This window comes from Sesamum indicum, linkage group LG13, assembly GCF_026168435.1.
Source record: "Sesamum indicum cultivar Baizhima isolate 11 linkage group LG13, ASM2616843v1, whole genome shotgun sequence".
Taxonomy (NCBI): Eukaryota; Viridiplantae; Streptophyta; class Magnoliopsida; order Lamiales; family Pedaliaceae; genus Sesamum; species Sesamum indicum.
In genome coordinates, this window is record NC_142669.1 from 17,499,916 (window position 1) to 17,632,332 (window position 132,417).

Consider the following 132,417-nt stretch of genomic DNA (forward strand, 5'->3'; position numbering starts at 1 on the left):
ATTTCATCAAATCACATTGTGATAAAAACTAGAATTTCTTATTATGTTCATCAAATATTATTAACATTTTTAAGTTAATTTAAGAATAAAGTTAAATTTTAAAATTTAACTATAGTTTATATTTTTATAATTAATTATAAAATTATGAATCCAAACATTATTATAATAACTCCCCCCCCCCCCCCCCTAAAATCACCTGCTCAAAAATTAATTATTTCAATATATATTCAATTATTTCATAATAAATTATGTAACCATCCTGATAAATTGGGGGATAATATGATTGTTTTTTACTTGAAATTCATGCAGGGATCTTGTTTTCTTGCAGATCTAACAAGACCAGTCTCATGCAACGTCACTCAAAGTTGGTATATGCGCGTAATGCCCTGAAATTCAGATTATCTTGGAAACATAATTATACATATTTTATTGGGATAATTATCTTCTTTTCCTAAAATTTGGTATAATTACACAAACTTTGTGTGATTGAAAAATTATATCTAGTACCCTTTAGATTTACTTCTGTTAACAAATAAGTGTCTTGTTAGTCAAAATTCACCAAATTTATTGATATTAACAATATATATATATATATATATATATACATTTTACCCCTGATTGGCTTATTACTGATCTATTACAGGTTAAATAATTTTTGACTAAATTACCCTCACACGTCTTTACGCGTTAATACATGTTTTTCACCGTTATAAGGGTAGTACAGTTGGAAAAAAATTGTTTGACCTGTAATATGTCAATCGAGAATAAATATCAGTTTATATATATATATTTGTTAATATTAACAAATTTAGTAAATTTTGACTAACAAAGGGATTTATTTGTTAGACAAAAGCAAATCTCAGATGTGCTACATGTAATTTCCAATCACAAAAAATTTATATGTAATTATACTAAATTTTAGGAGAAAAAAAAGTGTAATTATCTCTATTTTTTATATGTCATTAAATGATTTAAATTACAAGTTTGAGATATAATAATGAAGAAATTATTATGTAGCAGTTGAAATTTCATGCATGGGTTTCATTAAACTTCACAATCATGTCCTACGCACTAATTCGTCAGCACACCTTTCACACTTATATTTATTTTTCTACTATATATATATAAATTAAGAGTTAAAATTCAGAAATAGTATACATGTATAATCAACTTTGAAATTTTTGGCCCATTTCTTGACATTAGTTACTACTCTTTGACTTGCCATGATTTTCAGTAGAAGAGGTTGCACTCTCCTTTTATTTTATTTTATTTTTTTCAAACTGATCAATCGTCAGTCGTATATATGGAAGGGAGCAAAGGCCAATTTTTCCTTTCAATTCAATTTGCACGAGAGATAGCTGTCCATTTGGATTGGTTAAACTAACGGCCAGATCAATTTTATAAAAAAATGAAATCTTTAGAAATCAATATCAAAGACGCAAAACATTAAGGACCAAAATCGAATTAGTGCCTATATATATAGGCCAAACTCTATGGGTGTCATGTCAAGTATGCCCTTGGTTTGCAATTAATTTCCTCCATTGAAACATTATTTTTCTTTTTGAAAAAATGGAGATATGTATCTCACTTCCATCTCCTTCCTTACATGAGATTGTTCATTTTTCCTTTCTTCTAACCTGTGGATGCAAAATTACAGATTCTACCTTTTATTTTTGAGATCCACTTCATCTTTGAAAAAAATAATTGTTGGGAAGGGGGGCGGTGTTGGGCGAGAGCGGTAATATCAACACTCTCATTTCTTGAGATTTGGTGTAAGTATACAGAAATTCCTCATGGTTTGAGAAATTACATCTAACACTCTTGAGGTTTGCTTCCGTCTAACAAATAAGTCCACCCACTAGTCAAAATTCATTGAATTTATTGATATCAACAAAAAAATTAAATTAAAATTAATATTTACCCGCAATTAACTTATTACAAATTTATTGCAGGTTAAACAATTTTTTTTCGATTAAACTATTCTTACAACGGTAAAGATATTACCTCCTCACATGCATTAAACGTACGAGGGTAATTTGATCATAAAAAAACTTATTTGACCTGTAATAAATCAGTATTAAGTCAATATAGATTTTTTTTACTAATATCAACAAATTTGATGAATTCTGACTAACAAAATAACTTATTTATTAGACCAAAGCAAATGGCAGGAGTGTGAAATATAATTTTTTGAATTATAAAGAATTTACGTATAATTATACTAAATCTCGTGAGAGAGTACAATTATCCCAAAAAAACATAGAAATGTGGATAATCATAAAATTTGAGCTGCATTCTACCCAATGGCATTACACTGAGAATCCAACATTATCCATGTCTATATATGCATATCCACTTCTTAAATGAAATGGTACAATGTGTGCAGTGTATCAAGTAGTGAATAGGTATTCATGAAAGCCCCACCCTAAAACACTACACCAAGTACAACCTGCCTTTCCACAATTCTTATCCTCTCTTTTGTTTGTGATTGCTCAATTTTGACCATTTAAATTTTAACAAATCTCTCAGCCCCTATGATGGGATTTTTGACAATCATATGATAAGATTGAGTCAATTGTACTTTTCAGGATTCAATTTAGGCTAAATTACTTTTAGCCCTCTTTTCAAAGTATGAAATTATATTTTCCCCAAAAAATTTGAGATTATATTTAACATTTAAAAAAAAATTATTTACACCTAACCTTTTTCGTTATGATTTAAACGAAAAATGCTGATCTTAGCAAAATAATTTACATTAATATTCAATTTTGCTCATCATTTAACATTCTTAAGTGTTTTTTCGTACTTATAAATTTAAACTATTAAACCACAGGGCTCGGAAATGTTCTCATGGTCTCTTCTCCGGGAGTTTCCCTTTGATTTGATCCTTGAGTTGTCTTATTTCCTGTTAGACTTTGGTAGAGCGATGGCCGCCGTCTCGTAGTCTTCGCTGCCCATTAAAGTGCCTAGGATCTCCATCATCATATAGATTCCCTCATACCCCTTACGGACGCCTTGGGATTGTTACCTGATCTTAATAAAAGACTAAAATTGTCAATCACATAATTATATTACACGTATATTAATTATTGGTTCAATTAGCACTAGATGAACAAAATTTGGGGGGTCTAGGTTAATAACTTTATGTAGTGGCCTAAAATGTTGTTGGTCCACTCCATCTGAATCAAGACCTGTTAGTTCACCACATTATTAGGTTAATAACCTGTACGGTATTTTAATTCACGACTTTTGACTATTAATTATGGATTTTTTATAACTCAATATTCGTGAAAAGCTAAGAAACTGCAACGTCATTGATCAGACTGTCCTGAATAATCCCTTTTTTCTCAGATTATTATCGATTTAATCATAAAAATAAATAATTATTTAAGAATTTTAGACTCGGAGTCTAATTAGCTTTAGTTTTCTGCTGGCCCGACATTCATTTTTCGATATATCTAGTTAGGACGTAGCTTTGGTCTCAGTGATAACGGGTAAAATTATATTTTTAATTTTATAGGATAGGGGAAATTAATACCTTTCGTTATCTGTTTTACGGGATTTTCAAAATGGTTAAAATTGAGAAAATTGAATGCATTTATTTCTATGCTTTATGAAATTCCAAAATTAAAAAACTCGACGCTTTTAGTTCTATATCTAAGTTTCTGTTAAAAAATATACGGTAAGAACACATGCAATGTGCATGTCCATCATTTTGTGAGTAGTCAAGCTAACGAACACGTGCATTGAATGTGTCCTTAGCCGTCTATTTTTTTACGAAAATATGATCATAAAATTAAATGTGTCGAATTTTCTCAAATTTGCGATTATTTTAAATTTTTTTTTAAAATTGAGGACTAAAAGTATAATTTTATTTGGATAACGAGTCGGACCTCGGATAATTGTTAATTTTGCATTTTTATATTTTGTTTTCATTTATTGAGACTCGAACAAACTCTTCAGCTATCATTGAAATTTAATCGATTCAAACTCCATTATATATACTTTATTTTCTTGAAATATTAAAAAATCTTCATTATTCTTTATTTCTAAATTATTATTATTATTTTCAAATCCTTTTGGGTGAACGCGCACTCTCGTGCCGGCAACCACCTTTGTGCATGCATGGGTGCACTTTTGGGATAATTTGCATTATTCGATTAGTTCCCAACCAATTACCAATCAGGCAATAACACACATTTAGAAAAAGGTACCCACGGTACCAAAACGTCCCTACCTTTTGTTAATCCAAAAGTAGCTTATAGCGATCAACTTGTTATTCCAACGAAAGGGTAAAATAGTAAATTTATAAATATAATTCTTTATCGGGGTCTAAGATCGAGGAGTTTGGAATCTTAGAATAGATAATCGTTAGACTTGCTGAAAGGTCTAAGCTAAATCAGCTCAAAATCGAGATAAGGTAATGCAAACCAAATATATTTAATGCTGGCGAATTATAATAAGGGATAATTAGATTCTCCTTCCCTGAGATTTGGTGTAATTATACGTAGATTTCATGTGGTTTGAAAAATTACATCTAGCACTCCTGAGGTTTGTTTCCGTCTGACAAATAAGTCCCTCCATTAGTCAAAATTAACCGAATTTGCTTATATTCACAAAGAAAATCAGAAAAAAAAATCTATACTTACACCTAATTGACTTATTACTGCTTATTGCAAGTCAAATAAATCTTTTTTCAAATTACCCTCATACATTTTCACGCGTTTGGGCTTTAGAAAAAAATGATTCACGATGTATCAATTACTAATGCATTTTGATAAATTATGTTGAGATATAATAATAAATACAGCTCACACACAATATCCACCATACTTATCATATAATTAACTGCTTTATTTAAATTGTATACTAATCATATAATATAACAAGAATAATTCACTATTCATCATATAATTTATTTGAGTAAAACTTATTTTAATTAATACATAAATTATAGGACAAATTACAATGACCTCCCCTAAAGTTTGTCATAATTATGAATACCCCCTCATTGTTTAAAAAATTACAAATATCCTCCTAATATTCGATGAAATTATGTAATTCTTGAATGGAGATATGAAATTGTCAACTTTGCCCTTACTGTATTTTTTTTATTTTTTAAAAAAATTAAAAACTTATAAAAAATCAAACGGTGTGGATGAAAGAATTTTAAAAATTATAAAAAAAATACCTACTTAGTCCATAAAAAATAAAATAAATAAAAAATAAAAAAAATTTATAATTTTTATTCCATAAGGATATTTTGATCAATTCACCATAAAAAATAGATGAAAACCTATCGGATTGAGGTAATTGTTTGACGGCAGTTAATTAAATTAGAGAAAATTTAACAATTTTACAAATAATAAAAAAATATTCGTAATTATGCCAAATTCTATAAAAATTGATTGTAATTTACCCTCAATTGTATAGAAGTCAGAGTTGATCAAGTTTGAATCATTGTATTTCTTGAATTTGAGAGATGCACGTCCCTTCACCATCCAAAACATGTGGAGGAAGGCGAGATCAGCTTCCCTTCTATTTCAATAGTTGTGTATCACTTCAATTTTATCCGTTGATTTGTATATATCCAGTCAGATATATTGTTAGCCGTCCGATCATTTTATCAATATTTTAGTGTTTTTCCCCCCTTAAAAATAGTGAGTGTAAAGTAATTTTGAAGAAATGGAAATGATATTTTAGAATGTATATAGACAGAAAAATAAAAGTGTAATAACTGCAGTCGTATTCGACACGTAAAATAATTTTAATAAAAGATTAAAATATAATAATTAAATTCTAATAATTATAATTGACGAGATATGTTCTTTAATTAAAAAACTGAGTAAGTAGAAATTATTCCTTTTTTTTCCCTAAGCCCAGATTACTTTTCTTTTAAAAATATTGTCCTAGTCAATAAGGCTTAGTTTAGTTGGCGGTTTGAACCCCGTCTTATGCTTGAGATGTTGTTTTTATTGCATAGTAGGTGTTGGTTCGATTTAATTTATTTGATATTATTAAATTAGGGTATGATTAATGTTAATAATTTTTGTTAGAAATTGATATTTTTGATTGGTTAGATTTAATTTATTTGATACTATAGCTATGATTAATTTTAATGATTTTTGTTAAATATTGATATTCAACAGGAATTATTATAATTGATTTATTTCAATTAATAATATATAGTTTAAGTTGTTCTAAATGGATTTAATTGAAAAAATAATTTAACAAGTAATCATTCTCACGACTCTCACTATTTCAATTCTGACTAATCATCGTCCAATTTTAATTTGGAAAAATGGTGTCAATTTCAATGACATGACCTTAAATTCTCTCTCTTGTTTTTTTGTTTTTTGGGTAAAGAAAGTCTGCCACACATGTTTTGGTACATTTTGAAAACATGTTTTTATTACAAAGAGAAAATTATAAGAGTGGAAACAGAGCTCCCGAGGAAACGGGAGTCCCTTTTTCCATTGTCGGAAAATCAGTTTATTGAGTCAAGGGTTAAATAAAATTAATGTTAATTATTAGCAGCCAATTTTCGAGAAGAAATATTGTAAGTTGACTGCAAACATGGAAATTTAGGTAATTAAATACGAAATCATAAATTTTGATGTACCTATGAATATATCACAGCTAGAATATAACCTGTGCTCTGCACGGATTTAATTTAATTATGATTAAAAATTATATTTTTATTCAAATTTCAAATATGTGAAAGTTAATTAATTCTTTTAAAATAAAATCAATGAATTTTCAATAATTAAAATTTATAAATTTCACTTCATGGATTATTATAACACCTACTCTTTCTTTATGCAAAAGCCTCGATCTATTTGAAAGATGAAAATATTCTTACAACATTTTTTTTTTAGGAAAATATGATATTTTTTTTATTATGATCCAATTGTATATAATATCATATATATATAATTTATAAAATCAAGAAAACACAAAATTGATCACAATAGTGAAAAAAAAACCTATTTATGGATGTCCGTCATCAATTAAGAATGTTAGAAGTACTTGGTGTATTAAATCTTGTTTAAATAGTAAATTTTATTATTAAGAAATAACTACTAATGTACTTCACGAACTGATGAAAAGAAAACATTGTTCATGCCTTGACTTGTAATACTCTCCTTTCTGTATAATGTGGACGTGGAATATGATATTAAATTAAATCTTGAATGAAAAATAAAAAGTAAATTCCTAAACATTTTTACTTTTTATTAATTTGTATAAAATTCAATATTTAGTCTACTTAGAGAATAGTGAAATATATATTCTTAAAACAATTTTGGATAAAATTATATATTCTTACAATAAACAATTTTCCTTCTGGAAAGATAAGGTTTATATATATATAAATATATTGAGGAGAAATAATTAACTGGGACGCTGCCGAAGTTAATCCGCCCAACTCGCCTAAACAGCAACCCAAATTCCACCAATAGGCAGACTTCCAGATAACATTTGACAAATTTGGTGCTTTCTTAGACTTCTATTCCACTTACAACATTATTTACACCAAATTAACATTAAACTCACTAATCTTCCGAGAAAAATCAAATTCCTCAATGTCTGCTACCTACGTGTATATATATACACAATTCATCGGATTTAAATTAATTATACAACAATTGTAATATATTTATCGTCTAATCGATATATAGTTCAAGAAAAGTGATCGATCGAGTGTACCAGCACAATTGTTCTATGATTGGTTTGATTCGACAAAATCTAATTTAGGTAAAAAATTTCTACACAATTCTCTCTTTTTTGTGTATTAATTTTGCTATATATTACAGAAATTAATATGAATAAAACGTGTTTCAAACTGCGAATTCAGACATCCTAAATACATACCTAATATAAACCCAAAGTCAAAAATATTCCAAGTCTTGATGGGATTTCGTTTACCACCTCACTATCCTCATAATATATATATATACATATATATGTCTTTGGTATTTCAAAGGCTTAAACAAAGAGTTCTTGCCCGACTTGGAGCTGCAGTTTGTGTTACTAACAAGAATTACTGCAGGAGTCTTATAAAACATTCTTAGTTATTACTTCTTTTGTGTCTTTATTTATACGTATCCTGCAAGGACTCAACTGCTCCATCGATCGATAAAAGCAGCTAATTAACCACCTTGTGATACATATATATATATGTTGGATTAATTGCTCGGGGTTCCTTCGTCGACGTCCCCTCAGGTACTCTTGTTTAGTGTTTTCCGATGTTGATTCTCTGTAGTTTCTCGTCTCGGTTGTTTCAGTTTATCCACATATTCGATATGCTAAAATACATAGTCGCCGAATGGAACGTGTAAAGGGTCGTATGTTATAATCATGCACGGTGGATTTTGTCGTAAAATTTTTATGTAATTCTTAGATGCAAGTGAAACATGGAAAAAGGTTGTCTTTTATTACGAGAGTTCCATGCCCGGTATGGAGAGATTGGGGTTTTAAATTAATTTGCTGCATATATATGTTGTGTGTGCAATTACAGGGTGATTAGTGGTGGCAAATATGGAGATGGGTGGAGGGCTGTCAATACTAGGATGTCTTGTGATCATATTCTTGCTAGTCGATTGCAGCACCAAGATCCATGCACACAGGTATATATTTTACCTCTGAAATTTCTCTTACACATTTCTTGCTTCATGTTCCATTGATCAAGACTCCTCAAATACTGCTTCTTCTCTTTTCTATTCCTAGTATCGTTCATCACTTAGATCTACTCAAAGTTTAGATTTACACATAACATAAGAAACCAATGCCCACTACCTCGTGCTACACAAATCATTTGTTCCCAAACGAAAATTTATAAAGTAAATTACTGCGGGCTCTTATGAGATTTAATTTATCATAATAAAATATTCGTTTATTATTTGAAAATTTATAAATATCCTTCTAAAATTAATAAGTCGTCTAACAAATGTAATTTCTGATTGGCGTATACGTGGAGTTGGAAATTAAGGTGGTGGTCTCCAGAACAATATAGGTTATCTTGTACTGGAGCAGTTGCAGTCGTGTTGAGGAATAGGAAAGTAGGCGTCCAACCACACATAACCCTTTTTCTTTTTCTTGGGACAAAAGACACATTCTTTTTCATAACTAATCCTACTTGTGGAGAAGTTCATTACAACAGAAACCTGCCGCCTTTGAATTTTTTGCCCACGTAATCTTAGTTTGTGGAGAAGTTTATTACAACAGAAACCTGCCACTTTTGAATTTTTAATTCATTATTAGGATAAATTACGATGAGTTCTCTGAAGTACGACATAATTATAAATACCATTTCGCTCTTTAGAAAAGTACCAATACCCCTTATTTGTTAATGATTGTCTAATAATTAGCCCAATTCATTAATCTGAAAAAAAAAAAAAACATATATACTACGTACATATTTCTCTTATAGATGCAGGCAGAAAAGATCGCCATGAAATGAGAAAAATTCTAGCCCTCGTCAAATTTGACTATTATTGGACCAATCAAATGTGTGATTTTTTTTATTTTTTGATCTATGTTTCTAATTGAACAATTTACTTAAAATATACATCAATCATAAAATAAATATAATTTATTTAAACTGAGTTGAATCAAAATAAAATTTTCAATAATATGATTAAAAATTATTAAATATTTGTTGCATAAAGAGGTTGAAAATATTCATTTTTACCCATTAAATTTGGAGTAGCCTTTTTTCTCCCCCTACTTTCTTTATTCTCTATTGATTAATAAAGAAGTATACACTTTTGCAGGAGAAATCCAGAGAGTAATCAAGGGTCATCACCTCCAGTCAAGCTCCAAGTTTTGGACAACCATGTAAGACCAAAATTCATGAAGTACAACTTTTCTATTACATAAAAGTAATGACATTCACTTGACTTCCTTTTGTGTTATATTTTTCTTCACCTCTTCATGCACTAGAGAGAAATATCTCCTTTCACTTTGGTTAATTATCATAATTAAAATTAATCATGATTGTGCAATAACTGTTAGTCGTTGTTTCTGCCGGTGAGATCAAAATATTTACTACAATTAAAAATTGTGGCATATATTTTGACCATAAGTAAAACCATTACGAATGTTGATTAATCATGATCAAAACTTAAATTTTTTGCATCGATTTCATATAATCATGATAGACGGTGTTGATGTATAATGGTTTTTAAGCTGCTGTGATTTATAATCTATGAAATTAATCAATTTTTGCAGGTGGAGATAGACAATGGCATCGTTAAACTTACGTTGTTAAAGCCGAGCGGCATGATCACAGGCATCGGCTACAAAGGAATCAATAACGTACTTGAGTATCGCTCTAAAGAAACACAACGAGGGTGAGTAAACTAGCAAATCGATTCGATTTTTTCTAAGTATGTCTAATTTAAATAAAATTAAGAAAAACGGACCTCAATCAATGTTCAAATCCATTTCTTCGAGGAACAAAAAAGAAAAATTATCATTTTAGTCCTATAAATATGGCGGAGTGGCAATTTTAGTATACAAATCTATTTTGTTTTGTAATTTTAATTTTCATGCATTGAGGGCGAAAATAATCCGAATTTGCTAAAATGACAGAAAAAAATGCATGTGTACATGTATGCGACCAATCTTAAATAGGTGCACTTTTTCGACTATTTTAGCAAATTCCAGCCATTTTTATCCTCAACATGCAAAAATTTTAAAATAAGAGCACAAAATTGCCTAAAAACAGTCGTATATGATTTAAATTTTCACTGTTCTATATTAATAAGACTAAAATTGTCATTAACGAAAAATTATGTTCAAATTGAATTTTCTATTATATATTCTATTGAATCTTTTATTACATTTAATAAATACTAAAATTACTTAACTCCATTTATTACATTTTTTCTAGAAAGACCCATAGATCAATGTTAAATGCAATAGGATTTATAATAAAAAATCCAATCCGAGCTACATCAGTCCTTTTTCACTAACTGAGTTTGCACTGCAGCTATTGGGACATTGTGTGGAGCAGGCCAGAGATAGGCAAAAGTTTCTTCGACACGTAAGAATCTCATATTTATCAGGGAAAATTCTAATCCAAATTGAATTTGGCTTAATCTGAACTGTATGATATCTGTCTTCCTCCTGCTGTGCAGGCTCCAATGTACAAGCTTTAAGGTTGTAGCAAAGACTAAGGATCAGGTTGAAGTTTCTTTCACAAAGACATGGAATGTCTCCCTTGGCAACAATGTCGTCCCCCTCAACATCGATAAAAGGTGCATTTTAGGACGTAAACGTTCTTTTATAGTTGTAGTAGAAAGAATGTAACAGTACTAATTGAACATGTTGTAATGATTTTCCAGGTTCATAGTCCTGCGTGGAGTTTCAGGTTTTTACTCATATGCAATTTTCGAGCACTTGAAAGGATGGCCTGATCTAAACGTCGATGAAGCTAGAATCGCTTTCAAGCTTCACCAGGACATGTAAGATCAATTCATGTTCTGTAAACCATGATGATTCTTAAAAGCTGTAAGAAGTTGTTTGAATGACGAATGTTGCATGATTAGGTTCCATTACATGGCTATATCGGATGACAAGCAAAGGATCATGCCATCGGACCGCGACAGGACAGCAGGCCATGTTCTTGATTACAGAGAAGCTGTTTTGTTAACAAATCCTGGAAATCCAAACCTTAAAGGAGAGGTAACACGGATGGATAAACTACGTTTGGTTTATCCAAGAATTTGATGTTTTTCTTCTAACGTGTTGTTCGAAAATGTAATAACTAGGTCGATGACAAATACCAGTACTCGTGCGAAAACAAGGATAATCGTGTCCACGGGTGGATTAGCTCTAATCCACGTGTCGGATTTTGGGTGATAACTCCCAGTGATGAGTTCCGGGCCGGTGGACCTGTGAAACCGGACCTCACATCACATGCTGGCCCGACTTCCTTAGCTGTGAGTCTTCCAAGGATGTCCTAAAAAGATTGTTACATACATGTTTTAGTAAAAAAAACGAACTGTTGATCATTAATCTGTCAAAAAGACTAACTCAGATTGCAACCTGACAGATATTCTTTAGTGGGCATTATGCTGGTCCGAGTTTTGGAATTCGATTGCGCAATGGAGAGGCCTGGAAGAAGGTCTTTGGTCCTGTTTTCATCTACCTTAACTCGGGTTCGACAAATAATGCACTCTGGGAAGATGCTAAAAAACAGGTCAGTTTCTTGGCATTTTAGTTCTTTCTTCACCTAAAATGAAACCTTTTTCACCTGGGTTTTACACTGCCAGATGTCTGAAGAAACCAAGAAATGGCCGTATGATTTCCCGATGTCAGTGGATTTTCCTCATGCCAGTCAACGAGGTACCATCAGTGGTCGATTACTAGTTCGTGACAGGTACATCAGTAGAGAACTTATGCCGGCAAAATCAGCTTACGTCGGATTGGCTCCGCCTGGAAATGCTGGATCCTGGCAAGAAGAAACTAAGGTTAACGTTGCTTTCTTGTAATATCAAAATCTGGATCATTTCAGACAGAATGATCGAAATTTTTACATAATTTTGGTTCCATCTTAATGTTGTCTCAGGGTTATCAATTTTGGACACGAACTGACGATAAGGGCTACTTCACGATACAAGGTGTCCGAGCAGACACTTACAACTTATACGCATCGATTCCAGGGATCATCGGAGACTACAAACACGACATAGATGTTATAATCAGACCTGGTATTTTTCTAATTTCTAGAATGCATTTAAGTTCACTTTGTTCTGTAGTCATTTTTGTTTACCCTGCAAAATGATTTATGTGTATTGTACCAGGAAGCAAAGTTGGAATAGGTGATCTCGTGTACGATCCTCCAAGACACGGTCCAACGCTCTGGGAAATCGGGATCCCTGATCGTTCTGCAGCCGAATTCTACATACCTGATCCGGCCCCAGGCCTTGTAAACAAGTTGTTCATCAACCATAAAGACAAGTAAGCTCTATACTTTAAGACACTAACAAGGTTTTCCTTGTTCTAACAGAATAACTAATAATAATGTCCGAATCCAGGTTTAGGCAATACGGGCTATGGGATAGATACACAGATTTGTATCCGACCGAAGATTTAGTTTATACAGTTGGCATCAGTGATTATCGTAAAGACTGGTTCTTTGCTCATGTTAACAGGTACTAAACTTTCACCTGTTTCTTATTTTTACTATAATGTTTTTTTAAGTATAAACGGACAATTTTTTGCTAACTTTGAACCAACAATGTATTTTCCAGAAACATAGACAACAACTATACACCAACCACATGGCGGATTTTGTTCGATGTAAGAAATGTCAGCAGGAGAGGAACTTATACACTCAGGCTGGCTTTGGCTTCTGCTAACTTCGCTGAAATACAAGTATGTGCTTTCTGTTTCAACTTATCTCCTTTAATCCAAATATTTCTGACATTATCAGCAATTTGGGGCTCTTGTAACCTTATAAAGAAACATTTTTCCGTCATAATTCTTGCACAAATGTTGAGTGCACGGAGCAAATGGAGTCTAGATCTTAGTCTATTTTAATAGTAATTAGTTGTCTACTTTATAGGTATGGATCAACAACCCTTACGGTCATCGCCCTCTTTTCACAACACAACGGATAGGGAGGGACAACGCGATTGCAAGACATGGCATTCACGGGCAATACCGATTATATAGTATTAATTTATCAGGATTTCAACTAGTAAACGGGAGAAACACGATATATCTCAAGCAAGCAAGAGGGTCGAGCCCTTTCGCAGGAGTGATGTATGACTACATTCGGTTGGAAGGGCCTCCTCAGGCCTACTATAATTAGGACAGGCAAATGAAGAAGTGCACATACAACATAGTACATTCTTTTTGTATGGTTGTCGAAGCCTCCCAAATTAGGAGAAAGGGCTGTTCTTTTTTCTTTCATTTGTAATCTTTTGTAGTTTTTCATGCATTTTTGGATTGTTTGATGATCTCGTCTCAAAATCAGCAGAGAAAAGAGAGATTTTCTTTGTCACAATTTATTCAAGTTATATATATATATATATGGCTTTCATCTACTCTTTTTTTTTTTCCGACAGTTGAAACAAATTAAAGCTTTTATATATATTTTGGGGTCAATTAATACTACAAAAACGTAAAATTATATTTCTCCTAAAAATACTGTTGGAATTATACTTGCATACCTTTCGATAACTCTTACTTTACAACTGTACCTCTTCTATTGAGATTCAAATGAAAAATACTGATCTCGATAAAAAAAAGATATATATCTACATATACTTTTAATTCTATGCCGCATTCAACATTATGTAGAAATTGTTGATAATATGGCTAATTTATTTAGCATTTTCAAATTATTGCCATTGGATAAAAAATTGCCAATGAATGAAATTATCCCCTTCCAAATATAAAAATATTATTAGGGTATAATTTGTTAATAAATTATAAAGAATATTGAACAAGAGGTAAATTGAAAGTTTATATAGAATTTTTGATGACGTCAATATTTTTATCCAAATCATAGCAGAAGGAATAACGCTTGTAAATTGAGAATTCTTGGAAGTGGGTGCTGTTGGAAGGGCTGCAAAATGATATTAATTTCAAATGCTTTTTTGGAAAAAAAATTATAATTTCAAATACTCTTTTTAAGAATAAAAATATAATTTGCATTTTTGAAAGGGTTTAAGTGCAATTAATCGTATTTTTTAATCATAGTACAAGAGTTTAAAAGAATGTACTTCAAAAAGAATAAGATGAGGATTACTTTTTTCACTTTTTCTTTTTCCTTGTGAAAAATACATACATGCTTAAAAGAATGTAATTCAAACTATAATAATTTAATGAAAAAAATCACTTCTTTTCTTGAGACTTTTAGAAAATATTTGAATTTTGATTTATTGTTAAGTTTCAAAAATAGTATTTTCACCATACTTTTATAATTTTTTTAAAAAGGTTAAATATTAACAATTATGTTGTAATAAAATCAAAACTATTGTTATTATATATATATATATATATATATTGTGATAAGTTTAAGATTATGATTCAATATTTTGTGGCGAATATTATATTTTGTTGTGGTGTTTATGGAGTATAGCTAAAGCCATACATAATTTAAGGAAATAACTAATCATTCTTTCACTAGAAGAATCATGATATTTAATTGCAGTTAGTTATCGTGATTAATAACAAATAGTCGTAGCAAATAGTTATTGATCATGATCATGCAACGGTTGTTGGTTGTGATGTTCGCGGATGTGGCTAAAATATTTGTCATGACAAATGTTTTGACCTTGACTCTTAGCCATGGCAATTAATTTTTCATGGTGGAAAAAAAGTAATTAGAGACAATAAATATAGTGACAAGTGACAACAAATAATTATATTATTACTGGATTGTCACTATACATGTCCCAATAATTGTTTTTAGTAACAACTATATGCACAACCCTTTATCACTAGTTCTTGCTAATGACAATTTTCAAACATTAATTACAATTATTAAAAGGGTGAATTGTCGCGAGCTCATTTGAGGTTTGACATAATTATGAATATCTTTTATTGTTTGAAAAAATTATAAATACCCCCATCCCCATGTTTGATGAAGTTATATAATCCTTAAACAGAGGCCTAGAATTATCAAGTTTATCCTTATTGTATTTTTAAAAAAAATAAAAAATTACCAAAAAAATCGAATGAGATGGATGAAAATTTTTAAAAGATTAAAAAAAAGAATATATGTTTAATCCATCAAAAAATTTAAATTGTTCTTAAAAAAATAATCAAATTGTAATTTAGAGTCAGTAAGGACATTTGAGTCAGTTTATCATAAAAAATGAATAAAAAACAAAGATTAATGAATCAGGCTAATCGTTCGGCGACCACTAAAATCAGGCGGATATTGTTAATTTTTCAAACAATGAGAAATATTCGTAATTATCTTAAACGGGGGCTTCTTTTTCTTAAATTAATAATAATGAATGAGACAGATGGTGAATGCAAAACAAAAGTAGCTTAAATCATTCTGGACGCTGACATACATACATAGAATTTAAAGAAAGTTGTAATGTCAGATTCGGAGTTGTCTAGAAAAGTCAGTTGGCATCAGATGCAAATTAACAACCTTATCAACTTTTTATTTATTATTCAATTTACTCAACACCTTTCTGCATAATGTTTGTGCATTTTTTCTTAAGTAAACAAAATATCTTTAAAAATGTGTACTCAATGTATAATATGTGTTCAAAGTATTCTTACAATAAAATTTATTGATATCTGTAAAAGAAAATTGAATAAAAATTATTTTCACCCCCAATTGACTTATTATTAATTTATTAAAAATTAATTAATTTTTTTCTAATTAAATTAATCTGTACAGACTAATACATATAAGAAGGTACATATTTACCTTTATAAAGTTAGTCTGGTCATGAAATATTTGAGTTTTGATAATTGTTTTTAAAGCGGTTGTTCACATGATAATATAAATAAGGATAAATTATAATTAGTTGAGATTTGACATAATTACGAATATTCTTTTATTTATTAAAAAATTATAAAGTACTCCCCAAATAAAAAATAATTGTATAGGTCCTAAACTGTAAGGTGAATATTACTATTTTATAATTATTGATTTTTTTAAAGAAAAAATAATATTTGAAACAATATAGAATAAATGAGAGTGGGTAAAATAAATAATCCATCGAAAATATTAGTCCATACAAATACTTTTAGAAAATTCTAAAAAATCTATAAAATTATAATTAATAATTCAAAAAAACATATTAGTCACTTCTCTATCAAATGAGTAAATTGTTAGACAAATCTTAAAATAGGAGAGTTTTTATAATTTTTTAAAAAACAAAAAAATATTTATAATATTTCAAAATTTTGATTACTATAAATAAAATACAAAAGTAAAAGATAGATATCTAGAGAGTTCCACCACTAACATACACAGAACTCCAACTATATATAAGTACGACTGCATGATCGCAGCTTCTGTAAGAAAAACCCCTTTTCATAGCTGAATCAATGGCGACTTCACTAGAAACACAGCACCCCATCAAGGCTCTTGGATGGGCTGCTAAAGACTCATCTGGCGTTTTGGCTCCTCTCAAGTTCTCAAGAAGGTACTATTATTACATCTCTCACTGAACCCTCAACCTTTGTGCCTGTTAGTGTTCGCAAATGGGTAAAATAGGATCAATCTTTATTTGTAATAAGGCAGTTAATTTGATGGATGTAAATGGAACAGGGCAACTGGTGAGCATGATGTGCAATTCAGAGTTCTTTATTGTGGTATCTGCCATTCTGATCTTCACTTGGCCAAGAATGAGTGGGGTGGCACCATTTATCCCTTGATTCCTGGGTGAGATTTTCAACTTCTCTGGCTTCATTTTTGTTCGGACAGATTTGGTCAAACTTAAGTTGCAAGATGAGTTGATGTACTTGTCGGGATTGGTCTCTCTTTTATACTGTATATTAATTACTAATTCACTTGCTATGTGATATACCTGGATCCGGTCAAATCGTGTGTGTTTTTTGAAGGATATAGGCAGCTGCAAAGTCTGTGATTGTCTTTAGAATCCTAATATGTAATCGTATGTGTTTTCCTGTGCTTTTTTGGATTCATCTTAAGAAGAGTTATATTTTCCTCCCTTTGCCTGCCGGAGATTGAATGTATCGATGCTGATCAGTTAGTTTGACTAGTTTTTTTAGTGCGATGATGAACAATAATAGAGTGCGATGACGAACAAGTTAATTATTGATATGTAAAGAACCAAAATGTACTTTCTGATGACAACCTTGGGGGAGATTATGACTCGTGGTTCTTTCTATTAGTGATTTTTTCCTAGGACGGAAGGTCCTGATTCATGTACTAAGTGATTTTTTTTGGTGCAGACATGAGATTGTGGGAGAAGTAACTGAGATAGGTAGCAAAGTAAAGAAAGTAAAGATTGGGGACAAAGTAGGCGTTGGATGCTTGGTCGGATCGTGTCGCCAGTGTGAGGAATGTGCTAACAATCAAGAAAGTTATTGTCCGAAGCAGATAATCTCAATCAACAGTCGTTACTATGATGGTACAGTGACATATGGAGGTTTCTCAAACCTCATGGTTGCTGACGAGTACTTCATCCTTCGTTGGCCCGACAACTTGCCCCTTAATTGTGCTCCACTTCTATGTGCCGGCATTACAACTTACAGCCCGTTGAAGCGTTTTGGACTTGACAAACCTGGTGTGAATGTTGGGGTTGTCGGTCTTGGGGGCATTGGGCATCTCACTGTGAAATTTGCCAAGACCTTTGGGAGTCGGGTGACGGTCATCAGTACATCTGCAAATAAGAAGAAGGAAGCAATCGAAACTTTTGGTGCTGATGAGTTTTTGGTTAGCCATGACCAAGAGCAGATGCAGGTAATTTCCTCGGGACTTGGTTTGATTAATTTGTTCTGTAGGCTGTCTTCACTTTGTTCGATATGAAATGATTATTTGGAAGGATAAAGAAATTTGTATGAGTAGACGTTATATCAGAGGGTGACAATGTAATAGACCATACAACATGAATACAGCCTTAACGTATGATGCTATTTTAAGATTAAATTTGTGGTGTGCCGCGAATAGGCTGCTGCCGGCACATTGGATGGAATCATCGATACCGCCTCTGCAAATCACTCCCTTCTACCATTGATAAATCTGCTGAAGCCCCACGGCAAGCTTATCTTGATTGGTGCTCCTCAAAAACTCGAGGTGCCTGTTTTTCCCCTGCTTCAAGGTAATTAGCACCGCCATCCATTCACTTCTACATGGCTGCCATTTTAGTGTAAATTTTGAGACATCATCGATCCTCTGAGTAACAGGTGGGAAGTGTATAGTCGGGACGGCCTGCGGAGGACTCAAAGAGACGCAAGATATGCTTGAATTTGCAGCAGAGCACAAGATACTACCCGACGTTGAGGTGATACCGATTGACTATGTCAACAAGGCCATGGAGCGTCTTGAGAAAGGCGATGTAGAGTACCGGTTCGTTATTGATGTCGGGAATTCGTTGAAGGCTGAGTGATCATATTGTCGTTGTGGAGTTGTTATATTGTCTCTGTTGGTCGCTCTTCTACCATTTTATCTATAGACTACTGCGTGGTCGATTATCCCCGTGAGAATTTAATAATAATTTATCATTTCTTAACTAATAGTTTAACAGTGAATAGTATAATATAAAAATTCAAGAGAATTTGTCCCTGTAGAATATCCCTTCATGAGAATAAAACAATTCATATTGTCAGAAAAACAAATAAGAAGATATGAACAAGAATCAAAAAAATATGTCTTTCACCAACCCCATAACCAAATGTTAAGAAATGTGTTTTTTCCATTTGGAATTTTATATTTAAAACTACTTGAACATATGGTATGATTTTTTATCAAAGACACGATATCTTTATACAACATAACAAATTCTTAGACATGGTACGAACATCATGCAACACTGGGGAAAGATTTTTAAAACTTCAAAATCACTAAGTAGTAAGTGTATGGACAAAATAGATCATCAAGAAGTATCGACAAAAGAGGTTACTACACATGAAACCTAATCGCTGCAGATAGAGAATGCCATGGTATGGATTTTTTAAGAAGAGAATTCAGAGAACAGAGTAGCGACACAGAGAAGAAGAAGAAAATAGTTCTTGTATTCACTCTGATCAACTGGGTTAACAAGATGTGTGATTCGGGTCGAAATCTGCACGACCTCCTTAGTCGGATGAGCTGGTTCTCTAAGCTATTCGAGGTCGCTACCTCTCCCAAACTAATGTAAGGACCCTGAAAAAAGAGAAGCATATCGTTAGGCTTGCTAGGATGGCCCCCAGTAAAACCCTCTGATGCTTAAGTTAGTGTTTGTCATCAAGGTCACGTAAACAGGTCGCTTTCAATCTAGCGAGCCTGAGCGATCTAAAGTGAAGTAGTAGAAACGGCCTACCATAAATGCACTAAGCATGGAGTATTTATAGCATAAAATAAGGGATTATGTTGGTCTAATAGATGTCTGCCACGTGTCCCGGGTTGTCAGGGTCGGATTGCTGAACCCGACCTGGGTCGGGCCAGGCGCAGGTATTCCAGGCGCATTGAAGTATTTCAGGGGCAAAATAATCTTTTTTAGACAAAATTAGGATTATACCCATCATTACTCCCCCACTTCTTCTTAGTGTGCTGAGCATTCTAAGAGAAGTTCGTTCGATCTCGACCTTTAGACTATCCTTGCCCCTTAGCATCTGGCTATTGATTTTGGCACGAATCTCCATGATCTTACCCCTATAAATAGGAAAGAGTTTGACCTCAGCTTCGCCACTCATTTGCGATCTACTCCTCTCTAGGTGCGATCTGCCTTCTCTCACTGCGATCTGCCCTGTCTAGGTTCATAGAGGTACTTTGAATTATGTCTTCAAGTTCTGAGTCCAATAGTTCTAGTAGTTCGTCTGACAGCTCATCTAATATTCATCTGGTAGATCATCTGTGACCTCCCGTTTGCCCTTAGCTCTATAAAAATCAGGTCGGCCCATTTTCTAGGATAAATGTAGATGACTTAGAGGTCGCAACCCCCATTATGACCCTCGAGCGATATGAAACACTATTAGCCAACGACTCTTGCTTAGCATTAAAAGTACATTGCACATGATTGTCACGACAATTAGAAAGAAATATAATATTCCCCAAAATTTTGAGATTATTCTTCCTTCCTCTTTTGATCGAATGAACCAACCTCCTCTAGGTTGCTGTCCTATCTCTATAGTTTATTTAGATGCGGGTTTACGCTTTCCTCTTCCGCGACCCATTGCCCGAATACTTTCTAGGTTAGAAATATACCCGATGCAATTAAATTCGAATTCCATGATGTGCAATTCAACATTCTTTATTGTGGTATCTGCCATTTATAAAATTATTAGACGGGCATTAATGTGATCGTTGTGACTATTGGAAACATTCAATTGAATATTTTTTTTATTTTTGCCCCTTAAACATTTATATATATATTTGAATTGTTACGCAGACTCGCACCAGAAAACCAACCAAACCTATAAGTTTATTTTGAATTTTAGAATATTATTTTGGAAAAATGAATAGTAAATCAAAACAAATAATTTATGTAAAGAAAATCACTTAGAGTTTTATATTGATTCTCTTTTATGGGACCGTTCGACTATTCGAGGTGATAATATAAATAAAATACTAAAGTTATTCAATATCCATACTATTATTAAAAAAATTAGTGTTACCAATTTTTAAATACAAAATGTACCCTTTAATTTATTTACTTTCTTAAAAAATGGTTAGTATAATATTTTCAATATTTTTTAATAATCTAATAATTATATTTTTTTTACACTTTGCCATAAAAAATTTTTTTGTGTCAACTTATCATTTTAACGTTACGAAATTTTACATTTTGTCATTTATAACTGTTTTGCAACTAAATTTTTTATCAAAAAATCACTGCATGCACTGCACATATAATATTTAAGGATTATGTGATGTGATATTTTTCATATATGAACAATATGTGATGTTTTTTCGACAGAAAAATCAACAAAAAGACGGTCATATTTGGCAAAGTACAAATTTTGCATAGTTGAGATTATAAATTGACACAAAAAAAAATTCGATTGCAAACTGTGAAACGGGCATAATTTAAATGACAAATATAATTTATTCTTATTTTTTTCCTCATAAACTTTCATATTTTCAGTAAATCCACAATTACAATTTATTTCTTCTCTCTCACACTATACATTTTTTTTTCACCGGCTTTTTCTTTCTCATCCCCTCACACCATGATTTTTTTTTCATCTCATATCACAATTCTTTTTTATATGCTCGGTGGGACAGAGTGGCACGACGACATAATAAAAATATAAGTAAAATACAGAAATGTAAACTAAATATATTGAGAGTTGAACGCCACCTCGTACAGAGCTCCAACTATAAGTATGATGCTGTGCTCTGCAAACTGAGCATTTCACTGCTGAATCTTGTCCAGAAAATGGCGACTTCACTAGAAACAGAGCACCCCGTGAAGGCTTTTGCATGGGCTGCTAATGACCCAACTGGGGTTTTTGCTCCTCTCAAGTTCTCAAGAAGGTATTATTATTACATCTCTCAACCCTCAATCTATTGCTTGAATGCTTCTCTTTTTTATGGTGATTATATCCTCAAAAAATTGTTCTTTTTCTTACCAAGATGCTTGCTTTGGTACAGGTTCTTTTATAGTTGTTTTCTACGATTTAGTGCAATAAAATCCCTAATAGGCCAAGAAAAAAGAACTCCTTGAAGGGAACATAGGAAGGTCTTCTTTTTTGTTTTTCTTTTTTAAGAATTTGGGTGTTGAATTGCCATTGAGATTTTGTAGCTGTTAGAGTTTTCAAATGGGTAAAATAGGATGAATCCGTTATTTGTAATAAGGCAGTTAATTTGATGGATGTGAATGGAACAGGGAAACTGGTGAGCATGATGTGCAATTTAGAGTTCTTTACTGTGGTATCTGCCATTCTGATCTTCACTTGGCCAAGAACGATTGGGGCTTCACCATTTATCCCTTGATTCCTGGGTAAGATTCAACCTCTCTGGCTTCAGTTTTTTCTACAAATGGCACAGTTTTGTTGGGACAGACTTTTATCAAAGGTTAAATTACAGCAAACTCCCATAAAATTCATAAAATTCCGCATAGTTACGAGTATTTATTTATTATTTTAAAATTACAAATACCCACCACAAAATAGAAAATAATTATGTAGTTCCTAGACGATAAGGTGGATATTACTACTTTACCTTGTGGAAACTTTTTGCAAAAAAAAATTAAAAATATAAAAAAATTTGATGGTGTGTAAAATAAATAACCAATAGGGAATATTAGTCTATACAAATGTTTTAGAAAATATATAAAATTATAATTCATAATTCAAAAGTGCAATTTGGTCAGTTTATCATAAAAATTTAATGCAAGCCTAATGAGGTTAATGAAATTGGCTCGTTGTTAGATGGATATTAAAATATGAAGGTATTTATAATTTTTCAAACCTCTGGAGGATTGCTGTAATTTACGTTTTATCAAACTCGACTGATAAGTTAATGTACTTGTCGTGATTGGTCAGCCATTTTTTTTTTTACTGTATATCAGTTACATATTAAGTGTAATTTCACTTATTGTGTAATTACGGTCAGATTCCGAATATATAACAATTGATGTGTGTGTTTTATTGTGCTTTTACGGATTCATCTTAAAAATAGTTATATTTTCATGCCATTGAATAGTTAATTTGACTGTCTTATGAACAGAGTGTTCGCAGAAATATAAAATAATCACTTATCAGCTTAGCTATTTACAGTGTTTGAGTTCTCGCATTTACATCACTAAGATTAAGATGTTTTGAGCCATTAGTACCATATCACTAACTTTCGCTGCTTATCACTATTCTTTCCGAACACTTGTAATTTTCGCTGTAATTAAACTACAACGTTCTTTACAAATTACCATGGACACCATAATCCACCGTAAACTCTTTCAGTGTTCTTTGCCTGTACTTCCTGCTATTTTCAGGTAGATGCAAAAGCGAAAACTTTTCTGGTGATCTTTTCCTAGGAGGGAAAGCTTCGATTCGTATGCTAAATGAATTGTTTGATGCAGGCATGAGATTGTGGGAGAAGTAACTGAGATAGGGAGCAAGGTGAAGAAAGTCAAAATCGGGGACAAAGTAGGCGTTGGATGCTTGGTCGGATCGTGTCGCCAGTGTGATGAGTGTGCTAAGAATCAAGAAAGTTACTGCCCCAAACAGATAATCTCAATCAACAGCCGTTATTATGATGGGACGGTCACATATGGAGGTTTCTCAAACATCATGGTTGCGGATGAGTATTTTATCATCCGTTGGCCCGAGAACTTGCCCCTTGATAGCGGTGCTCCTCTCCTATGTGCCGGGATCACAACTTACAGCCCGTTGAGGCAGTTTGGACTCGACAAGCCTGGTGCGAGCGTAGGGGTTGTCGGTCTAGGTGGGATCGGCCATCTCACGGTGAAATTTGCCAAGTCCTTTGGGAGTAGGGTGACAGTCATTAGTACGTCTGCTAACAAGAAGAAGGAAGCAATTGAAACTTTTGGCGCAGATGAGTTTTTGGTTAGCCATGACCAAGAACAGATGCAGGTATTTCCTCTCATCTACGAATGATTAATTTGTTCTATAGGCCGTTTTCACTTTGCTTGATGCGAGACAGCTTAAGGTATACGAATGATTAATCATATTTTCATGCAATTGCTACCAACTGAGGGCTAAGACAGTCTTGTCAACATAATATATGTGATGTTCAACAATTTGGACCATTTATCCCCTCCCATGTGTAGGCTGCTGTCGGGACGTTGGATGGTATCATCGATACCGTCTCTGCGAATCACTCCCTTCTACCATTGATAAATTTGCTGAAGCCCCATGGCAAGCTTATCTTGGTTGGTATTCCAACAGAACTCGAGGTGCCTGTTTTCCCCCTGCTTCTAGGTAAGCATTGCTATCCATTCACTTCTATGTGGCTGCCGTTTTAGTATAAATTTTGGGACGACATTGATTTTTTCGAACAACAGGTGGGAAGTCAATTGTAGGGACCGCTAGTGGAGGAGTGAAAGAGACACAAGATATGCTCGAATTTGCAGCCGAGCACAAGATACTGCCAGATGTGGAGGTGATCCCGATCGACTATGTCAACACGGCCATGGAGCGTCTTGAGAAAGGCGACGTGAAGTACCGGTTCGTTATTGATATCGGGAATTCGTTGAAGGCCGAGTGATCCTATTGTTGTCATGGAGTTGCTACACTGGTCGTCCTTCTAAAATCGTTTTGTGTTGAAGCAAAAAAGATGAAGATTGTTGGTTGTTTCTTCTTTGGAATATGTTGTTCTGAATAACAATATTAACATTATATTTGTTGTCCCTATAAATAAGACATTAGTAATGATAATTTACATAGAACTTTTGTTATTCATAAATTTTTAAAATTATTTTATGAAAAAAAAGAAATATTAGTGATTTAATATATATATATATATAGGTCCTCACCAGACAAATAGAACTATTCTGATACGATTAAAAGGGTTTAGTTATGATATAATTAAAGATAACTAACAACTAGTATAATATCATGAATCAATTAAAAAAGAATAAAAATAAAAGATATTGATAGAAAGTATCAAAAAAAAAATTATCGTTGCATAATATATTACAAAAAATACGCAATATATTGATAAATTAACAAATAAATATTAAAGAATAATATTTAAAAGTAAATTTAAAACAAAAAATAGCGCATGTTAGTTGCCGACTAAATTTTAATTGTATAATTATATTCTTTACAGATATAATTTTGTTCATTAACATGTTTGTAGTGTATATTTATAGATTGAATATTCATAGAATTTTTCTGATTCTTTTATTTCATTATTTATTTACATTTTTAAAATTTTGACTTATAATAAAATGAATAGCACCAATATTACAATAAATAATTAAGTTTAAAAATCTAAATACAATAGTTGCTATTGAAATATAATTTACATAACTATTAGGCCTCAAGATGTAAAATATAGTTATATATTAAGTGATACGCATGCCTACCGTGGCCCAATCCAAGAGAGCAGTAAGGCCTGGACACTCCAATCATAATTCAAAACATATTAGCCCAAGGAATTAAGAAATCTAGGAGAAGGTTGGAAGCCCAAAGCACCCCTCGACTCAGTCCAGAATTACAGGCCAATAAGACGTTCATATCAAAAGACCCATACACGTGATGACTCATTCCCCCACATGACATCTAATCAACCCAGGAGTCAGCTGCCTCCTCGAACCACAACAGCTTTAAAGGGACAACGCAAACAAGGAAGGGCCCTCTAGCAGCTAAAACTCACTGTAGGCGATAATTATGAACTTCCAGTTACGGATAAAAACAATTCATCCCTTATCCAACTATCTCAGCCAGCCTCCTTGAAAATTTAGGAAGTGGGATAGATTCCCAGCAGATGAGGGCACTCCTCTATATATACAGATTTGATACCCTCAAACAGGGGACGGCTCCCTAACTCTCTAAGCATTGTTTCAAGTACTCTTCGAGCATTCTATCAGAACTTACACATTTTTCTTAAAATTTATTCAACATACCTCTATTTATTATTATATTATTTATTTTCTCGCTTTATTTTACCTCGAATCCAATTCTAATATGAGCTTTAGAATACTAATGTATTTTTGCAGGACCCCTTTCTCAAGATCAAAATACATTTCGGCTCAAATCTTGAACAATAGTCCAAATTTATTAAATCCATACTATTTTTGCACGCATCACTAAAGATTTATTCAATTTGTTATTTCTTTTAAATATTAACTAACAATTGATATATCATCCAAAAGCATTTAAAAATAGAAAGATATTCATAAAGTATTTACGAGGGGTAGTACAAAAGTTCAATATTGCACCAAATGCTACAGAAAATGTGGCTCTTTTTCCAATCGTCTTTTCTACGACAAATGTTCTGACATCGGATAACATTTTCCTCAATCAGCTATTTAATATTTTTTTATGTAATAAAATTTTATATAACTTCTTTCCAGATTTTAATTAAAATAATATAAAATTGTCCTCGCGAGAAGCATGCGGTCAAGCAAGGCTGTCTTTATTGAAATATCAGACCACATAAATTACCAAAAAATAAAAAATAAAAGTATCAGACATAAATGCAAAACAAAAGGTGGCTGAAATTTTATGTATATCTTTGGTATTTCTTTTTAATTTTTCAATAGTTGGAATATCCAAATGTGTGGATAAAAATTAGAGGAGCTTTAAATTTTTGAAAGGCGAATTAATTTTAATATTTTTTTAATTTAATACTTTATTTAAAATACCCAGTAATTGTGTTATATTTATTGTATATTAGTGTTTAATCTAAGAAATAATTAATTTTGTAATAAATTTAATATTTTTTATAGTCAAGCGACCGTCTTTTCCGTAAAATGTAATAAAAATACATAAGAGTTAAATTGAAAGTGTCTGTAAAAAAAATTAATTTTTATAGAAAAATAATTAACGAAATCGTAATTTACTCCCATGTATGAGAATCTTGAGTAATAATTCAAGGGGTGAATTTGAATTAATATTATTATAAAAAAGCGCATATATTAAAAAACTAATAAGAAATTTATTTATTAAAAAAAATAAAAACATGTAAAGCAATTTCTATGCTATTCTTAACTTTTCACCTAAAAGATTCTTTTTCTTAAGGTATTTAAAATTAATATAGTTTTTTTTTCTTTGAAAATAAAACATAATAATTTATTTACGCCATTGATCTATAATTTATTTACACAAACTATTCATGCATTTCGAAAAATCATATATAGTTACAAAAAACGTTAATATTGTTTATAATAATCATTTATTTTTATTTTTTAAAGAAAAATTGCACACATCTCCTAAAATATTAGTATTATTATACAAATTATTTTTAATTTTTATAATTATATAAAAAAAATATTTTATAAAATAGTTGGTAAATAATGGGTGTATAAAGGAACCAAGCACTTCTTTTAAAACGTTGGAATCCCAACTCATATATTAGCGGTTAGTGTGCAGGAAACCACTCCAGGGGTGAAACTTATCTAGTAATTATGGCGACTTCACTTGAAACAGAGCACCCCGTGAAGGCTCATGCATGGGCTGCTAAAGACCCGTCTGGAATTTTTGCTCCGCTCAAGTTCTCAAGAAGGTATTACATCTCTCAACACTTGAATGTTCTTCACTTTTTCTGGTGATTTATCCTGAAAATTTTGTTCTTTTTCTTACCAAGATGTTTGTTTTTTGATGTGGGTTATTTGTAGTTGTGGTTGTTATTTACGACGTAGTTAATTTGGTGGATGGAAATGGCGCAGGGCTACTGGTGAGCGTGATGTGCAATTCAGAGTTCTTTATTGTGGTATCTGCCATTCTGATCTTCACTTGGCCAAGAATCAATGGGGTTTCACCATTTATCCTTTGATTCCTGGGTAAGATTTTCAATCTCTGTGGCTTCGTTTTTGTTTGAATGGAACAATAAGTGTAATTCACTTTCCACGGCGGGACATTTGGATTTGATTGAATTCGACCTACGCTAGATTGTTTTTGTGTGTTTGTTGAGGGATAACGCATAATGCAAAGTGTGAAATATTAAAGGATCAAACTAATGTCGTATGCATTACTTGAACTCATCCTGCAGAGACTACAAGTGTAATAGGAGCATCTGTCGACAAAAGGATTACCCTGAGATTCATGGCTATTGAGAACGAATTGAATCAGATGGTTCTATTTCTCAATCTTTGTGGTTCCTCCATGTAGTTGTAGATGTGCTTTCTTGTGGTTTTATGGATGCATCTTATGAGGAATCAAGTTGTTCTTCATCTGCCTGCTGAAAATCGAATGTTTAGTCCTGATATTCAGTAGTTAGCTGACTATTTATAGAAATGTCATGACAAACAATTATTAATATGTATTTGTATTTACTCATTTTAACTGAATGTTGAATCTGTTTGTTGACGACAAAGGGAATAGATTATTATGCATATAGTTTATCTTGTAATAGGTTGATTTTCATACATTTACATTAAGAAACACTTTATGTCGTCATCTAAATTTTCAATCTGTTAGTAGGAATTAAATGGTCCGTTGTGCATGTAGCGATCTTTCTTCCATCTTTTGATGGCTTATTTTGAATTCTTGATTGATATTTTTGAAAGCAAATGTACAATATGGACAATAATGCTTTCCGAGGGCCTCAGAACTCCTTGCTCTTTCATCTTAATGGAGCTCAAACCAGCCAATTTCTGCTTTTAGATGCATTGAGATTAATAAACACACATAATCACCATAAACTCTTAGACAATTCTTGCTCTGTACATTCTGCTATTCTTAGCTAAATGCAAAAGCAAGGAAACTTTTCTTAGTGATGTTTTTCTAGCGGAGAAGGTCCTGATTCATATACTAAGTGAATTGTTTGATGCAGACATGAGATTGTGGGAGTAGTAACTGAGGTAGGGAGCAAGGTGGAGAAATTCAGAATAGGGGACAAAGTGGGAGTTGGATGCTTGGTCGGATCTTGTCGCCAGTGTGACGAGTGTACTAACAATCAAGAGAGTTACTGCCCCAAACAAATACTCACAATCAGTTCTCGTTACTATGATGGTTCCCCAACATATGGAGGTTTCTCAAACATCATGGTTGCTGACGAGCATTTTGTCATTCGTTGGCCCGACAACTTGCCCCTTGACACAGGTGCTCCTCTCTTATGTGCCGGAATCACAACTTACAGCCCGTTGAGGAACTTTGGACTCGACACGCCAGGTGTGAACGTTGGGGTCGTTGGTCTTGGTGGGATTGGGCATCTCACGGTGAAATTCGCTAAGGCCTTTGGGAGTAGGGTGACCGTCATTAGTACGTCTGCTAGTAAGAAGGAAGAAGCAATTGGTAAATTTGGCGCCGATGAGTTTGTGGTTAGCCATGACGAAGAGCAGATGCAGGTATTTCCTCTAGACTTTAAAGTATTATTAATATAATTTTTGGCCAAATTTATTCACATAAAAATGTAAATATAGGTTATATATGTGCATTTTTAAAAAATACCTTGCATATACATGCATTGAGAGATGTATTCAGAAATAAATTAGAAGTTCAATGATTGTAAAAATATTTTTTCACCTCTCACTAAGGTGTGCACTGTGCAGACTTTTGTTGTATGATATATTTACTAAATCAAAATTTTGATAACATTTTAAACTTTGGACTACTTGTATTTAATAAAAAATTAAAAGTAATATATATATATATATATATATATATAATAAGGGTTAATTACACTTAGACCCACTTTGGAAATACAAAACTACACTTTGACCTCCAAGAGTTTCAAAATTACACTTACATCCCTTCGAACATGCACTGCCTACATGTAACTCCCTTCTGCTATGATTTGGATGAAAAATATTGACATTACCAAAAACATTACATAAATTTTCAATTTTATGCCTCATTTAACATTCTCATGTATTAATTTTGCATTTATAAGGGAAAAAATGCAATAATGTTAACATCATTCCATATGTATATATATTATATATATCCCTTATAAATACAAAAATATACATGGAAATGTTAAATGAGGGTTTATATAATTTTTTTTTTTTGACATCAGCATTTTCTATTCAAACCCTAACAGAATGGAGTTAGGTGTAAATGATTAATTATCAGAGGGGGTGTTAGTGTAATTTTAAAAAAAATAAAAAAATTATAATTTCATATTTCTAGAGGGGGCCTAATTATAATTAGCTATAATAATAATAATAATACACACCTTCATAATAGTTCATTGGGGTTGAGCCTTATTAAACTCGAGCTCGGCTCACAAATTGAGAGGGTTTGATATGAATTCCTCAAACTCAACTCCACTCATATTTATTTATACTCAGCTACATAGTAGCAAACCACTTTATATTTTATATTCGAATCTTGAGTGTGTGCATGAGGGAAAGATAATAATAATAATAATAGCAGGCCGAACAGTCCAAAGCTCGACTAAATTGGCAGTCTTGATATCACTACACTTTTTCATTCATTTTGAATTTTGTACCTTCATCAAGCTAAACAACATTAGATTAATTAAGATATGTTTGTAAATTCAGATATATCATTAGAGCGAATACAGTCCCTACGGATGATAACATTTTAAGATTAAATTTGTCCTGTCCCATGTATAGGCTGCTGCTGGAACATTGGATGGTATCATCGATACCGCCTCTGGCAATCACTCCCTTCTACCATTAGTAAATCTGTTGAAGCCCCACGGCAAGCTTATCTTGGTTGGTGCTCCTGAAAAGCTCGAGGTGCCTGTTTTTCCCCTGCTTATAGGTAAGCATCACGATCCCTTTACTTCTGTTTAGCTCCCATTTTAGTGTAAATTTAAGGATAACATCGATCTTTTAATAACAGGTGGTAAGTCGATTGTCGGGACTGCCAATGGAGGAGTAAAAGAGGTACAAGATATGGTCGAATTTGCAGCAGAGCACAACATACTGCCAGACGTGGAGGTAATCCCGTTTGACTATGTGAACACGGCCATGGAGCGACTTGAGAAGAATGATGTGAAGTACCGATTCGTTATTGATGTCGGTAATTCTTTGAAGGCTGACTAAGATTATCATTGTGAATTTGTTATGTTGTCCTTCCTTTGCTGCCGGTTTACTTACTGGCTGAATATGTTTGTCCTGGCGAATTGCTATCATGATCGTTCCTCTACTGTTGTTTTTGCTTATTGAATCTAGTAAAAGATGAGGATGGTTATTAGCTTCTTCTGGGGAATATGCAATTTTCAGAACAGGAATGAACTACTTTTCTGTGTTTCGTTGTTTGGCATTCTAGTGCTTGGCCATATATACCATGAATAACTCCAAATGCAGATCCATTGATTTTTAAAACCCTGCACGAATCCCTCCTTTCGTTAGAAACTAAAGGAAGGGGGGTGCACTGGCTGCTGGTGCTGGTTGGCATGATTTTTTTTTTTTTTTTTTTTTTTGTAGTTTTTGACCTTCTTTTTGTTTTTAATTTGCAAAAATACCACTATATTGTATTTAAAATTACCATGATCAAATATACTTATTTTAAATAATTTTTTTGTACTTTCATCCCTCTAAAAAATGAATAATTTTATTTTGAAGTATATTTATTTAAATATCATTAATAAAAATAATATATTTTTTATAGAATTATAATTTAAATTAAAAATTCAATTAAAATAATAATACAATAATAATATACTAAGTTTAGTTTTTAAAATATAAATGTTTATATCCATGTACATATTAATGAACAACAATAATAATACTTTATTAATTAATTTAAATTAATACTTAATTTAAATATATTTTAATAAATTATATACTACAAATAATATTTATATTTAAATTAGTATATGTATTTACAACGAAAATTTTTATACTTTCTTTTATTATTTTAAAGTTAAAAAAATCAATTTCTCTTCTTATTTTAAAATTTTACTTTTTTTAAATAAAAAATTTATTTTATTAAAAACATAAAAAAAAAATTTAGAGCGACGGCGACCACCACCTCGCGGTAGCCCAGGATGGGGGGACAATGGCGAGGAGTGCTAGGGGGTTGGGGTGCGCGACGAGTGGAGGGGGGCCTGGGATGGGCGGTTAGAGACGGGGAGGGGGATGGGGATGGGGTTAAATTTTTTTTTTTTTTATAAATAATAATTTATATTTTGTATTTTATAATTATAAATATAACATATATAAAAAATTAATTAAATCTTGATCCTTAATAATTTAAGTTCTAAAAGTTGAGAATGATTGATTAAATCCTACAATTATACAATAAAAAAAGATTCAATGGTCATAAAAATAAAAAATAATATATAAATGATAAAGGCATAACAATCTTTTGATAAAAAAATAAAATAAAATAACGCTGTTAGCTTCAAATATTGACGGTGAGGAGAAAGTGTGCTACATTCAAGAAAACAGATGATTTTTTTGGCTTATTTTTAAAACATAGGGGGGGCAATATGCAATTTAGCCTTCTAAACTATTCAATTTAGCAAATAAAAAAGACAGAGCAAATGCATCTTGCCCCCTCTATGTTTTGAATGTGACAAAATGCCCTCTGGTGAAAAAAAATTCTCAATTTAACCCCCTTTATTTTTAAACAATGAGCAAAACACCGTCTTAGGCCATGGAATGTGCAACATGGGCCATGGGTGCGAATTAAATTAATTATCTATAAAATATCTTTTATGACCCTAAATATGAATCGTTAGATCTTGTTTATATCGACAGTTGAGATTTAATAAATAAATTAATGGCCTATATTTTTTTTCTTATTTAAATTAATGATTAATATTGATATACAAAATCAATGGTACATATCTATTTGAATCAAATCAATGAATTAGATTTATACAAATTATAAAAATAAAATTTCATAATAAATACAAAATATAAATTATCTATATACAAATTTAAAAAAATAAAAAAATTATTTAACGCCGTTACTTGCAAAAATTTATGCATCTTTTAAATTATTATATTCTAAAAAATACCAAAAAATAATTAAAATATAAAATTTGAATAAGCAGAAAAAGATTTATGTGAAAGTGTTTTTTTTTTTTTCTTATGAAATTACTTAATGAGCCGACAAAAGCGCATTCTTGAAAGAGGAATGTCGTCTTTGGGCGATGGTTTCTGATAGATGACTGACAATGATCAGTATCAGTAGAGGAGACTTGAAGACAAGAGCATTATAATTGAATAATTAACTTATGCTTCTTTCTACAACTCACATATAAAAGGATGGATGAAAATACAACTATTATCTGATATTTGAAAAAATTATGTAATTTTAGGATTGAAGTATGAAATTGTCAACTTTGCTCTTACTATATTTTTTTATTTTTTTTTAAAAAAAACTTCAAAACTTATAAAAATTGAATAGGATGGATGAAAAAATTTAAAAAATATATATATATATATCCGCTTCGTCCAAAAAATAATAAAAAAAATTAAAAAATAAATAAAATTATAATTTTTAATCTATAAGGATATTTTGGTCAGTTCATCATAAAAATGGATGAAATCCAAACGAATTAAGCTAATTGTTAGATATTATTAAAATCAGGGAGTATTAATAATTTTACCAAACAACAAAAAAATATTTGTAATTACGCGAAATCTCATAAAAAGTCATCATATGTTGCATTATGGAAACTATTTTTGATATATATTTGAGTTATACCTAATAATTTCCCAGTCGACATAGTGCTTCTAATTCCGACAATTTATTTCCTAGTCGACATAGTGCTTTCTAATTCCGACAATTTAGGTAGTTAGATTTTATATAATTCATTCTTTATTTCAAATTAATTCAAATAAATTTTCATAAAGAAACCTTAACAAAAAAAAATAGGTGAAAAAATATATATCATAGGTGATAATAAATTAATTTGCTAAAACGATACATATATTATTAATATAATGGATACGGGTATCACACACACATCATATATATGTAATATATAAATAAATTTTAAAAATATAAAGCATTATTTAAAATATCAATGGAACTTACCTTGAAAAATTTACTTGCAATTGGCATAATGTGCACTCCTAGTACCATTTCGTGGATACAAAGATAAAACAAGTGTAAATTACAGCTATTTTTCTTAGAATTTGCTATAATTATAAAGGATAACTACACTCTTTTTCCTTAAAATTTGGTGTAATTACACATAGACAACTTGTTATTTGAGAAATTTGGTGTATCTAGTACATCTGAGATTTGTTTTCATCTAATAAATAAGTTTCTCTATTTAATGAATTTGTTGATATTAACAAAAAAAATCGGAAAAAAAAAAACTATATGTACCCCAAATTAAGTGATTACTGACTTATAATAGGTCAAACAAGTTTTGTTTATGATCAAATTATTATTATATGTCTTCACGCTATAATGCATTTGAATAGGTATATCTTCACTGTTATGTGGGTAGTTTAGTCCAGAAAAATTTGACTTGTAATGAGTCAGTAATAAATCAATCGAAGGTAAATATCAATTTTCATTCAATTTTTAATTTTTGGTTAATATCAACAATTCAGTAAATTTTAAATAATTGAATGACTTATTTGACAGATGAAAGCAAATTTCAAGAGTGCTAAATATAATTTTTCGAATCACAAGAGGTCTACGTGTAATTACACCAATTTTTTTTTTTAAAAAAAAAACTTTAAGTTACCCTAAAAACAAAATTGTTAAATAAAACATTAAATGTTGTTCCCACCTAACCCCCAACTTCTTTATCCAGTGCATTACCCACCTACCAAGATCCACTCATTATTGCCATAAAAAATCATACTTTATGTTTCTTTAATTTTCATCAAAATATCGTGGAACGTGAGAATCATAATACTCAATATTAAATTTTTTTTTTTTTTTAAACACCCGAAGGTGGGGAAAGCTTTTCGGAGTCCCCGTCCCTTCTTCATTGAAATTTACCTAACAGTCATCACTACATCATTACTGCAATAAAATTATAAACGGAGGAGTACTACTCATTTACATTGTAACAATTTCTTCTAGTGACATTATGTTTTGAGTTTCTGCTGCCATCTTCTTTTGATTTGCCTTGTCCGAATTCTTGGGCCATAAGAGTTGCTCCTTTGTTTCATCACTCGGTTTTTCTCCTCTGGATTCTTGAGTAGGTAATCCTGTTGCTCGTCCATAGGGAATTGATTTCTGGACAGTCTGGTCGGAGTGGCCAGCTCCTGTAACAGCTGCTCTGCGGATTCTGTATCAACTGGGTTGCAATTAATCAAGCAGATTAGATCGCGAATCTTCAAATGCCTTGGCGTTGCTGTAAATATTAAATTAAATTAAATGTCTATAAAGACAAATTAGGAAATTGTTTATAGAAAAATCAATCGTAGTTTTATAATTTTGTGGGACGATGCTCCCTATGTTGGAACCTTGACTCATTTATCAAGTTCTTTTGTTGTTTTCCTGACTAATAACGTGCTTTTTGTTTTTGTTTTTTAATCAAAAAGAAATTGATTATAGTTACATAATTATTAACAAATGTAATAATAATTTATATTCTTGATGGAATTTAAACAGAAATTTATGTAATGAAATATTTTTACCAATTAAATTAAATATTATTAATTAATATTTTTATATTCATATTTTTATTTTTGAGTGTCTACATTATAAAAGAAATCGTATTCTATTCATTTATTATCATTTATAAAAACTAATTGTTGCACGGAAGTGATCCTCAAGAGCATACAAAAAATATCGCGGGGTGAAATAAAGAGAACTGTGTAAGGAGAGGTTAAAGAAAGATATCCGTGAAAAGAAAGAAACGTAGAGTAATATGTAGAAAAAGTTATAATTATAAATTTATTGAAAATATTAAAATTACTATTATGATCGATTTTTTTAAAAAATAAATAAATTAATTAAAAAATAAAATTAAATATTTAAAAATTAATACGATAATTTTTTTTATAACAATATAGATGTTGAACTTTAAGAAAAATTGTTGTTTTTAGAACTAATATGTTTGAGAAAATTCCAACACTTAGTATAGCTCTAATATTATTAGAGAAATATTTTTTAAAATTTTGGATTTCAAAAGTAAATTTATTGCATATTTTACTATGCCGAATATTTCAAATAACATCTAATATGATTCAATTCAATTATGCAGAAAAATTTTATTATTTTTTAACGTATGAACTATAGGACAATACATTATGGATATAAATAATTCATAATTATATAATAATTAATTACGAGCAATTTATACTACCCATTATATTATTTTTTATGGTGTTTGCAACCGTTTAAAATAAGTATTTTTTAGCTTATTATTGAAAATTTATTAAAAAGAGATTTTTTGATTTACGATTTCTATTTTCAAACTGTTTATTTAGCTTCGTACAAACTTTTACAACTTATTAATAAAATTATAAATTATTTTTTCAAACACTCAAACTTCAACCTTTCTTTTAACTTTTTATATTTTGGTATATTTTTTTTATGTCAACGTACCATCTCAACTTTACAAAATTTTATCTTTTTCATTTATAATTATTTTTCAATCAAATTTTTTTATAAAAAAAACATCATATACAGTATACATGTGATATTTAAAGGTTAGGTGATGCAATATTTCTCACATATGCATAGCATGTGATGTTTTTTCAACAAAAAATCAACGAGAATCGGTCATATGTGACAATGTGCAAAATTTCGTAAAATTGAGATAGTAAATTAATAAAAAAAATAACAAAATATGATTTATCTAACTTTTGTTTTTAGACACCATTTTAACTAGCTAAATTTATAATTTTCTCAACAACTTTTTCACACTACAAAAGCACAAATTATTGCAGACACCCACTAAATGAAGTAAATTATAATTATTTACAATTTTTATAAAATTTATATTAAAATTAAGTTCATCAACTTCACCATGTTCAAACTCATAGGACATAATTCTCCATCTACAAAGTGTAACATTTACTCCTACAACTGTCCTTCAACGGTTCAAAATGTGTAATTAATTTGCACAATAATTGCACTGTATTTAATTCATAATATTATGACAATATAGGAGCTACCAATTTGGACTCTTGTAAGAAATTTCTCATAAGCCATGACGCTCTCCTGTATTGATACCTCATGAGCAACGTCACACATTGCGGCCTGCGTGATCTCTTCGCTATAAATACCACCCTTCACCCTCTGTGCTGGGATCCAAGAACCCTTCTCATTTCTGCTTTAGTTGATTCGGTCGTCTGAGGTTTTCTTGAAAAACAGCTTCTGAAAATGGCGAAATCACCCGAAACAGAGCACCCAGTTAAGGCTTTTGGATGGGCTGCCAGAGATACATCTGGCTCCTTTTCTCCTTTCAAGTTCTCAAGAAGGTTTTAGATCCGAAACCGCTTGCGTTTGAGTCAAAAGTTCTGATTTTTGTTTCACTTTACCCATTTTTAGTACTGGGAGTGGTGAAAGTTTCCAACTTTGTTGCTCTTTTTTGCTTTGCTTTTTCCTCAGTATTTGGGCGTTTGGGTGGTTGACTTTTGTGGGCTTTTTTTTTTTTTTCTGAGGTATTTGGTGTGATGGTGCAGGGCCACTGGTGAGCATGATGTGCAGTTCAAAGTTATGTATTGTGGTGTTTGCCATTCGGATCTTCACATGGTCAAGAATGAGTGGGGATTCACCCAGTATCCTATTGTACCTGGGTAAAGACTCAATCTTGTGTGTGTTTATTGTAAAGTCTGATGCAATCTCTATGGTCCTGCATATGGTTATAGATGTGTTACTTGTGCTTTTATAGTGTGTTTTGAGGGATGCAGCTGTTGTAAAATTTGATGCAATCTCTGTGGTTCTTGATATAGTTGTAGATGTGTTAATTGTGCTTTTATATTGAATCCCATCAAGAAGTTTGAGATTCGGTTAATGTCAAAGTATGGCTGATTCCTAGAATTACCTTTTCCTTTAAGGTCGACTATTTACCTCAAAAGTAAAATTACATATTGGTGAACTTGAATTTATTATTGTAGGTGTTGAGGTAAAATATTTGACTATATTCGTCATGTTCCGTTGAAGAATATTCATATTTAGTACTTGTAGTTTCATGTGCTTGGATCTGCTGAAGGAAGTGTGGGTTTTGGGGGAAGTTGTTTGACTTATTGAATTGATGCCATCTTGAAAGTTCACTTTGAACCATGGAAATTTTGATCCAATGATATGGTTATTGTGTGATGTTAAAATGATTAACAGGGTAGAAGTGTTAGAACCAAGAGGTTGTGCGTTTGAGTCCCATAAATGTGGGTGTTTGTCTACTTTTGTAGTAGTTTATTCTTTCTTGGTTTTATTTGAATGTAGTCTTCGAGTTGGAATTATTGATTTATTTGATTGGCCTTTGATTTTTGAATGTATTGAATAATATAATGAATTGTATCCTTACAAACATATGTTCTGCCATTGATGCTTGTGAAGAATTTCATATGTCATGTATTTGTTGGTAGATTTGATTCATCTCTTTGATAGGTAATAAGCAATGGACGAATGTTTTCTGAGTGCTTTTGAACTGCTTCTGGTTTCATTTCATCTTATTCTTTTTAACTGAAACATGATCATATATATATATATATATATATATATAGGTGGATGCAAAATCATGAAATTTTAAGTGAAATAATTATAATGTTCCTTGAGGAAAAGGGGCTATTCATACTAATGAATTGTTTGATGCAGACATGAGATTGTGGGAATAGTAACTGAGGTAGGTAGCAAGGTGGAGAAATTCAAGGTTGGGGACAAAGTCGGCGTTGGATGCCTGGTTGGATCATGCCGCGAATGCGACCAATGTGCTAGCGATCTTGAAAATTACTGCCCCAAACAAATACTTACATACAGTGCGCCTTACACTGACGGAACCATCACCTACGGAGGTTACTCTAATCTCATGGTTGCCGATGAGCACTTCGTTGTCCGTTGGCCTGAGAATTTGCCCCTCGACATTGGCGCTCCTCTTCTATGTGCTGGTATTACTACTTACAGCCCGTTGAGGCACTTTGGACTTGACAAGCCGGGACTGAACGTTGGTGTCGTTGGTCTTGGCGGGCTTGGTCACGTAGCCGTAAAATTTGCCAAGGCTTTTGGGACTACGGTGACGGTTATTAGTACTTCTTTGAGCAAGAAGAAGGAAGCGATTGAAAATCTTGGCGCAGACAAGTTTTTGGTTAGCCGTAACCCAGAGGAAATGCAGGTAATTTACCCAAGACTCTGCTAGAGTGAACAGTAAACATTTCTACTTGGATACAAATGCAATTAACTTACATGTTACTCGACGTGTGAATAGGCTGCAGCTGGAACCTTGGACGGTATCATTGATACAGTCTCGGCAACTCACGCAGTTGCACCATTACTGAGTTTGTTAAAGCCCCACGGGAAGCTTATCTGTGTTGGAGCTCCAGAAAAGCCCCTTGAGCTACCCGTTTTCTCCCTGATCATGGGTTAGTTACCCGGTCCATTTTCTGATATTTCATTACGGTGGCTTATGTAGAAATTTGACGATAATGTCAATAATTGTGAACAGGGAGGAAGTTGATAGCTGGCAGTGCAATTGGAGGGTTGAAAGAGACGCAAGAGATGATTGATTTTGCTGCGAAGCACAACATACTACCAGATGTGGAGATTATCCCAATAGATTATGTGAACACAGCAATGGAGCGTCTTTTGAAATCCGATGTCAAGTACCGGTTCGTCATCGACATTGAGAATTCATTAAAAGCGGAGTAAGATTCTTGCAACTGTCTGGGACCGCAATAACAGTTTTTGCAGCATATCTTGGATTCTCGAGATACTTTCATCGTCTTTGTTCGACTGGTGCTCATGCTTTTCTTTCTTAGTTTCATCCGCTGCTTTAGAATAATGAGTGGCTGACGGAAGTGATCGTCATGTTGTTATCATGCTTGCCGTATTTTTGTGGTGATCAATGTATACGGCAATTGTATTGTTAATTTGCATCGTGAAAGGGAAATATGACTTACATAAGCCGCTTGTTGTTTGCCTTGCATTATTCCAGTGTTGTTTATTTCTCCATTACTCAGTTTGTCGCAGCTGCAGTTTATGTTTAAGGTTACAGCTTCACACACCACACACACACATATACATAATATATGTATATATATATATATATATATATAGAGAGAGAGAGAGAGAGAGTAGATATGCGAAAGTTGATGGAACAAGGAGGCGATGTTATTATGCAAAGGATGAAAGAAGAATGGTCGTTATGCAAGAGATGATACATCACCTAATACATTATTAGTCGACATAGTTCTGTAAGCAGTCACTTTCTTTACCATAGATTATGATGTTATGTTCTTGATTCTTACCACCTCAAACTCTATGTAAAATCGTGTAATAAAGGTAATATATAAAGGTAATTACAATGGATTTTTATAATATTTGTTATTTAAAAAAAATTAAAATAATCTCTAAAATTAACAATCGTTTAACAAATACCCCTCGTGACAGTTTATTGAAAGGAATGTTTGTTAGACTTTGATTGATTTTATATAGCTATTTATTGTTTTTTAATAATGAAGAAATATTTATAATTAAAAAGAATTTTAATGAGAATTTATTATAATTTATTATATATATTTGAGTGATATATATAAGTACAGTTTTTTTTTTACTTTATGCCCATTTCCCTTAAGAAAATTCATCGGACCACATGTCCTTGGGGCGGACCATAGGTTACATATTTTTATGTATGGATGGACCCAAACCTACCACGACAACGTGGGATAAACGGGTTGTCGTGTGGCCCATTTACTTTTAAATGCCGCCACCTAACCAAGTAATTAGTAATTAAAGCTAATTATTTAGTACAAATAATTTCCCACTTTCAATTATTAATCTAGCTATAATGCGCAATGTCTTTGAAACAGGCATAATATGCGGCGACATTACTAGAATTATCAAGGATGAAGGTTAATCAACTTCCTATTTAAAGAGTTGTACGAGGATGGAAAATTTCGCCCTAACACTCTTTAAATTTGAGATAATTATGAATATTTATTCATAATTTGATAAATTCTAAATACCTCTATAATATTTAATAAAATTATGTAATCCTTTAATAAAAGTACGATGAAATGTGTCCCAAACGTTCCTCTTTTTACATAGATGGATTTTCGGTATGCATGGAGCAACTAAAAAATTTGGATAATCTCCCTCTAGATTTTAACTACACCTTTCTATTTTAATCTTTGTTTTGGTCGTATGCGGTTTGATCCACCTTGTATGGTTTAACCCACCTTTTGTACCGAGGTTTTAATCTTCTTTTGGTTGTATGCGGTTTGATCCGCCGCATGTGGTTTAACCCAACTTTTGTACTGAGGTTTTAATCCTCATTTTGGCCGTATGCGGTTTGATCCGCCTTTTAATTGTCCAGGTATTTGCCTTGACTATTTGAACATCTACCTTCATGACATTTCTTGAAACGCTTTATTCGCTAGATAACAATGGATTTGCCTAGAATACAAATTCAGGACTTTATTCTCACACTGATAATAGTGGACTATCTCCTTGACATCTTAAGAATAGAATTTCTTCAAATTCTGCAATGTCCAAGTGTGTGGCACTTCTTTTCCTTCCAATGTAGCTAACTTATAGGTCCCCTCTTACTGTATACTTTTTACACGGTAAGGTCCTTCTCACTTAGGCTCCAGTTTCTTGACAGCTAGTTGGACTTCAACTTTTTTTAACACCAGTTCCCCTACTTGAAAAGTGCTCTCTTTGATAGTGGAATTATACCTGCAAATAACTCTTCTCTTATAATTTTCCAATCGCATTCTGGCCGAACATCTTCTTTCCTCTATGAGATCCAAATCCAGTTATCCTGCCTCCTCGTTTTCTTGTTCTTTGTATTGGGTCATTCTGATAGTAGGTTCAATTACCTCAGCTTGGATGAGAGTATCCAAACCGTACACAAATAAGAAAGGAGTTTCACCAAAACTGGTTGAAGAGGTGGTGCAATATGCCCATAAAACTCCAAGCACCTCGTCAACCCATCTAGATTTCGAGGTGCCTAATTTGGTTTTCAGATTTTGTAGGAGAATCCTATTGCTTACCTCAGTCTGGCCATTAGCCTTCGGATGACCCACTGAGGTGAAGACTTTTTTGATTTTTCATTGGGCACACCAATCCTTGGACTTTCTTTTCTTGAAACTGAGCTCCATTATCTGAAGTGATCTTTTATGGCACTCCCAGGCGACACACTGTGTTCTTCCATACGATTGGATCATGACCAATTCCGTGATTCGAGCTATTAGTTCTGCTTCTATCAACTTAGTGAAGTGATCAATGGCCACTACAAGGAACTCTTTTTGCCCCTTAGACAGGGGAAGGGTCTGACAAGATCAATCCACAATAATCAAAGAGCCAGGCAGGTTTGGTGAATGCAATCTTGACTCTTGGGGCATGGTGTAGGTTCCCATGCATTTGGCAATGGGAGCATTTTTTGACTATTTCATACTATCTTTTTATATGGTTGGTCAAATATACCCGTTTCGAATGATTTTCTGGGCTAAACTTCTTCCTCCCGAGTGATTTCCACAGCAACTTTTATGAATTTCTTTCACTATTTCCCATGCTTCCTCAGATTGCAAGCAACGTAGAGCGGGTAAGGTGAAAGATTTCTTGAAGAGATATCCTCCTTCTATTAAAAAAAAAAAACCGTGCAGATACTCTTCTTATCCTTTTAGCTTCGTTTTCATATTTAGGCAACCTACCATGTTCGAGGAAGTCCTTGATGCCATCCATCTATGGTTCGAGTCTATCTTTGCTTATCTGAGTCACCTCCTATGATTTTCCCTGGGGGCTTTTTGTAAATTTGGATTAAGTCCCAAGCTCCGAATGCTGAAAAACGAGTTTTTACTCCTTGTAAGAGTCTCCTCAATTTGCCATCTTTAGCTTCGTATCTTGCCAGCACTTCGTACCCCAAGAATAGCCCGTTTCGTCCATCTCCATGTCTCAAAACCATCCCAACAAGTTAGCAATGAATGTTGCAGCATCCAAATTCATTTTGTTGAATGGTAATTCATGCACGTGCAGAAAGGAATCAGATCGATACAAATCTACATTCATAGGGTTCTCATTCGGTCCAATATAGTTAAGCACCACGATGTTCTTTTCAAAATTCCACCAACACCCTTCCAATATCCGACTCCTATCGATGATGTGGTTGAAGCAAATTAGGGATCGACCCTCTTTCAGCTGTTTAATCTCCATGCCCTTCACCGGATTAAGCATGCTCATAAGCGAAGTGGAGAGTGCTTCTAACCATGGTTGTTTGGGGGATAGAAGTCCCCCACCAGGTACGTATTATGCGATTCCGTATTAGCATTCCAGAGCCCATCAACTATAACTACTCCGACGGACTCCGCATTTGTTAAAGAGAACTTGCGCGCCATCTTTTCACAAGCACATCCTATGGCCCCGTAAGGAAGACACTGATGCCCTCTCAGCAACCCTATGCCCTATTGATAGCAAAAACGGTGACCTACAGGGTCCTTCACGCCCTCAAAAGAGAGCTGTGTGATCCCAAAAGGAGTACTCAAGCAAATAAGCCCCTGAAAAAGAAAGAACACAAAGTGAATATAACGTAGAAAAAATGCCAACGACCAGGCCACAAAAAGACTAGGAACAACGAAAAACACAAGAAGAAGCAAACTAAAAAACGAAGCAAAAAGCTAAAAAACAACCTAGGCAAAACCCTAAAAATAATACCTTAAGCGACTCCAGTCCCTAATAGACAAGTAACAGAGATACAGTCAGAAACTCCCAAGCACCAAACAATATCACCAGGAGCGCAAGGAGGGTGAGGTCCTAGAACTCGTCGAGGTTGGTGTGGGATCAAAAGGTGTCTGTGGTTTGTCGGAAAGAAACTTATTAGTTTTTTTTTTTTTTTTAATTGAAACCACCCAGAGGGGGGGGGGGGGAGGAGCTTTTCGGAGTCCCCGATCCTTCTTTATAAAAACATGAGCAAATTTACAGCGGGGAGTGCTGACTCCCTATCATTTCTAACAAAGCTGTAAAATCAGGAGTACTACTCCCTTACAAATATTCGCCCAAAGCATAAACGAGGAGTACTACTCCCTTACATTAAATCGCAAAAGCATAAATAAGGAGTACTACTCCCTTACAAAAGTAATACTAGCTAATGTGATATACAGAGTTGGAGGCGATAATCCAGTGTGTCAAAAAGTTTCTGCCACTACACTCAAATTATCGATTCCAACTAGCATTTATAGATCAGGCTATACAAGAAATTCAAAGATTGTCGCCAAAAGTGATACATCATCAACAGTTGTAATAGATAAGTAGGGGAGAAGCTGACTGAATATTAGTCACATGAATCCTCAGCTTTCAAGTCAAAATGATGGAGCAAAACAAGTCAAAGTATGAGCAACAATGCAATATCAACGTGTGTACCAAATTATGGCACAATCTAAGCATGCTCACAAGACAAAAAGGAATGAGATTGCACATAACAACCACAAAATAGAAGTACGCAATTAAGCTATAGAGTAGGCAAACAATAATGCAGTAACGAACACAATAAAGCAGCTTACCCAGCATTCACGCGAAGCTAAGGCAAGGTAACAAGTAACCTACTCAAGGGGGGTCAACAACAATTTTGAGTCGAACGTGTGGGAGGCCACATGAGTCAAGGTTAATAATACCTTTCACTGTACCTGGGAGGTGTTCCTTGGTAAGGATGCTAAGTTGTTGAGATGTACATGCTTGATTGGCTAGAAAGTCCGCCGCTTGGTTTCCTTCTCTAAAGATGTGAGAGATTTTATAATTGATTTGCCTCAACAGTTTGCGAATGCTTTGAAGGGTGATCTGATGGTCCCATGACCCTTGTCGTGGTGAGGAGATGAGCTTGATAATAACCATTGCATCCGTTTCAATCCAAATATTGTGAAATCCCTTTTCGATGCATATTTTCAGTCCTCTGTGTATAGCTCGAAGTTCAGCCTGGGTGTTAGAAGTAATGCCAAGAGGTTCTTGAAAGGCAAAGATCACTTGACCGAGATGATCTCTGAGGATTCCGCCCGCGCCGGACATACCTGGGTTACCTTTAGACGCTCCATCTGTATTCAGTTTGTACCACCCTTCTTGAGGCTTTCTCCAATGGACAATAAAAGCTTTTTGCCGCTTAGTCTTCGGCTGAAGAGGGATATTGATAGTGTGTACAGCGAAAAAATCTCCTTGCACGTGCTCCGATTTAAGCAACTCACTTTTATAGAGGTTGTGGAGGTACGCCAGTGCTTTGTGAATAATGGTGTTGGCCTTGAATTCGACTCCCCTGTGCTTAGCATCATTCCGAAGCTTCCATATGTTCCAGAGAATCAAGATTGGAATAATATCTCTGATGTGTGGTTTAGCGTCGATTCTATTTTTCCAGGATTGGATGAGAATAGTGATGTCATTTGTTTGGGGGATATTAATTTGGAATTTAGCAGCGAAATGACCCCAAGCTTCCAAAGACTTATTGTTATGTAGAAAGAGATGCGGTATGGTTTCTTCTGCTTCACAACAATAGCATTTGGAGGCCATTGTAATCCCCTTCTGCTTAAGCCTCTCATCGACAGGTACCCAATTATGAATCAATCTCCAAATAAATACTGAGATGTTAGGGATAATCAATTTGGACCAGAGAGTACGATAGAAGGGCTGAGGAGATTGGTGGCTTCTATTTCATTCCAAGCTGATTTAGTGGTGAACATACCATTCTTGGACAGTTTCCAATGGAGAAAGTCAGTTTGGTTGTCAGTAATGGGGACATTCATGATCAAATCGATTATGTGCTGTGGAACAGCTTGTTGGAGTTTGTTAACGTCTCACGCAGAGTTGTTCCAGAACCAGTTAACAGGGACATGAATCTTAGTATTATTTCATCTCTAGTATATTATATACTTTTTTAAAAAAAAATAAAATATTTTATGGACTAATATGTTCTATGGCTTATTTACTTTTTCATCCTTAGATTTTTTTTATATTTTTTCTTTTGAAAAAAAATAATAAAAATAAAATAATAATTTTTACCTCATCGTGTAGATAAAATAATTATTTTACATTTGAGAAGAATACTTATAATCTTTTTATTAGAAGAATACTTATAATCTTTCCAACAATAAAAGGTATTCATATTGTACTGAATCTTAGGAGTATATGTATAATTTACCCTAAAATTTAATAAATGCAAATGGCTACAGTAAAGGAGAAATGCAAAGAAATCAAGGTGCAAATTCGCTAGTGTATGAAATTTACATAAATGTCCCCAAACTTCTCAATAATCTAAAAAATGGCCAAAATTTGTTCCTTTCTTAATTGGGTCGGACCAACTCTGCCCCGCCTAAAATCGAACCTAGAAATGTACGACTCATGATGACTATTCGATCGTTTTGGATAATTCACCTAAAATCAGTCGGTTCAAGAATATCTATAAATATTAGTTTTTAATGCTCCAAGTACAACTTTTTACATGCTGAATATTCTTATAACATTCATATTTTCTCTCCTATGACATTGCTAATTAAGTATTAAAGGTAGATCATAATCGGAGTCTTCTTGATATTGTTTTCACATATTTTTTTTCTTGCAGAACATACAACCAAATCTCTAACTTACCTAAATATTTTTATTTTTATTTTAATTATTAATAAAAAATATTTTTTAACTCAAGCTCGAGCTCAAAATTATGAAGTGGGGCTCGACTTCGAGCCTAAATTTTGCTGGAGTTGACTCTTTTACACCTCTACTTTCAACCAACCTTTTTAGCTTATTGAGAAAATTCTATATATTCAATTATTTTTTCAAACATTAACTTCATTGATCTGTTTTTCACTTTTATTTTTAAACTTTCTGGATTTTTATTAATTTATATTTTTTTAATTTATTTCTTCTAAAAAAAACAGATGCTATTGGAAACACGCGCTACCAATTTTTCAAGAAAAATCAAAAGAAAAAGCAGCAGTCCAACTTAGCACCTCATCAGTGACAAACTCCCTCTGACTGTAAGGACTAGTCATTGAATATTCAGCAACGGACCTGTCAAGAACCGCATTCCACATTCCTATAAAAGCCCACTCATTTTTGTCTCCAGCACCAAAAACACTCTCCAACTTTACACCATCTGCCCACCCCACTACTGTGTGCTCTTTTACTGCGTGTTTCTTGGGGTCACTGTGTGTAACTTTGATAATGGCAAAATCTCCAGAGCAAGAGCATCCAGTAAACTCCTTTGGATGGGCTGCAAAAGACCCATCTGGGCTGCTCTCCCCTTTCCGTTTCTCCAGAAGGTCTGCTCTTTTTCTTCTTGAAATTTGTTCTGATTGAACTCTTAACTCAATTTAGTATATGGCGTTGGGAAGTTTTTGTCCCTTTAGTTGCATGTGTTGTTTTTATTTGAATCTTTACAGAGTCTCAAGAGAAAGAGTGTGTGAATCTTGAGCATTTCGATCTTCTTGTTTTAAAGGCTTTGTGGGTGTATTGTTTGTGGAAATTTGTAAAGAACGAATATTTGGAAGTATTTTACCATACAAATTTATAATTTGTAAGTAGATTGAGAGGAGTTTGATGATGATGATGCTTTTATGCAGGGCTACTGGTGATGAGGATGTGCAGTTCAAAGTGTTGTTTTGTGGGATCTGCCACTCTGATCTTCACAGTATCAAGAATGAATGGGGCTTCTCTCAGTATCCTCTTGTTCCAGGGTAAGATGCTTATGTTTTTTCCCCCTCAGGTTATGGGATTTGGGTTTAGGAATAATTACACTCCTGACCGAGGTTTGGTGTAATTATATGTGGACCTTTGGAAAATTACATTTAGTACCTTAAAATTTGCTTTCATCTAATAAATAAGTCTCGTTGTGAGTCATAATTAATTGAATTTGCTCATATTAACAAAAGAAACTAAACAAAAATTCATATTTACCCTCGACTTATTATTGACTTATTGCTGGTCAAACAATTTCTTTCGATTAAATTACCCTTATGACAGGGAAGACATACCTCCTACATGCATTAACACGTAAATACGTATGTGGGTAATTTTATTATAAAATGATTTATTTGACCAATATAAATCAGTAATTATTAATCAGGGTAAATATAGATATTTTTTTTTTTCGATTCTTTTGTTAATATCAGCAAATTCGGTGAATTGACTAACAGGGAAATTTATTTGTTAAATAGAGGCAAACCTCAATTGTGCTGGATGTAATTTCTCAAATCACAAGGTCATGAAACTACACCAAACCATAGGAGAGGGGAGTGTAATTGTCTCTTGAGTTTATTATGTGTTTGGTTACTTCAAGAAACTTAGATTATTCAAGTAAATAAAGGTAAAGAACTGTTGAGGGTGACTGATAACACTAAATTCGAGCAAGCCATATAAACTATTTCTTTAATGTTTCGGGGCCATGATTGAAACATGAGAAAGTGTGATTCTCTTCGTTATATTGTGGAGAATTTGAGATTAGGCTTGGTTGGCGTTCCTATGTGAACATGTAAGGGATTAATGTATTTGAATGTGTACTCTAGCACAAAGTTAATGTGTGTGATCTAGGGTTCGCTCGTATAATCCATAGCCATGACTATTGATTTTGTAGTTCTTTTTTTTGTCATATCTTGTTTGAAAGGTCTAGTTTTGATCTTTATGTGATATGACGGTTAGCAAAGATATAAATGCTTTATAGAATTTAAGCAATACACAACATATAATAACCCAACAACTCATATATACTTTTGAAAAGAAATTGACAATATATATATATATATATATATATGTATATGCTTAACCAAAACTATATTGTAGTGATTCATCAATTAATTGTGAGTTTGTAAAATAGTTTAAATCGTAAAATAAATACACAAAAAACCTGTAATTTAAGTCATGAACGAGTACAATAAATACACAAAAAAATTTCATGTGAAAGAAATTTTTTGGTTGGGATATTATATTTGTTTTGCATCTATTATATAAATATTAATTTATTACTTGACCCTTAATTTATACTCCTCACTTATTAAAAAAATTTCTAGTTAAAAAATAATTTGGTGATGATTTAATGTGCAAAATACTAAAATGTATCGCAATAATATAATTATTCAAGGTATGATAGGCAATTTTGTCCAACCAAGGGGTAAGTTTTACATTTGTTAGTTTGGGGGCAAATGATCAAGGATAATTCAGCAGGCAAAGTGTATTTAGCCCTATTCTTTGAGTGAACAAGAACCAGGACAGCTGCCCTTAGAGTAAATGTATCAGATTGTACGTAGCAGTCAACGGTCTCAAACCTCTGTTTTTTTATCAAACATTGACACAAGTAGAGATGTCAAGTTTGTTTTGATGGCATAATAATTCAATTTGAACTGAAATTCTCCTCTCCACATTCTCTGGCAATCACAGTAGATGGAGCTGACATGTTTTATTATTATGCATGACTGCATTGCATAATATATGTTAATGCGTTTGAAACAATAGGACAGTATATCATGCTTTTGCAAATGATTCAGGCATAACAGTAGGAAAATCTTATTATTGAATGCTATTGCACGGTTATACACCTTGTGGAGTGATCATTATTCAAACAGAGGGGGTGGTTCATGTAATTTGACCATTTTATAGGGGGTATAATTGCAATTATGCCTACTCCTAATGTAATATATTTTGATCCACTATACCGAGCATTGATCCTTCATGCATTTGATAATTGCAGGCATGAGATTGTTGGAGTGGTGACAGAGGTAGGGAGCAAGGTTCGGAATTTCAAAGTAGGGGATCGAGTAGGTGTAGGATGCATGGTCGGTTCATGCCGTTCGTGCGAAAACTGTGCAAATGATCTAGAGAACTATTGTCCCAATATAATGCTCACTTACAACTCAATTTACTATGATGGGACAACCACATACGGTGGTTATTCCGATATAATGGTTGCTAATGAGCATTTCGTTGTACATATCCCTGACAACTTGCCTTTGGATGCTGCTGCTCCTCTTCTATGTGCAGGAATCACAACCTACAGCCCATTAAAATATTTTGGATTCGACAAACCTGGCATGCATGTTGGTGTTGTAGGTTTAGGCGGGCTAGGTCATGTTGCAGTGAAATTTGCAAAGGCTTTCGGGGTTAAGGTCACCGTTATTAGCACATCTCCGGACAAGAAAGAGGAAGCGCTTACACAATTTGGTGCCGATTCATTTTTGATAAGCAAAGATCCAGATCAGATGCAGGTTTTGGTTACATTTGCTTTTCTTACCCCCTTTTATGCTATTCTCTCTTAAATGGCAAATTTTCGGCTGAACCAGGTTCAACTAATACCAAGCGTATTACTTGGAGAGCAAATAACGCTTATTATATGATTGATGTACATTTATAGTTTAATTATTATATGATTGATGTACATTTACAGTTTAAGAATAGTAACTATCAAACGATAAGTGTGATAACTGATAACACTTCTTGTAATTGGTTAGATTTGGTTAAATCAGATTAGAGCAAAGAAATTTTCCTCCGTGAAATATCATTTTTTTTAATTATTTCTTGAATATGCATCTGTAGGCTGCTATGGGAACGATGGATGGTATTCTTGACACTGTGTCAGCTGTTCACCCCCTGGTGCCACTGATCGGCCTTCTGAAGACTAATGGAAAGCTTATCATGCTCGGTGCACCAGATCGGCCGCTTGAGCTGCCTGTTTTTCCACTCCTTGCAGGTAAGCCACATGGATCTCTATTTTACTTTAACTATGCTATTCAAACGTTGCTTATATAGAGATGAATTGGATCCCTTTTTGTCTCTTAATATTATTCGTTTCCAATGTTGTGTCATCTCAACTTGAAGTTGCAAGTTCATACTGCATCTTGTATGGTCATTTCTTGACAAAGAAAGTATTCAATCTGAAGCTGAGTGAATCTGAACATTGAATGTGTATAGGAAGAAAGATTATAGCTGGGAGTGGGATCGGTGGGATGAAAGAGACACAGGAAATGATTGATTTTGCAGCCAAGCACAATATTACAGCAGACATCGAAGTTATTTCAGCTGATTATCTCAATACGGCTATGGAGCGTCTAGCCAAAGCTGATGTCAAGTACCGGTTCGTTATCGACATTGGCAACACACTGAGGGCTTCATGAGCTGAAAATTTTGTCAATCAGGCATCTCACTTGTTTGTGTTGGATTGAGGAAAATGATCTACTTTCTTGTTTCTCCTATGTTTAGTTATACTTCGCCAATTATGAATGTGGGTTGCCCATTTTCAGAGGATTCTAGCAATAATTTCACCATTTTAAAGGTGAGAATTTGTGGTTTCCCATATTACAGTAATAAAAGACCACTTCTTTCTATCTCTATTGTCTCTTCACATACAGATTATTCTTTGCTTGATCAAATATTAAATTAGGATTCTCTACTCATTTTGTGCTCCTCAAGAAAATAATGCTAAAAATGTGTAAATGAAAAGGAATGTATTAAGACAGGCATTGCCTGCCGGCTATTTGTACTGTCTCAGAACGACAAGTTACAAGCACTTAAAATACTCGTAAGTCTTAGTTATACAGATGTATTGCAATCCAGTTTTCTGTACGAAAATGTCAAACCCGCAGCTCCTCGCTGTTGCCTTCACATGTTCAAGGCAAATCCTGGGGTAATCCAGTTTCCACATCCAAAAAAGAACACGAGATGATATGTTTCAGCCTTCATCTCTGGTCTTCCTTAATCATTCTTCCGTTGGTACGAGTAGACAAGCCGCACATTATGTTTCTAGCACAATTCTCAGACAGAGATTACCATGTAAAATGATGTAAGGCTTGAAGGATCATTTCAAATCGAGTTATATGACAAAACCTTTACAGTAGATTAGATGCATACAACGGTTTGAATGAGTTTATCTGCCTTGACCACCAAACAACACTAACTCATCAACTAAAAGTCTAGGGCCCCTGTCTTAGAGGACCCAGAACAACTACCAGAAGAAGCATAGGAAGCTCCACTAGAACCATCTACAGGGGCCTGGTTTAGACATTCCAAAATCAAGGATCGTCGTTTCTGCAATTTCATTGAGAATGTGGTTGCCTCTAGAATAGCAGGGACCTGTATTACATTAATAAGCAAAATATTTAAGTGAGACGTGCAAAATTAGGAGGCTGCCTGCTGTTTTATTTACAATAATATGATATTTCAAAATGAAATCTTTTCAGAAAAGTGGAGACGTCAAGTAGAATAATGTATCATTATGTGTTGTTGACTGCAGTAAATAGCCCCAAGCAAAAATCTCTCAACCCATGCTATAGACAAGACAACTTCTAGTTATGTATATTCTGTTTCACCTTTTAAAAGGATATGTTATTCAATAAAGCAGAAGAAATAGCATCAACTAAGCAAACCACAAATACCTGTGTATTAATACGTGCCACTTTGTGCACACTAAGAAGGCCAACCATATCCTGATATCCTGTGAGAAGCTTAGCCAGTTCCTTGTCTTCATCTGATCGAAATATGATTCTAGATTATGTTTCTAGACGCGGCTAAATCAGTGTTCCACATAAAGAAGCATACACACCTGGAATTGCTTTGACAGAAACTAGGGTGTCGGCCAAATGCTGCAGCCTTTTGGAGAAGGCTGTTGAAACAAGCGAAGGCGCAAAGGTTAAAACTGCTACCGCATTTGACAATCTCACCAAACTTTTCAGAGATCTGATAAAAGAAAGCATCTCCCACTCCTACAACAAGTACACATGTCTTTCAGCAAATGACATTTCCATCTTACAATATCATGGCAGCCAGACTTATAATAGCATCAGAAAATGATCAATCACCATATAAAGTATGTATCATAAAGTAAATTATATAAAGATTACAAATTTTCATATATTGTGCTTATAAATGAATTTAGAATATTTTAAATTAAAAACAGCATAGGTAGGCACCTTGTTGGAAAATTCACACTGCGGCGAACACAGTGACTGAATGGCAATACGACCACCGGCTATGTTCCCATTGTCTCTGAAAACAGATAAAAAACCAATCACGAAATAAAATTAATCTCAACAGATCTGACAAAGGGTATGACAGCTGCATTAGCGTTTCGACAGTGCAATCACTCCACTAACAATTTGGAAACATGAAAATGGTAAAATTTTCGATTCGAACCAATCAAAGAAATATCAGAACCCCAGCCCAGCATTACAACTGATACTATCTAGTGATATCCTGAAATTGAATCATGACTAACCACATTTACATATGCAAGTGCAGTAATGTACAATGATAATACCTAGGAGTTTGAGACAAGAAGCTCGAGCAATGCTCCTGAAATGTGGCAAGGTCAGCAGATTCTTTAAGGCTAACGCAATCGATACGCTGTCCACTAAAGAAATGCCTCTCTAGGGGCTTCCGCAAGTCAAAGTTGCTGCAATACTCTGACTTTCCATCTGCATATAAAACAACTGATTTCATTTAATGTGCGAACGGCAAAGAAATCCTTCTTGGCAGCAGGAAGTTGGTATGTTAAATGCAGGTTAAAGATCTCTCAAAAGATTAAATGTACTATATGAAGGAGAAACTTACTACACAACAATCATCAGCAAATATTTCTAGGGTAATGATGAAAATCTTCTAACCAATGCTAAAAGAAACAACCACTTTATGCATGAATTAGATTTTAAGAGTAGACACATGTTGTTTATGTTGTATCAAATTATACTAGCCATAGGCAAATGTAAAGAAAGTAAGAAAAGAATCATCTTCTTTCATTTAAATGCATAAGTATTTTACTTTCTTGCAACCCTTAGATAACATTTTGAATAGTTACCGTCAGCAGATTACCACACATTGTCCCGTTGCTCACCATAATTTTAGTGTTACAATAAGCTTGCCGTCGTTCTATTTCTTGATAGGAAATACGTCATCAGGCAGTCCTTTTTATCTCAATGTACTTTAATACTTCTCTTCAATAACAATTAGTTGACATCCATCATTATCAAGTAGCAAATATCATTATGGAGGAGATTGAATGACAGGGAGACTGAAAACTTAATGGCAATCATAACAATAAAAACCATACATGAGGAGAAACAATGTAACAAAAGCAGATACTAAGAAGAATTTATTAACTTCACCTTTCTGAGACTCTGAATTATGTTCCCCAAAATACTTCTTATATTGCCAAGCAATTCTCAACCCCTTTTCCTGAGATTCAAAGTATATAAAAGAGTTTCATTAAAAAGTCACCAACTCCATGGTAACTACACAGGTGCAGTCACACTCAAGGTTATGGAGAAAAGAAACCGATAGGCACCTGCTCTGTCTCATGGACACGAGATTTATCATCCTTGGAGACCATCGGATTAGGCAAAGTGCCAAGAAACCCTCTCGGGTCTTTTGCAGAACTAGCATAAATAAGAGGTTGGTGGTGAACCAACCCCTGAGACATAAAATTTCTCAATAGTAACATATGATGTGGTGCCTCCGGATCTTCCATAACCATCACTAGACTTCCCAATGCAAACCCACCTCCCAAAATCTCTACCAAGTCAAAACCATAATTCATATCAAAGATAACAATCACGTACAACCTAATCAGCATAAATACAAGACTATGGGACATTACTGTCAAGGTCTAGTATGCCAGATGAAAGAAACATTGTCCCATTAGGACCATGCTTAAGCCCAGGTGCGTGTGGGGCTGTGCTGGATGCTGCAGAAAAATTGCGCGAGAAACTAGTAGTCCGAGGTTTATTAGCAGCCATATACGTCAAAGAACTGCTCTATATCGAGAACACAACTGCATCAAGAACTAACTCGCATCACATACAAAAAGAGAAAAAAAAAAAAAAAATCCCACTTAAACAAATTAACCAAACAGCGGTGATTTTCATCGAACATGTGGCATGCCATCTAAAAGTTTCCAAGTGGAAGAAAGCAAATGCATATTATCAGCGTTTGGAGAAAAAAGGAGCGGCGAACAGAACCTTTCAGCCTCAGCAGTTCGAAGATTTCTCAATTCGTTTCGCTATGCTTGTGACTTGTGCACACAGACAACTTTTGGAGAGGGTAATGGAGCAACTCAAACTGAATTTTAATGTAAGCTATAAACCTCGTACTCAAACTTACAGTCTTTTTTTCATTCAGATGATTAAAAAAAAGATATCATTAATCAATTCGGGACGGCTCGTGTTTGGTACAATTTGACGCTGTGCCTGTGTGTTAATTAGTAACATGTTTTGGGGAAATTCGCATACTTATGCCCTAATCATCTCAATTTCTTTTTTCTTTCTTTTTTCCTATTTACAGAAATGGAAAATTAGGGTTTTAACTTTTAAGCCCTAACTTTGTGAAAAGGGAATGACACCTAAGTCCCGCTAAAAAATATTGCCTTTGAGCTTATAGTTTTAATCCCTAGAGAAGAAAAAAGATTAATAAAAAAAAAAAAATTTGAAAAGATAGGAAAATGATAAAAAAAAAAAAAAAAATTCACAATGACCACTGTCATATAACTCTGCTATTAAGTAGGTCAAATTTGTGTTTCGAGTGCAAATATAATTATGTATCGTCTGGCTCTTATTTTAATAATTACTTTTGGAATTTAATTTGATCAAAATCACGTTTTCATAAAAAGAAAAAAAAATTATGACTTTTAGCTTTTAGTCTCATTGTTTCATCTGACTACTCATTATCTCTAATGTGTGCAAAAATCCCAAGGGTCAATTTTACGATGGATTTGAGCACCTTAATAGGCTAATGTTTCCTACAAGCTCGAAAATGAGAATTTGCAAAAACAATGTTATGACTATGACGCTCATGTTAGTATTCAATATTGAAAGAAGTAAATGTGAACGAATTGTAATGAAGTATGATAAAGGATTGTGAATGAGAGTAAAAATGTGTGAGAGAGAGGAGACTGTCTTTTCTATATTTTCTCGTCAGCTTCTTCTGTCAGTCATATTTTACCACTAAATTATGTGCCTAAATGGCTGCCAAGATGGAATTGGGCTCTCAGCGCCTCCAATGAACAAGTCCTTCTCTTGGGCCTTTGCTTTCTTGGCCGCAACTAAGGGGAGGCCTGTAAGGCACTGAGTCCTGACTTTTGACTTTGTATTTATGGTTATATCAATCTCAATTAACTAACATTTTAATTCCTGCATTCAACTTTAAAAATAATGTTAATTTTTGAATTTAGCTTAATTATAAAATTATGAATCTAAATACTGTAATCATTTGCTATTTTATAAAAAAAATATTTTTTTCACAATTAATTATTTTATAATCATTTATGCAATCGTCAAATCGAATTTTAGGCTTAAATTCCCTGTCCTTTATAGTTGGGGCAATCATAAAAATAAAAAATGGAATTTAGGTAAGGATAATGAATCATCTAATGTGTTAGATGTATTTTTCGATAAACTAGCACTAGATATAAGTCCATATTTTATTTTTTTTTAAAATTAATATAATGTATATGACTAGAAATTATTAATTAATAAAAAAATATAGAAATTGCAAAAATGTATAGAGCCGTATCTAAAGGGGTCAATAAGGTCAAATATTCATCTAGCCCAGAATCCAACTTTTTGAGAGGTGGGCTGGCCCATTCATTCAGCCCATGGGACTACTATTGATTAATAAACGTATTATCTTTTATAAATTATAATATCAAACAATGTAATTTAATTTTTTTAATAAAATAAGATCATGAAACTAATAACAGGTCAGCATTATTAATTTTTATTTAATATAATTAAAATAAAAATAATCAACCAAATCCAAATATTAGTTAGAAGCTCCTTATTTTAATAAATATTAAAGTGTAGGGGTCGAGTTATAAAATATTTTTTTATGAAGGGGACAATTGTAATATGACAAATTGTAGGGAATGTATATGTAATTAGAATAAACCTCATAAGAAGGTTTGTGTAATTTACAATGAAAGGTAACAGAGTAATTTCATCAAGAACATTAGAGTTTTTTTCAACATTCGTTAGTATGAGGTGAGGTAGCTGTAATTAGTCAAACTTGATAGGGTCTAAATGTGATTAGATAAAATCTTATAGGGCACTGTAGTTATCTCTAAAATCTAAAATTACAACCATCTTTCTTGATGTTTGGCATAATTATGAATACCTTCTCATTATTTAAGAAATTACAAATCCCTCCTCAAATGAAAAATAATCATGTAGCTCCTAGACGGTGAGGTGAAAATTACTACTTTACCCTTGTTAAATTTTTATTTTTAGATACATAAAAAAATATAAAATTAAAATCCGAGGATGCATAAAGTAAAAAATTCATAGGGCATATCGATCCAGGTTGCTAAAACGGGTCAGGTCGTGACCCTAGATGGCTGTAGGTTGGGTCGCTGGCGATCCAAAGCTTCTTGAGATGTGGGTCTTGATAATAAAGAAGCACGTTAGGCTTGTTGGGAAGCCCCGAACTAAGGCCCTCCAATGTTCAAGTTAGAATGGATGAGGTCGAAACAATCTGGAAGGCTTAAATGTAGTCGAAAGAGTATTAAACGCAAGATACCATAAATGCTCATGATTAATAGTATTTATAGGTTTCCATACCCATATTAGGTAACTCCACGTGGCAACATCTGGAAGAATGTCTGCTAAAAGATCTAATTGTTGATAAACCGACCCGACCCGCTAAAAAGTGCGCGGACCTTTGTCCTATTTTTGTCATTTGTCTGCATTTAAGGGGCATTTCTGTCATTTTGTTCCAAGAGGGGTTATTACCCTATCACATATTAGTTCATAAAAATATATAAAAAAGAATCTAAATCTTTTTTATCAAATTATCAATCATAATCCAAAAGTGTATATCGGTCCATTCACCAAAAAATTGGATTGAAACTTAACGAAAACTAATAAAATGTGCTCGTTGTTATATAAACATAAAAAATAGAAGAAAGTATTTAAAATTATATCAAATGCAAGGGGAGTTGATTGTAATTTATTTAAATATAAAACTCATAGTACGGAAAATAAGAAAAGAAGGGTATAGAAGGAGAAGAAAGAAACAAAGAGGAAAAGCCCGTGAAAATAGAGATAGGTTAAGCAGAACAACGTTTGTGGACATGAGTGGGTGTAGTGTGTGTATGTGTGTTTGGTTGATCTCTCACGGGGAACCCACCCCACCTCGGCCCCTCTCACGAGATCTCTCTCTCAACTCTCGTAATTTGCGGCCCCCCAACACGTTTAGTTTCCAGCACACACTGGCACTGCAACCACCGGCGGTTTCCAGGCTGAAATCCATGCATATTGCAAGACACAGTTTCTGTTTGGTGGGCGGTTGTCTTCTCTCACCAATATTTTGTACCTTTTCGGGACTCCACGTCGGGAAATTCTAACTCAAATCAGCTGATTTTTTGACGAACTCAACATGATGAATGTACTGTTGTCACGTGATTGAGTTGTACTTTAAAGGGAGTGATTTAGATCGTGAAACGCAGTGAAATAAGTAATTTTTAGGTTAAATTATAATTTTGAGATTTGACATAATTATAAATATTCTTTTATTATTTAAAAAATTATAAAATACTTCCCTCAAATAAAAAATAATTAGACAATGAAGTGGACATTATTACTCTACCTTTATTGAAATTTTTTAAAAAATAAAAAAAAATATTTGAAAAAAATTAAAAAGAATGAGGGCGTGTAAAAAATAAATAATCTATACGGAATATTAGTTTATAAAAATATTTTAGAAAGTTCTACAAAAAATATATAAAATTAGAGTTTATAATTCAAAAGGACATTTTGATCAGTTCACCACAAAAATTGGATAAGAACTTAATGGAGACTAACAAAATAGGCTCCTTAATGTTAAAATCAGTGAGTATTATTAATTTTTCAAACAATAAAAAAATATTTATAAATATGTCAAACTGCAGGAGAGGTGGCTGCAACTTATCCATATATTTATTATATGATTGCCAAAACTGATGAGACTGCGTTTGTATAAAGATTTTGTATCTCAAAGAAATATTGTGGATTTTAGTTCACATTATGTATGTGTGAATATGTCGTTGCTATATTTTCTTTTATATGATCATAGTCGTACGATGATCCATGGATGCAACTTTAACATTAATTTTTCTTGGTTTAGAGGTTAGATCTAATTAAACTCATTGCAGTAAGAAAACTTAATTGTTATAGGTTCATTTCGTCAAAGGTCGTCCGATATTATCTAATTTGGTTATTGTAGTTTCGAAAGAGAAAAAAAATTGTAATTTTAGTCTTGTAAATATTAACGGTATTAGCAACTTTAGTCCTTTATAAATTTACTTTTAACAATTTCATCCTTTAATTTTAAAATTTTCGTATATTAAAAGATAAAAATAATCGAAATTTGTTAAAATGGCAGAAAAAAATGCACACAACCAGCTTAACCAAATGCACTTTTCTATCATTTTTGTCCTCAATGCGTTAAATTCTTAAAATTAAAAAAAATAGATTTATATAGAACTAAAATTGTCATTCCCCCATATATACAGAATCAAAATTGCAATTCTTCTGACTAACAATTAAAAATAATTTCTACTAGATGGAATATGATAAGCTGACTACCGGCAATCCATAATACATCTACATAGAATAGCAAATTTTATGTTTTAAGTGACGATTGGATTCATGGGATGTAAGTGAAAAAGCTAGTACGAGACTACTGTGTGTTTATCGTGCAGAGATTTATTCTTTCTATAATTAAACGCATATATTTTTAATCTGGACCAATTCTTGAATTTTTAATATAAAATATTTTTTTTTAATTCAAATCGAGTTCGACTGGACTCTAATCCGTAATAAGTCACTAATTATAGATTGTATCTTATTAATAATAAATGTAATATATTCATATTGTAATTAAGCAAAAAGGAGTGGACATTTGGCATATGTATGGGTGCAGTTATGATTGTTAAATAAGTGAGAAATAAGAGCAGAGCAGTGCAGTGCAGAGTGTAGATTTGGACCACAGCCACTGAAAGTGCAATGACATAAGTTTGTGCAGTGTAGTCTTCAAGTCTTTGGCTGAACCCACTCAGAAGCACTACATTTGTCTCACAATATTGATGAATAAATACACTGACAATAGCTAGTTTTTGGCATTGAGATATTCAAGTACTACATTCATCATCATCATCATCATCATAATAATAATTATTATTATTTAGAATTCAATAGGTTTTAATCAATTGAATTAATTTCTTGAGAAGCAAACATTTATATGTGTATGTACCCAAATTTAAAAGGTTGGCGCAAACGGCTTAATTACATTTATATATATGGGATCGATCTATCTAACTGAAAGTTTCGTATTTAAATTATGTAAATAAGATATCTTGTGAGAGAAAAAAAACTGATGGGGAGAATCCAATTTTAATCTGAAATACCGAAAATGCCCTTAATGAAGGGTATTTTTGTTATCATAGGAATAGATCCGCGTGCCATAGGAAAACGGGCGGGCCATCCATCGTCCGGATCCGTTTAAAGACTGAAGACCCTGACACGCAAGAATAGCCGTCCGAGCGAGGACGCCCTGCGCTTCAGATGTTGACATGTGGCCCAAATAATAGTAACTACATGGGCCTTATAAACACCTCGACGCACCGCTTTAGAGGTAAATTGACTTTTAGCATTTTCGACCTACATTCACCAGATTGCATATTTTTACCTCGAACTCCACTAACTTGAGTGTCTGAGGGTCGTTGTGAGGGGACGCACCCGATGAGCTTCACGTTCGTGTTTTATCCTCAAGACCCAATCACTAGATCTTGGGAGAGTATGTGGTTAGGATTGAGATCACCACTCGAGGTCGCATATTTGGATCGAGATTAAAAACAAAAAAAAAGATTATATGTACAAACAAACACACACATATATATGATAAGAGTTCTGTGTATAGAGGACTATAACGCCCCTATCAATCACAAGAATATGAAAATAAGACTGAGGTCTGTGTATTTGAATCTCATGGCGTATTCAATTTGGACTTTTGGCTACGTGTCGGTTTTATAGTGCCCAACCTTGTAAGTAAGAATGGCAATTGGAGTGGGTAGACTGAGGCGGTGTTAATTAGACTCTGTGGGGTGAAGAGACTGGCGGTCTTTGAGATGGTGTGGTGGACAGATTTCGAGATTTAGTAGAGGATGAAATCATCCTATTGTCGTTCCTACTAATAGGTCGTCATCGAACAAAGTACTATAATAAATATCCAAAAGCCGAGAAATCAGACATCCAACTAAAATCGTGCGTTCGAATTCTTACTTTGAGCAACTTTACAGACCACATGATTAGAGTGCTACAAAAGAGGCCTGCTCTATACAGTGATTTATGAATTGGAGTGGGTAGACTGAGGCGGTGTTAATTAGACCCTGTGGGGTGCAGAGGCTGACGGCATTTGAGATGGTGTGGTGGACAGATTTCAGAATTTATTAGTGGACGAATTCATCCTATTGTCTTTCCTACTAATAGGTCGTGATCGAACAAAGTACTATAATAAATATCCAAAAGCTGAGAAATCAGACATTCAACTAAAATCGTACGTTCGAATTCTTACTTGAGCAACTTTACAGACCAGAGCATAATTAGTGTGCTACAAAAGAGGCCTACTCTATACAGTGATTTATGAACACATAACAATAACTCTAATTGATGTCCGAATCAACCTCACCAAACATCAATTTATAATAATCAAATACGAGCTCAAATTAATATACATACATATATCCAAAATTAATGCGCTGACCCTTTGAAACTCTCTGTATTTTTTGAATTTAAGAAAGTTCTTTTTTCGAAGGTTGTGGTCTCTTCTACATTAATTATCCCATCTGTTCAGAACAAAGTTTTTATCTTTTAAACATAAATTTCGTTTATCCTCCAGAACTAAGATGGGAGGCACAAGAATTCATATTGTTTTGAATTTAATTTTCCACCCATTAAAATTAAAACTATTACATCAAAAAGAGCCTTGGGTCCTTTATTACATGTGAAATTTAATTGGTTCAAGCATAAAACTTATAAAATATTTTAAATAAACTTGTATATATATTTAAGGTCGATGTTGAGTTGCGGGATGGATTTGTGATCATGCCTTCGAGCTTTCATCCCGTGATGTTAAGCTAATCCTTGTAAACTTACGCTCACAAATCACAATCAAAAGAACACTAGATAGGTCTTATATTATATCCCTTTGACGTTTAAGTCACTAAAATTTGTACGATGATAATTGACGCGAGGAGCAATAGATGCATAGCCCCAAAAATACACCTGAAAGCCTGTTTGTTTGTGTTTTCATTCCTAGTTTCAATTTTTGAAACAATATTTAAAGTGAAAGGATGTTCATTTATATGTATTATCATTGAAAATATATTGATTTGATATCACAATTCAATATAAACAACAATCTCATTTACTAATCTAAACACTTTCTCATCTCACATTAAAACCTGTGCAAAATTAAAGATATATACTTTTTAAAAATTGAAAATAAAAGCACATACTTTTTAATATCTTTTAAAATAATAATGGCCGAGGGTTATAGGACCAAATAAGGTTCCATCAATCAAAAAAGGATTAAAGCATTGCTAAAGTTGATGGTGTCAGCAAGTAGAATTTGAATCAAATTGATCAGAATAAGAAATATAAGGATATTCAAAGAATTATATAATATTTTACTATATTTCAAATCACATGTGTGAATATTAAGTAAATAAATACATATTTTACAAATGGGTTAAAACCCCCTTAATTAACGAGAAAGTGCAGAAAAATTCCCGTAAAAAAATAAAGGATAATTTACCTCCCTCTAGATAGCAGTAAATTGCATCATTTTTTAGTATCACAAGGGGATAAATTATATTTTTTTTTTATAACAAAATTTTTGTACTATTTTTATTAATATGGAAATAAATTATATTAAACCCTTTTACAAATTATAGGTAGATAAAGGGGGTGTAGATGGGAAAAGAAAGGAGTAAGAGGAGAGGGGGATATGTATGTGGATGTGTGTGAATGGGAAGTGAAAAGGGACGTTACATAGCAAGGAAGAGACAAAGCTGTAGCGCCTGCCGCAGCCCCACTGCCCACTGCGCTTGTCGCCTCACGCCCTTCTCCTGCTCTGTACTTCTACTTGCGTGCTACTACGTTTTCACTAACCATTACATTAAAAATTCATATTCAATAAAAAAATTGTAAAATAAATATAATTGTATTTCAATAATACGATAAATATATTGTATTTATCATATAATTAATTTAAATTTTTCCAAATTCAATTTGAGTTCGAATTGTTCCTAGTACATACACTTTTTATGTCAAAAATAAATAATTTTTTTAATTTTTTTAAATGTTTAAAATAAAATTTTATTTTTATGAATAATTTATTGTATCTTTAAAAGTATGAAATCATTTAAAATAGTAAGTTATAATTTTATAAATAACGATGAGTATTTATAATTTACTTTTAAAAATAATATTGTAAAGTTATACAAATCTTTGTGCATGTTTTGGTAGGAGTATTTGAAGGTCCATTTAGAAAATGCTATTTATGATAAGTGCTTTTTGAAAAGTATATATTTGAGCATCAACAAAATATTTAGGGTATATTATTTTGATATTTTCCAGCTTTTTGTAAAATTATAACTATATTTTTTTTAAGGGTGTTACCGTAATATTTTTTAAAAAGTATTTATATAATAATTATATCTGAATAAAGAATGTAGCTATAATTATAAATATATATAATCTCAAAAGATTTATTTTTTAATTTTATAAATGATAAAAAAATATTGTATATTTTGACGTATCTCAAAAACCGCTAATGCTAACATCTTGAAAGCGGACTTTTGGATATGCGCTCTATTTTCGAAGTCGATTCAATGCTGACTATCACACGTTCAACATATATACTTAAAATAATTTTTTGGTTACGTGAACAGTCAAGCTAACAATTAAATTAACAAACATGTGAATTACATGTGTTTTAATTGTTTATTTTTTATGAAAATTTGGACATGAAACTAGATATGTCGAGTTTCTCAATTTGAACCAATTTGGAAAATGATGACTAAATCTGTCAATTTTTTTAATTTAATTTTGAGACCATTTTAAAATTTCGTAAAATAGAAGAGGAAAAGTGATTTACCTTTTTATCCTATGGGATTAAAAATATAATTTTACCTCATTTTTAATTTCATTTTTACTTCTCACTACACATTGCCAACGCACACCACTTCTAGTCTTGTTTTAAATTTGGTTTAATTACGCTTTTAGTCCTGTTATTATAGTTATTTGACACTTTTTAGTGTTATTAGTTAGGATTGCAAAATAATCCTTTATCTTTTCTAATTTCATAATTTAAAAACAAAATTAACTAAAATCTTCCAAATTGATCATAATTGTAAGGTCACTTTCCGACCAATTTTTCTCCTAAAGAAATTACTGAAAATAATTGCTTCCAATGTGATCATATATAGGAAGTTATAGAAAGTTGGGATCTAGTTGTTTTCATTTCTTGGCCTTTGTGGGCCTAAAAAATTAATTACGAATGTGGCTCTCATATTTGTGTTCTTCGCTTTTCCCTCTTTGCTTTCATTTTCATTTACTATTTATCTTTATGGTACATGTAAATCTCTCCATTCTGCCTCATCCCATTACCATCATCTCTGCTTCACTTTGTCCCTTGTACCCACCCCACCCCACCCCACCTCCCAACATAGTACATAGCTTATATATATACATACATGCATATATATATATATATACATTTTCTCTCTCTCTCTCTTCTTTCTCTCTCTTACACACACAGAAAGAGACCACTTTATTATATTCTATCAGATCTAACCTCCAAATACAGCTGAGGTTTATGTTGTTTTTGTTCTTGATGAAGATCACAGGAGCCCATCAACATCCCTCTCATTGTCCATCAACCCCATGCATGAAACAAATGAATTTCATCACTGTCTCTGCCTCTGCAAAAGGAAACTGAACAACAACTCAAAACAATATATTACAGCCCACACAACTGATTTTCCCTGTTCCTTTTCTGACAACTAGCTACCTAGGGTTTTTGTTAATCTTTATAGCTGGATGATGTCGCCTGATAACAAACCGGCGGCGACGAAGCCCGGAGGAAAGGACGAATCGCAGAGCTCCAACGCCGCCCGTAAAGCAGCCTCATCCAGGCCCCAAGACCCGCCGCTTAAGTGCCCACGATGTGATTCCCCCAACACCAAGTTCTGCTACTACAACAACTACAGCCTCACGCAGCCGAGGCACTTCTGCAAAACGTGCAGAAGGTACTGGACCAAAGGCGGCGCCCTGCGCAACGTACCCATAGGCGGTGGCTGCCGGAAAAACAAGAAGATGAAGTCTTCTCCACGGCTCTCCTGCGACTCAAAGGACTCCAGCGGGTCGTCTGATGTTGGTGGGTTGAAATTCTTCCAGGGCATCGCGCCAGCCATGGATTTTCAGCTCGGAGGTGCAGGGATAAGCTTCCCGGCCAGGCTCAACACCTCCCCGAATACTACTGGTCTGTACAACCAGTTCTCTTCATTTGGGGAAATATCAAACACCTGTGGCGCAATTTCTTCAACCCCATGTTTCAATCTTGATTCTTCTGTAATTGGATTCAACAGTACTACTTTCCCTAATTTCAAACAAGGAGATCAAGGAAATATGAACTCTCCTGGATTTCATCAAGAACTGGGATCTATGAACATCCACAGCAGCCTGGCTTCCTCCATTGAATCCTTGAGTTCTATCAACCAAGACCTGCACTGGAAATTACAGCAGCAAAGACTATCCATGCTCTTTGTTGGTGATCATACTCAGAAAACAAACACTAATCTCCCAATATCTCTTGATCAAACCCTTGTTCAGAAACCCCAGCCCATTTTGTTCCAGAACCTGGAAATCTCAAAACCACAAGAATCTTGCAGAATTGGGACAACAAAAGAGTCTGGAAACCTGTCAACTGAGTGGTTCTTTGATAATTCTTATGCAAGTGTTGCTCCAACCCCAGCAACAAGCAGCAGCAATGTAAATGAGAATACCAGCAACTGGAGTGGGATTCAAGCATGGAGTGATTTGTCCCAATATTCTTCACTTCCATAGGAATTCACAGTACTGATCATCAACAGTAAGTTTATCATTACTTTTTCTACTTTAATTAGTACTGAATTAAGCAGGTTTTTGGCTAAAATTTTTCTAAAACATCTTATAAATTCATACATTTTACAAGATATCCTTACAGTTTATAAAATGTTCAATCTTAGTTTAAAAATAAAATTTTAAAATGTTTGAAATAGAACCAGATTATGCCGTTCATAAACACCAAAATCGAAACAGTTTTTAAAAATAATTAAGAACTTCTTACTTTTTTAAAGACTTTTTCTTTCTTTTTTTAATTTTATAAGTCTATCGATCTTTTAAGAATTTTTTCGAATACTTTTCAACATCTGATAATTAAACCTCAAACTGAGTTGAGATCATGAAGGTGTAGTCTTTAATTTGTTGAGTGTGTTGTTCTTGTTTGATTTGGTGCAGATCAGGTCAAAGATATCGAAAAGAGGTGCAAAAAGGGAGAGAAGAAGGTAGCTTTTGATCAGCTTTATTCCATCAGTAGGAAGAGATGATGATGTGATGAGTTAAAGATTACAATTAAGAAATGTTAATTTGTTGTTGTAGTTAGTGATCATGATCATAATTAAATTAATGTCTTTTTCATTTGAATTTTCATGTCCCATATGTAAATATGGCAGAATTGCCTTGGAGAATTTAATTAATTATAATTAGACTGACTGTAATTGCTTTATTTTAATTTTCTTTCTTAATTATATTATATATTCTTGTGGTATTTTATTAATTAATTTCTCTTTTTTCAGGACTCTTATATATATTTTATTTTTTACAGAAAAAATGTGTGTGACTTAAAAAAATTAATCTTTTTTTTTTTTGCGTTTTTTATTGTTAACTAGTAGCATTATAAATTGTTGTTTTAATTGATCAAAAAATAAAACTTATAAATTTTAATTTGCCAATTATTATTTCCTCAGTTTCTTCCTCAATGTCTTTGGGATTGGCGATTGATTTTGGACCATTATTAAATGGGAATTAATAGCAATATATATATATATATACATACACGCATATATTTTGTTTCCTTCGATGTTGAGTCATTCATTGTTCAGAAAACTCTTCTCTCTCTCTCTCTCACTGTCAGGGTAACTAACTGAGTTTCAGACAGACTTAGATCAGCTTCTGACAACATATATATACACTAAGCAGTAAGTGATGGAAGTCCTCCTCTATGAACACAGAACACCTACACCGCTGTACTGTAGCTACCACACACTATGTGAAAAGGGCCTGCGTGATGTGATTCCCATTGCCAATTATCCATGCATGCGCCTCTCTCTTAATTTCACACAGTACACGCAGTGGCTGTAGCTTGCTAGGGTTTTTATTAATTGTGGTGTAATAATTATATTTAAGTTGGATGATCGCAGAGGTGTGTCTGAAAATGAAATTAAAGTGTGTTTAATAAAAGACTGTGGACAACGTTAATTTGAACCCAACAGTTCGTCCTTTGCTGAAATTGTGTTAATGTTTTGTTAGCTTTTGTGGGTGGGTGGCCTTGGACAGTGAGCCCTTCTCTTCCCATGCTTTTCAGTCCTTCCGTTCTGCTTTCCGTTTGTACTTTTGCAACACAAATTTTTTAGAAGCCTCCAACTTAATAATATGGATGGTTGTGGATTAATGGTTTGTGTTGGAAATTACATATTTATGATGTATATTTGAATTTTTGCTAAGGTGTCACTATTAAAGAAAAAAAAAATGTCTGTTCTCACAGAAATTTACTATAAAAATTCATTCTGGTATCAATTTTTGCAATGAATTTTGTGACGCACAAGTAGATATTGGCGTCCGATTGCAATCGAGCAAGTTACATTTTTTTGTGGCGGAAAATATTTGCGACGGTAAGAAATTGGGTCCGTTGAAAAGGTCGTCATTGTGACAGAATATTTATTTAGTAAATTACGACGGTATTTCTGATGAATTTTGGTCGGGTAATGGCTATTGCATAAGAACCATTGGAATTTTTTACTACAAAGTAATTATTATGAATTTCCGACAAGACTTACTTTGTGACGACAAGACCACCACAAATTTGAATCTTTTTTTCTGTACAAGATAATATCATTTATCGCAAGTTTATCATAAATTCTATTGCAAATTGAGGTGAATATTGAACATCACAAAACACTTATGGCGATATATATATATATATATATTTAGTGTGTTTGTAGGCCTAAATGTATGTTCTAACTTTTATTTTTAAAAAAGTTGGATGTGTCTAAATGGGAAGTTAGGTGTACCCTTACTAGTTTATTAAAATATTAATTGCAAAATATTTGCACATGTCCTAAAAAATTCATAAATTATGAGCACTTCCTCCCAGACAATCAAGAAAATCTAAAATTTGGAAATAACAAATCTGTCCTAACTTGTGTATTAATTTCGATGTGGTTAGCTATTTATTTTTTGTCATAGTAAATCAGGTATAAGGGGATTACTCGACATACAAGACAAAAATGCAATTCTCACTAGCAGATCTTTGGGATATTCGCTCCTGTTTTTCTATTTCTTTAGGCAATATTGCAATTTTCATCATGTATATATAAAAGGTAGACAATTTTGGTTCTCTATCTTTTGAGGTGGCAATTTTGGTCCTTTCTCTTTCAAATGTTTGCAATTTTGGTCCTTCAATTTATTTTATGACCATTTTGCCCTTCTAGTGAAAATTAACCATAATCCATTACATCCTCCAAGATAAGCCCAACATGCTTTTGAAATAAATTAAGTCTCCATAAATTCATACCTGTTCTGACCGCCTTGTTCCCGAGTATTTAATGTCCTCAGTTTTATGGATTTCTTCCAACCACACTACTATAGTAGATGGTTCGCAAGTACTTGGTTCCTTCAACAACAAAAAACACAGCCTTATATCGTTTCTACCTTAGGGCGTAAAGCACTCCAATATAGAGACTTAATAGAATTTTGGACAAACAGGTTGAACAAAAGCTTAACTTTTATTGAAGAAATAATTAAAATATTAAATAGATATTTCTTTTTCTATAGGAAGAGACAATTATTTAGCCTTTCATATAGAGGACTATACTTGTTGGCGAAACCTCCATAAAATTGAGAATTTAAAACTACTAAGATTTGAAAAACTCAAAATATTATACTTTGAAGAGTTGGAGAAGATTTCTGATGATCCCCATATACTTCATTGCCTCTTTATTTATAGCCATCTACGGACTTCAATTACGAACTTCAACCTTCTTTTTTGATGGTGTCACTGTGTTCATCATCTTATTGTCTTTTTCGGATTGTGTCATTGTGTTCGTCATCACCTTGTCCTTTCCAGCTGTTAGTGATGATGGTTTTGTCAGCCATATGATTGCTAGCTGGTTTTCCTAGTTTGCTGACTATTGCCCTTTGTCATCTTCTGCCAATAGTCTTACTTTTGAATTTTTACTTTTTGGGGGTTTTACTTCTCCTTGTAAAAATTCATTCTTTTACCCTTGTCCTGTTTTGGTTCGGGTTTCTTCTAGGTTACCCAAATTTTTGTCTCGAATAAGACTTTTCTTGTTTCTCCTAGTAAGGGCATATGTGGTTATGCTATTGCCCAACATGCAGCGTATTGCATGTTTTAATCGTCATAGCCTTGGATATCTTCTGGTTTGGACCCTTCTAACATCCAGATTCTGTTATATTTTCCGAATATTTAAATTATGGTCTTGGTTGAATTTACTCCTTTTCAAAAAATTAATTTTTTCCACATTCGCTGATAAACTTGCCAAACAGAAGAAGAATATATCAACTCGTTAGTATTAACCTTAAAAGTGTTTGTTATCGGCCTAAGGCTAATCTCTTCCTCTTTTATCTCAGAGGTGCTGGGTTGACTTACATCATTAGGAGTTTGTACTTCCTGTGATCCAATTGTTGCCTTTTCACCATAGTTTAACGATGGCCTCGTGTAATCGGTACTTGAATCCGACACTATAGGCTTAGAGTTATGCACTCTAATGGCATGTTTAGGTTTATGCTCCCTCAACTCGCGAGTCATCCCTGAGGGTGTTGCCTTCCGAATTGGTTCTTGTAGGTTGAAACCACCAGGTACTTCTTATCGCGATCTCGACAGTGTCAAGATCACCTCTTTGTATTTATCCTGCTACTTGGGCATTCACCATTAATCGTCTGAACTTCTTGTCAAGCTCCTCAATATTTTCTCTAAGGTCCTGAGTCTCAACATGATGTAGTTTGCTTCAAATGTCTCCATCTCTTGTCTGGAAATCTACAAGAACATTCTCGTGAGATTTTATAATGATTATATTATAACAATAATATTGGCATTCAGTTTGTTATATGATAATACAACTTTCTTAATTTTAGATTTTAATTTATTTTTCAAGAAGGTTTTAACATTAGTATTATCGATTTTTAAGGTGAACTCTTTAGCAAGTAAAAATAAAAGTCATTTCTTAAAAGCTTTCTAGACTGTAAAGAACTCTTTCTCGTTAATATGCCAGACTTGACTTGTTGTTTTGAGAACAACCCTCCTGTGTATCTACAAGGTTGTTCTCTTGAAGTGGTTTTTTTTATTAGCACTGTTGCCCATCTATAGTCATCGAAAGCCCTATTTTAAATTGTCACAATACGAAACCATTATGTCCGTTGCAAATTTCATATTCAAATACTGTTGGGGAAATCGTTTATTCCATTATTCGTCACGCCATCTGGTATTGGGACAAACTTATATGCCCGTTGCAATCCGTCATGGATTATTTCTGATGGGTCAGTGCAACTAATCACTAGACATTCAAACTCATCATAAACCTTGAGTTGTGATGGATTTATTAAATAATCCGTCGCATAGCCCATCACAAATAAGCATTCTTTGACATTTTTTAGTGCATGTTTATATATATGATTGCGGGAAACCTAGGTTAGAATCTAAAGACGTACCGATGTAATACAAAATTACTATTTTAGTACTGTTCGACCTTTGTAGATAAATCCGTCTCTGTTTTTTATTGAATTTTTTATTTCAAATTCTATTACATCTTTTATTTCATTCAATATACACACATCACGTGTATAAAAATAATATTCTATATTTTATTTTTTAAAATAATTATACACATGACTTGTGTTTATTAAATAGAGTAGGAGGCCGTTTCTATGTAGAGTAGAGATAATATCATTTAAGGAGAGTATATATATCGAAATATTAAAAATAATTAAAAGTCCAATATCAAATTGCTTGTATTCAAAAGTTTAAAGATAATACCAAAAATCCAAAATTACTATAATTAATAAGAACTCATCACATGTGATGCTTCGTGCGACGTGATCGGTATCATGTTGTTTAAGATATTGTTCAATTATTTTGACAATATATGAGTTTCATAGTTTCGTCCTCCTAAAGTCATTCAAATTCCTTATCTATAATTAATGTAAAATATGTGTGATAATGCGCTAAATTATTTCAACAATATATTAATGGTTATGGCTAACAATCATGGTAAATAACTATTATTAACTACGGTTAAATAAAATTGATGCAAAACCTACACTATGAAAAAATTATTTGCCACAACTCAGTGTCATGGTAAAATCATCTATCGTGCCAAATGTTTTAGTCACCCTCACAAAAATCACGACCAACAATTATTGTTTAGCCTTGGTCAATCACTATTTGTTATAGTTATTTATTATTAATAATGACAATTGACCATAATTAAGTATTATATTTCTCGTAGTAAGTAAACTTTGATAATTTCGGACAATTTTGTCATAAATTACAAAATTAAAAAATTTGATGCACTATTTTACAAGCTCGACAAATTACGGGACTAAAGTACCAAATGATTATAATTACAGGAGTAAAAGTGCAATTAAGTCTATACATGATAATACTTATATATATATATATATATATAGAGAGAGAGAGAGAGAGAGAGAGAGAGAGAGAGTGAGAGGTAGAGAGAGTGATGTGTAGTGGGTGAGGGGAGAGGAAGAAGACAGAGATGTGTGGCGTGATGAACGTGATACGTACAAACTCAACATTGTGCAGGAAATGCTCCTTCTTCAACTGTCCAAATTTTTACATATATATACCATGCAAGAACTTCATGACCCATCACAACTATACAACAAAAGTAAGCTATTTATAACGTATCTCTATGTGTATTTGTTTGTGTATATCTATTAATATATATATATATATATATATATATATGAAGAGGGTTTGACCCAAAACCTTCAGTTTTGATCAAATGGTGAATTCTTAAAATTTAATTTTTTTTAATTGTAAAAATACTTAATTGGTAGGCAAATGTAGGGAATTTTTCGTAAACCTACCTAATATTTGTTTAACCCGAAAGCGATAGAATTATTGGTCAACATTAACAAAGACATTAAATTTATATTGCAAGAAATGTGTGTGTATGTAATACGTATACATACATGTATGTACGGCGTACGAGGTTTTTGTTTGTGAGTGTAAGAGTGAGGATTCTTAATCCTTACTCTTCCCCAAAACGAGAAAAATGTATTCATCATCGTCATCCTATTTTGGCCTTTGCAAGAAGATATGGCAACGAGAGTTGTCAGTGACTAGACAAAATTTCAAGAATACATATAAATCTTTTTGTCTAAAAAGAGTTCGCCTACAACACACACACAAAATTTCTCTTCCTCTTTTAGGAGAAAACTTTCGGGATAAAATGTAATTTAGTCTTGTAAATTTGGGATGGTAATTGTGGTTATGTTTAAATTAAAATTCGTATTTTGGTCTTATAACTTTGAAAAATATGATAGTTTTAGTCATTTTCTACCAATTTGGCCAGAAAATTTCACATCATCCAGTTATGTCAACACATAAATTGGGATTTTCAGTGAAATTTGATGACATGAAAGTCCAACATTTTCTTCTTAGAAAATGACTTGATAAAATAAAAAAAAAATACAGCTTGAAAAAGCTTGTATATTTATCAAGAGGTAATTTTCTTTTTGTCAAGTCATTTTCTAAACAAAAAATACCTTGGGCATCTATTTTTTCAAAGCTCAAAGACAAAATCAAGCCCAAATTATATTAAGGAGTCAGACCCAGTCTTGCTCAACACCAGCAGGCTGAAACAATACCAACACAACCATCACCAAACCAAACCACTACCAACCTATCTTCGACTGACCTACTTAATTAGTCTAGACTTAATTCCAACAAGTTTAGGGTCTGTCCACCCTGTCCAATACGTCAGTCTCATTGCGCATCAAATGACACTCTCACCATTAAACGAAACCAATAGAGATGCACATCAATCATACAATCATCGAACCAAATTAGACATATTCAAATCAAGCTCGTATCAATCCACGTCCCTAACTCCCAACAATTCGGAAACAAATTACTAGACCTCATAATTGTTCCTATTTTAGCCCTTAACATACATCATCTAACTTGCAAAAATTCCCTTCAAGATCACATGAAATATTATGTGATTCTCCACAACAAACAACATTGTCTTCACAGAAACAACAAAGAGTTGGTATTCAACAACAATTGGAACTCTGTGCGGCCGAAGGTAGTTAGTTCTAATTGCTGCCGCCTTTGACCAAAACCTTTGCTAATTAATTAATTTTTACCTTTTTTCTATGTTAATTAACTTTCTTGAGAGGGACTAATGCAATGATTAAGGTTGCTATGGTTTCCCACTCTTCAAGTATACATGCCTTTTACCAATGTCTTTTCCCAATGGTTTTTTTTCTTCTCTTGACATATATATTATACATGAAATTATTTATTTATATAAATAATCATATCAAAATTGCAACTCATTCTAAATTTTTTATGAGCTATGTGTTATCGTTTGTGTTCGTGCATCATAGATTGGACGCAAAATTTATGAGCTATGATGCAAATAAAGACGTCCTAATTCATGGAAAAAATTGTAATTTTACTTCTTAAAGAATTAATGGTGGCAAATTCAGTCCTATATGAATCCACTTTGACAATTTTGTCCTATATGAAATCCATTTTGGCAATTTCAATCCCATCAATGACAAAATTGACTGAAATTTGCTAAAATTACTAAAATAGTGCAATTTTTCAGTTCTTAATATGTGAAAATTTTAAATTACACGAAAAATTTATCAAAATGAATTCGTTCAGGACTGAAATGACTGCCTCTCATATTTACACGACCAAAATTTTAATTCTTCCCCTAATATTTATGCCCTTAATTACAAGTTTTGTGGTTAAAAGTCTTTGGTCTGGAAGCTCTGGACTTGATTTGTAATAACTTTTGAATTCGATCTTTCTGACATCGGCCAATAACTTTATTTTTACGAGTATGATCTAAAGTCTTATAATTTGAAACTTACGTTTATTGGGCTTGAATATCACAAATATTTTTGGTGGAGTATATTTCAAATGGATTATGTACAAATATATTTCGACCCGAATTAACCAATCCAAAATAAAGTCGATCCATGCATGCACAGGCCCAAGACTCGACCTGCATGGATATGACCCGAATAGGTAAAAGACCCATAATGAAATTGGGCCAGCAATAACACATCACACAACTACATCCAATTTAAGACTATCTTAATCTGTCGGGCATTTCAAATAGATGTGTACTATATTGATACAACAAGCATTTCATTTACATGGGACAAACAGCCAGAGGCCTTTGTTCAGCATAATCTTTAATGTCCGAAATTTTGTGCTATCTCTTTCAACTGGACTTTTGCTTATCTTGTTACGAGCTAAGGGCCTCAGGGAACAGATGAGATTGGCTTAGAAGTTCTTGAAAACATTGGGAAGAAGATATCAGTAAAAAATTGATACGGTGTTTGGATGAGCTTATGTTTTCATTTCCAGTTTTAAGTCATTCAATTAGTAAAAGATTCACCCAATATGTTGATATTAATAAAAAAATCAAATAAGAAATCATATTTACTCTAATTGACTTGTTACTGATAATTGCACGTCAAATAAATCTTTTTATGATCAGATTACATTTGTACATCTTTACCTTTATAAAAATAGTTTAATTGAAAAAAAATATTTAACCTGCAATAAATCAATCGAGGGTAAATATCAAATTTCATTTAATTTTTTTAACAGAAGTATCTGTTTGTTAGATGAAAATAAATCTCACGGATATTAGATATAATTTTACAAATCACATAGAATTTACGTGTAATTACATCAAATATCGAAAGAGGAGAGTGTACTTATTCCTATAATATATGATAGGATTAATTATTATTCCATTTCTCATTCCATCCAATCCCATTATGTTTAATTATTTCACACGAATCAAATAAGGGCTTTTGTAGATTTAAATGTTTATAAATTCTATGATTGTTTATGTATTATATTTTGGAAAAAGAAATTACTTTTATTTAAAAAAATTAATGAATTTTTTCTATTATTTAAAATTTTTATAAAAATATACATATATGAAAAAGGGAACACCCTACAAAGCGAAGCTTTTAATTTGGCCATAGAACACTCACTGCCTAAAGCAACTTCACATCGACACGCAATTAATTTCGGAGCTAATCCAACAGCAGCAGATATCAGTAAGCGATCTCCGGGAACTCCCAGCTCCGCCAGGGAATGTCGGCGGTGAAACTCCCTCAGCCTGCTCCCTCCGCCGCCGCCATCTGCACTCTCCGAGGCTCCGTCCTTACTCTCGCTATCCTGACACTCGTCACCTTCTCTTACATCTCCCTTAAATCCCTCCGCTCCCCTTCTCTTCTATCCCCTCCGTCCACTGACCCTACGCCCCTCACCGTACAACCCTTACAGCGACAGGTACTACTGATCTTTCCTCAACTCAGTCACCGTGCTTGTTTGGTTCGCTAACTTCGTCTTGTGATTTTGAAGGTGAGTTATGATGCCGACGCGAGTAATGCGGAGAATACGGAGGAAGATGGAGATGGGAATGGTGGTGGAGACGACGACGTTTATCATTTGCCCAAGGTGTTTAGATTGAATTATGGGGAAATGGAGAGGAGATTTAAGGTGTACGTATACCCGGATGGGGATCCGAATACCTATTACCAGACTCCGAGGAAGCTGACGGGAAAATACGCGAGTGAGGGCTATTTTTTCCAGAATCTTAGGGAGAGTAACTTCGTGACGGATGATCCAGATCGGGCGGATTTGTTCTTCATTCCGATCTCTTGCCATAAGATGCGAGGCAAGGTATGCCAATGTCGTAAATTTAATGAATCTTTTTATTTTGTTGAAATGGTGGTTCTGTTTTGATGCTTGTTCATAGTATGAAGCGGTTTGTTTTGTGTAGGAAATTTTCACTGTATGATGAAAAGGAACATATATCTAAAGAATTAAGTGGTTTTTACTCTTTATCGAGCTCTTGTAGCTGGGTTTTTCTTGTGTTTAGTGAATGCTTGTTTATGGTACTGCTAGAGAGGTTGAAGTTCCAACTTTATTGGTGAGAAGTTTTAATCTTGGGAGACCATTTCTTGTCAGATGATGTCTCCGTAGTGTGGCAATCTTAGCAAACTTATTTGCTGCTCATCATTCAACGCTAACATGTTTTAACAAGGACTTGGTTGCAACATAGTCTTCCTGCAGATATTGGCAGTCTATACCTGAGTAGGTAGTTGAGCTGATGAATGTGGCATCATCGATTTTCTGCGATTTTTATTTTAGTTGCCCTCATGTATTTTCTTCATTACCTTTGTCGTTGAAGGCGTCAAAGAACCTGATGTCTTATATGAGTAAACATTTTTCATATTCAACTACTGAACCTTTCTTTATCCGACCTTTAGTTGTTCAATTAGAATCAGTTTTTAGTGTTATTCAAATATTGAAGACGGAGGCCTAATATTTACATCTCCTCCCACCGCACCCCACCAACACTTGGACAAGTTCTCTCTCTTTAGGGCTGTATTAGTATCTTCAATTATATTGCAAGTAGTTCAACATGGACTCCAGGATATCTTTGCTTAAGCATGCATCCAACAAATACAATTATCATGGCATTCAACTTCACCAATTTGTTCTTCTCCCATATTTGTTGCCTGCTACCACCATAACATTGTATCCCCCAACTCCTCAGAGATGCCTGTCACATCTGACAATGACAGTCCACTAGTACCTCTTGTGTGTAGTAATTCCCAACCACCAATTATCTTGTGTAACATTCCTGATCACCATAGTTCTTAATCGATACACATGGTTTCACTTACATATCATTAAGAATCATTCTCAGACAACTTTTCTGTAACTTTTATGCTTTTATACCTACAAGTTAATTTAATGAGCATTGTTATAGTTTTTTTTATCATTTAAAGTGTTTTTAGAATTTTTTTTTCTTATTGGAAGTAAGGAACATGCCTACAATAGGGTAGTTCATCTTGCACCAAAATTTGAGCTCTTATGATAACATGCAGGGTATATCATACGAGAACATGACTGTAATCGTTCACGACTATGTGGAGAGCTTGATATCCAAGTATCCATATTGGAATAGGACTCTTGGTGCAGATCATTTCTTTGTCACTTGCCATGACGTTGGAGTCAGAGCAACTGAAGGAGTTCCACTTCTTGTAAAGAATTCAATCCGTGTTGTTTGCTCACCAAGCTATGATGTTGGATTTATACCACACAAAGATGTTGCTCTCCCACAAATTCTTCAGCCATTTGCACTCCCAGCTGGAGGAAATGATTTGGAAAATAGGTATCCTTTTGACACTGCAACTTCTTGAGACTTTCTCCTTTGCCCACTTACCTTTCTGATGTCCTACCTTTGTTATTATTCAATACATAACTAAAATGATCTAGAAGCTGAGCTTTCTCTGAAATTTCTTGTGCTTTCAAGCTTGAGAATGTACAACTACGTAGTTTATTTTTGTGATTTTTGCAAACAAAAAAGAAAAAGAACATTTCAATTTAACCTTTCATCAAAGAGGAGAATAATTCAGTCCTTGAGACCCCATAAAGAAGAAAGTCATTAGGGACATAACTTATTCTTTAGTCTTGCTGAATTGGAAGTTCAAAGGCCTAAGCTTCCATTTTATTCACTACTAGGAGATTCGATATACCTTCTTCCTCTTCCAATGATGTGCATGTATATTTGCTTGTTTATCTCTTTGTTATTTGATTAGTGGGAAAGCCTTTGAAGTCATCAAACTTTAATAGTGCCTGCTTTTTTGGGGAAAAAGTTCTCATTCGGCATAATATCAGCTTATCTCTCCTCATGTAGACATATGATCTTTTGCTCTAGCCAATGAGTTGGATTTTAACATTCATATTCGGTACTAGAAAACTATATTACGGTAATGTTTTTTGCATATTATGGCATTATCCTTATTTTAAAAAATTATTCACACTAATTTGGAGCAGATATAGAATCTTTTTATATCTGTGTTGAAGAGTAAGGTTAAGTTATAGTGTCAAAAAGAAAAAACACTGATTACCTTCTCAGCCTTCAGGCTGTCTTGTATATCAGTAGTGCTTTGAAACTTTGTTGAATAGCATAAAAGAGGAATACCCTTCTGGATGCATGTATTATACATCTTTATTTCCCTTCTGGTGTACTAGTTGAGCTCGCACAAGTTAAACCTTGTTGCTTCTCAGCTTTTCTTTTCCACCCTTATGAATAACTGGCGGAATGCAAACCGATCCTTAATCAGAAGCTGATTTGTGAACATGCAAAAGGTGATCTTTAATGGCTTCTATAAAGACTGTAGAATTCAAATTCCTATTCTCCTTGATTACCTGCTTGCAAGAAGTCCTTTACAAGTTAATCAACCAGTGCTTGTTTTGAGTCTGGCTTCTGTTTCCGTTATGCAAAATTTGGGTACTCTGGTTTTTGTAATTGACTGGCTGCACATGTAATTTAAGTTGATTATCGACCATCCCAAAGATGTGAAATTTTTCCCATTCTTAGTCATTTCCTCGTAGCAGCATGAGCATTCTACATTCTAATTGTACTTTTGAAACTAAAATTAAATATTTTGCAGGACGACACTTGGTTTCTGGGCAGGGCATAGGAACTCCAAAATTCGGGTCATACTGGCTCGTGTCTGGGAAAATGACACAGAACTTGATATTTCAAATAACAGAATAAACAGGGCAACAGGACATCTTCTGTATCAGAAGAGATTTTACAGAACTAAGTTCTGCATTTGCCCTGGTGGCTCGCAGGTTAACAGTGCTCGCATAGCAGATTCCATACATTATGGATGCGTACCTGGTGAGAACTCAATCCTTTTAGATCCCTGGAAGGAAATACAGCTGGTTGACTGCTATCTTAAAGCCTATTGGTTTTGTATGCCATGTAGAAATTTATAGTTACATTTGGCCTCTCTGGCATTGCTTTTAGTTAAAGAAAACACTCCTGGTGATACTTCTCATGTTAGGCGACTTGTTAACATTAACAAGAATCAATTTTCTCTGCCTCTAATCTGATATTGTTATCCTGATCATTCTGTATGTTTGTGTGCAGTGATACTTTCGAATTACTATGACTTGCCTTTCAATGACATTCTAAATTGGCATAAATTCTCGGTCATACTAAAGGAGAAAGATGTCTATCAGCTGAAGGAAATTCTCAAGAATATAACACAAGAAGAATTTGCTATATTGCACAACAATTTGGTCAAGGTATAGATTTAGCCTTCCTGCAAGAAAATGATTGGATCTCTCAACTCTAGTTTCTTTTGTTTTTGCATTGCCTCCAGTAATGATTGACATTTCAAATGTTGTTTTACTATCTTACTGTTACCACACTTAGATGACTTCAATTTTATCTCCTTAAAAGAAGCATATGATCATAAGTTTATTCAGGATAGATAGAATTTACTTATGCAGCTGATAATTTCTTTTTTATGCTTTGTCATAAGGTCCAGAAGCACTTCCAGTGGAACTCACCTCCTGTCAAGCATGATGCTTTCCATATGGTCATGTATGAACTTTGGCTGCGCCATCATGTGATCAAATACTAACATCAAAATCATTTGACGTCAGCACAACACATGGTCAGGTAAAGCTGGCCATGATTTGTAAACTTGTAAATTATTATGTGACAATCATAGTTTGTTTAGTTTGCTCTTTTTCTGAAATGTTGGAAGCTAAAAATAGAAGGCAGAGCACATTGGGGACATCTCCATTGATCTTTCTTAGTGTAATTTGTTGAGTTCTTTTGTATCTACGGGGTATTTTTGGTTAATACAACTTCATGGTGAAAATTTCTGCTGCATATTTCCTTTGTTTCCTTTTCCTGTTATAACAATTTCTCTTTCATAGACAGAGAATAGTTGTTTCCAGGAAAATACAGTAATTGTCCGCTGCTGCCAATTAGTTTCCTCCAACAATAGCTTCCTGATCTCTTTGCCTGTGCAGGTACTGAGGCATTACTCTTATTGATCTCATATGTCTTCTAGTTGAATCTCAGTATCCCTTTGGATATCATTGTTTTCCCTTTCTCTAGTCGAATCTCCCCCACTGGATCCCCCGGAACTCAAAATACAGTCCAGTGGATTTGTGGTAGGAGTTTCTGGCTTAAATGTTAGGTATAGTAACATAGTAATATAGAGTATTATTACTGGGAGTATCAGAATAGCTGCAGAGATGGCTGCAGCTTTGGACATCCTGTTGCTTGTAAGCCATCCTAGCAAACTGGAACCCAAGAAGTACATATTGATCACAATAGAGCCAAATCCCAGGGTCCATAGGATCAGAGTTACCTGCCATTGTTTGTGAAAGTGTCAATAGATAACTGGATAAGTACTTAATAACAACCAAAAACGGGTATTTTGCCAATACCGGTTTTGGCATTCAGTTTAAAGTACCGTTGTATCTAAAATCTGGCAGATATATAATTAGAATCAGTTTGATATAGACTAAATCTTTGAAACTCTTGGTTTTGTGTCACTTCAATTTTACCATCTTGGAATTCTTGTGCTGTCCCATCTTGGCCTCACTGCTAGTAAACTTGAGGAGTGGAACCAATGCAAATGGAAGTTCAAAGGACAAGATCATCTAAAAATAACAAGGAAAAGAAATTGATGTTTAAATTCTTTAGCAAAACAAATATCGGAATAGAGAAACCAGGAAATGAATGGAATTGTGTGAAAAATTACAGAAGCAATGATGATCAATTTGGATGCTGCGGAAGGACCACCAATAATGCAGGCTACTAAGCTTGGAGCTATGACAATGCACCTTGTCAGTAGGTTCCGCAACCATAGTTTCATTTTGAACTCTAGAAATCCCTGCACAAGTGGCAAATTTTCACCATTCTTTCCTTGGTTTTAGCTGGGGTTTACATAAGTAGAATAGCATAGTCCTTCAACGGGATATTTGGCTTGGTAACTTAGGGTCAACGTGGTCTTGGCTGGAGCCATTATCAATGTACCCTAGGTTCAATTTTGTAAATCACGGATGCAGGATTAAGTGAAGTTATGCTAAAATGATTTCAACCAATGTTATATATCACTTCTTATACTTTTTTCTTTTTCGTTTTTGTCACTGTTAGTGTTCATAGAAATTTATTGCTTGGGGGGGGGGGGGGGGGTATTATGATAAGCATTATAAAGGAGGTGAAAAACAATCAAGATTGAACTAAGTCAGAATTTGCACCTTCTTTCTTGTTTTATCTTTTGTGGTTTACTTCCATTTCGTTTTCAAGTAAATAAGAAAAATACCTGCATAATGTATTGGCCTGCATATGTCCCTGTTACAGTTGAACTTTGACCAGATGCAAGTAAAGACACAGCATATAGCTTTGAACTCCAATTCCCAAGAGCATTCTGTGTGTATAGTATATATACATATAGATACAAGTACATATAAATATATATGTGGTAAAAGATAACGTTAAAATAAACAAAATTGTGAAAGAGAAAAGGAAAGTGAAGATTAGCTGCTGACATAGCTTTGCCAGTCTAAAATTGTATATTACTTATAATATTGTAATCATAGAAGATGGTTTTGTTTGTAAACCTTGAGCAGAAAAGCAGCAGAATTGAGGGTGATATTCTGGCAGTGGTCCTTGTTCTCTGTAGATATATTTGGATTTGAGCACACACTCCCAGTCACTGATATCACTGCCACATTGATGAGGAAGGCGATGAACAATGCTAGTGCACTTTCCAGTAAGAAGTACTTGCTTGCACTCTGCAGACACAATTTATAACTGCACAGTCAATTTCTATGTAATGTGTGTGATTATTTACATATATAACTCTGTGTGTGTGTGTGTGTGTGATTTTAATAACGAAGTTGTTTATGCAAAGGAGATGAGTTGCTTGCCCTTATTCCATCAACAGAACGCGATATCTTTCTGGAGATCACTAAAGCTGAGTGAAGGAAGAGATTGTGCCTGCATATGTGATTTTCAAAACATGTCAACTCATTTACACATTCCCCATTCATTTTCTGGCATTCGGTCATTTTTTACAGTAGTGATTGGGAACAGGGTGCATCTATTGATTAATGTCCATGAAATTTTCTTGGCTTGATAGTTGCTGTAGGGTAATGTCACTGTTAACTTCTGATTGAAAGAAACTGGAGCTGATGTAAACACATGCACTGACCGACAGCACGGTCATGGTTAAGGACCATCGACTTCCCTCACCTACACAACATTAAGAGGCGGGGTAGAGGTAGTAATGGTGATGCACTTCTTACGGCCTATATTCATGTATCATGTTCGACTCTACAGTAATGGTAATGATTTGGAGTCAATTTTAGGGAAAAAAATTCATTTTTGAAAATTGAAAATTTTAGTTTAGGACATTCCAAGAAGGAGATGAATAGTGTAATTACGGCATGATGAGAGCTCCCAGGAGAGCAATGGCATCTCTTGTAGCACTAGAGGTGCTCAATTTGGGGATGAACATTCCCTTCATAATCTCCTCCACATTAGGCTTAGCATTTGCCATCACTGAGCAGAAGCAGCCTCCTACTACCAACACTAGTACGCCAATTGCCACTTCCAACTTCCTTATCTGCAAACTCAAAAATCAACAGATTATCTCTCTGCCCCTTATATATTTACTATCTCTTTTATTTGGTAATATGCCTAATTCCAAATAATTATTTAAGAGTGGTACTTACACCATATCTCTGTAAACCAAGAAGCAGAAGAGTGTTGAGTCCAGCCAGTAAAACTCCAGACCAGATGGGCACATTGAAGAGAATGTTAAATGCAAAAGCTGTCCCTATTACTGCAAAATTTGTACATTACACATGTTGCAATTAATACTCTTAGTCTTAGGGGGAACCCAATTTGAATATAGTAAGCAGTACTTCATTTTGATCCCAAAGACTACTGTACTGTGCTTTGTCTTCATTAGCAAACTCAAATCAGACAAGGTAGGGCATACAACAACATTATTAAGATGTACCTAGCTCAGGTCATTTATAAGGTTGGATATGAGTCCATGTACACTTTGAGTAACTTAAATTTGGGAAATTCTAATTTTGATCAAATTTGAATTAATTATATGACAAGTACAATATATTTATAGTGTAATTAGTAATAGTCCAAAGAAAATGATTATTTATATAGTAAATGTATCACATTTTACAGTTGATTTAATTCGACTAAATTTAATTTGGGTAAGAGTTCTCGGGCTTTTTGGTTAGGTAGAAAATCATAATCCATGAAAATGCATAGATTAGGACGAATAAAGGGTTAAATGTAAGAGGGTCCCCATGAAAATAATAACAGGTAAATTTAAATCTTTTCATAAAAAGAGTATGACAGCGCAACCCCTGAATTTTTAATGGAAGAAGCAACTGAGCACGTGGGAGATAATACTCTTCATTTGGTCATCCTGTCATTTTTCTTTTCTGAGGGAGGTTTTGTGGCTATTAGTGTTTATATAGGGGTCAAATTTCTAAATGAAAATATAGTTATGCGCCCCCCCACCCCATTCCTCCAATTACCAAAACAGTCGAAGATCCAAGCCATTTTACATTATTTCTGGTGCTTTGTACGTAATTCAATTTATATTCTATTTAACTGATTTAAGCATTTAAAAATTTTATGTCGAACTTATTACGACAATTCTTGACTATCCTTTGAGGTAGGTTTTTTTATATGAACTCAAATAAAATTGAATATATATATCTACACACACTTCGTCATATTCGAACACATAAAATTTAGACTTTAATTAAAATACTACAGTGTGTTTTCTTTGAATATATTAATTGATTTGGAAATATTAACGTATTCAATCAATTTTTAGTTAATCAAACTTGAAAGAGTGAGTGAGTGTATATATAAGATGTTGCAAATTTTACCAGTGTGTGTGTATGTGTGTGAAGTGGAAATTACCTTGAGGTACCTCTGCAGCAATGACAGCAATTTCAGCCAATATCCAGAGGCAATAATTTATGGGATTTGGATATTCCGTCTTACAGTGCTCCGACAGATGCTTCCCTGCATTCATTCGTTCATTCATTTATTCACCCAAAATAATATTACAATGTTAATTTTACTTCATATATATTATTTATTTTTTTTATAAGTATTATTACATGAGTATAGCGAATGAGGGATAAAATTAAAAGTTATATAAACTTTTTGCTAGTAATAGTATTTTCCATCGAAATCATAATGAAAGAGGGTTGGGTGTGAATGGTGAATTTTTTGGCGTGTGAGTGTAATTTTGGAACTTTTGTAGAGAAAAGTATAATTTTATATTTTTAGAGGGGGTCCAATTAAGCACAAGGTGTATAATTAAGCAAAATTAACTCTGATATAATTAGGGAGAATAATTATATTATAATTGATTTTTCTCGAACACGAACTATATTTTATTGGGAAATTTTTACTCGAATTGGGTTTGACCAGGCATGAATCAATTATATGACAAGTGTGCTACACTTGCCGCATGATTGGTTCATAATTCAAGAAAAGTGACCAACCACATAACACGTGTATCACACTTGCCATGTAATTGATTTGATTTGGTCAAACATGATTTGAGTAAGAACTTTTCATATTTTGCATCAGTTCGATTGGCATTCTAGCTCCGATCAAATCTGGTCAAATCTAATGAACTCGTGTGATTAGTGCATAATTTATACAATCAATTATATGATAAGTATAAGTTAATCTGATCCAAATTTTCACTGAAAAGGGATTTTCTTAAATTCATGATACCATTTACACCAGACAAAGAATGGTAATTTACATCTCATTTAAACGCATCTATGAGCTCCTTCTCGAGGTCTCCAAACTTCATATCTCGTTGGATAATTATAAGGGATAATTATAATTACACTGAAAACCACTTTCGACATTCATATTGCACCTCATGGAATGTTTTTAGAACTTTAATTTTTAGAGTTCACGCCAGACGTAGATGTCATATTTCGATCAAATTTATAATTTTTGGAATTTTATCCTTGATGCCAATTTTTTTTTTTAAACAATTGCAAGGTTCACTATCTTGTTTTTTACTATTGTTCATATTTAATGGTATGAACTAAAAGTTCATACCATGATTAACTAAAATCAATATAAAAATTTAGCTTATTCACTATGAACGAAATATATTTATCATAACTCTTAGCTACACTCGTAAAACCACAGTTCTACAATATTGCGTGGTATGATCAATGATTATTTACTACGAAAAATTATTCTTAACCATGAGAATTAGCTAGAATTAAAATGTTATATTTCTTGTAGCAGTTCAAATGTCATATTGAATTCCAATAGAGTAAAAATTGCCACTCTTCAATAATTATAGGATTAAAATTATAATTTTTTCGACAGCAGACGAACTAGATGATGGCATTAATTGGAAAAATAAATAAAATTAAAAATGAATGATTTTTCCAAACTTGAAAATGATGATGAGTAAAATATACATAGTAAACATGCTACAAAAAATAGTTTGGTCGAATTGAACGAATCACAGAGCAAGTATTATATACTTGTCATGTGACTGATTACTTTTCCTGAAGTATATGCATTAGTCGTACAATAAATTTATTGCACTTACCATATAATTAGCTCAAGTTCAATTAAACCTAATTTGAATTAGAATTTTCCACATTTCTCATTCACAATAAAAAAGCTGGCTGCCTCTGCATGGAACAAAAATAGTACCTGTAGCCACCCCAAGATTAGCAGAACGCGACTGAATAATCAGCGCAAACCCTAGCCCAGCCAGCACAATCCAGAGCAGCTGTTTACGAGAGGTGTGTGTATGTGTGTCTGTGTGAGAGAGAGAGAGAGAGAGAGAGAGAGAGAGAGAGAGAGAGAGAAGCAAAACAATGGATGTAAGAAAATGAACATCATGAACCTGGTACTTGTGGTCAGCACCAGCTTGTAAGTCCGTCTCCACTGCACAACGAAAACAAGAATCCAGATGATCACTACCAATGGTTTTTATCTTGTCTGTTTATTTCAGCAGTGTTATTACATTAGATTAGAGGTAGTAATTAGGGTTTTCTTACGGTTGCCAGGGTCGAGATACGCCACCGAAACCAAGAATCCAGGGCCGATGTAGCCAAGCGCCTTTTTCCATGTCGGCTTTTCCTGAATTTCAACCAACGCCGCCATTGATCCCTTCTGCTTCAAATTCGATCCAAATATATAATAAATTCAAAGTAGTAGCACTGTAAACTTTAGTTGAAGGCTGCGCTCTCCATTTATAGACGCTCTATCCATCTTATAAGGAGACATATGCATCAACATGTATTAAATACTACATCATTCTTGTCTTATGCGTCCCTTGTAATAATAACAGCTCATAAGGGCAAAATCTTATCATTTTCTCACTAGTTTTTATATTTTTCTCGTCCCTGGTGGCTCTGATACCAAGCTGTTACTAATTTTTGTGGTTGTGTTTTTATTACGATATTTATTTTATATATATATATATAGCTAGAAAGGGATTATTCATCTCCTAATGAATGAAGATTATGTCCTACCCGAGCCCACAAGTTCCTTGCATGGAATTCAATTACTTCCAAGTTTGATCAAATGTACGTAGTTTTAGAGGAAATAACATTTTTAATCCAATTGATGTAGCTAAGTACTGTTTTTAATCCGATCGATGTACTATTAGAAAAAAAGGTTAAATATATTTTGCACCCCTGAAGTATGTTATCTTTGAATAATCCTTTAAATTAAATAAAAATTGACAAAAAAACCCTTAACTACTAATAATATGATATATTCACATTAATGCCCTGTGTTGTTAAATATATTCAACCAATTTGAAAAGTTTATTGTACAATAATATTTATAAATTAATAATACATTTGTATAAATTAATTAAGTACAAAATAATTATTTTGAATATGAGTGTATAAATAGTTATATTGATAATTAGCAAAAGTTTATAAATTCACTAATTTTAAATTAACGAATAAAGCAGCATTTTTGCACATTAAAATTTTACCCCTGGTATTTTAGAGTGTAGGCTCTACCGAAACAAAATAAAGTTATTACCATAGATATGTGTTCAAGTTTGGATCTAATATATAAACAAATATATATATTAGGTACTGATACGGGTCATAACTATCAAAATGGCTTTAGGTCTAGGTATTGCATACTAATTGACAAGCCTAATATGTTGGACCTAAGGTTTTAAGACGTAAAATAGAGTTATTACATCGAAAGACAAAAAAAAAAAAAAAAAAAAAAGAAAAACCTCATTAACTCCCAAATTACTTCACTTGCCATTTGGGTTCCAAAACAATAGGTTCGGTGACCACTTTTAGTGTTTTATTTTTTATAAATAAGATCATTTTAAATTATGTACTTTACTATGGTTTATGAGGAAAATGAATTAGTTCTTATCATTTAAGATTAATTAATTCTCGTTCTCTTGTTTGTTACGAACTTATGACATTTGGTGATGAAGGTGGAAAGATTAAATGAGGAGCATCGAATAGTAGTTTTCAAGATCTTGATCTTGCATCAACACAAACCTTTCAATGCTGTTGAAATGTAGTTTTCCTAATCTTTTAGATTGAGATTTCAAGATTCTTTATGATTTTTTTTAATTGTTGATAGATATATTACATTACGTACTAATTCCTATAATAATTAAACACTATGATGTACACAACCATCAATTATTAATTTCTTGGGGAAAAAAAACATTGGTTTTGTAAGTGATGTGGGGACAACATTTAGGTCTCTCAAAATGATATCACTAATAAAAAAGAATTATTATCGACTATGATTTTAGTGGATACGAACAAGTCGCGGTAAATAATTATAATTTATCATGATTAAACAAAAATTGATGCAAAAAATTAACTTATTCACTATATGACTTGAGTCGTTACAAGTATATTATTCACACTCGTAAAAATCGCGGTCAATAACCGTTGAACGGCCGTGATAAAAATTTTTTTGCTACGATTATTAACTTTTAATCATGGGTAATATGTTGTATTTCTTGTGGTGCATGCGTGCATAAAGATTTTGATCATATCAATTAATGTCTTGATTAAATTTGGATCAGCCTTGGGGTCGTACAATCTGAACCCAATACGATATATATGTACGGACTCATTATAAGATTGTCCCAATCAATAATTAATTAAGGAAAAAGAAAGAAATAATTAAGGAGAAAATTAGGACATGATAGTTAGGGCAACCACAGCCATGGTATAAATTGAGGAAACTATGAAAAATTAATGTTGTGTATGGAACAAGTTGGTGTCATGATGTCTCAATTTCAATAATCGACATAATAAATCTAGTAGAATTACGTCTTGTCATATGAATTGATGAATTCTGATTGAACTATTTCAAGATTCACAATTCTTATATTATATATGTACCTATTTATATAGAAGTAATAGTATTTTGTCCTGTCATACAGGGTCTTTCGACTCTTTTCGTTTTCAAATTTATTGGTTACGTAATTATCACATTTGGGTTTATAATTTTTAAAAAATAATATATTTTTTTTGTCTCACGGCACTTTTCTTCAGATATTTAACGGCAATGATGCTTAGCATGTGGTCATTAAGTTCATGGGACCAAAAAATATTACTTTTTGAATTATGAGACCAAAAATATAAAGGCCCTAATGACCACGTGCATTTTTTGTCAATGAGAAAGAGCTAAAGATTTAAATCAGAATTGTTAAGTTTCATATATTTTTTCTTCAAAACAAAATCGTTATAGAAATTGATTTAAAAAAAGAAATTGACTTTTACCTAACTTTTTAAAAATAATTTAAGTGGGTCCCACTTAAATAAATAGATTATACGTACTTTGAGTTATTTTAAGTCCAAATGATCTTCCAAAATCAATTTTTGGTGAATGATAAATTAACACTCAAAATTAATTACTTAAATTGTAAATTTAAATTGGAAGCCAAAGGTAAGGTGTTATGTTTTAATTGTAATTTCACCGCGAAAAAATAATTATTATCGCCACAAACAATAAATACTTGACTTTGATCTCTCTTTATTTTGATGCAACTAACTTATAAATTTTTATCATGTTGGGTGGCAAGTTTCGTACATGAGTTGTTGCACTTTGACTAGAGGATGTTTGGCTGAATTTATGAATTTGTCTAAATATTTTATAAAATATTTGAAAGTTTATAAGTTTAGAAATTTTTTTTTATCATTTTTTATTCCAGTCATTATTACAGTATAAAGAGTTTATTATGCTAAACACTTTATAATATCTTGTATATATACTCTGATATCTTATCTATCCAAACACTTTAAGAACTTATATTTAAAATAAAATCCAGCAATCATTCAGCTTTTAAAAACATCTTATAAGATATTCCAAATAAGTCAGTCGAACGCCCTGTAGTCGTTTTTCCTCCTGTCTTTACATCAATATTCGTGAAACGAGATATCATCTTACAAGCATGTGTCGTGTGAACAAATCTATAAAGGATCAAAAGTATAATAAAATCTAAGGTCAAGGTTCATTGTTTTTGTACACATACATTGTCATGAGAGTGAGAAATCAAGATTTTGGCTTGGCCTATTAGACCTAACTAATTGGCCTATTGGCATGTGTTGTTTTTTCGATAGAAGAATCGATTGAAAAAACTTTCATGTACGGTAGAGTGAAAATTTCATGAAATCAAAGTTTTAAATTGACAAAAAATAAATATAAATGACAAAGTGCAAAATAGTTATAATTAAATTGTAATTTGCCCGTAATTTAATTTAATAGATTTGGATTTAAATCTAATTGGACCTGAACATTGGGCACAGGGAAAGGTTTATGCATAATAAACTTGGGCCTGACTCAGAGGCCCAGGCCCAATGGATTCTGCGATATATGTGGTTCACTTAAATCTCAAAGACCTAAACCCTAGCTCTTTTATACGCAATCAAATAAGGGTTTTCAGGTTCACTGCCCTCGGAGACGCGTCATAGAGAAAACAGACACCATGCAAAATTACGCAGCCAACAGCGTCGCCGCCGCCGCTGGCATGGAGGTTGATGCCACTGCCGCTCCAGCGCAGCAAAAGCCTGGTCTGTTCGCCCAAAAACCGAATTTTAAACCCGCAAAGGCGCATGAAATCTCCGATGGGGAAATCCAATTCCGCAAAATGCCTGTTCCCCAACACCGCTTCACTCCATTGAAGAAATCCTGGCTCGAAATCTACACTCCGATTTATGAGGAAATGAAAATTGATATCCGTATGAACCTCAAGGCCCGCAGGGTTGAGCTTAAGACCCGATCGGACACACCCGACGTCAGCAACCTCCAGAAGTGTGCCGATTTCGTGCACGCCTTCATGCTGGGCTTCGACGTGGTTGACGCTGTGGCGTTGCTCCGAATGGAAGAGCTTTACGTGGAGTCTTTTGAGATTAAAGATGTGAAGACGTTGAGAGGGGAGCACTTGTCGAGGGCAATTGGGCGGTTAAGTGGGAAGGGAGGGAGGACAAAATTTGCGATTGAGAACGCAACTAGGACAAGAATTGTTATTGCAGACACAAAGATTCATATACTTGGGTCGTTTGCAAACATCAAAGTCGCTAGGGACTCTCTCTGCAGCTTAATTTTAGGTTCACCTGCTTCTAAAGTTTATTCAAAGCTTAGAGCAGTGACGGCCCGCCTTGCTGAAACGTTTTGAGTCTTTTCTATCTGTTTAATCATTTTTGTCTAATATGATATGGGTATTCTGAGGTATTTGAGTCTGATGGGCTATTGAAATTTTTGGGCGCGTCTATTAATACAAATTTGATGTGGAAAGGCTTCTTGTTATGAATTTACTTTTATCTGTATACTTATGTTTCAATTTCTCTACTGGTGATAAGTGCCTGCATACCTGTTTCTGTCTGGTCTATAGACTTACCGTTATTGGTGCTGGCTGTTTCAGCCTGATTCAGTTTGTGTAAGTATCAAAGTTAGTTTATTGGAATATGTTGATTTTCCTCAGATACTTGTATCTTTGTTGTAGAGCTTTAACAAGGTAAATTTCTTGCATTACTAAAGTAGTTCTTGGTAACTGAACTATGTTCTTCATAGGAGCTTTGTATATTTGTCTTGTCTGTGGCCAACTCACAATGAGGTGAGCCAATTAAATGATTGTTTTGCAATTGACCATCTTTCTTTTGATGGAAGGAACAGTGCGCCTGACCTTACTTACCGACAAAATGTGGGAAGTATTACGTGCTTAGGTGAATAATGGACGTGTAATTTGTTGTAGGAAACTTTGTTTTCTCTCTCATGTAAATGCATGAAGTTAGAATCTTTCTATCCTTTCTGTATCGCTTTTGAACTTCAGACTTTACTTTCGTTCTGAACACCCCTTCTTTTCCTCTAATCTGCACACAGCATAAGCTTAAGATCAATAGACTCTGTTTGGATCTTGAGGCCCCCTTAAATGGTTCTAGCTGTGAAGTATTGGTTGTTTGTAATTCTTTTATTGTCCATTTCCATTGCACTTCTTATAGTCCCTCTTTTTAAGGTTGGGATGATTCATAGTTTTGTTTGACTGTGGATATATTAATAAACTCACAAGAACTTACACAGAATGTAACCAATTTGTAGGTTGAAGTTTTGCAACATCAATACGTAAAGCCGGCAATGTTGTACTGTAGTTGCAATAACAAAGCAGATTGATAATATATCTTTTTAATGATACTTCCTTAGTTCTGATGCTGAAGAGCTTTGTTTATTATCTAGATTAGCCATTAGCCTATGCTGGAGTTGCAAATTTTGATCTTTGTCGAATTTCGAGTGTTAATAATGTAGCCAGCCTTAAAATTTGATAATAATGGTTCAATATTCAGCAGTTACCAAATTGCTAATTAACTTTGTTGTTAAATTCCTTTTGATCTTGATCTAGTTCCTGACCTGGAAAACAGGACTGCTGGTTCCTTTTGCCCGTAATTTATTACCCTTTTCCCATCTTTTATTCTTTTTCTTTTGTGTAGATTTCTTCTTTTCTCAAAGGAGGTGGGGAGTTGGTTATTAGAAGTTGGGAGGAGGTTGATCCTGCATACGGTGTTTTGTGCGAAGCTATCTGTCAAAATCTGCTGCACTCTTTGCACCACGACACCGAGTGCACCATCTAAATGAAGTACATAATTATCCTTATGAACTACTGCCTTAAACTTCAGGTAGCTTACTTATCATATTAACATAGTTGCAACGCAAGTGCCCTTTAATTCTTCGGACACAAGCTTGTTCGATACGAGTAGCAATCAACATGCAAAATATTTTAGTCTGAAACTGTCTGGACAATTTTGGTGTGTACTTTAGATTAGCTATTCAATCTGAGTTTGAACTAATCGCATGTGCAAGTACAAATTCATTGGTCTTTGGTCTCTATGTGAGTATGTGCGGGCAGAAGAGCGATGGCCTGGACGTTAATGTGCTGAAGGTGTAGACTGCAAACATGGTTGAGTTTCACCTCCATTTTATAACATCTAGTCCACATTATAGAATTACATGTTCAACAACAAGCATGGGTAGGGTTTTATTTTATTCAAATCCAGACCTAACAAAGACAAAGAAATTAATGTAGACCTAAATCCTACACAACTCATTGAAACTCACTCAAAACCAATGGGTATCAAACCTCATGGGTCTTTAGACCTAAATCCTCATGGGTCTTTAGACCCGATTAGACTTAGATCCAATCTTTTTTTCTTTTTTTGTTTTTTCGACTCATTTTTTATGCAAATCATAATAATTAATTTAAATTTCTTTTTTTTTAGCTTTCCATTTTTACCCATCATTTATCAATAAATTCAGAACTATAAAGACTGATTCACAAATAATTTTTGTTTAGAATTTTTTAAATAATATATCATTTATTATACCGTTTACAAAATAATTTTAAGAAAATAGTACACGATAAATAATGCTATAATGTCTTATGTTTTCAAGATTTGTTCTAATGCTATAATGTCTTATGTTTTCTAGATTTGTTCACTTGAAGGTTGATCGATAAATAATAATTCAATTGAATAGCAAAGAAAAATTAATTTGGGTCGAAATTGAGTACGTAAACTCATGGATATTGATAGGTAGAGATTCAACTCAAACTTAATTTATATTTTTTTTAATGGATTTGGGTTTGGATTTAGATCTAACAATATTTATTAGATTTGGACCCAAATCACAAAATTAATCTATAGATCTAGATAGGGTGTTACACTACCTGTTGACACCATTAATAGACAACAGTAAATTTCTTGAGCAATAATACAAAAAATGAACAGTTGGTGGGCATGCATGTGGTGAGGAACAGAGACGGAACCATATTATTATGATGATGTGGTGTGGTGTGGTGTTTTCAAGTTTAATGGGCAGGGGCAGGGGCAGGTGCATGCTGAAGACTAATGCTTGCTTTGAGAGATTGGACCTACTACATCAGTTGTGGTCTGGGTTCAGTGATAGGTTGCCCTGTCAAAGGGCTGCTGCAATTGTCCATTCATCTCTCTCAGATCATTAACAATCACCACAATGGTTCTTTCTTATCAATTTATGACCCTCTGAAGGTTTCAGCCCATTCATTCACCCTATCCCATTGAATTATTGCCAAAATTCAAATATTTTCTAATATCAAATGTTTTCTATATTAAATGAATTTAAAATTTCATCATATTGTTACTAAAAATAATTTAAAACGCAAAATTACAACGTGCTCTACTCAAATTTCACATAATTATAAATACCTCTTATTTTGTACACTCTTCCATCTAACCTTTTAATTTTATTGCACTTTGCACTTTATGGAGAATAATGACGGAATATTTCATTTGCGTGTGTTCAACGCGCCTGTTGGCGATTTTATGTTAGATAAAATTATAAGGGTTAAACACAGATAGCCTCCAACGTACAAAGTCATTTGCATTTTGGCGCCCAACTTTTTAAAAAAAACAAGATTAATTTAAAATTTAGAAAACGATGGAGAGAAGTTCCACAAAATTCATTGCCTCATTTGCGATAAACGACTTCATATCACAACCAAAATCAAACCCAAAAGGAAATGAACCTCCTGCAAGATCAGGTGTGTGAAACCCCAAACCTAACAAAAAAAAAATTTAAACTTCAATTCAGAAATAAAAATTTTCAACACAATTACAAAATCAACATAACATTACAAAAACTGGAAAGAACTCTCATGAGAAAACAAGAAAAACTCACCAAACCAGATGAAAAAATTGAACTCAACAACACGGATGAAAAAAAAAAAAGAAAACGCGCAACTTCACAATAATACCAAATACACTCATACTGTAAAAAAGATGTAAAATCAAACCAAAGAAAAGTAAATAAGACAAATTCATGTGTATTTATGTCGGCGCCACCATCATATATATGTGCATATTAACATTATATTTAGCTTGTAATGTGAAGAGGTTTGTCTGCAGATTATACATATACGTTTAATCCTTACAATTTCACCCAACACAAAATCATCCTTAAGCACGTGACCACATGCAGATTGAATATTTGATTTTTATTCCCCCAAAAGTACAAAATGCAACAAATTAAAAAATTGGGTTGGAGAGTTTTTTTTTTTTTTTTAACGATCGAAGAACAAAGTGCAAATGACCCATACGTCGAGCTCGAGGTGCCTGCATTTAACCCTTTAAAAACAATTGCAAACAATATTTAAGACCTTATCAACAAAATTAAGACGATTTTGTCTATATAAACATTTACATTTTGATTTCAAATTTGTAGAAGCTGATTTTTTTTTTTTCAAAAACAAAAAAGAAACAGAAAGAAAAAATCGAAATCACACTATGATCATCACTATCAACAGCTCGTTAGATATACAGACAAGGGTTTGATGTTTGTATGTAAGGATCGCACATGACGGTGTCATTTGAGCGAGTCCTGAAATTTTCGTATAGTATTTATCAAACTGCAGTCCATATAGACCAAAGTACACATAATTATGATGAGACACTACAACAATAATAATACACTGTTTTGTCAGAAAAATAACAGCAAACAGGTAGTGTGCATGTCGGGTTTCTTGCAGAGATAAATGAAGCTAGTTTTATTATGCAGCTGTTGAGAGAATTAGCCTAGTGAAAAATTTAAGTGGGTAGACGAATACTATGAAGTATCTGAAAATATATTTCAACCTAATTATTAACAATTTATACTATAAAGCTTTGTCGTGTCTCTCTTATTTTTTGTATGTTTTTTACTTAATTTATTTTTTATTCATTAATTTAATTTCTAATTCTTTGGTAGTTATTTTATTTTTGTTTTTTTTAATTTTTCATGCATCTTTTTTTGTCATTATATTTTTTTTATAAATTTATTATTCTATATATACTATAATTATTAAATAATAAGTATTTTATAACGTTATAGAATTTGCAAATTCATATGGTGTGCCACAAATTATCATTTTTAATTAAAGAAAATTAATCACCATGGAATGTTCCTTTTGTTTCAAAAGTGGTTCCAACTTTTATTCTAAAAACACTTTTATTAACAGTTTCAAAAATAGAGGTTGGCATCTCAAATACTTCAAAAGTACTCTTTTTGGACACAGGAAGTGAAAAACGTTATTTCAAAGTATTCGCAAGCACTCTTTAAGTTGCGTGAAGTATCATTCATCTTAAATTTGCATTATCTCTCGCTATTTTGTCTAAAAAGGCGTCTCACCAGAGAGATTAGGTTTTAAGGCTTATAAACCATTCAAACTTCTCGTTTGCAATTGATATAGGATGTTTGTCTACACCATCAGTCCCTATAGGCGAGGGGATTGGGTTGGATACATAGCCTCATTCCTACAAAAGTTGTCAAATGATGTGGTTTGTGATTCAATAAGTAATCCATTGCTCGAGTTGTTACCCACTCGAGTTTTATTTGAATTTTATGATTTTATCCTGAAAAGATTGCTTCACTAAGGAGATGAGACTTTGATGCTTATAAGTCACTAAAGCTCATCATCTATAACCATGTGTGGCATTTGCCTATATCAATTAGTATCATATCCATGCATGTAGAGTAGTATAGACTTATTGCAGGTAAAAAAAAAAAATTTCTGACCAGACTACCTTTATACATTTTTACATACTAATGTATGCGGGAAGGTAAATTTTTTCACCCTTTTAAATGTAGTCTGGTTAAATATATTGTTTGACCTATAAATCTATAAGTCAAGCAGGGTAAATATAAATTTCATTTAACTTTTCTTGTTGATGTTAGCAAATTTCATGAATTTTACTAATAGAGTGATTTATTTTTTGGCCAAAAACAAATGTGAAATGTATTAGGCGTAACTTTTTAAACTACATAGATATTAAACTAAATCGAAAAATAAAACGGCCTAATTATCCATTTTTTTATAAAGAAAGAATATTTAAGTCATTAAACATTATGTAAACCAAAAATTAAAATTCTAATGGGTCGAGCTTTAATAAATACTATAAAATTTTATTTTTTCTATTTAAATAAGGTTTTATTATCCTATTATTTACAAAATCAAAAAATGGGGCAAAAAAGAGAATGGATGAATACCGAAAATGCCCTTGGTAGTTGTGTTCGTTATGCCTCATGGCTTTTTTCTGACGGTACAAGCGGTAGTCCCGCCAAGAATGGCGAGGTAGATGATGGACGGTCAGGATTTGATTACACGACAATAACACTGTTTCAGACAGGTAATCATATTTTGGATCAAATTGAAGAGAAGTTACAGAAATGGAATAATAATACATTGGAGAAAGTGTATAAATATAGCAGTTATTGGCTTCACCACAAATCAAGCTAAGCCCTGTTCTCTTCTTCTAAGAATATCATCAACCTTTATTGGAGAAGATATACCATTTCTCTTCCCTCTTCTTCCTTCTCTTTCTCTCTCTCTGTTTCTCTCTCCTCTGTTCTTGCAGGACAGGAGAGGGAATTGAAATCTCCGCTCAAATGTAAATAATACCTTCCATTTTGAATTTTTTTTTCTTTTATTTTTTCCGGGATCTTTTTTTTCTGATTGAGTTGAGACCATCCCCTTACCATAATCATGGAAGGTAAGCTTGTGTATTACCACTGTGTGTGCGCGTGTGTTTGAATTGTTTTCTGTATGCATAATCTTACAATTTTTATGAGCTTCTTACAATGTATGTAATCTTAGGAGGTGAGACAGTTAAAGAGGTTGGGACAGAAATCCTTATGGACAAAGGGAAGGAGGTGTCGGAGGAGGAGGAGGCTGCTGAAAAAGAAACCCAAGAAACAGAGCCCGCGAATGATGTCGAAAACAAGGCAGCAGAGTCCGTGTCGTGTGGGACTGTGGATGAATCGTCTCCGAGGGGTGTTTTGGAGATACCCGTGCCGGGTTCGGACTCGGACCCGAGCAGCATTGACGACAGCACCAGCAATTTGGCGGCGGAAAGAGGGATTGCATTGGACATGAATTATGGGGCTGTACATCTGAAAAAACTGTTTGGTCAGATAAAGCGGAGGTCTGCGATGAGTATCACGAGTATTCCGATTATCGGTTACGACATTTCGAAGAAGGCGTTTAAGAGGAAGTTGGGGAGGAATAACAGCTCCGAGGAGTCCATTGATTGTGATGAGCTTGTCGTGCCTAAGCCATCTTGGAGGAACTTTACTTATGCCGAACTTAAACAAGCTACTGATAATTTTAGTTCCGGTAATAACTTTGATCATCTGTTTCCTTTGTGTTTTTTCCTTTTTCACATGATGATTGATTTCTTGGTAGCTTTTGACTGTGTTTGTTCTGTGTTTCTGAAGAGTTGGACAACATAATTCATGAATTTCCACTTCTTGGTTGGGAGCTTTTTGTGGGACATTCGTGTTTTTGTGTTGTATTAGGATGTTCTGTCTTATTCTCGAGGGGGGGGGGGATTCAGTTCAAGAGGTTGCTAAGGGTCGTTCCGTTCCTTCGTATTGATCAAAGGGAAAGAAAATGGAAAAAAATAAATCTAGTGTCTTACCACATATGAATTTGAGTAACTTTGCAAGAAAATGGTGGGACATCATGTTTGGTTGAAAATATGATTAGATTAATGTGTGTGGTTAATGTTTGAGTTTTATACACTTTTCTTATAGTATTCACATGTAAATCAATCTTGTTTGATCAAAGTTCACAAGTTTTTGCAGTTCAAGTGTCCTTGTCTGGAAAAGAAAAAAAAAAGCGTAGTTGTTGTTTTCATTAAGAGATGCATATCGAGTTTTAACGAGTCTGATTACTGAATTACATCTTCGTGGATCCAATGATATTAAATGGACCGAAAAGTTTCACTAATTGCGGAATTTATAACCATGTCTAGTTGGCTGCAATTGAATGATGTTAAAGTATTTGTTTTGTACAGATAGAAGCAAGTGTCTGATAAGTTTCCAGCTAACTTTGTGGTTTCTCTGTTAACTGTTCAATGAAATTTTGGTCAGATAAGTTGCTTGGGAAAGGTGGGCATGCCGAAGTATATAAAGGGTTCTTGCCGGATGGTCACGTCGTAGCTGTGAAGAAAATAACAAAGGAAGAAAAGAAGAACGAGGACAGAGTCGGTGATTTCTTGACCGAGCTTGGGATCATTGCTCACATTGATCATCCAAATACGGCTAAGTTGATCGGCTTCAGTTCCGATGGTGGTTTGCACCTTGTCCTCCAATTTTCTCCACATGGAAGCCTGGGAACTGTACTACATGGTGATGTGTTTACCTGCATTTCTGCTACATGTATCCTCCATTTTTACTACGATTATTTTGGATTGATAGATTTGAGGTTAACGGGTTCGTATCCACAACAACAAACACATTGTGTTAGAGCTCCCGGATCCTAGTCATTCCATCCAAATGTAGTCTAAGAAGATTCTTGATTAGACATTTGGCTAAGAAGGATACATAGTTAACTCCAGAAATCAGAACTGGACTCTTAGGAAACATCACATGAGTAGAAAAGAAAAAAAAAAAAAAAAAAGGATAAATTACAACAGACTCCCCTGAGATTTGGCATATTTAGGAATACTCACTTTTTGTTTGAAAAATTACATATACCTCCTAATATTTGATGAAATTGTGTAGTCCTCGAATGGAGCTCTGGAATTGTCAACTTTGCCCTTACTTTACTTTTTCAAAAAATGAAAATGCATAAAAATTGTAAAAAAATCTATCCACTTAGTCCATAAGGGTATTTTGATCCGTTCACCACAAAAAGTTGATGGAAACTTTACGGAGACTATCGAATTGGGCTAGTTATTAGACAACCATTAAATAAAAGGATATTGGTAATTTTTCAAACAACGAGACGGTGTTTGTAATAATGCTAAACCTAGAAGAACCTCATAATCCATCCAATAAAAAAACAGAAAAATACTTGTTTTTTGTGGTTTCTATCTAATGAAGATATTCAGTATTACAGGTTCTGGAGAGAGTTTGGATTGGAACCTGCGGTATAAGGTGGCTTTAGGGATTGCTGAGGGACTGAAGTATCTGCATTGCGACTGCCAAAGGCGTATAATTCACAGAGACATAACAGCCTCAAACATATTACTCTCAGAAGATTATGATGCTCAGGTTCTTTCTTTTACATCGTCTGATATTGTCTCGTTTGTACACAGTATTGTGTCTTGACGGGGACACTTATGAATCTTGCTGCTCGTTCTATGTTATGCAGATATCCGATTTTGGACTGGCAAAATGGCTTCCAGAGAAATGGCTTCACCATGTTGTTTCTCCAATTGAAGGCACTTTCGGGTAATATCATCTTGGCTTTGTTTGCTCTACTTTGTGCTGCTAAAGTCCACACTTTATGTTTGATGATGTTTCCCATCAGGTACATGGCTCCGGAGTATTTCATGCATGGGATAGTTCACGAGAAGACTGATGTGTTTGCTTTTGGTGTCCTACTGCTCGAGCTCATAACCGGCCGTCGAGCAGTTGATTCAAGCCAACAAAGCCTTGTGATGTGGGTACGATTCTGTTCACCCTTGATTGACAGAATTTCTGCAGACATACCATACTATCAATAAAAGAGTGCAAAGATGGACGTTTATTTAATAGCCCATCTGCAAACTGCATGCTGATTTTCACTTGTCTACATGGTTTTACAAGCGACCGGACATGAACTCCTCGTTCTAATGCTTCATTTGCACCTGCATTCACAGGCAAAACCGCTCCTGGAGCAGAACAACATCAAAGAAGTTGCAGATCCTCGGTTAGGGGAAAACTACAGCGTTATAGAAATGAAGCGTGCCATGTTTGCAGCTTTCATATGCATACATCACTTGCCCAACATGCGTCCCAACATGCCCCGGGTACTACTCAATACCTTATAAGGTTTTCAATTGTGAACAAACAAATGTAACTGACCATGATGGTGAGAGTTCAGACATGTTTGAATGTTTATCGAGTTTCAGTTAGGTTTAAGCTTGATTTTGAAGTTTGAATGAGCTTCAGATCTTATGAAGAAAGCACTTGGAAACTCGAGCCCTCATTCCTCAAACTCATGCTTGTGCAGGTTGTTCAGGTGTTAAAGGGCGAGCACGAACCCTTAGACATGAAGAATAAACAAAAGTCGATGGGCATGAAAGCACTTCTTTGGGAGTCATGCGACTTAGAGGACTACACGTCTACGACATACTTAAACGACTTGAATCGCCATAAGGAGCTAATTATGGAGTAACCATTTCGCCTCCAAGAATCGAGATAAGCTTACTCCGGAGGCTCTGAACCAACCGTCCTAGCAACTGCAATCTGAAGATGGATTAAATTTCTTAATAATTTCGATTTTGCAAAGGCTATGATGGAAGAGTCCTCAGTGTTATACGTTTTGTCAATATTTTCTCTTTATCTAATATGAAAGCGCAGCTGAGGAAAAAACACAAAACAAGTGGTACTATGAATGAACAATAGAGTATATACGGAAAAGGATTAGTATTTATACCTTTTCTATTTTTGGTGGTGTTGTTGTTTTTCTCAGAATTTGCATGATTAGGAGTGTTAATAGAATGGAATTAGAGGTCTAAAACGCACGTAGAGATGTACATATTAGGGTTTGAATCTGTGCCACGCTTATGCATGGATCATTATATCCTATATCTTTTATTTTTAAAAACATGCCTACCACACAATTATCTATATATCATATTATGTTATTTATGTGGGCATAAACATTGAAAACTTTTAAGTAATTCATGATAGCCCAAAGGATGCAAACTCAAGAAAAGAGTGTAACTATCTTTTGTTAAATCAATTTTAGAATAATATTTTTATTTTCCTTAATAGTGTATATATATTCAAGCATATTACATATAAATCAAAATCTTTTTAGTTAAGAAAAACTTATAAATAGTTTTAAAAAAAACAAATTTATTAAACATGACATATGTTAGGATTAGAATAATTTTTTAGGTATTCATCCTATCAAACAAAATGGGCATTAATCAACTTCACCCAAAAACGTAATAATAATCTAATTTATGAAATAAATCTTTATTTATGTCCCAAATTTTCATATAATATTTTATATTGTTGTAGTACATCAATTGTAATTATATATGAATTTTAATAGTTAAATATTAATATACCTATTATCAATGTTAAATATTCATAAAATGATTATTGATTTCTCCAATCAAACTATACTCGATTACGGATTAAATTTTTTATTGCAAATGTTATCGTATTTTTTATTTTATTTAACATATATATATATCAGGTGTGTAAAATATTTGATGTAATATTTATATATGTGAGCGTGTAAATTAAATGAAATAAAAAATATTATAAAATTTACACTAAAAAATTCAATTATGCCAAATTGTCCGCTTTTTCATAAACTAAAGAGCAAGAATCACCAAGCGGATCATGGGTTCAAACCCGATTTAAGTACCCCATCGCCTTCAGAAGTTAAACGACGACGACTTTCGGTCACAACGCATCGGCAGCCTTGGAACCACCGCCGTCAGTCGAGCAGCTCGAAATTCCGATCGATTCTCCGGCAATGGAGAAGGATGTCCTGGTTCAATTAGGCATCCTGATTTTCACTCTCTGCATCTTCTACGTCCTCCACAGCCTCCCCAAGAGGGCCTTCTCGAAGCTCCGATCCCAAGCCCGGCCCAGCAACCAGGCTCACCGCCACTTCATCCAGGGAGCCCAGTTCCTCTCCCGAGCCCGATCCATGAAAACCAAATCCACCGTCTTCAACCTCGCGAAATCCGCCGTCAACGAAGCCGACAAGGCGCTTGCCCTCGAGCCCCGAGACCCCGCCGCCCACATTCTCAAGGCCATGGCCCAGAGTCTAATGGGTTACAAGACCTCAGCCCTCAAGTCGTTGGATACGGCGCTTTCGCCTCCGGCGGTGAAGATGCTGTCGGGCAGAGAAAAGGGGGACGCACTGTTCAAACGGGCCGAGCTGCAATTCGGGTTGAATCGGAAGAGACGGGTTGAGTCGGCGATCGGGGACCTGATCGAAGCCGTCGGGCTGAGCTCGGATAATTCCAGGGCTTTTTGCTTGTTGGGCCAGTGCTATGAGATTAAGGGCCTGAGAGAAGAGGCGAAGAAGGCTTTTGAGGATGCTCTGAGAATTGAGCCCGAATTGAAAGAGGCCCAAGACGGTTTGGGCCGATTGGGCCCTTAATTGGGCTTAATAGTTTTCAATTTCCTTTCTATTTAGAGATATATTTGTTTTCTTGGTAAACAAATTTTAAGTTATATATTAATTTTTATTTTAAATTTCGTTGTTTTCGCCTTTGTAATAAGATAAATTCACCAAAAGCCAGATTGGCTCGAACTTGACTTTATTAGGGGTACTAATATGATCATACCAATATATAAAATGATGTAGGAAACTTTTATCTCTAATATAGCATGTGAAACCTTTGTAATGACCTTAAATCTGCCGAATAAGAGAGGCCCAAATGGCTCAGACCAACTAGAGCTCAAACGTAAATAAAGACACGTGGTTGTGTTTAAAAGGCCACCTATGTTGGAAAGGGATAAATACAAGTCCTCGGTTCATTTCACTATTCTTTTTAACTCTTAATAGTTACTAATTTAGGTGTCGGAGTATTAAACTTTTTTTTAGCAAGTCCTAATTATTGAAGCTTACAACAGCTCAAACAATCATGCTCGATCCACTAGACTTAAGCATATTTGCTTGTATCACTTTCCACATGCTTTTGTGTAGATCACGTTTGGTTGAATTAAATCAATAAAATAATACGAGTATTGTATACGATACAATCAATGTTACGATGTGTGAAGTATTGTCCGCTCTAACTTAAATGAGTTTTATAATTTTCTCTTGAAAATGCACATCGTTAGGGAGAAAAAGCCTTGTTTCGAATAATTTACATATGTAATATTGATGTTGAATATGACGCAGATAAGTCTCACGATTTTATATTGACAAGTAGCCTCGCTGGGAATTGAGATCTTGGAACTTATAAGTTAGTTCATGCTCGTCGTCTAAGATTAATGTAGTAAGCATGGTAGCATCAACTCCCCAAATAAAAGGCTTGGAACGAGCACATGGCTTTATTGATATGGACAACACCCAAATTATGAACATACAACAAGAGGTGTTGTATCGTTGGCTAATGGATTATTTACTTAGTTTCATATGAACTTTACAATTTTAATCTGAAAAAGCACGTTCCTAGGAAATGAGGTTTTAGGGCTCGGGAATCGACGTAGAGATGTGTGACAGCATCTAATATTTACTCACCAAGAATGTAGTTTTTCATTTAATGGCAGCTTTAATAAGTTTGACCAAAGTTGATTTGCCATATCATTATCCAAAACTTGTTTTATGGAGACAAATTTCCACCATTGTTATTTTGCTTATAGTGATCATGGTCTAAAATTTTCATACATTTGTATAGCATCAGAGTTTAACGTAATTTACCCTATATGATATTGTAAATAAACAGATTATGCTCTATAAAAGAAAGTAGCAATTTACATTCCCGTGTTAGTTAAAATGAAGCAATTTACCTCTCCTTATCTAAAAAAGTAAATTACTTCATTTAAAAAAAAAACAAAGTCAAATGAATTGCTGCATTTTAAAAAATACAAAAGTAAATTACTAATTTTTTTTAAGAGGATAATTTGATTATTTACAATCTCACATGAGAATTGCATCTTTCCCATTTGCATCAAAAAGTTATCATTTTCAATTTCATGGAAATCAAAGTCAATGGTACTTTCGAAACTATCTATTTTGGTGTGTGCATAATAGATAAAAACATCTCTCCGTAAAATATTAAAAGGAAAGCGACTCGACCTCATGACGCAAAGCTCAGAAGATTCCATTACTCTTCTTTTTGTGTGGGATGCGTTTTCTCCACTGACATTATCATACGATATATAAATGCAGTTAGCTCATGTCTTAAATTCTCTTTACTATAAACAAAACAATTCGAAACTATACGCAAGACGGGAAAGAAAGAGATCAATTTCTCGCAACAAATGTAAGTTAGAACGAAATCTACCTTATAATCCAACTCGCTTACTATTAAATCAACAATTTGTTGCTATGACGATTTAAACTTTAATCACATCAAGCAGAGCGAATAATAACATTTTCTATTTATCCAATCCATCAGAGACATGCAGTGCCTTATACTGCCAAGAACTGATGATGCAATGCCTGAAAGATAACAGTTTTGTCCAAGAATGACCAATCCATAGTCCGAAACAAGTGAAACTGCTGTTTGAGGATATGAACAGAAGATCAGAACAAACACTATGACATTATCGTACCACATGCAAGCATTCATTTCTTAAAACAGTAGTACAAAAATAAAGCCAACAGAGAAGTAAGGATTTAATTTGTATGATATTTTTCTATGTTGATTCAGCAAAATTGCTTTGATTCACAGGAGCAGCGCATCTGGGAATGGAAAACCACTTGAAAATTAATCCATACCCGATGCCTCAGCTCCCGTATCGTTCTTTAAGCATACATCTATCGAAAGAGAAGCTACTTACAGCATTCCAGCTTCTACCTAGGAACTAAATACCTTAACCTTTTCAACCTTAACATCATCAGTAGTACCTTATGTGCCCGAAGATTCAAGAACTAATCCTAAAAGCTTAGCGGGTCAGACGAAACGACATCAGTTTTACAACAAATACCACGAATAACAGCTACGGGTTAAAACATTAATTAGTAGAAGACCAGTATTGCCTATATAGTAGCTAAAGCTAAGGTAGCATCATATTGTCATCATCATGTTAATAGGACTGGTGAGGCCAAATGAAAAACTCGGGCGGAGACGGCATCAGATTCACGGAAGTTACCATGGACGAGACAGGGCCGGAGTTGTCGATGGAGGCAGCAAGGTTGCCGGAGTTGAGGTGGTGGAAGAGGTTGTGATGGTAAAACGGAGCCGTTGTGTCGTAGGGGACACCGCAGGGGATGGTGGAAGCGGGCTGGATAGCGGAGAAACTAATGCTGCTGCTGCTGTTGCTGCTGCACGGAGTTTGTAGGGCCGTGCTCAACGGCAGCTTTTCCTCGGCCTCAAGAGAGAGTTTCAAGCGCTTTGCAGTCCCGCCAATGGGAAGTGGGCTTTTGGCGATAGCTTCCACATCGTATCGGCTCATCTCGAAATTGGTGACGGCGTTCACTCCCCTGAACTTGATTGCTGCAATGTCGTATGCCTCTGCTGCTTCCTCCTCTGTCGCTGTATGATTTCGGAAAAAAGTTCATTAGGATGGTCATTTTATTAAATTGAAAAAATATTCTTATGTACAACGGGTGTGAAAAAGACACAATTGCGGTGATTAAGCCGTATAGTATACTTGTACTGAGGTAATATGATCCACGTTGTATACATTCTCACAGCCGTGCACATAAGAATGTTCACTCCTAAAGCAAATCGGCTGCGGCTTGATTTATTTTATATTTATTTCGACGATAATCCATATATTTAATTAAGCCGAGTATGGGAAATCGTTTACATACCAAATGTTCCAAGGTAAAGATCTTTATTCCCAGCAACACGACCGATCCTTGCTTGCCATCGGCCTTGCTGATGATGCCTGCATTTATGCCCATAGCCAATCAGCAACAACACAAATAACGGTGTTCATAAATGCTATACTATACTTAAACCTACGACGAAAATACAAAGCACTGTAATTCTTAAGAGTTTCAAACCTTGTAACACCCCTATAGATCGACGCGCCCCTTGAGAAACCACTACTTTTCCTAAAGAGAAAGGAGAAAAACTTCACGACCATTGAACAACGTTTAAAGTCATTGATCAACAAATTACACGTAGACAAACTATGTCATTTACCTTCTAAGCGACGCAATGAACTCTTGCTTAGTAACATGTTTCATCTCCTCCAGTTCTTTGGTATAATTGGAGATCTGAAAGGAGAGTGTCTCCCGTTAATTAGAATTGGCTCCATGCCACCGCCTAAATAAAATTCATAGAATTCAAAGTCTAGAAAATAAGAGTATTAATTTACCGGGAAGTTCGTCGTGGCGGTCGGACCCCAGTATTTAAGAGCAGCCAAATCGTATGCTCTTGCTGCCTTATCTTCCTTGTCATAACCACCTGCATACCCCACAGTTCAAACGCTAAATAATCACAATCCAGATCAATTATTACACTTAATACATAGAGCAAAAGAGAGCTGCAAATCAAGAAGAAACACAAACTTACCTAAGTAAACTGCAGAAAATGGTATAATTTGGCAACACCGAGGAATATGATCCCAGTTAATGCAAAAGAAATAGAGCCCATTAGAACATTGCGCTCAAGAAAAATGGTCATTTTGACCATAAACGAAATCAACCCAAAAAAAAATACAGTAATTGTAACAAAAAGTAACATTATTATGACTTGTTATATCTTGGCACATGAGTGTGTTTCCATATATATCTTCTTTTGAATTATTCATTAATCTTCTAACTTTAAATTTTTTTTTTTCAAGATATCGAGAACCAAAGTGCTCGGAGCAGCACGAATTTCCAATATTACAGTCGGTTTGAGCATATAAAGGATGTCGAAAACCCACAAATTACGCATACAATAAATGCACTTGATCATTCCCATGATATGATTAAAACAAAAATATGGACAGGATAAGAGTAGAAGAGAAGATATGCTTCAAGACTGAAACTTGTCTAAAGAGGAAATGTTGTACACGTAAAAGTATAAACATGCAATAATAAAGAATTCAAGAAAAGGTGGGAATCCAGAAAATAGGGTGGGCAGCTCATTAACTTTCATGTTGAGTTTGGTGACTTGGTCAAACTCATGGGAGCTCAGCAAAGAAGAAAATAAAGCAAAAGTTTAAAGCAATCTGATAAAAATTCAGAATTTCAGACACTAGTTTTCATACTAGCTGAGGTATGAGGTATGTACACAGACCAGGGGTGGGGGTGGGGGGGTCAGTAGATGCTGCACAAACCAGAAATTTGGACAAGAAATTCAAGAACTCATGGACAAAGTGGTAATATGAAAGAATCCAAAGAATAATTGAGGATAAAAAGAGGTCATATGACTGCAGGAACATGAACAAAGATGGCGGCCCATCTGATCAAATCAGTGAAAGATTGAACGGAAAAATGAAGTACAGTTTGTACATATTTCCAGTCAATCAATCATCATAAAAGCTTGATTGAAAGAAAGGAATTCCAACCTCTCTTTACTTCCCAACGAGCCAAGAAAACCCCCACCCCACCCCACCATTAATGCGACCAATGCATGCAAAGCAAATTTCCATGTCTGTCCTACATCTCTCTTGCTTTTCTTTATTGAATTTCATTTAAAACAATTGATTTTTATTGTCAAGAAAAGGTACTACTTTACAGAGCTTGAAAAGAAAGACTGGTGTTGTACCTTGACGCCCTTTTCTTGCTTGGCCCTCCCTTCTACAGCTGTTATCCCATAGATGCGCTTCGTATCTCCCTGTCCATCTGTGTCTGAATCAAACCAGCATCAACAGTAAATCTTTTGTTTCAAAAACCCATTTTTTTAAAAACTGAAAATTAAGAAAAATAAATAAAAAATGGTACCTCGTAACCCCTCTGTAAATGGAGGTTCTTTGTCCGAAAGTATCAGCGATTTTCTTGCAACTCTCAGAATCAGCAGAAACAATGGCTGTGTTGTTATTGTTCTCAGCGCACAAAGCAGTGCTACTGTTATTAACGCCAAGAGACAAAGCATTAGAAGTCGTGCTAGCAGTAATGGGGCACTGAGAATACGCCACCAGCTCGCTGCCCGACTCCACCGGAGACTGAGTCTGGCCGCCGAACGCCGAGTCGTTCACCTCCGAGCCCGAGTTGGCAGAAAAAGCTTGAAACCCCGTAAAAGTCTTGAGATCTTGATGCTCGCCGTTGCCGAAGAAGGCGGCACCGCCGCCTGCCGTCTGGTGGTCGTAGATGTGAGTCAAGGATGAGTCTTGGGTCTCCGTCGAGTCACCGCCGGCGAAAAAGTCCTCCAGCTTCGGCGGTGGCTGCATGTAAACTTGATGATTCTCAGCTTCTCCGTACATGGCTTGAGGTTTCTGAGTCGCCCACCCTAAGAAAAACAGGGAAAATCAGAAGTGATCTGAGCTGCAAATCAAGAACTCGACTGATAAAGAAGCAAACTTTGCTATATATTGAATGGAAAAAAGCCAAGAAATAACTGAATGAGAGGTGAGGCTTGTAAAAATGTTATTGGATTAAGCAAAAATGGTGATATATACATATACACATATATACGGTGTTCTTGAAGTAACGGAAAATGGGGATACACGGGTGCAGTTTCTTGTCTTTTCCCACTTTTTTCAAACTTGTTTTGCTCAGCAAAACAAACGGAAACATGGGGGCGTTTGAGCAAAGGGTTTTCTTTAAGTTATTCAAAGATTCCAAGAAGCTCCAAAACAGCTGATAAATACAGCCATATCTAGTCACTTCCACACGATAAGTTGTAAGAGTTCATACATATATAGATACATATATATACAAACACACGCATAGATACGCGTGGGGGTGTGTGTGTATTTCGCACTTACCATTGGCATAGAAGTTATCGGCAAAAGAGTAGAAATGGTGAGAATCAGCAGAGGATGAGTGCAGCATGGCAGCGGCAGGCTGGGAAGAAGGGTTCAGCATTTCCATAGAAGACAGTGAGAACGAAAGCCAGTTGTTATCTGGTGCCATTTTTTCTTTTCTTGATTTCTTCGAACAAATTCTTACTACACAGCTTCAAATTAGACCCCCAAACAACATACAAATTTCCACCTCTTCAATCAAACTTCAAGCCTGAAAAACAAGAAATCATCATCACCACCACTTCATCAACCAATGAGGAAAAGAAAAAAAACAATCTTTCTTCAGCACTGCAAAAATCAAGTCTCACAAGAATAATCATTTTCACCTCATTATCCACCATTGGCCATGGAATCATCCAAACAAAATGTGAGCTTTTAAAGAAAAGAAACCCTCTTTTTCTGACTTGGTTTTTCAAATCAACAACTTGAGATCAACACAGGAAAAAATACCCACAAGGGCAGCAGTGATTTTTCAATATATATCAAGAAGACTGGAGAAGAAGAGGGCGGAGCACATGCAGAGTTGAAGAAGAAGCAGGAAAATTACTCAACCAAAACAGAAGCAAGTAAAAAAAAAAAAGGCAAGAGAGGGTTCGTGTTCATATAGTATTAAAAAAGCAGCACTGGAGTTAAAAAGAAAGCCCCCACCCCTAAAACCCAAAAAAGAAAGGAAATCCTAAGCTACCCAACAAGTGAACAAAAACTTGGTTAACAGTAGAGAGAGAAAGAGAGATGAGAGAGAGAGAGTAAGAGGGGGGGCAGGTGGAGGAATATAATGGGAGCAAGAGGCGGTTCAATCTGCCATTCGGCGTAAAACCAGAGAGGAAAACGAGGACTTCTTTTCTTTTGTTGTGTTTATATTTTTCTTTTTCTTTTCAAGACTCGGAGAGACGCAGAGAGAGAGATTTGAACGAGTAGCTATAGAGAGAGTAATAAAAAAACACTGTTGAATAAGATAAAAGAAAACAGTAAAATAGGAGAGAGAGTGAGAGAGCAGTGACTTTTGGGGGTATTGAGGAAAATTTGTCTGGAGCAAGGTCGCTTAAGATCCGGGCTGGCGGTCTTTCTTTTTGTAATGAAACCAAAATTAATCACGTTATTGCATTCACTATATCATTAATTTAAATATAATTTGAATTACAATTTTCTGTTCTCCCAATCTACACTCCTCTTCAACTATCTTTTTTTTTTATCAAAAATATAAATATCAAATTACAAAAATATTTAATTTATAAACAATAAATCAATAGATTATATCGGTGTTATTAGAATTTATATTAGTTGTTAATATAACATTAATAATAATATTTTAAATATTTTCGTTCAAATTCAAGTAAAATGTCACGTCGACACATATCCTAAAAAAAAATTAATTGTTAGCTTTTAAGAATAATTAATAGTGTAATGTTGTAAAGATTTTACATCAATTTTTCAACTTCCAGAAAATCGGCGGTATTGATAAAAGTAGAAAATGTTGAGGTGAGTTCGAAAGCTTTACGAGTAATTTGCAATGCAGACAGACATTAAAGACATTAAGGGTAAATTTTGTTCAATAACCTCTGATGCTCAAGTCATTACATATTCAAGAGAAGATTCTAAAAATACAATGATATAAGTAAGTTAGAGTTCAGATGAATTAGGTGGTCCTATTTATGGAATTTGGTGAATTAGGTAAGTAAAGTAAATTTACAACCTTACTGAAAAATCGGTAGTACAAACAAATATAGATAACATCGAGGTGAGCCCAAAGGCTTTACGAGAAATTTGCAGTCCAGACAATTATCAAAGACATCAAAGATAAATTCATCAATAATCTCCAATACTCAAGTCAGTATAGATTCGAGCAAAAATTTTAAAAAGTACAGCGATATAAGTAAGTTAGAGTTCAAATAAATTAGATCTTCCTATTTATGGAATTTGGTAAATTAGGTATCGACAGTAAATTTACAATCTTACATAAAGCAACATTATGGGCAAGTGTAGAAACGTCGAGCTGAGCCCAGAGGCTTTACGAGTAATTTGCAGCACAAACAGACATTAAAAAGTACATGAGTTAAAATGAATTAGATCTTCCTATTTATGGAATTTGGTAAATTAGGTATCGACAGTAAACTTACAATCTTACAGAAATCAACAGTACGGGCAAATGTAGAAACGTCGAGGTGGGCCCAGAGGCTTTACGAGTAATTTGCAGCACAGACAGACATTAAAAAGTACAGGAGTTCAAATGAATTAGATCTTCCTGTTTATGGAATTTGGTAAATCAGGTATCGGCAGTAAACTTACAATCTTACAGAAATCAACAGTACGGGCAAATGTAGAAACGTCGAGCTGGGCCTAGAGGCTTTACGAGTAATTTGCAGCACAGACAGACATTAAATGCATTGAGGGTAAATTTGTTAATAACCTCTAATACTTGAGTTGGCACAAACTCGATAGAAGATTTTAAAATACAACAGTATAAGTCAGAGTTCAATCGACTCCAAATGAATTAGGTACGCGGAGTAAATTTACCACTTTAAACTGATTTTTTATACTGAAAAATTCTTACCCAAATCAGATTTGATTGAATCAAATCAATCACAGAACAAGTATACTTTTGTTATGTGATTGATTACTTTTCCTAAACTGTACACCACTCATACAATAAATATTACTTTTGTCAATAATTAATTTAAATTCGATAAAACTTGATTTAAAATATTATATCGGCAGATTACTAACTAAACTTTTGTGATAACTTTTGACATAGATGTCGTTTTTAGATTTCCTGAATTGGTTACCACACAGATGTCCTTATTTTCCTAAATTGTTGCTTAAAGTTGCACCCATTAGATCTAGTGCTTCAAAGTTTGAATCCACCATGCATATATGGGCATTTATGTCGCTTTTTGTGTGAATTTATTATTTTTATTATTTTAAAATTATGTAATTATCCGAAGACATATCAAATTATTAATTAGTATTTGATATAATAATATATTTATTTTTTTAACAAATAAATTGATTATATTACATTTAAATTTGATCGAATAATAAGTGGAAACCTTAAAAACTCAATTGAAAATTCTACTTCTAATTCAGAACGAGCTATGTCCATAATTACATCAATATTAATAAATTTATAAACACATCGATTCAATTAATAAAACCACATTAATTGAGACTAGTACCCATACATTTCATGAGACTCGAACTCGTGAATTCGAACTTAATCAATGGACCTCAATTTTAACCACTAAACTACATACCATTGTACCCTTGAGCTCCCGATTTCAGGTCAATTTACGTATCATGAATTCTTGGAGTGTTTGGTAATTTTCATGGTACGTGGGAGCATTTTAATCATTTGACACACTCAACATGTCCATCTTTAATACCAAAAAAATTATAATTTATCGTTATAGTTAATTATCTGATTAAAAATAAAATATCATGGTAAATACTGATTAATAACAGCTGCACAACGTGTGTTAGCCGTTATACTTTTGTAAGCAAGACTAAAACATTTTCATCAGCTAAGAAACTATGGCAAATAATTTCATCATGGTTCATTGTTGAGTTAGCCGTTGTCAGTTTATTTGACCATTGTAGATAGTATCGATTGTTATAATTTTTAAGTCGTCGTGAGTTATAGTGTAGGGTGTAATTCATTTTTTGGTAGTGTAATTAATAAATAAATCGCACAGTATGCAAGTGAATAGAGCTGCAAAATAAATCAAACTATATGATATGACTCGATTAAAAATCGATCAATAAAAGTTTTTTCAAACTTGACTTGTTAAACTTAACAAACCGAACTTGAACAAAATTTTTTGTTCAATTAATTTTCATACTTGACTCGAGCTCGATGTGATTAGTTGAAAAATAATAAAACACACTTAAAAATATCAAATTATTCGAGTTCGATTGGTGTTTGATCTAATTAAAGCTCGTTTGAGCTTGATTAAAACGTTAGTCATCAAATCAAATTCAAATACAGTTTATAAAACTCAATGATAATTCAAATAAATTTAAATAATAATTTGCTGGATTCGACCCAAATTATTTACAGATCTACAAACGAGAAAAGAAATTTGAAATTTGTTTGAATTTATTGGAATTTATATATATAAAATAAATAAATATAGAGTGGGGGAGACCAGTGGGAGAATAAAGAGGCGATGATGGGGGCTTGTACGTAAATTTGAGGCAACCCTGGTTTTTAGGCATTTCTGCCACTCACATTCCTCTTATCATGCCACATCGAGACAACCATCACCTACCCCCCCCCCCCCCCCCGGCAACCCCCCCTTTTCCTCTCTACCTGCCCTGTTTTCATATTTCAGACACAGAATTCATATATAATATACCAATGTATGTGTATGTAATAAATATAGGCCATATACATATATGTATATATATATATATATATACACCAATGGTACAAGAATCTATTTGGTCATTCATGTTGTCACAGTTGCCTCTGATCCATCATAGTCGTTAGGATAATCGAGGGGTGCTCCAACATCACTTCTTGACTCGATTTGTAAGAACGAACCGTTTTCAATTAAATAATTATAATTTTTTTTTTGTTGATGATAGAATTTTGTTGGTGGGTAATATATAAATATTTTTGTAAATGACTGATTGTTTTAGGGGTATGTCTTGCCATGTAGTGATGATTGGAGTTGAAATCATTCGGATATTACGTGTACTCTGGAAAGAAAAGTGACAAAATTGAGGGGTGCTTTGGTTTAAAATTTTTTGATGATCAAATTAGTACTGTGCTAATGAAAAGTACAAAAATGCTAGAATTTGTAAGGCTAAAGGAAGATTAAGTAATACTACTTATAAAAAATAGTTTGTGTGTAAAATATAGGGCATCGATATTTTCTAAAATTAAATTTAATTACATAAATAGTTATATTTTTTGTAAAATTATAAATACGCCTCCTGGTAAGGTGTTGACGTAATTCATTATAAAAACATAGGACATTAATTTCAACCTAGTCATAGCAGATACTCATATATTTGTATCTATAACTATCGAAATTGTTGTAGCTATTTCCATAAGCTATACTTCTATAGGTAATTTTGACTACAGTTATTTTAATTTATGTAGTTATCTTTGACTGTAGATACAATATATATATATAGATAGATTTTATAGCTAATTTTGTGGCAGTAATGACGAAATATCCATTGTGAATATTTAATAATATTTACAATCTTGCCTATGGATTTTCTATTGCTATATTTGTAGTGTCACACTCCAGACCCACTTCCACACACGTAGCACTTTGTTCCGCATAACACTTAATTCTAGAATCTGCTTGGTGGTTAACTCTGATACAATTTCTCACATCGCGAGCTTGCGAGTGTGTTGGACGCGAGAATTATCTCCAAATCCAGTCAAGTGCATTCTAAATATCTAGTATGAACAACTCTTTGAAACGGGAAATCCAATAGATGAATTTGAGTACTTTAGCTAATGCTTATATATTTTATTAGTTTATAATCTATGTAGAATAGGATATCATGTATCGTAACAGAAAATCTATAGCCACTATTGTCGCAATTGAAATGAAAAATTTGTAGCAGGTAATTTTCAATGCTATGGCTACAAAAATTATGTAGCAATTTTAATAAACAATTTGCAATGGGATATCCATTGTTAGTCCACCTCATTAGTTACAAAATTAATTTCATTGCAATATTATTTGTACAGTATATGCTTTATTTTTTTATAATGATTTACTCCAAATGGGCGTTTTGTATAAATTTTTTGACCTAACAATGTACCGATATAAATTATAATTACAATATCAAAAATATACTTATAGATCTACAGAGGACAATGACAGTCATGTATAACTAAGTCGAACCCTTAAAGGGTGTCGATGTAAGTTACCCTCAATATTTATCAAAGGGACATTTTAGTTATAGATAGTGGACTTTTACCCTATATTACACCAACTAAATATAAAATTTGTTTCCAATAAAATGTATTACTTGTGTTAATTTTTTTTAAATAAATTAATTACAATCTCGTAATGATTATATTTACTGATAATTATAATGATCAATATACTAATTAGAATAAAATACAATTTGCCCCCTGAATTAATTCTTGATGTAACGTACCCTCTAAATTAAGAAATAATACTTACCCCTTGGTTTGATAAAAATGCCCCTCATGCCTTAAAAATTATATTATATATTCTTATTATATTTTAGTATTTTTCACATTAGATTATCATCAAATTATTTTTTAATAGTAAGTGAAGAATTTAAATTAAAGATAGAGTATAAATTTTGTACATATATAGTACATAAGAAAAAATATAATATAATTAATAACTCATATATTCTTTTGACAAGAAATTGACAAATATATGCTTAACCAAAAAAAAAATAATATATTCAAAAAATCGATATGTAAATACTCTTTTCTATCAAAAAAAAATAAATAGTTAATAACTTAATTTTATTACCAAATCAATAAAATCTTTTCATGAAATTTATTTATTATAATTATTTATTACTTAACTTTGAGTCTATAAAAAAACTAAAATTCAAACTATTTAACTCACTACTTATATTTTACATTATTATAAATAAAATATATTTCTTTCAATTAAGAAAGTTTAACAAAACTTAAATTGTAAAATTGCTTAAAAAAAACAAATTCTTTGAACTATGTATATATAATATAAGGGCAATATTGTCCAAAAATTTAATTAGAGGGTGTAAGTGTTACATTTGCTAGTTCAGAAAGATAAATATTATATCATAAATAGTTCGAAAAGGCAAAGTGTATTTTACCCTACTAATTATCAATATTAAGGATATATATATATATATATATTTATTATTAAATTAAAAAAACAGTTACTATTAAAGTAGAATAACAACCCATTCGTTGATAGAATTCAGATCCATAATCTTATTGTCAAGATATGTTAGACCTCAATTTTACCAATGCAGGTAGGTTTTGTCAACACCTGTGTCGAACTTGTTATGAATATCCAAAAGCATAAATAAATACGTATGATAGATAGATCTCCTTTGACTAATAATTAATCAATTATAAAATTAATTTCTTGAATTCAAATCTTAGAGAAGTAATAAACAATGATTGTGAATGAATATTCTTCCTGAATTATTATTTATGTAAATAGGAAAAAATAAAAAATAAAAATATCTAGAATGAAGATAATTTAAATTATAAAGGAAAAAGAGAAAAATAAATAAATAAAGAGTTGTGGGTGAGAGGGAGAGGGTGGTGGTGAATGGTGATCCGTGAGAGAATGAAACCTTTGGATGCATGCAAAGGAATCCCCAACTCCATAAATATCCTTATTGCTGCTGACGTGGGATTATTACTACTACTGTATGCACATGTTTCTCCACCTCCTTCATACGTAGCCTTGGCGGTGCCCCCCCACCTCCCTTTTTTTATACTTTGGACACCAGTAAGTTAAGGGCTTGCTCAGAACAAAATTTGGACTTTGTATACTGTTCAAATTACATCTGGGGTTCTGGTATTTGTCATAATTATAAATAATAAATAATTATATTTTTTTTCAAATCTGGTATAATTATACATAGATTTTGTGTTATTTGAGGAATTATATTTAACACTTCTGAGATTTGCTTCTATCTAACAAATAAATTAATTCATTAGTCGAAATTCACTAGATTGTTAATATAAACAAAAAGCTGACTAAAAATTGATAGTTACCCTCGCTTGAATTATTGCAAGTCAAATAATTTTTTTCTGACTAAACTACCTCAATTTATATCTATATATTTTATTATCACTTTATAAGTACAAGATATGCATGAGAATGTTAAATGAGAGACAAAATTAAAAATTTGTGTATTTTTTTCTTTTTTTGCACTAAAGATAATATTTTTCGTTCAAACATTAATGAAAAGATGCCAGATGTAAATGATGAATTCTTAGAAATAGTGTAAATGAAATTCCAAAACTTTTTTTTAAAAAAGTGTAATTTCATATTTTCAAGTGGTCGAATTGTTAGTAACCCATGAATTAGTGATATGTTTAGGACAACCGTACTGCGTATGCATGTGCATGTATATATATACACACACATATGTGTGCGCGCGCGAGAGAGAGAGAGATGTGATTGGCAAAGGACGTGGCCTCTCGTTGTGGTTTTAGTGAAAGAGACTCATCAAAACAATCCTTCCTTTTGTCTCTCTTCTTCTCTCTAAATATAAAAATGGCCACTCTTTGACTCTTCCTCTTTTGGTATTTTGCTAAATTTAGTCTCCAATTCTGAATTATTAATGGAAAATTCTTGTACGATTATTGTTTCATCAAATACAATTACAGAACAACTACATTATACTATGTTTATGATTGGTCATCTTTTTTTAATTATATATCAATTATACGATAAGTGTATTACACTTATTATATCATTGGATCAGATTTAATCGAGTCAGGTTCGACTTTTCCATTATTATTGAGTTCTATTGGAATAAAGAAAAAATAAACTTAGAAAAAAAAATAATTCTTTACTTTTTAATATTTAGTAATTGACGTATAATTTGAGTTTCTTTTTCTTTTCTTTTTTTTTTTTACAGATAAGCCCTAAAAAAGACGAGAATTAATTTATCCCAGCAAACATAGTAAATATATTGTGAAAAATGAAGGATATGTAGCAGTTGTGTATTAGAAAGTTGATGCAAGAATAAAACTTTTTATTCTTTAGATAATTATTGTCCCGTTCTGGTGCTAACAATGACTATTTGTCTTCCAAGATTCGACGATTTACAATATCAAAGCAGCAGAACTATAAATTTTAAAAACAACGAATCAAAAAGTATTTGAAACTCTCAAAATAATACTCTATTTTGTAGAAATGATTTTATCGCTTAAGAATACTACGAATGATGTGATGAGAATGAAGTGAACAGAGGAGCCCTTATTTATAGAAGTTGAAAAATGTATTATTGAATGATCGAGAAATATGTTTGTAAAAGATTATGATATTTTATCTGAGTAGATGCATTACTTCTCGCAAAGACATACCATTTTACTAATATAGACAGATCACTTCAACCAAAGGACACACCAGTTCAGCGATTGACACCTATTCGGTTGATTAGACACAGTTGAATAACGACTGAGCGCCATCAACCATTATTTATTTATTCCGTACATTTATTATTTTGGGAGTTAGTGTTGGAAGTGTTCCACAAATCGAGTGTATTGTTTAAATAGTTATTGAACCTTCTACATTGGTGAAAATCCTAACAGATCCCTGCAGCTGATTGTTGCTCGTGGATACTAGCAGAGGAACTTCACTTGCGGCTCTTATCTCTGGAATATTACATGTGGAATCACGCTTCAAGGGTAATATTTCTACTCAACTTTTATCGCGTTATATTGTATGTTTATTAACTGAATCTTTGGAAGATTATAATTTCCCTATAATAGTTATAGGTTTAAAATCCTAAGAGTTAGTCGTTGGATCCTTCCTTTTGCTAGAATTCGACCCTTTTTTTATTTAATATTGGAGTATATTAAATAAAAGCCACCCAAAACAAATTTAACATGTTTGTTTTCAGATCACAATTTTTCAACGAGCAGGCCATGACACCAAGATCACAAATTAATTGAACCTTATTGAATTAATAACAACCCTAAAATTTATATATAATAATTGGAATTTGGTAAAAGGAAATTTATTATTTTGTTTTTAACTGTACTATATATGAGTTAACCTAAAGTAAAAGTGTATTTATTGATTATTATAATGGTCAGCGATTGAAATCATGATCTGATTGTAATAAATTTATTTAAAACAATAATAATTTAATAATTGATTTCTATATTTTAAGAAAAAGTAACCATTTCATTAATTTAGGTATATTATGGGATGTTTGGTTTTTGTTATTCTAATGTGTTTAATTGAATTTTGTATCTACAAATATTAGCATTCTTGCAATTAATAATTAATTCAAATTCGAAACTATATCTTGAATCTCAAAACTTAAAGTTCAACACGTGTCACAATCACACACTAACTAGTCCCCATGTAAGAATTCCAGAAAATCCCTGTTTAAATTAATACATTAATTACACCATGCAAATATTTGTCTGGCACCAAACTTGAGATCCAAACAAATATTAAGGTTATTGTCTCTAATTCAAAAGCATACAACTTATGACTTGATCGATATCTAGTTATATAAAAAATTATTTATTTTTTATTTTGTATAAGCCTCTAAAAGCGCATCGCAATGGAGAAAATGCTATAGAACTTATAAGCCACACAAATATTTCAAAGAAACGAGATACTAATTGAGTTGCAAGTCATGTGGGGCACAAGGCCATTTGCCCGTTCCAAGCCCTTTGTCTTGGGAATAGATGATGTACGTGCATCCCAAGTCGATTGCAAATATGGAGCTTGTAGTTTATAAATCTCTATGTTTCTCTTCATAGTGAAGCACATTTAGAGGACAAAATTATGAAGCTCGTATGAAACAACAACAGACAATATCTCACGCATCAGGCCACCAATCGAGTCGTAAATCATATCGCACATGATTGATCATTTTTCATAAACTGTATATCAACTGCATGATAAGTACGATATACTCATGATATAATTAATTTTAATTATGTTGAATCGAAATAGAATTACAATTAATTTTCTCATAAGTAGGATAAAAAAATACTACTTTGATAATAGTTATTTCTTGAGAATTGATTATATTAGAATATATAATAATAATTAATAATTAGGACACAATGATACATTAGGTGACTTTAATCAAATAGAAAAATACTACATACATTGAATACAACTTTCAAATTACTAATTATTCAAATTTTAAATAACACACCATAATCAACAGTGCCAAACATGTGTTACACGCTAAGGATCTATAATTATAGGACAAAACTGTAATATTATCATTAATTAATAATAAAATGAAAGGAAACGCTAAATTAGAGGAGAAGGGAAGTGATCCAGAGGAGTGGAGATCCCATGCATGGAGTCACAAATAGATGGAGGTGGTCCTCCTCCATCACCCCCCGGCTCCTCGGGTTTGGTATCCAGGCCGACCCTGGCGGACCAAGTTGCACCTTTTCCGTTCATATGGATTCCAACCCTATAAATAAAGTCGCGTTTCCAATTCATCCTTTTGACTAGCATCAATGTCGCCATGTGACACCACACGTGCCCCTTCTTCCCACAAATCATTAATAAAATCCATACTTGTAAATACATGTCTGCCCCCCACTCCACCTCATCCAAATCATTTCCTTACACCCTCCTCCTCTCCACATCATTACTTGATCAATCCTCTTGCAATCACCCAACATATCAATACTATTTGCTATCATCACATAAAATTAATATAAAAATTTTAATTGTAATGGATTAATATTTTTTGTGATTTTTTTAATTATAATCAAAATATTTATCTTCATTTTTAACTATAACCAGATATTTTTGTATCAACCGTAGAAATAATAATGAGTAGTTGTTAAGCATTGCTCGCCCTTCTCCTACCTTTTAACTTGTCCCATAAAAAAAAAGGTAAATTATAACAGATACCACTAAAATTTGACATAATTACATATATTTCATCGTTGGATTAATTATCGTCTAACAAATACTCTCATACAATAAGCTGTCACGAGGGAGTATTTATAATTATGGCAAATTTTGAAAAATCATAAATATTAATTAAATAGTATAAAGAGGGAACCTAATTGGCTGATTTTTAAACAGAAATTAGAAGATCTAAAATAAAATCCAAAAAGTCAAGACTTTAGAAATATATGGCCGCAATTGAAACCTGATTCAGACGAAGAATGTATGCCTTACCTAAAATTATTGTAAAACCTCTATATGTATGGGGGGGGGGGGGGGGAATATCTCCTTGACTTTAAATATTGGATTATGTATATATAATTTTTCCGTTTTTGGTTTTAAATTGTTTGAATTCAATTGTTTTATTCAAGAGTTTGAAGTTTGTTGGTAAAATTATAAATAGGGATAATTAAATTTATACATCCTGACCTATAGTTTATTACACAAACTATTTTTAATTTTGGGATACTAGATATGGTGGCACACAGTACTTGCGCGCATAGCGATGTTTTTATTTTATTGAAACTTATAATTTGTTCCTTTATATGAAAATTTGTCATTGTCTTACATGACCATATACAAAAAGTATCTAGTAACTTTTTTAATGCAGTAATTATCGATACATATTTTACTCACATTAATTTAAAAATAGACATTTTCTGTAGAATATATGTTACAACGTAGTGATGATTATTTATACATGCAAAATAAATACTAATATGTCATTTCAATTTTAATTAATAATAAACTTAAACAAATAAGAGTAAATTTAATTTTTTAGTACATGAAATTAATTTTCTAGAGAAACTTGATTAAATAGTTAATTTAACATGAGTTGAGAAGTTGTTAGATATTTTCGATATTATAATGATTTGTACGTGGTGGTATCAAAGCTACCACTTTGAGTCTGTATACCCTCTTCTCTTGCACGTCGTTTTTTACGTACATATAATAAATAATATTTTATATTTTAAAATATATTACAAATAAGAGTAAAATATATAAATAAGTACATTATATTAATAAAAAAAAGAAAGAAAAAAATAATAATTTATTATCTAATGTAAATTTTGAGAATTTGAATAGTTGTTTTATCATGAAGGGTTTACTTCACAATTAACCGCCATTTGTGAATGTTGAGTAGCTTTTCTTTTTATATTAGTATAGAGTATATATACACCCACTAGAAACGTGACAACGTCGATATTATTTACACAAATCACCCATATTTTTCTATAAAATTATACATAGATCCTCCAAAAACGTCAACATCATTACACAAACTATCCCAATTTTTCGCCTGTCAGGGGTAATTTTTGTAATTATCCAAAAAGTATAGGTGATTTATGTAAATAGATCATAAATAAGGGAGAATAAATTTAATTATTCCTAATAAATATTAAATTATTTTCCCAAATACTCAAACTTTAAAATTTTTTCACTTTTGACTTTTGTTTTCAAACATTCACCTACTTTCAGTACTGCTCAACTTGCAACATTTTCAACAGTTTATTCCCACTACGAAACCACAACTATTACAAACGCCTCACGTCGGCTGCAAGCTTGTAGCTTATGTTAAATGAGAAGCAAATTGAAAACTCATGTAATTTTTTGCATTGACGTCAACATTGTCCATTCAGACTCTAACGAAATGGAGTTCATATGTAAACAGAGAATTTTTGGAGGGCTATAAGTATAATTTTAAGTTTTTTTTTTAAGAAAAAAAGTAATTTTACATTTCATAGAGGTCTAAATGTAATCAACTTTAAATATATATATATATATATATATAAATAGTAATTAATATGATAAAAATAGTAAATATTTCTAGTAAAAATACAAATAAATAAATATATTTTCACTCTGATCAGGGTTTCAAAAATTAAAAATAAAAGCAAGCAAATCCTACACTTTTCTATACATGACACATGTTTTTATACTATATATATATTTTTTAGTAGCTTTGATTACTTTATATAGTAGTAACATGCAAACCATATTCAATAATATATCACTCCACCATTCCAATATATTTATATTTTATATATATAATTAATTAATAATTAAAACAAAAGGATGAATATATTAATAAAAATGTGTGGATTGGATTTGATCAAAAGATGAACCAACCGTCCTCATCATCGTTCTTATCCTACCCCCTTCTCTCTAATACATTTTCTTTTTATTTAGCTTTTTTTCTTAAGATTAATTACACATAGACATCTTCTAAAATTGCAAAATTACACTTTCTTCCCAGAAAAATTTAAAATTACATTTTCATGCCTTTTGAAAATTCATCATTTAAACCTAATCCCATTTCGTTATGGTTTGAAAGAAAAATACTAATGTTAGCAAAAAGTTTACATAAATCCAATTTCACTCTTCTGTAATATTTTTATTTAATAATTTTGTATTTATATAGAGTGAGGTTAATATTATTATTTATTTTTTTATAAATAAAAATATACATAAAAATATTAAATGAGAGGTAACATTGGATATTTATTTAATTTTTTTGTTGAAGTCATCGATTTCCATTCAATCCTCAAGGGCAAGGGGTCATTTGTAAATGTAGAATTCTTTTAGGGGTGTAGGTATAATTTTAAATTTTTTTTTGGATGAAAGTGTCGTTAAAGATCTAAATGTAATTATTTTGTAATTAAATAACATTAAAATAAAATAAATTAAAAAAGAAATGAAATAGATAGATTATAGAGTACTCGTGCAATGCAATCAGAGGCTTTTGACCTTTGACTGGGGAAGGCACGTGCGCGGCATCTTTTGACTGAAGTAATCTCGCCGATTCCGGGGAGGCGCACGTGCACTCTCTCTCTTTCTCTCTCTGCCAGTAATTATTATTAGCAAACAAATAATAATAATAGTCTAATGTTGTCTTAATTATTGCACTGTGCTGTGGTACTATTCACTATTCACATTTAGGATTCTCTCTCTCTCTCTCCTCCTCCTTCATTCTCACACTACTATATATGTACATACACACAACTAATCATTCTTTTCTTTCTTTCTTTGGTGTCCGAATGCCATAAAGATCAGTTTTACCCTAATTCGGGTCGCACCCGATCCGACCCGATTAAATCATATGACTCGAAATAATAATCATCGATTGTCTAATAGTTGAAATATTAAGATCACGATATGTGCACCGATACATAACAAGAATTAGTTTACTTTTTATTTTTCTTTAACATCCAAACAGGACAAGAATCAGTGCACTTTTCATTCCGATTTCAGATTGCACCTAATGTGTCCGAACAGAACCCCGTGACCCCAAATTATAACCGGCCCCTGTTTATATATATATATATATATATGTTATGTGTATAATTTTTTTTAAAAAATAAAATTAATAATATAATTTTTTATGCACATATTAAATAGAAAATATAACATCAAATATAATAAAAAATTCAATCCGACTATAACAAGAAATTTTAACATAAATTAGATTTGGACAAACAAAATTTGATTGCAATTGTATATATATTAAATGTGAGAAAAGTGGCTGATCGCATGATAGGTATAATAAAACTTGCAATAAAATTGATTTAATATAATTACACATAAACCTTATATGTTTTGAAAAATTATATTTAGTATCCCTGATGTGTGTTTCGATCTAACAAATAGATCCATATATTAGTAAAAATTTATCGAATTTATTGATATTAGTAACAACATCCAATAAAAATCTATATTTATCCCTAATTGAATTATTATGATTTTTGCGTGTCGGATAAATCTTTCTCTAATCAAAGCACTCTTATAAAGTTAATATACCTCTTTACATACATTAATATGTAAAAATGTATTTTGATTGGATTAGGAATTTTTGCAAGTGCAACAGAATGCACAATTATAAGGTACGTATGTTCGAATTAGGCCCCAAACTCTTTTTGAAAGGCTCTGGAACAAATGGGCTTCCTTCTAACAAGGACCAATCACCAAAGCCATCAATGAGTTGTTAACGATGGAAAATTCTAATTTAAATTAAGTTTAGTCGAATTTGAATTAATTATATAAATAGTATAATATACTTATCATATGATTGATGTATATTTCACTCAAATTACATATCAAATATATTACACTTATTTTTATAATTGATTCAAAGTCAAAGCTGATTTAGGTAAGAATTTTTCGATAATGTTTCAACAAAATTAACACTACTGATTAAAAGCTATAAGCACACATAGTACATATATATCTATACTAATATAAAAAGTCCTTCCACATTCATAAACGACAGTTAATGATACTGTCGTACCAATTCTTTGTGCAGTAAAAAACACTTTTCATAATAAAATAACTAACTTATTCAATTTTATAAAATTTACATTAGTTAATATTTTTGAATTTATTATCATCCAAGGTTAATATTGTAAGCTTTTTTAGTCAAATTATTATTTAAGTTCATTATATAGTCCTAACAATTATTTTTTCTAGTTACAAATTTTTGTGTGACTGAATTTGTTATTTATTTATTTCATAATAATCATAAATTTAAGCCGTTGTTAAAAAAAAAAAAAGGGCACATTCAACCCTGATTCAAGCCTGGGTTTAAAAACAGATCCAATTAGGCTCACATGAAGGCCAGTGACCGTCCCAAAACCAACCATAAACAATAAGTAGACTGATCCTAGACGGAGCTTTCGAGTTGGTCTATGCCGATCCTAGGTCGGCCGAATCCACCATGCACCTTGAGTCAAGACCCGTTACCAGGTCCATAAGATAAAAACCCTCTCCAAACCCAAAGCCCCAGTGGACCCCATTCCACCCGATCCATTGCCATCCCTAGTAACATTATATCCCATGGTATATATGGATAAGCCAACTGCGTAGTACTACAATGAAATTATAACTGCATGCCCATGTTCTCATTTACATTACAAAGAAGCCAGGGCCACCCTCCAGCAGTACAAGAATTTGAAATCTGTTGAAGAAAATCTGTCCATCTATCCGATCATAAGTATATATTTAAGTGTAACCTAGACGACGACATCCTAACACAATTATCTCCCACAGTTCTTGCATGTTACCGAACACCTAAACATCTTGCCCAACGGAAACAACGAGATACCTTACTTGGGAGGTTGTAGTCTGAAAGTGAGGATGGATCTGTTGCTATGTCTTCAGCGTTCGACCAAATGTAAACTCCTCGTTCTTGCCTGCTGCCGGGGACAGTGTTGTCGAGCAGGAATGCGATCAAGACAGTCACCACCATGTTGAGCGAAAGAAGCGCATTGATGGCAAAATCAAGCTGAAATGCAAGTAAGAAGAATCCAGTCATCGGTACGAGTGGCGTTAGTAGATTCTTTCAGTGGTGGAGGAAACAAAAAACTGTCTTTTTGTTTGGACTTGGGAACTACGTTCAGTACGAATTCAAAACTTGCAGCATGGTGTGGAGTATAGGGATGGAACATGTTTCTTGTGAAATTTTGTTAGCAGTGTTTCTTGAACTAAGTGTTTTCTCTGTTCTAGAGAATAGATGGCTCTGTGAGAACTACTCAATATGAAAGGTAAACTTGAAAGAATGTTTGATCCTTCAGAGTTCACATTTTGAAAATAAAGAAACGAAGGGGATCGAAATCTTACTTCTTTACTTCCAGTGTGGACTGGTCCATCAGAGGCTGCTGAATATGGGATAAGGTAACCAGGTAAAATCAGACTGGACTCAGGCAGGTACTGTTGAACATATGCCGGGATGGATAAACCGAGGAACAAAGAAACACCGACTATGGTTATGTTTCTAAAACTTGCTGTTTGAGTGTACTGCAGTGTCGAGAGACCTAACGCCACAACCAGAGCCCACATGAAGCACAGGACGGCCGCTGCTAAAGCTTGTGGTATTGAAGCAAGAATAGCACCTACTTTACCTATCAAAAACCGAGCTACAAAGTCAATTACATGTCTACAATCTACACAGCATTGCGCTGATCGTAGCTTGCTGATGCATTGTTATGGAGATCATGAAGAGAGCCAGAAAACATGAGCAATCTTAATCTTTTTTTTTCGGAAATAATTTATAGAAAAAGATTACTCTTAATATAACTAACTGTACATCACATATAGTTGTTCCCCGTGTAGCTTTGCAGCCGCTCTTCAATTTCTATATGTTCGAGACAGAATATGACTGTGGTTGAACTACAATACAACATCTGGAGAAAGATATTTCTGCTTCTAAGCATATATACATTGATGAAATATGCAAGAGAACATCGAAATGCAAGCTGCTGTTGTGAGTCACAATTCTATACTCAGTTTTCTTCACATAAGTGAAAACTACATTAACTAAGTTTCGACTGCTAGAAGTGTCTAAAATTACTGAGAACTTTCATTGCAAATGTTTAGTCAGGGTATAATACCTATAAATGAGAAGACAATCAAGAAAACTGCTCCAACTTCCACAACCTTTCGACTAGCAACCTTAGTTATGTCAATAGTATGCACGTTTTCCGTCAAGGTAGTTGACCCGGTCCCTGAGCCCCAAAGTCCAGCTAACACACTGCAGAAACCTTCTAACCCAATTCCTCTACTAACAACGCCAGGGGTTGGAGCTCTTGCATTGATTTTTATGGATGCAGTATGATAGGTCCCAACCTGCATAGTACATGTTTTGCATCAATTTAAGTTTTGAACAGTGGAGAAAAATTTGAGAACAAAGACAAGCACATGGAGTTGTGCGAGTGCATGAATTTGGATCAGTCTAACATGTCATATGGAAGACCAAAATTCCGGGTATCATCATGCTTGATTATCTTGGTTTGTGCACTTTCACATGCAATGGACACTTTGCAATTCTCAAAATATTCTCTTACACAGAATTATCTTCTTAAGACAATGGAGATGTTATATGCCAGCCAATACCATTTTGTGAACTCTGGCAGTAGTTCATTTATAATTGGGGAAGATGATTTTGAACCAACAGCCATAAAATGTACAAACAGGAGAAAATTCACTCTTAGTTGCAGTTACAGCATGGTTTTTGAGATATTTAATACTAGTTTCAGCCTAGTCTCAGAACAATGCAAAAGAAATTTATCCCTAATATAATTTGATTGCTGACTATGGGGAAGTGCTGAGCAAGAACCCGTGTAATACAAGAATTCAATATCTGATCCACATGGATAGAAGGTTACTAACCGAGTCAACTGACGCAACAAGTGATACGAAAATCATAATGATTGAAGTTCGTAACCGGAAGATAGGAATACCCCATTGTAAAGGGTATGGGATCCTAACCCATGCAGCACTTCTCATTGCATCAGAAACATCTGTCCTGCAGTGCTTCATGGTATATGCATGCTTCCGACAAGCATCGATTAGGATATTGGAACTAGGTATGTCCGGGCTGCACCCTTTATAGTTATATGCCCCACCAGCTGTCAGAAAAAATGCATATGCCCATATAATTACAACACTTAGGGGAACCTGCAATGATCAATTTTTGAGAAGTCGTGACAAAAGATAAGGGGCAAAAACCTCTGCTTCTAAGTGCAGCCAGAAGAAGAAAAAATGTTAAAGGTAGAGACAGAGAAAGAGTTGTGCGCATAGAATAAGATACATAATCATCACATATGTACTTATTGTTACGTACCGCATATATTCGAAAAACTCTGTTGCCAAACACAGATATTCCTCTAAGATACTGCAAAGAAAAAAGAATGGATTTATCTCTTGCTAGTTTAGAATGGCATAAGCAGATTCATATTGATCCACAAACATTTATGCAAAGAACAGAATCTGGACTTCATGATAAAAATACCATGTCCCAGTGATAATTTGCCTAAACAAATTATAATCAGCATTGAGCTCGAATATGCTCACCAAGGTAAAAATAAGAACCAGTAATATCTCCGGAAGGCTAATTTCCACACAGGCACCTGCTTGAGGGAAACCATAGCTGAAAAATGCTAAACCCACTGCTGCAGCTGTGGGTGCAACCACCACAGGGTTTATGAACCTGCAGTATGTGTCAAGAAAATCAGATTCCAAAATTATGTTCTTAACTTTAAGATTAAATGGAGTTTTCTTTGTTTTCATAATATTGTTAGTTTTAAGATCAAATAGCATAAATATATCATGTTGCTGAAGTCCAGGAGAAAATAGTCACATGAAGTTCCTTGGATTCTGTAAATAATACTATCTTGTTCTTCTGCACACTGAGTCGCGCTTAAGTGCCCTTATGGTGCAATCAAACATAAATAAGCATATGCAACATCTCCATTAATTGCCAGCATCCAGAGGTTGGAAAACTGAGAAGCCCAGCCAACCCCACATGCTTGGTACTCTTCCAAAATAAAAATAAGGAAACTGAACATCCCAAAAGAGGAAGCCTCTGCAAGATTACCTCAAGACTAGAGACATCAAACCACTGAAGCCCATTATGCACTGGAAAATTGAGCCTACAATTATAGCCCCCTGTAATTCCCTCATAATGTGCCTGAATCTCTGTCGAAACACATGCAGCAAAATTTGTAAGTATCAAATTCTAAATAAAACAAAAACCAGAAGGAAAAGTTTTAACTAAAATTTCATTCAGCATAGGGTTCATCATGCCCCCTGTCACAATTGAACAATTTTTCGATTTTAACCAAGGAATTAAATTATTCTAATAAATCTTTTCAATCTTTAAGTTTTATCAGAATATAAAATGATGGAAATAAAGATATTCAATAAGAAAGAAACTGCTGGAGACCTCTTATTCACTGCATCTATTCTAAAATGATTTCAAAGAGCACGCACTTAAATAAAACTTTGGTTCTGGAATTTCTGAACGTGAATGTTTTTTGCATGTGGAGTCAATACCTAAGAGCTTAATTAGAGTAAAATATTTCTGCAGTTTGTTTGGGTATCCAGGTTGCAACCAATGATTAATTTCCCTTTTACACAGTTGCGCCCCCTCCCCTGTTGTATAGAAGACAAATTACCAATCATCTTAGGTGAAGAGAATTCTGCCACTGGAAGGGCTTACATGTTCGGTCAGATTCCGGAACTCTCGTGAATTCATTATAGCCAATGCAGGTGCTAAATAAACAAATGAACTGCCTTGAACCAGTGGGAGGCGAGTACCAAAGTGTGTATGAAGTATTGTTGTGATGCCAGAGAGTAGCAGCATAGTGGAAATTACTGTAGCAGTATCCTTCTGTCATCATTTCAGGAAAATATGAGGAACAAATAAGGAAATTTAGCTAATCTAATTTTCTGACTACTGAAAGCAGCTGCTTACATCGGTTCCACCCATTGCAGGTACAATGATCAGAGGAATGAAAATAAGAGAACCGGCCAAGGATAGATAGTGTTGCAAGCTATAGAATATAATGGGCACTGCAGTTTACAAGAGCAGAGGAAGTGTGAATGACAAACAACTGATATTTCAGAAGAACCAAAATGAAGGAATCAAATTCGGATGCAACAGAAATATCATCTTATTTTTAGTACATCTTGTTTTGTATAATGGTTACCAGTTACAATATTCATTCTTTGTTTTGTCTATTGCAACTTGCAATCTCCTGAGTAAAAAATTCAATTGAACGGTTGCAGAACTCTAACATTCCTTACATTTTAATGATATTGTACCTCCATCAATCTCAGTTCACTTTTTCATGTAATCTTAAATCTGTTTCCATCTAATGTGCAATTTAAAGAATGAAATTTTGCATAGAAAGAAGTTCAAGAAACAAACTAAGCAAAGCCACTAATTAAGGTAACAATTACTGAAAACCCAATATACAGGGACTTTCACACTGCTACATAATTGGAAATCATATTTAAGCACCCTAAGATTAATATTAGTTGGATTTCATGTAAAAGTTTTTCAATGCACTTGAGAACTCATTCTTATCGTCTTTCTTTTCCTTCTACATCCTTATTGGTGCTTGAAGGCAAATCCTTAACGAATACTAAGTAATTGAAATATGAGCAAAGATATGCGTAGAGATTAAAACTAACCATAACCAGGATTATCCTTCAATCCCAATATCATTTTAGGCGAAGAATGCCATACCCCATTACCCGAATCATCTCCATCAGGATACATATTACCACCTAGAGCACTTCCCATATCTCCATCACCTGTCTTTTGCTCCACTGCCGACCTATCTTCCCCAACGCCCTGCCCATTTCCATTTATGGCCCCATTTTCATTCCCATTACGCCCGTCTGTTCTCACTGCATTTGTTGTGTCCAATGTCGCCTCCACTGCCCCATTCCTCCGCATCTCATTCTCACCTCTCATTGGTCCATCTCTAAACCCCAAAACCCCATTTTTATCCCTCCCCCAAGCTGGTTCGATCTCGGGCCCTCTTTGCCTAGTCCTGCCCAGAATAGGATCAATCTCAATCTTGGGTGATATAGACTCATTCTTCTCAAGAACTCCCTTCTCCAAATCAAACCTATCACCATGGCCACCATTACCATTACTCCTACCCACATTCACTTCCCTCCTCCCACTCTCACTTCTCTCAGTCTCACCAGAGAAAGTTGTTGATACAAAACCAGTCCTCTTAGCCCAAGATCTCAACTCCCTCGGATCATGCCCTCTCTGGGGTACAAAAGGCTCAATCCTGGGTTCCAAAACCGATCCCAATCTCTCACCCCTCTTCCTACCATCCTTACTTTCTCTCTCCAACCTCGACCCACCTTCCATTTTCACCTTTCCCTCAAACGGGATCCAACTTTTCCAAGAAAACACCCCCCAAGAACACCACTCTCTCTCACTTCAGGAAACCAAGAAGAAGAGAGCAAAAACTCTTCTCCCCCCCTACGGCAAATGAAGTGAATGAGAGAGAGAGAGAGAACAAAGATGCAGCTTCGGGTTTCAACTTGCAAAGTGAAGCGTTAATGGTGGTGGGTAGCTAGCGGTACAGTGGAAGTGAAAATAGCTGACAGAAGCATCTTCTTCTTCTTATCATCCCCCTCACTTTCTTCTTTTGTTCTTGTGCTGCCGCTCAGATGTTGCTATCAATTCTTGGAGATGAAATCACAAGAATGCCCCTTGTCAGTGTCCGTTGAAACAGTGAAATTTGATCATTTGGATGT

General features: G+C 33.5%; 16 protein-coding genes across 20 annotated transcripts; 11 read left to right on the top strand and 5 right to left on the bottom strand.

The window, feature by feature from the left end:
• The first annotated feature begins 7,986 nt into the window (after positions 1 to 7,986).
• On the top strand, positions 7,987 to 14,051 carry LOC105176420 (uncharacterized). The gene is made up of 16 exons (XM_011099216.3): positions 7,987 to 8,223; positions 8,519 to 8,627; positions 9,774 to 9,837; positions 10,231 to 10,352; positions 10,994 to 11,047; positions 11,142 to 11,261; positions 11,349 to 11,468; positions 11,553 to 11,688; positions 11,775 to 11,945; positions 12,059 to 12,205; positions 12,279 to 12,476; positions 12,575 to 12,716; positions 12,810 to 12,966; positions 13,044 to 13,160; positions 13,260 to 13,383; positions 13,574 to 14,051. Exons 2-16 carry the CDS (start codon positions 8,539 to 8,541, stop codon positions 13,820 to 13,822), a joined length of 2,010 nt encoding a protein of 669 aa, XP_011097518.1. The 5' UTR covers positions 7,987 to 8,223; positions 8,519 to 8,538; the 3' UTR covers positions 13,823 to 14,051.
• Positions 14,052 to 16,972: 2,921 nt separating this feature from the next.
• On the top strand, positions 16,973 to 19,184 carry LOC105176369 (cinnamyl alcohol dehydrogenase 2). Its single transcript, XM_011099150.3, has 5 exons — positions 16,973 to 17,132; positions 17,258 to 17,371; positions 17,905 to 18,415; positions 18,623 to 18,773; positions 18,859 to 19,184. The coding sequence occupies exons 1-5, from the start codon at positions 17,035 to 17,037 to the stop codon at positions 19,059 to 19,061; spliced, it is 1,077 nt and encodes a 358-aa protein (XP_011097452.1). The 5' UTR covers positions 16,973 to 17,034; the 3' UTR covers positions 19,062 to 19,184.
• Positions 19,185 to 21,948: 2,764 nt separating this feature from the next.
• Positions 21,949 to 25,010, top strand: LOC105176370 (vomilenine reductase). 2 transcript variants are annotated; one of them, XM_011099151.3, is made up of 5 exons: positions 21,949 to 22,129; positions 22,482 to 22,595; positions 23,673 to 24,186; positions 24,384 to 24,534; positions 24,618 to 25,010. In XM_011099151.3, exons 1-5 carry the CDS (start codon positions 22,032 to 22,034, stop codon positions 24,818 to 24,820), a joined length of 1,080 nt encoding a protein of 359 aa, XP_011097453.1. In that variant the 5' UTR covers positions 21,949 to 22,031; the 3' UTR covers positions 24,821 to 25,010. The 2 variants fall into 2 exon arrangements, with proteins under 2 accessions (XP_011097453.1, XP_011097454.1); XM_011099152.3 differs by lacking the exons at positions 21,949 to 22,129; positions 22,482 to 22,595 and adding an exon at positions 23,412 to 23,585.
• A 2,598-nt stretch (positions 25,011 to 27,608) lies between these two features.
• On the top strand, positions 27,609 to 31,391 carry LOC105176372 (cinnamyl alcohol dehydrogenase 2). Its single transcript, XM_011099153.3, has 5 exons — positions 27,609 to 27,784; positions 27,948 to 28,061; positions 29,054 to 29,567; positions 30,801 to 30,951; positions 31,033 to 31,391. Exons 1-5 carry the CDS (start codon positions 27,687 to 27,689, stop codon positions 31,233 to 31,235), a joined length of 1,080 nt encoding a protein of 359 aa, XP_011097455.1. The 5' UTR covers positions 27,609 to 27,686; the 3' UTR covers positions 31,236 to 31,391.
• A 5,885-nt stretch (positions 31,392 to 37,276) lies between these two features.
• On the top strand, positions 37,277 to 40,182 carry LOC105176373 (8-hydroxygeraniol dehydrogenase). The gene is made up of 5 exons (XM_011099154.3): positions 37,277 to 37,544; positions 37,749 to 37,862; positions 38,881 to 39,394; positions 39,488 to 39,641; positions 39,725 to 40,182. Exons 1-5 carry the CDS (start codon positions 37,447 to 37,449, stop codon positions 39,925 to 39,927), a joined length of 1,083 nt encoding a protein of 360 aa, XP_011097456.1. The 5' UTR covers positions 37,277 to 37,446; the 3' UTR covers positions 39,928 to 40,182.
• Positions 40,183 to 42,329: 2,147 nt separating this feature from the next.
• LOC148784579 (uncharacterized) lies at positions 42,330 to 45,765 on the bottom strand. Its single transcript, XM_088876895.1, has 5 exons — positions 44,898 to 45,765; positions 44,775 to 44,791; positions 43,930 to 43,947; positions 43,707 to 43,772; positions 42,330 to 42,551 (listed from the first exon to the last, which is right to left on the bottom strand). Exons 1-5 carry the CDS (start codon positions 45,763 to 45,765, stop codon positions 42,330 to 42,332), a joined length of 1,191 nt encoding a protein of 396 aa, XP_088733021.1.
• Positions 45,766 to 47,281: 1,516 nt separating this feature from the next.
• Positions 47,282 to 51,560, top strand: LOC105176374 (putative mannitol dehydrogenase). Its single transcript, XM_011099156.3, has 5 exons — positions 47,282 to 47,510; positions 47,811 to 47,924; positions 49,931 to 50,444; positions 50,773 to 50,926; positions 51,148 to 51,560. Exons 1-5 carry the CDS (start codon positions 47,413 to 47,415, stop codon positions 51,348 to 51,350), a joined length of 1,083 nt encoding a protein of 360 aa, XP_011097458.1. The 5' UTR covers positions 47,282 to 47,412; the 3' UTR covers positions 51,351 to 51,560.
• A 105-nt stretch (positions 51,561 to 51,665) lies between these two features.
• On the bottom strand, positions 51,666 to 55,552 carry ELO1 (Paxneb protein-like protein). The gene is made up of 9 exons (XM_011099157.3): positions 55,185 to 55,552; positions 54,824 to 54,997; positions 54,512 to 54,738; positions 54,333 to 54,402; positions 53,489 to 53,645; positions 53,142 to 53,217; positions 52,775 to 52,934; positions 52,608 to 52,699; positions 51,666 to 52,305 (listed from the first exon to the last, which is right to left on the bottom strand). The coding sequence occupies exons 2-9, from the start codon at positions 54,960 to 54,962 to the stop codon at positions 52,138 to 52,140; spliced, it is 1,089 nt and encodes a 362-aa protein (XP_011097459.1). The 5' UTR covers positions 54,963 to 54,997; positions 55,185 to 55,552; the 3' UTR covers positions 51,666 to 52,137.
• Positions 55,553 to 64,914: 9,362 nt separating this feature from the next.
• On the top strand, positions 64,915 to 67,015 carry LOC105176376 (dof zinc finger protein DOF5.7). 2 transcript variants are annotated; one of them, XM_088876975.1, is made up of 2 exons: positions 64,915 to 66,348; positions 66,761 to 67,015. In XM_088876975.1, the coding sequence occupies exon 1, from the start codon at positions 65,298 to 65,300 to the stop codon at positions 66,321 to 66,323; it is 1,026 nt and encodes a 341-aa protein (XP_088733101.1). In that variant the 5' UTR covers positions 64,915 to 65,297; the 3' UTR covers positions 66,324 to 66,348; positions 66,761 to 67,015. The 2 variants fall into 2 exon arrangements, with proteins under 2 accessions (XP_088733101.1, XP_011097460.1); XM_011099158.3 differs by having other exon boundaries at positions 64,918 to 66,348; positions 66,756 to 67,015.
• Positions 67,016 to 75,776: 8,761 nt separating this feature from the next.
• LOC105176378 (Exostosin family protein) lies at positions 75,777 to 82,417 on the top strand. 3 transcript variants are annotated; one of them, XR_016063671.1, is made up of 8 exons: positions 75,777 to 76,107; positions 76,180 to 76,500; positions 77,715 to 78,001; positions 79,287 to 79,519; positions 79,772 to 79,929; positions 80,169 to 80,308; positions 80,576 to 80,667; positions 82,279 to 82,325. XR_016063671.1 is itself a non-coding variant. In XM_011099161.3 (7 exons), exons 1-6 carry the CDS (start codon positions 75,910 to 75,912, stop codon positions 80,268 to 80,270), a joined length of 1,299 nt encoding a protein of 432 aa, XP_011097463.1. In that variant the 5' UTR covers positions 75,777 to 75,909; the 3' UTR covers positions 80,271 to 80,308; positions 82,279 to 82,417. The 3 variants fall into 3 exon arrangements, 2 of the variants coding, with proteins under 2 accessions (XP_011097463.1, XP_011097462.1); XM_011099161.3 differs by lacking the exon at positions 80,576 to 80,667 and having other exon boundaries at positions 82,279 to 82,417; XM_011099160.3 differs by lacking the exons at positions 80,576 to 80,667; positions 82,279 to 82,325 and having other exon boundaries at positions 75,778 to 76,107; positions 80,169 to 80,524.
• On the bottom strand, positions 80,580 to 86,983 carry LOC105176377 (metal transporter Nramp7.2). The gene is made up of 12 exons (XM_011099159.3): positions 86,749 to 86,983; positions 86,595 to 86,635; positions 86,399 to 86,477; positions 84,614 to 84,718; positions 83,386 to 83,495; positions 83,095 to 83,276; positions 82,579 to 82,648; positions 82,270 to 82,443; positions 81,972 to 82,076; positions 81,408 to 81,539; positions 81,211 to 81,306; positions 80,580 to 81,011 (listed from the first exon to the last, which is right to left on the bottom strand). Exons 1-12 carry the CDS (start codon positions 86,852 to 86,854, stop codon positions 80,694 to 80,696), a joined length of 1,518 nt encoding a protein of 505 aa, XP_011097461.1. The 5' UTR covers positions 86,855 to 86,983; the 3' UTR covers positions 80,580 to 80,693.
• Positions 86,984 to 90,595: 3,612 nt separating this feature from the next.
• Positions 90,596 to 91,524, top strand: LOC105176380 (RNA-binding KH domain-containing protein). The gene has a single exon (XM_011099163.3). The coding sequence runs from the start codon at positions 90,684 to 90,686 to the stop codon at positions 91,371 to 91,373; it is 690 nt and encodes a 229-aa protein (XP_011097465.1). The 5' UTR covers positions 90,596 to 90,683; the 3' UTR covers positions 91,374 to 91,524.
• A 5,942-nt stretch (positions 91,525 to 97,466) lies between these two features.
• Positions 97,467 to 101,629, top strand: LOC105176381 (receptor-like cytosolic serine/threonine-protein kinase RBK1). Its single transcript, XM_011099164.3, has 8 exons — positions 97,467 to 97,746; positions 97,851 to 98,369; positions 99,128 to 99,385; positions 100,098 to 100,252; positions 100,353 to 100,432; positions 100,512 to 100,647; positions 100,843 to 100,992; positions 101,196 to 101,629. The coding sequence occupies exons 1-8, from the start codon at positions 97,740 to 97,742 to the stop codon at positions 101,358 to 101,360; spliced, it is 1,470 nt and encodes a 489-aa protein (XP_011097466.1). The 5' UTR covers positions 97,467 to 97,739; the 3' UTR covers positions 101,361 to 101,629.
• Positions 101,630 to 102,509: 880 nt separating this feature from the next.
• LOC105176382 (Tetratricopeptide repeat (TPR)-like superfamily protein) lies at positions 102,510 to 103,411 on the top strand. The gene has a single exon (XM_011099165.3). It carries the CDS (start codon positions 102,681 to 102,683, stop codon positions 103,314 to 103,316), a length of 636 nt encoding a protein of 211 aa, XP_011097467.1. The 5' UTR covers positions 102,510 to 102,680; the 3' UTR covers positions 103,317 to 103,411.
• A 2,088-nt stretch (positions 103,412 to 105,499) lies between these two features.
• AIL7 (AINTEGUMENTA-like 7) lies at positions 105,500 to 110,565 on the bottom strand. The gene is made up of 10 exons (XM_011099167.3): positions 110,062 to 110,565; positions 109,697 to 109,946; positions 108,714 to 109,218; positions 108,538 to 108,620; positions 107,356 to 107,364; positions 107,159 to 107,247; positions 106,984 to 107,057; positions 106,842 to 106,892; positions 106,647 to 106,723; positions 105,500 to 106,365 (listed from the first exon to the last, which is right to left on the bottom strand). Exons 2-10 carry the CDS (start codon positions 109,842 to 109,844, stop codon positions 105,917 to 105,919), a joined length of 1,485 nt encoding a protein of 494 aa, XP_011097469.1. The 5' UTR covers positions 109,845 to 109,946; positions 110,062 to 110,565; the 3' UTR covers positions 105,500 to 105,916.
• A 15,632-nt stretch (positions 110,566 to 126,197) lies between these two features.
• LOC105176421 (Xanthine/uracil permease family protein) lies at positions 126,198 to 132,304 on the bottom strand. The gene is made up of 10 exons (XM_011099217.3): positions 131,329 to 132,304; positions 130,607 to 130,704; positions 130,352 to 130,522; positions 129,728 to 129,828; positions 129,205 to 129,340; positions 128,975 to 129,025; positions 128,521 to 128,808; positions 127,743 to 127,977; positions 126,973 to 127,253; positions 126,198 to 126,637 (listed from the first exon to the last, which is right to left on the bottom strand). The coding sequence occupies exons 1-10, from the start codon at positions 132,023 to 132,025 to the stop codon at positions 126,413 to 126,415; spliced, it is 2,283 nt and encodes a 760-aa protein (XP_011097519.3). The 5' UTR covers positions 132,026 to 132,304; the 3' UTR covers positions 126,198 to 126,412.
• Between the last annotated feature and the right edge of the window lie 113 nt (positions 132,305 to 132,417).

Excerpts from the sequence above, each read along its gene's own strand:
- LOC105176420 (XM_011099216.3), top strand. The coding sequence starts at position 8,539 with ATGGAGATGGGTGGAGGGCTGTCAATACTAGGATGTCTTGTGATCATA. Across the intron at positions 10,353-10,993 it reads TCTAAAGAAACACAACGAGG|CTATTGGGACATTGTGTGGA; the intron begins GTGAGTAAACTA and ends TTTGCACTGCAG. Across the intron at positions 13,384-13,573 it reads CTAACTTCGCTGAAATACAA|GTATGGATCAACAACCCTTA; the intron begins GTATGTGCTTTC and ends TCTACTTTATAG.
- LOC105176369 (XM_011099150.3), top strand. The coding sequence starts at position 17,035 with ATGGCGACTTCACTAGAAACACAGCACCCCATCAAGGCTCTTGGATGG. Across the intron at positions 17,133-17,257 it reads CCTCTCAAGTTCTCAAGAAG|GGCAACTGGTGAGCATGATG; the intron begins GTACTATTATTA and ends TAAATGGAACAG. Across the intron at positions 18,774-18,858 it reads TGTTTTTCCCCTGCTTCAAG|GTGGGAAGTGTATAGTCGGG; the intron begins GTAATTAGCACC and ends TCTGAGTAACAG.
- LOC105176370 (XM_011099151.3), top strand. The coding sequence starts at position 22,032 with ATGGCGACTTCACTAGAAACAGAGCACCCCGTGAAGGCTTTTGCATGG. Across the intron at positions 22,596-23,672 it reads ATTTATCCCTTGATTCCTGG|GCATGAGATTGTGGGAGAAG; the intron begins GTAAGATTCAAC and ends TGTTTGATGCAG. Across the intron at positions 24,187-24,383 it reads ATGACCAAGAACAGATGCAG|GCTGCTGTCGGGACGTTGGA; the intron begins GTATTTCCTCTC and ends TCCCATGTGTAG.
- LOC105176372 (XM_011099153.3), top strand. The coding sequence starts at position 27,687 with ATGGCGACTTCACTTGAAACAGAGCACCCCGTGAAGGCTCATGCATGG. Across the intron at positions 27,785-27,947 it reads CCGCTCAAGTTCTCAAGAAG|GGCTACTGGTGAGCGTGATG; the intron begins GTATTACATCTC and ends GAAATGGCGCAG. Across the intron at positions 29,568-30,800 it reads ATGACGAAGAGCAGATGCAG|GCTGCTGCTGGAACATTGGA; the intron begins GTATTTCCTCTA and ends TCCCATGTATAG.
- LOC105176373 (XM_011099154.3), top strand. The coding sequence starts at position 37,447 with ATGGCGAAATCACCCGAAACAGAGCACCCAGTTAAGGCTTTTGGATGG. Across the intron at positions 37,545-37,748 it reads CCTTTCAAGTTCTCAAGAAG|GGCCACTGGTGAGCATGATG; the intron begins GTTTTAGATCCG and ends GTGATGGTGCAG. Across the intron at positions 39,642-39,724 it reads CGTTTTCTCCCTGATCATGG|GGAGGAAGTTGATAGCTGGC; the intron begins GTTAGTTACCCG and ends AATTGTGAACAG.
- LOC148784579 (XM_088876895.1), bottom strand. The coding sequence starts at position 45,765 with ATGGCCTCCAAATGCTATTGTTGTGAAGCAGAAGAAACCATACCGCAT. Across the intron at positions 42,552-43,706 it reads TTGAGGGCGTGAAGGACCCT|ACCCTTCCCCTGTCTAAGGG; the intron begins GTAGGTCACCGT and ends TGATCTTGTCAG.
- LOC105176374 (XM_011099156.3), top strand. The coding sequence starts at position 47,413 with ATGGCAAAATCTCCAGAGCAAGAGCATCCAGTAAACTCCTTTGGATGG. Across the intron at positions 47,511-47,810 it reads CCTTTCCGTTTCTCCAGAAG|GGCTACTGGTGATGAGGATG; the intron begins GTCTGCTCTTTT and ends GCTTTTATGCAG. Across the intron at positions 50,445-50,772 it reads AAGATCCAGATCAGATGCAG|GCTGCTATGGGAACGATGGA; the intron begins GTTTTGGTTACA and ends ATGCATCTGTAG.
- ELO1 (XM_011099157.3), bottom strand. The coding sequence starts at position 54,962 with ATGGCTGCTAATAAACCTCGGACTACTAGTTTCTCGCGCAATTTTTCT. Across the intron at positions 52,935-53,141 it reads AGTGTGAATTTTCCAACAAG|GAGTGGGAGATGCTTTCTTT; the intron begins GTGCCTACCTAT and ends TACTTGTTGTAG. Across the intron at positions 52,700-52,774 it reads TTCTGTCAAAGCAATTCCAG|ATGAAGACAAGGAACTGGCT; the intron begins GTGTGTATGCTT and ends TATTTCGATCAG.
- LOC105176376 (XM_088876975.1), top strand. The coding sequence starts at position 65,298 with ATGATGTCGCCTGATAACAAACCGGCGGCGACGAAGCCCGGAGGAAAG.
- LOC105176378 (XM_011099161.3), top strand. The coding sequence starts at position 75,910 with ATGTCGGCGGTGAAACTCCCTCAGCCTGCTCCCTCCGCCGCCGCCATC. Across the intron at positions 76,501-77,714 it reads GCCATAAGATGCGAGGCAAG|GGTATATCATACGAGAACAT; the intron begins GTATGCCAATGT and ends GATAACATGCAG. Across the intron at positions 79,930-80,168 it reads TGCACAACAATTTGGTCAAG|GTCCAGAAGCACTTCCAGTG; the intron begins GTATAGATTTAG and ends CTTTGTCATAAG.
- LOC105176377 (XM_011099159.3), bottom strand. The coding sequence starts at position 86,854 with ATGGCGGCGTTGGTTGAAATTCAGGAAAAGCCGACATGGAAAAAGGCG. Across the intron at positions 86,636-86,748 it reads GTATCTCGACCCTGGCAACC|TGGAGACGGACTTACAAGCT; the intron begins GTAAGAAAACCC and ends TTCGTTGTGCAG. Across the intron at positions 83,496-84,613 it reads TGCTGCAGAGGTACCTCAAG|TAATAGGGACAGCTTTTGCA; the intron begins GTAATTTCCACT and ends CAAATTTTGCAG.
- LOC105176380 (XM_011099163.3), top strand. The coding sequence starts at position 90,684 with ATGCAAAATTACGCAGCCAACAGCGTCGCCGCCGCCGCTGGCATGGAG.
- LOC105176381 (XM_011099164.3), top strand. Across the intron at positions 99,386-100,097 it reads CCTGGGAACTGTACTACATG|GTTCTGGAGAGAGTTTGGAT; the intron begins GTGATGTGTTTA and ends TCAGTATTACAG. Across the intron at positions 100,433-100,511 it reads CCAATTGAAGGCACTTTCGG|GTACATGGCTCCGGAGTATT; the intron begins GTAATATCATCT and ends GTTTCCCATCAG.
- LOC105176382 (XM_011099165.3), top strand. The coding sequence starts at position 102,681 with ATGGAGAAGGATGTCCTGGTTCAATTAGGCATCCTGATTTTCACTCTC.
- AIL7 (XM_011099167.3), bottom strand. The coding sequence starts at position 109,844 with ATGGCACCAGATAACAACTGGCTTTCGTTCTCACTGTCTTCTATGGAA. Across the intron at positions 107,058-107,158 it reads CCGCCACGACGAACTTCCCG|ATCTCCAATTATACCAAAGA; the intron begins GTAAATTAATAC and ends CTCTCCTTTCAG. Across the intron at positions 106,366-106,646 it reads TCTTTACCTTGGAACATTTG|CGACAGAGGAGGAAGCAGCA; the intron begins GTATGTAAACGA and ends GAAATCATACAG.
- LOC105176421 (XM_011099217.3), bottom strand. The coding sequence starts at position 132,025 with ATGGAAGGTGGGTCGAGGTTGGAGAGAGAAAGTAAGGATGGTAGGAAG. Across the intron at positions 129,341-129,727 it reads TTGATGTCTCTAGTCTTGAG|GTTCATAAACCCTGTGGTGG; the intron begins GTAATCTTGCAG and ends CACATACTGCAG. Across the intron at positions 127,978-128,520 it reads TTGTTGCGTCAGTTGACTCG|GTTGGGACCTATCATACTGC; the intron begins GTTAGTAACCTT and ends TGTACTATGCAG.